Genomic DNA, 144,179 nt, shown 5'->3' with positions numbered 1-144,179 from the left:
ACCACAGGTATACAATGTAGATGGATGGATAGTATACTTAATGGATGACGAGTGACGACACAGAGGTAGGTACAGCAGTGGCCTACCGTACTGCTATACACAGTATACTGGACCTGGTGGACACTGTCAGCAAACTGCTAAACTAGTCTAAAAAAAAGGCACCACAGGTATACAATGTAGATGGATGGATAGTATACTTAATGGATGACGAGTGACGACACAGAGGTAGGTACAGCAGTGGCCTACCGTACTGCTATATACACTATACTGGACCTGGTGGACACTGTCAGCAAACTGCTAAACTAGTCTAAAAAAAGGCACCACAGTATACAATGTAGATGGATGGATAGTATACTTAATGGATGACGAGTGACGACACAGAGGTAGGTACAGCAGTGGCCTACCGTACTGCTATATACAGTATACTGGACCTGGTGGACACTGTCAGCAAACTGCTAAACTAGTCTAAAAAAAAGGCACCACAGGTATACAATGTAGATGGATGGATAGTATACTTAATGGATGACGAGTGACGACACAGAGGTAGGTACAGCAGTGGCCTACCGTACTGCTATATACAGTATACTGGACCTGGTGGACACTGTCAGCAAACTGCTAAACTAGTCTAAAAAAAAGGCACCACAGGTATACAATGTAGATGGATGGATAGTATACTTAATGGATGACGAGTGACGACACAGAGGTAGGTACAGCAGTGGCCTACCGTACTGCTATATACAGTATACTGGACCTGGTGGACACTGTCAGCAAACTGCTAAACTAGTCTAAAAAAAAGGCACCACAGGTATACAATGTAGATGGATGGATAGTATACTTAATGGATGACGAGTGACGACACAGAGGTAGGTACAGCAGTGGCCTACCGTACTGCTATATACAGTATACTGGACCTGGTGGACACTGTCAGCAAACTGCTAAACTAGTCTAAAAAAAAGGCACCACAGTATACAATGTAGACGGATGGATAGTATACTTAATGGATGACGAGTGACGACACAGAGGTAGGTACAGCAGTGGCCTACCGTACTGCTATATACAGTATACTGGACCTGGTGGACACTGTCAGCAAACTGCTAAACTAGTCTAAAAAAAAGGCACCACAGGTATACAATGTAGATGGATGGATAGTATACTTAATGGATGACGAGTGACGACACAGAGGTAGGTACAGCAGTGGCCTACCGTACTGCTATATACAGTATACTGGACCTGGTGGACACTGTCAGCAAACTGCTAAACTAGTCTAAAAAAAAGGCACCACAGGTATACAATGTAGATGGATGGATAGTATACTTAATGGATGACGAGTGACGACACAGAGGTAGGTACAGCAGTGGCCTACCGTACTGCTATATACAGTATACTGGACCTGGTGGACACTGTCAGCAAACTGCTAAACTAGTCTAAAAAAAAGGCACCACAGGTATACAATGTAGATGGATGGATAGTATACTTAATGGATGACGAGTGACGACACAGAGGTAGGTACAGCAGTGGCCTACCGTACTGCTATATATAGTATACTGGTGGACACTGTCAGCAAACTGCTAAACTAGTCTAAAAAAATGCACCACAGGTATACAATGTAGATGGATAGTATACTTAATGGATGACGAGTGACGACACAGAGGTAGGTACAGCAGTGGCCTACCGTACTGCTATATACAGTATAATGGACCTGGTGGACACTGTCAGCAAACTGCTAAACTAGTCTACAAAAAGGCACCACAGGTATACAATGTAGATGGATGGATAGTATACTTAATGGATGACGAGTGATGACACAGAGGTAGGTACAGCAGTGGCCTACCGTACTGCTATATACAGTATAATGGACTTGGTGGACACTGTCAGCAAACTGCTAAACTAGTCTAAAAAAAAAGGCACCACAGGTATACAATGTAGATGGATGGATAGTATACTTAATGGATGATGAGTGACGACACAGAGGTAGGTACAGCAGTGGCCTACCGTACTGCTATATACAGTATACTGGACCTGGTGGACACTGTTAGCAAACTGCTAAACTAGTCTAAAAAAAAGGCACCACAGGTATACAATGTAGATGGATGGATAGTATACTTAATGGATGACGAGTGACGACACAGAGGTAGGTACAGCAGTGGCCTACCGTACTGCTATATATAGTATACTGGACCTGGTGGACACTGTCAGCAAACTGCTAAACTAGTCTAAAAAAAAGGCACCACAGGTATACAATGTAGATGGATGGATAGTATACTTAATGGATGACGAGTGACGACACAGAGGTAGGTACAGCAGTGGCCTACCGTACTGCTATATACAGTATACTGGACCTGGTGGACACTGTCAGCAAACTGCTAAACTAGTCTAAAAAAAAGGCACCACAGGTATACAATGTAGATGGATGGATAGTATACTTAATGGATGACGAGTGACGACACAGAGGTAGGTACAGCAGTGGCCTACCGTACTGCTATATACACTATACTGGACCTGGTGGACACTGTCAGCAAACTGCTAAACTAGTCTAAAAAAAAGGCACCACAGTATACAATGTAGATGGATGGATAGTATACTTAATGGATGACGAGTGACGACACAGAGGTAGGTACAGCAGTGGCCTACCGTACTGCTATATACAGTATACTGGACCTGGTGGACACTGTCAGCAAACTGCTAAACTAGTCTAAAAAAAAGGCACCACAGGTATACAATGTAGATGGATGGATAGTATACTTAATGGATGACGAGTGACGACACAGAGGTAGGTACAGCAGTGGCCTACCGTACTGCTATATACAGTATACTGGACCTGGTGGACACTGTCAGCAAACTGCTAAACTAGTCTAAAAAAAAGGCACCACAGGTATACAATGTAGATGGATGGATAGTATACTTAATGGATGACGAGTGACGACACAGAGGTAGGTACAGCAGTGGCCTACCGTACTGCTATATATAGTATACTGGTGGACACTGTCAGCAAACTGCTAAACTAGTCTAAAAAAATGCACCACAGGTATACAATGTAGATGGATAGTATACTTAATGGATGACGAGTGACGACACAGAGGTAGGTACAGCAGTGGCCTACCGTACTGCTATATACAGTATAATGGACCTGGTGGACACTGTCAGCAAACTGCTAAACTAGTCTAAAAAAAGGCACCACAGGTATACAATGTAGATGGATGGATAGTATACTTAATGGATGACGAGTGATGACACAGAGGTAGGTACAGCAGTGGCCTACCGTACTGCTATATACAGTATAATGGACTTGGTGGACACTGTCAGCAAACTGCTAAACTAGTCTAAAAAAAAAGGCACCACAGGTATACAATGTAGATGGATGGATAGTATACTTAATGGATGATGAGTGACGACACAGAGGTAGGTACAGCAGTGGCCTACCGTACTGCTATATACAGTATACTGGACCTGGTGGACACTGTCAGCAAACTGCTAAACTAGTCTAAAAAAAAGGCACCACAGGTATACAATGTAGATGGATGGATAGTATACTTAATGGATGACGAGTGACGACACAGAGGTAGGTACAGCAGTGGCCTACCGTACTGCTATATATAGTATACTGGACCTGGTGGACACTGTCAGCAAACTGCTAAACTAGTCTAAAAAAAAGGCACCACAGGTATACAATGTAGATGGATGGATAGTATACTTAATGGATGACGAGTGACGACACAGAGGTAGGTACAGCAGTGGCCTACCGTACTGCTATATACAGTATACTGGACCTGGTGGACACTGTCAGCAAACTGCTAAACTAGTCTAAAAAAAAGGCACCACAGGTATACAATGTAGATGGATGGATAGTATACTTAATGGATGACGAGTGACGACACAGAGGTAGGTACAGCAGTGGCCTACCGTACTGCTATATACACTATACTGGACCTGGTGGACACTGTCAGCAAACTGCTAAACTAGTCTAAAAAAAAGGCACCACAGTATACAATGTAGATGGATGGATAGTATACTTAATGGATGACGAGTGACGACACAGAGGTAGGTACAGCAGTGGCCTACCGTACTGCTATATACAGTATACTGGACCTGGTGGACACTGTCAGCAAACTGCTAAACTAGTCTAAAAAAAAGGCACCACAGGTATACAATGTAGATGGATGGATAGTATACTTAATGGATGACGAGTGACGACACAGAGGTAGGTACAGCAGTGGGCTACCGTACTGCTATATACAGTATACTGGACCTGGTGGACACTGTCAGCAAACTGCTAAACTAGTCTAAAAAAAAGGCACCACAGGTATACAATGTAGATGGATGGATAGTATACTTAATGGATGACGAGTGACGACACAGAGGTAGGTACAGCAGTGGCCTACCGTACAGCTATATACAGTATACTGGACCTGGTGGACACTGTCAGCAAACTGCTAAACTAGTCTAAAAAAAAGGCACCACAGGTATACAATGTAGATGGATGGATAGTATACTTAATGGATGACGAGTGACGACACAGAGGTAGGTACAGCAGTGGCCTACCGTACTGCTATATACAGTATACTGGACCTGGTGGACACTGTCAGCAAACTGCTAAACTAGTCTAAAAAAAAGGCACCACAGGTATACAATGTAGATGGATGGATAGTATACTTAATGGATGACGAGTGACGACACAGAGGTAGGTACAGCAGTGGCCTACCGTACTGCTATATACAGTATACTGGACCTGGTGGACACTGTCAGCAAACTGCTAAACTAGTCTAAAAAAAAGGCACCACAGGTATACAATGTAGATGGATGGATAGTATACTTAATGGATGACGAGTGACGACACAGAGGTAGGTACAGCAGTGGCCTACCGTACTGCTATATACAGTATACTGGACCTGGTGGACACTGTCAGCAAACTGCTAAACTAGTCTAAAAAAAAGGCACCACAGGTATACAATGTAGATGGATGGATAGTATACTTAATGGATGACGAGTGACGACACAGAGGTAGGTACAGCAGTGGCCTACCGTACTGCTATATACAGTATACTGGACCTGGTGGACACTGTCAGCAAACTGCTAAACTAGTCTAAAAAAAAGGCACCACAGGTATACAATGTAGATGGATGGATAGTATACTTAATGGATGACGAGTGACGACACAGAGGTAGGTACAGCAGTGGCCTACCGTACTGCTATATACAGTATACTGGACCTGGTGGACACTGTCAGCAAACTGCTAAACTAGTCTAAAAAAAAAGGCACCACAGGTATACAATGTAGATGGATGGATAGTATACTTAATGGATGACGAGTGACGACACAGAGGTAGGTACAGCAGTGGCCTACCGTACTGCTATATACAGTATACTGGACCTGGTGGACACTGTCAGCAAACTGCTAAACTAGTCTAAAAAAAAGGCACCACAGGTATACAATGTAGATGGATGGATAGAATACTTATTGGATGACGAGTGACGACAAAGAGGTAGGTACAGCAGTGGCCTACCGGTCTGCTATATACAGTATACTGGACCTGGTGGACACTGTCAGCAAACTGCTAAACTAGTCTAAAAAAAAGGCACCACAGGTATACAATGTAGATGGATGGATAGTATACTTAATGGATGACGAGTGACGACACAGAGGTAGGTACAGCAGTGGCCTACCGCAGTGGCGGATTTAGGGGGGGGCACCAAGGCACGTGCCCCCCCTGTCATTTTTAGTTGATTTTTGTATTTTTTTTTATTTTCTTTTGTGCGCACGCCGCGGCGCACCCACCCGACATGAGGCTGCTGCTGCTGGTCCTGAAGGATGTTTACAGTGGCGTAACTCCTGCCCCCGCAGCCCTCGCGGTGGCTTGGGGGCGAGGGGCTGCGGGGGCGCCACTGATTTAGTGCAGACTGACATGCGGACGAGCGTTCGCATGTCAGTCTGCGGTATCGTTTCCCCCGCTGCTGTTAGGAGGGACACGGAGGGCACAGCGCACGCCTCCCTGTGTCCCTCCTGGGTCTCCGGCGGCCGCGGGTCTCATAAAGGAAGTGCCGTTCGTAAGCACTTCCTTTATTAGAGTGACCCGCGGCCGCCAGAGACCCAGGAGGGACACAGGGAGGCGTGCGCTGTGCCCTCCGTGTCCCTCCTAACAGCAGGGGAGCGGGGGGAGCGGCGGCGGCGGAGGAAGCGGGGGGGGGGGGGGGGGGCGGGACGCACTGAGGGGGCATATCTGGCACTGGGGGGGAATATCTGGCACTGGGGGCATATAATTGCCAGGGAGGGGGGGGAGAATATCTGGCACTGGGGACATATATGGCACTGGGGGGAATATCTGGCACTGGGGGCATATATGGCACTGGGGGGGGGGATATCTGGCACTGGGGGCATATGTGGCACTGGGGGGGGAATATCTGGCACTGGGGGCATATGTGGCACTGGGGGGGAATATCTGGCACTGGGGCATATGTGGCACTGGGGGCATATATAGCACTGAGGGGGGGGGGGGTATCTGGCACTGGGGGCATATGTGGCACTGTCAGGGAATATCTGGCACTGGGGGCATATGTGGCACTGGGGGGGTATATGTGTACCTGGCACATGGGGGGGCTATATTTGGCACTGGGGGCATGTGAGTACCTGGCACCGTGGGGGAATATCTGGCACTGGGGACATATGTGGCACTGGGAGCACAGCCCTAGCAACAAGGACTACCTCCTAGCAACGAGCATGACACCCAGTGCATGAAACCCCTGGCAACGAGCATGACACCCAGTGCATGAAACCCCTGGCAACGAGCATGACACCCAGTGCATGAAACCCCTGGCAACGAGCATGACACCCAGTACATGAAACCCCTGGCAACGAGCATGACACCCTGAGCATGAAAACCCCTGGCACCGTGCATGGAACCAAGAGCATGAAACCCCTGGCAACGAGCATGACACCCAGTGCATGAAACCCCTGACAACGAGCAGGTATTTGAAAAGTAATTAGAAGCCTTACTGTAGGACTTAATGTGTAATGGGCATTACGGTGTGTGGCATAATGTATCACGGACATTGCGGTGTGTGTCATAATGTGTCACAGGCATTACGGTGTATGGTATACTATATCGCTGGCATTGTGATATGTGGTATAATGTCTCAGGGTCATTGCAGTGTGTGGCATAATGTATCACGGACATTGCGGTGTGTGTCATAATGTGTCAGGCATTACGGTGTGTGGTATACTATATCACGGGCATTGTGGTATGTGGTATAATGTCTCAGGGTCATTGCAGTGTGGTATAATATATAACGGGCATTGCGGTGTGTGGCATAGGGTATAACGGGCATTGCGGTATGTGTCACAGGCATTACGGTGTATGGTATACTATATCACGGGCATTGTGGTATAATGTCTCAAGGTCATTGCAGTGTGTGGCATAATGTGTCACAGGCATTGTATGTGCTATAATGTATCGGGCATTGCAGTGTGTGGTATAATGTATCACGGACATTGCAGTGTGTGTCATAATGTGTCACAGACATTGTATGTGCTATAATGTATCAGGGGCAGTGCAGTGTGTAGCATGATGTATAACGGGCATTGCAATTCCTGTCATAATGTGTCACAGGCATTATAGTGTGTGGCATAATGTGTCGGGGGCATTACGGTGTGTGGCATAATGTGTCGGGGGCATTACGGTGTGTGCATACTGTGTCATGTGCATTATTGTGTGTGGCATAATGTCTAAGGGCCATTGCAGTATGTGGCATAATGTATACTGGGCATTACTATAAGGAGGAAAAATGACAAATAATGTAAGGGGCATGTATCAGGATTATTTTTCTTTCCTGTGGTGGCCAACGTCTGGGCGTGCAGGTTGCAAAACTGGGGTATAAGGTAGTCTTTTCCTGCAATGCCACGCCCATTCCAACGAAGCCACGCCCCTTATGGTGCCCCCCCTGTAATTTTTTTCTGGATCCGCCCCTGGCCTACCGTACTGCTATATACAGTATACTGGACCTGGTGGACACTGTCAGCAAACTGCTAAACTAAAATGCACCACAGGTATAGGAATGTAGATGGATAGTATACTTAATGGATGACGACACAGAGGTAGGTACAGCAGTGCACTCTGCACTGTACTCCTCCTATATAATATTAATTATACTGGTGGTCCCCAGTCCCCACAATAAAGCAGCACACTGTGAGCACAGATATGGAGTGTTTTTCAGGCAGACAAACGTATACTGGTGGTCACTGTCAGCAAAACTCTGCATTGTACTCCTGCTATAGCTGCTCCCCAGTCCCCACAATTAAGCAGTGTGAGCACTCAGCACAGATATATCATGCAGCACACTGAGCACAGATATGGTATGGAGCGTTTTTTTCAGGCAGAGAACGGATAAAAACTAAACTCTGCACTGTACTCCTCCTAACAGGTGCTCCCCAATCTTTCCCACAATTATAGTAATAAACAAGCAATCAAATCAACTGTCTTCTACTAAACGGAGAGGACGCCAGCCACGTCCTCTCCCTATCATCTCCAATGCACGTGTGAAAATGGCGGCGACGCGCGGCTGCTTATATAGAATCCGAATCTCGCGAGAATCCGACAGCGGGATGATGACGTTCGGGCGCGCTCGGGTTAACCGAGCCATACGGGAGAATCCGAGTATGGCTCGGACCCGTGTAAAAAAGGTAAAGCTCGGGGGGGTTCGGTTTCTCGGAAACCGAACCCGCTCATCACTAGTATTTATACCCCTAGACAGGAAGTCCCTTAATAGTGGGCGGGATCAGTGTCTGTAGGTCACATAATTAAAACCACTTTTAAAATGAACATATACACTTTGTTTCCATTCCAGTCAGGTCATAATAGTAAATCTTACACATACGCTAGTATTTCCTAATGAGATAGTTAGTAATCAAACTGAAAAACACTGTGCGTTCCATACATAAATCATGGAAAGCACGACTTCCGGCGGAAGTGAAACATTTATAACCTCCAGCGCCTATCTGCGCTGATTAGCGCTGTTGTATGCGCTCCACCTGTCCACGGTGGAGCGCATACTTCCGGTGGAAATGACATACCACCGCTGATTAGTAATCCACATGCGTTCCACCTGTCCGTGGTGGAACGCATACTCATAGCGGAAGTGACGTCCCGCTGAGTGATGAATGCTGGTGCGTTCCACCTCCCATGGTGGAGCGCATCCTTCCTGCTGCTTCCTAATGCGTTCCACAGTGTGTGGAACGTACAGATCGTACAGATATTGGTCTAGTGTTACCATCCCAATGTTAAATCAGTCCCTGCAGAATTCATATTAATACAGGGAACATGTTTTTGAATAATATACATATGAGTTCACACATTCAATTATCACAACCGTTCCACACAGCGCGGGAGGTTAGTAACAAGTTTTGATATATATCAATCAATAATGCACATACAGAATGATGTATATCAATCAAAAAAATATATAATGCACATACAGAATGATGTATATCAATCAAAAAAATATATAATGCACATACAGAATGATGTAAAGTGTAAAGGGGAAATGGGGTTATAATGGGTAAGTAGATATTTTCCCTTGTCTAGATGATATGAGTATTAAAGGGACACGAGAATACTTTGCAGTCCTCATTACATATATCAATAGTCTGTTGATATAATTGATTCAACTAGTTGTATTAATTACCTGGCCAGTGATGTATCAAATTATTATAGTGGCCATAACTGAAAGATATATATAAGCCCACCAAAGGAGAAGAATTCATATATGAACGTATCTAAAGAGGGTATATGTATACTCTTGACCCAATGATCCTGGATGATGGAATATCCAAGAAGTAACAGGTCACCAATTAGGTCACTAAAATTAAACTCCCGTGGACCTTACAACCGGTTTCTACAATGTAGATTCATGTCTCGCTTCTCTGTTTACCAAAATAACGTCTTAGAGGAACCATTTGATTTCAAAGTCAAGGTTCATTCCTTTGGGTTGTAGGGTTACTAGATTAAAAATGGTCACGAGCCTGAACGACTACAGGCCGATAGCACTTACATCTGTGGTCATGAAAATGTTCGAGCGTCTGGTTTTGAATCACCTGAAAACTGTGACTGGCCCCCAACTGGACCCCCTACAGTTCGCCTATCGATCGAATCGCCGTGTCGAAGATGCAGTCAACCTGGGCCTGCACTACATTCTACAGCACCTAGACATTCCCAGTACCTACGCGTGGATCCTGTTTGTCGATTTCAGTTTGGCCTTCAATACAATCGTCCCCAGCATCCTCCACCCCAAATTACTTCACCTACGGATCCCAGAAGCTACCTGTTCCTGGATAGTAGACTTCCTGACAGATAGTACACAGGTGGTGAAAGTGGGGGAATTCACCTCTCAAGTGCAGTCCATTAGTACAGGGCCCCTCAGGGCTGTGTCCTCTCACCCCTGCTCTTCTCTCTGTACACAAATGACTGCACCTCAGAGGCACAATCAGTAAAGATAATCAAATTCGCAGATGACACCACTGTCATCGGCCTCATCAAGGACGGGGCCGAATCGGCCTATAGAAGGGAAGTAGACCGGTTGGCCCAGTGGTGCAGCCACAACAACCTTAAGCTCAACCCCCTCAAAACTGTCGAGATGATAGTGGACTTCAGGAAGAAGTCAGCTAGTGCACCTCGGCTAATGATTGCTGATAGTGTGGTATCGCTAGTGGACTCCTTCAAGTTTCTAGAGACCACAATCACCCGGGACCTTAAATGGGGGTCCAACACTGATGCCACCATCGAGAAAGTGCAGCAGAGGTTGTTCTTCCTCAGGCATCTAAGGAAGTTCAACATCCCACAGAAGCTTCTGCTCCTCTTCTACTCCGCGATTGGGGAGTTGGTACTGTGCTCCTCGATACTGGTATTGTACAGCTCCACCAGTGCGAGGGACAGATGCAGGCTCCAAAAGGTGGTCAGAACCACAGAGAAGATCATCGGAGCTGACCTTCCCTCAGTCTAGGACCTGTACCTGTCCAGAGCTAAAAAGCGGGCAACGAAGATAGTAAAGGACCAGCTACACCCCCGGCCACAGCATATTTTTAACTTGACTCCTTCAGGCAGGCATTACAGGTCCGTCCCCGCCAGTTCCACCAGAAGCCTTAAAAGTTTCTTTCCCCAAGCGGTCCGCCTGCTGAACTCCTGAACTTTGACTGACTAGACGTACATGTAACTTACTTGTGTCCCTACGGTATTCCTATCTGTATGACTTTACTCCCCCCCTTCCCCACACACACCTGCTTATCTGTTACCTACTTAGCTGTTGTATAGCAAACCGATGACAAATTCCTAGTATACGCAAGTATACCTGGCAGGTCCGGTGCAAGGTGTTTTGGCACCCTAGGCAAAGGTTCAGCTTACAGCCCCCCCTCCCCTCTATCAGTCAAAATTAGTTCTAATAATTAAAGACGTGAAGTGTGAGGTGAGATCATGTTCTAGAAGCTGTGTGTAAACAGTCTGATTCTGATCTTCCTGAAGCAGAAAATAGCAGAAAAGGAAAAACTAGATATATACAGTATTCAGTGGCGGAACTAGCGAGTGGTGGGCCCAGGTGCGACAAAATGCTTTGGGTCACCCCCCCCTCATCCCATCCAAGTCCACCCCCTCACCCCTGGAGAGGATCTGGTGAGGGGGACCTGCTCAGGGCAAGGGAAATGGATACCTAGCAACAGTGCCGTAACTAGACATTTTAGCACTGTGTGCAAAAAACGGCATCGGAGCCCCACCCCTGCAAGTAAAACAGGGGCAGTGCGCGCCGTAGGTGCGCGCAAAAAATATAGGGCGTGGCTTCGTGGGGAAGGGGTGTGGCCACAAAATAATACCAATTCATATAACAGTGCACAGTAGTCTCCATTATTCTAATTATGTCGCACAGTAGCACCACTACACCAGGTAGAGCCCCTTTTACACCTTACGGCAGACAGCGTCCCCTTTTACACATTACGGCAGACAGCTTCCCCCTTTTACACATTACGGCTGACAGCGCCTCCTTTTTACACATTACGGCAGACAGCGTCCCCCTTTTTACACATTGCGGCAGACAGCATCCCCTTTTTACATATTAAGGCAGACAGCGTCCCCTTTTTACACATTACGGCAGACAGTGTCCCCCTTTTTACACATTACGGCAGACAGCGTCCCCCTTTTACACATTACGGCAGACAGCATCCCCCTTTTTACACATTATGGCAGACAGAGTCCCCTTTTTACACATTAAGGCAGACAGCGTCCCCTTTTCTCTAACGTCCTAGTGGATGCTGGGGACTCCGTAAGGACCATGGGGAATAGACGGGCTCCGCAGGAGACAGGGCACTTTAAGAAAGAAATTGGATACTGGTGTGCTCTGGCTCCTCCCTCTATGCCCCTCCTCCAGACCTCAGTTTGAATCTGTGCCCGGACGAGCTGGGTGCTACTTAGTGAGCTCTCCTGAGCTTGCTAAAAAGAAAGTATTTTGTTAGGTTTTTTTATTTTCAGAGAGATCTGCTGGCAACAGACTCTCTGCTACGTGGGACTGAGGGGAGAGAAGCAGCCCTACTCACTGCAGATAGGTCCTGCTTCTAAGGCTACTGGACACCATTAGCTCCAGAGGGATCGTACACAGGATCGCACCCTTGGTCGTCCGATCCCGGAGACGCGCCGCCGTCCCCCTCGCAGAGCCAGAAGACAGAAGCGGGTGTCAGAAGCAAGAAGACTTCGAAATCGGCGGCAGAAGACTCAAGTCTTCATATGAGGTAGCGCACAGCACTGCAGCTGTGCGCCATTGCTCCCACACTAAACCCACACACTCCGGTCACTGTAGGGTGCAGGGTGCAGGGGGGGGGGGGGGGGGCGCCCTGGGCAGCAATTAGAGACCTCTTGGCAAAAGTGGGCATATATACAGTTGGGCACTGTATATATGCATGGGCCCCCGCCATATTTTTTACACAGAAACGCGGGACAGAAGCCCGCCGCTGAGGGGGCGGGGCTTCTTCCTCAGCACTCACCAGCGCCATTTTCTCTCCACAGCTCCGCTGAGAGGAAGCTCCCCAGGCTCTCCCCTGCAGAATCACGGTAGAAGAGGGTAAAAAGAGAGGGGGGGCACATAAATTTGGCGCAAAAACAATATATACAGCAGCTACTGGGTTAACACTAAGTTACTGTGTGACTCCTGGGACATATAGCGCTGGGGTGTGTGCTGGCATACTCTCTCTCTGTCTCTCCAAAGGGCCTTGTGGGGGAACTGTCTTCAAAAAGAGATTCCCCTGTGTGTGTGGTGTGTCGGTACGCTTGTGTCGGCATGTTTGACGAGGAAGGCTATGTGGAAACAGAGCGGGAGCAAATGAATGTGGGGTCGCTGCCGACGGCGCCGACACCCGATTGGATGGATATGTGGAAGGTTTTAAATGATAATGTTACTTCCTTGCATAAAAGGTTGGATAAAGCTGAAGCCTTAGGACAGCCGGGGTCTCAGCCCATGCCTGATCCTATGTCGCAGAGGTTGTCAGGGTCTCAGAAGCGCCCACTATCCCAAATTGTTGACACAGATGTCGACACGGATTCTGACTCCAGTGTCGATGGCGATGATGCAAAATTACAGCCTAAAACGGCTAAAGCCATCCGTTACATGATTATAGCAATGAAGGATGTGTTGCACATCACATAGGAAACCCCAGTCCCTGACAAGAGGGTTTATATGTATGGGGAAAAAAGGCAAGAGGTGACCTTTCCCCCTTCACATGAGTTAAATGAGTTATGTGAAAAGGCTTGGGATTCTCCAGATAGAAAACTGCAGATTTCCAAGCGGATGCTTATGGCGTATCCTTTCCCACCAACGGACAGGTTACGCTGGGAATCCTCCCCTAGGGTAGACAAAGCTTTAACACGCTTATCCAAGAGGGTAGCCCTGCCGTCACAGGATACGGCCACCCTAAAAGATGCTGCGGATAGAAAGCAGGAGGGTATCCTGAAGTCCATTTATACACATTCAGGTACCCTACTAAGGCCGGCAATTGCGTCGGCCTGGATGTGTAGTGCTGTAGCAGCATGGACAGATACCTTATCTGAGGAACTTGATACCTTGGACAAGGATACTATAGTACTGACCCTGGGGCATATAAAAGACGCTGTCCTATATATGAGAGATGCCCAAAGAGACATTAGCCTACTGGGCTCTAGAATAAATGCAATGTCGATTTCTGCCAGAAGGGTCCTGTGGACTCGGCAATGGACAGGCGATGCCGACTCAAAAAGGCACATGGAGGTTTTACCTTACAAGGGTGAGGAATTGTTTGGGGACGGTCTCTCGGACCTGGTCTCCACAGCTACGGCTGGAAAGTAAATTTTTTTGCCATATATTCCCTCACAACCTAAGAAAGCACCATATTACCAAATGCAGTCCTTTCGATCACAAAGAGGCAAGAAAGTACGAGCTGCGTCCTTTCTTGCCAGAGGCAGGGGTAGAGGAAAAAAGCTGCATAATACAGCTAGTTCCCAGGAACAGAGGTCCTCCCCGGCCTCCACTAAATCCACCGCATGACGCTGGGGCTCCACAGGTGGAGCTAGGCCCGGTGGGGGCGCGTCTCCGAAATTTCAGCCACAAGTGGGTTCACTCCCAGGTGGATCCCTGGGCTATAGAGATTGTGTCTCAGGGATACAAGCTGGAATTCGAAGAGATGCCCCCTCACCGTTACCTCAAATCGGCCCTGCCAGCTTCCCCCTTAGAGAGGGAAATAGTGTTAGCTGCAATTCACAAATTGTATCTTCAGCAGGTGGTGGTAAAGGTTCCCCTCCTTCAACAGGGAAGGGGTTACTATTCGACCATGTTTGTGGTACCGAAACCGGACGGTTCGGTCAGACCCATATTGAATTTAAAATCCCTGAACATATACCTGAAAAGGTTCAAGTTCAAGATGGAATCGCTCAGAGCGGTCATCGCAAGCCTGGAGGAGGGGGATTTTATGGTGTCTCTGGACATAAAGGATGCATACCTTCATGTCCCCATTTATCCACCTCATCAGTAGTACCTCAAATTTGTGGTACAGGATTGTCATTACCAATTCCAGACGTTGCCGTTTGGTCTCTCCACGGCACCGAGAATATTTACCAAGGTAATGGCGGAAATGATGGTGCTCCTGCGACGGCAAGGAGTCACAATTATCCCATACTTGGTCGATCTCCTCATAAAGGCGAGGTCCAGAGAGCAGTTGCTGATCAGCGTGGCACGCTCTCGGGAAGTATTACAACAGCACGGCTGGATTCTGAATATTCCGAAGTTGTAGTTGATTCCTACGACTCGTCTGCCCTTCCTGGGCATGATTCTGGACACAGACCAGAAGAGGGTTTATCTCCCGATGGAGAAGGCTCAGGAGCTCATGATATTGGTCAGAGACCTATTAAAACCAAAACAGGTGTCGGTGCATCACTGCACGCGAGTCCTGGGAAAGATGGTGGCCTCATACGAGGCCATTCCCTTCGGCAGGTTCCTTGCGAGGACCTTTCAGTGGGATCTGTTGGACAAGTGGTCCGGATCACATCTACTGATGCATCGGCTGATCACCCTGTCCCCCAGGGCCAGGGTGTCTCTCCTGTGGTGGCTGCAGAGTGCTCACCTTCTCGAAGGCTGCAGATTCGGCATTCAGGACTGGGTCCTGGTGACCACGGACGTAAGCCTCCGAGGGTGGGGAGCAGTCACACAGGGAAGACATTTCCAAGGTCTGTGGTCAAGTCAGGAGACTTGTCTTCACATCAACATCCTGGAACTAAGGGCAATATACAATGCCCTACGACAAGCGGAGACCCTGCTTCGCGACCGACCGGTGCTGATTCAGTCAGACAACATCACCGCAGTGGCTCATGTAAACCGCCAAGGCGGCACAAGGAGCAGGGTGGTGATGGCGGAAGCCACCAGAATTCTTCGCTGGGCGGAGAATCACGTAAGCACACTGTCAGCAGTGTTCATTCCAGGAGTAGACAACTGGGAAGCAGACTTCCTCAGCAGGCACGACCTCCACCCGGGAGAGTGGGGACTTCATCAAGAAGTCTTCACGCAGATTGCAAGTCGGTGGGAACTGCCACAAGTAGACATGATGGCATCCCGCCTCAACAAAAAGCTACAGAGATATTGTGCCAGGTCAAGAGACCCTCAGGCGATAGCTGTAGACGCTCTAGTGACACCGTGGGTGTTCCAGTCGGTCTATGTATTTCCTCCTCTTCCTCTCATACCCAAGGTGCTGAGAATCATAAGAAGAAGAGGAGTGAGAACAATACTCATTGTTCCGGATTGGCCAAGAAGGACTTGGTATCCAGAGTTGCAAGAACTGCTCACAGAGGACCCATGGCCTCTGCCTCTAAGACAGGACTTGTTGCAACAGGGGCCCTGTCTGTTCCAAGACTTACCGCGGCTGCGTTTGACGGCATGGCGGTTGAACGCCGGATCCTAGCAGAAAAAGGCATTCCGGATGAGGTCATTCCTACGCTGATAAAGGCTAGGAAGGACGTGACGGCTAAACATTATCACCGTATATGGCGAAAATATGTTGCTTGGTGTGAGGCCAGGAATGCCCCTACGGAGGAATTCCAGCTGGGCCGTTTCCTTCACTTCCTACAGTCGGGAGTGACTTTGGGCATAAAATTGGGTTCCATTAAGGTCCAGATTTCGGCCCTATCCATTTTCTTTCAAAAAGAACTGGCTTCTCTTCCTGAAGTCCAGACGTTTGTGAAGGGAGTGCTGCATATTCATCCCCCTTTTGTGCCTCCAGTGGCACCTTGAGATCTTAACGTGGTGTTGAGTTTCCTGAAGTCACACTGGTTTGAGCCACTAAAAACCGTGGAGTTAAAATTTCTCACGTGGAAAGTGGTCATGCTATTAGCCTTGGCTTCGGCTAGGCGTGTGTCAGAATTAGCGGCTTTGTCACATAAAAGCCCCTATCTGGTTTTCCATATGGACAGGGTGGAATAACGGACCCGTCCGCAATTTCTGCCAAAAGTGGTGTCATCTTTTCATAAGAGATGAGCGCCGGAAATTTTTCGGGTTTTGTGTTTTGGTTTTGGGTTCGGTTCCGCGGCCGTGTTTTGGGTTCGACCGCGTTTTGGCAAAACCTAACCGAATTTTTTTTGTCGGATTCGGGTGTGTTTTGGATTCGGGTGTTTTTTTCCAAAAAACCTAAAAAACAGCTTAAATCATAGAATTTGGGGGTCATTTTGATCCCAAAGTATTATTAACCTCAAAAACCATCATTTCCACTCATTTTCAGTCTATTCTGAATACCTCACACCTCACAATATTATTTTTAGTCCTAAAATTTGCACCGAGGTCGCTGGATGACTAAGCTAAGCGACCCTAGTGGCCGACACAAACACCTGGCCCATCTAGGAGTGGCACTGCAGTGTCACGCAGGATGTCCCTTCCAAAAAACCCTCCCCAAACAGCACATGACGCAAAGAAAAAAAGAGGCGCAATGAGGTAGCTGTGTGAGTAAGATAAGCGACCCTAGTGGCCGACACAAACACCGGGCCCATCTAGGAGTGGCACTGCAGTGTCACGCAGGATGTCCCTTCCAAAAAACCCTCCCCAAACAGCACATGACGCAAAGAAAAAAAGAGGCGCAATGAGGTAGCTGTGTGAGTAAGATAAGCGACCCTAGTGGCCGACACAAACACCGGGCCCATCTAGGAGTGGCACTGCAGTGTCACGCAGGATGTCCCTTCCAAAAAACCCTCCCCAAACAGCACATGACGCAAAGAAAAAAAGAGGCGCAATGAGGTAGCTGTGTGAGTAAGATAAGCGACCCTAGTGGCCGACACAAACACCGGGCCCATCTAGGAGTGGCACTGCAGTGTCACGCAGGATGTCCCTTCCAAAAAACCCTCCCCAAACAGCACATGACGCAAAGAAAAAAAGAGGCGCAATGAGGTAGCTGTGTGAGTAAGATAAGCGACCCTAGTGGCCGACACAAACACCGGGCCCATCTAGGAGTGGCACTGCAGTGTCACGCAGGATGTCCCTTCCAAAAAACCCTCCCCAAACAGCACATGACGCAAAGAAAAAAAGAGGCGCAATGAGGTAGCTGTGTGAGTAAGATAAGCGACCCTAGTGGCCGACACAAACACCGGGCCCATCTAGGAGTGGCACTGCAGTGTCACGCAGGATGTCCCTTCCAAAAAAACCCTCCCCAAACAGCACATGACGCAAAGAAAAAAAGAGGCGCAATGAGGTAGCTGTATGAGTAAGATAAGCGACCCTAGTGGCCGACACAAACACCTGGCCCATCTAGGAGTGGCACTGCAGTGTCACGCAGGATGGCCCTTCCAAAAAACCCTCCCCAAACAGCACATGACGCAAAGAAAAAAAGAGGCGCAATGAGGTAGCTGTGTGAGTAAGATAAGCGACCCTAGTGGCCGACACAAACACCGGGCCCATCTAGGAGTGGCACTGCAGTGTCACGCAGGATGGCCCTTCCAAAAAACACTCCCCAAACAGCACATGATGCAAAGAAAAATTAAAGAAAAAAGAGGTGCAAGATGGAATTGTCCTTGGGCCCTCCCACCCACCCTTATGTTGTATAAACAGGACATGCACACTTTAACCAACCCATCATTTCAGTGACAGGGTCTGCCACACGACTGTGACTGAAATGACGGGTTGGTTTGGACCCCCACCAAAAAAGAAGCAATTAATCTCTCCTTGCACAAACTGGCTCTACAGAGGCAAGATGTCCACCTCATCATCATCCTCCGATATATCACCGTGTACATCCCCCTCCTCACAGATTATCAATTCGTCCCCACTGGAATCCACCATCTCAGCTCCCTGTGTACTTTGTGGAGGCAATTGCTGCTGGTCAATGTCTCCGCGGAGGAATTGATTATAATTCATTTTAATGAACATCATCTTCTCCACATTTTCTGGATGGAACCTCGTACGCCGATTGCTGACAAGGTGAGCGGCGGCACTAAACACTCTTTCGGAGTACACACTTGTGGGAGGGCAACTTAGGTAGAATAAAGCCAGTTTGTGCAAGGGCCTCCAAATTGCCTCTTTTTCCTGCCAGTATAAGTACGGACTGTGTGACGTGCCTACTTGGATGCGGTCACTCATATAATCCTCCACCATTCTTTCAATGTTGAGAGAATCATATGCAGTGACAGTAGACGACATGTCCGTAATCGTTGTCAGGTCCTTCAGTCCGGACCAGATGTCAGCATCAGCAGTCGCTCCAGACTGCCCTGCATCACCGCCAGCGGGTGGGCTCGGAATTCTGAGCCTTTTCCTCGCACCCCCAGTTGCGGGAGAATGTGAAGGAGGAGATGTTGACAGGTCGCGTTCCGCTTGACTTGACAATTTTCTCACCAGCAGGTCTTTCAACCCCAGCAGACTTGTGTCTGCCGGAAAGAGAGATCCAAGTTAGGCTTTAAATCTAGGATCGAGCACGGTGGCCAAAATGTAGTGCTCTGATTTCAACAGATTGACCACCCGTGAATCCTTGTTAAGCGAATTAAGGGCTCCATCCACAAGTCCCACATGCCTAGCGGAATCGCTCCGTGTTAGCTCCTCCTTCAATGTCTCCAGCTTCTTCTGCAAAAGCCTGATGAGGGGAATGACCTGACTCAGGCTGGCAGTGTCTGAACTGACTTCACGTGTGGCAAGTTCAAAGGGCATCAGAACCTTGCACAACGTTGAAATCATTCTCCACTGCGCTTGAGACAGGTGCATTCCACCTCCTATATCGTGCTCAATTGTATAGGCTTGAATGGCCTTTTGCTGCTCCTCCAACCTCTGAAGCATATAGAGGGTTGAATTCCACCTCGTTACCACTTCTTGCTTCAGATGATGGCAGGGCAGGTTCAGTAGTTTTTGGTGGTGCTCCATTCTTCTGTACGTGGTGCCTGTACGCCGAAAGTGTCCCGCAATTCTTCTGGCCACCGACAGCATCTCTTGCACGCCCCTGTCGTTTTTTAAAAAATTCTGCACCACCAAATTCAAGGTATGTGCAAAACATGGGACGTGCTGGAATTTGCCCATATTTAATGCACACACAATATTGCTGGCGTTGTCCGATGCCACAAATCCACAGGAGAGTCCAATTGGGGTAAGCCATTCCGCGATGATCTTCCTCAGTTGCCGTAAGAGGTTTTCAGCTGTGTGCGTATTCTGGAAACCGGTGATACAAAGCGTAGCCTGCCTAGGAAAGAGTTGGCGTTTGCGAGATGCTGCTACTGGTGCCGCCGCTGCTGTTCTTGCGGCGGGAGTCCATACATCTACCCAGTGGGCTGTCACAGTCATATAGTCCTGACCCTGCCCTGCTCCACTTGTCCACATGTCCGTGGTTAAGTGGACATTGGGTACAGCTGCATTTTTTAGGACACTGGTGACTCTTTTTCTGAGGTCTGTGTACATTTTCGGTATCGCCTGCCTAGAGAAATGGAACCTAGATGGTATTTGGTACCGGGGACACAGTACCTCTAACAAGTCTCTAGTTGGCTCTGCAGTAATGATGGATACCGGAACCACGTTTCTCACCACCCAGGATGCCAAGGCCTCAGTTATCCGCTTTGCAGTAGGATGACTGCTGTGATATTTCATCTTCCTCGCAAAGGACTGTTGAACAGTCAATTGCTTACTGGAAGTAGTACAAGTGGGCTTACGACTTCCCCTCTGGGATGACCATCGACTCCCAGCAGCAACAACAGCAGCGCCAGCAGCAGTAGGCGTTACACGCAAGGATGCATCGGAGGAATCCCAGGCAGGAGAGGACTCGTCAGAATTGCCAGTGACATGGCCTGCAGGACTATTGGCATTCCTGGGGAAGGAGGAAATTGACACTGAGGGAGTTGGTGGGGTGGTTTGCGTGAGCTTGGTTACAAGAGGAAGGGATTTACTGGTCAGTGGACTGCTTCCGCTGTCGCCCAAAGTTTTTGAACTTGTCACTGACTTATTATGAATGCGCTGCAGGTGACGTATAAGGGAGGATGTTCCGAGGTGGTTAACGTCCTTACCCCTACTTATTACAGCTTGACAAAGGCAACACACGGCTTGACACCTGTTGTCCGCATTTCTGTTGAAATACTTCCACACCGAAGAGCTGATTTTTTTGGTATTTTCACCAGGCATGTCAGTGGCCATATTCCTCCCACGGACAACAGGTGTCTCCCCGGGTGCCTGACTTAAACAAACCACCTCACCATCAGAATCCTCCTGGTCAATTTCCTCCCCAGCGCCAGCAACACCCATATCCTCCTCATCCTGGTGTACTTCAACACTGACATCTTCAATCTGACTATCAGGAACTGGACTGCGGGTGCTCCTTCCAGCACTTGCAGGGGGCGTGCAAATGGTGGAAGGCGCATGCTCTTCACGTCCAGTGTTGGGAAGGTCAGGCATCGCAACCGACACAATTGTACTCTCCTTGTGGATTTGGGATTTCGAAGAACGCACAGTTCTTTGCGGTGCTTTTGCCAGCTTGAGTCTTTTCAGTTTTCTAGCGAGAGGCTGAGTGCTTCCATCCTCATGTGAAGCTGAACCACTAGCCATGAACATAGGCCAGGGCCTCAGCCGTTCCTTGCCACTCCGTGTGGTAAATGGCATATTGGCAAGTTTACGCTTCTCCTCCGACAATTTTATTTTAGGTTTTGGAGTCCTTTTTTTACTGATATTTGGTGTTTTGGATTTGACATGCTCTGTACTATGACATTGGGCATCGGCCTTGGCAGACGACGTTGCTGGCATTTCATCGTCTCGGCCATGACTAGTGGCAGCAGCTTCAGCACGAGGTGGAAGTGGATCTTGATCTTTCCCTAATTTTGGAACCTCAACATTTTTGTTCTCCATATTTTAATAGGCACAACTAAAAGGCACCTCAGGTAAACAATGGAGATGGATGGATACTAGTATACAATTATGGATGGACTGCCGAGTGCCGACACAGAGGTAGCTACAGCCGTGGACTACCGTACTGTGTCTGCTGCTAATATAGACTGGTTGATAATGAGATGTAGTATGTATAAAGAAGAAAGAAAAAAAAAACCACGGGTAGGTGGTATACAATTATGGATGGACTGCCGAGTGCCGACACAGAGGTAGCTACAGCCGTGGACTACCGTACTGTACTGTGTCTGCTGCTAATATAGACTGGTTGATAATGAGATGTAGTATGTATAAAGAAGAAAGAAAAAAAAAAACCACGGGTAGGTGGTATACAATTATGGATGGACTGCCGAGTGCCGACACAGAGGTAGCTACAGCCGTGGACTACCGTACTGTGTCTGCTGCTAATATAGACTGGTTGATAATGAGATGTAGTATGTATAAAGAAAAAAGAAAAAAAAAACCACGGGTAGGTGGTATACAATTATGGATGGACTGCCGAGTGCCGACACAGAGATAGCTACAGCCGTGGACTACCGTACTGTACTGTGTCTGCTGCTAATATAGACTGGATGATAATGAGATGTAGTATGTATAAAGAAGAAATAAAAAAAAACCACGGGTAGGTGGTATACAATTATGGATGGACTGCCGAGTGCCGACACAGAGGTAGCTACAGCCGTGAACTACCGTACTGTGTCTGCTGCTAATATAGACTGGTTGATAATGAGATGTAGTATGTATAAAGAAGAAAGAATAAAAAACCACGGGTAGGTGGTATACAATTATGGATGGACTGCCGACACAGAGGTAGCTACAGCCGTGGACTACCGTACTGTGTCTGCTGCTAATATAGACTGGTTGATAATGAGATGTAGTATGTATAAAGAAGAAAGAAAAAAAAACCACGGGTAGGTGGTATACAATTATGGATGGACTGCCGAGTGCCGACACAGAGATAGCTACAGCCGTGGACTACCGTACTGTACTGTGTCTGCTGCTAATATAGACTGGATGATAATGAGATGTAGTATGTATAAAGAAGAAAGAAAAAAAAAACCACGGGTAGGTGGTATACAATTATGGATGGACTGCCGAGTGCCGACACAGAGGTAGCTACAGCCGTGAACTACCGTACTGTGTCTGCTGCTAGTATAGACTGGATGATAAATAATGATATAAAAAATATATATATATCACTACTGCAGCCGGACAGGTATATATTATATAATGACGGACCTGCTGGACACTGTCTGTCAGCAGAATGAGTTTTTTATAGAATAAAAAAACACCACACAAGTCACACGATGAGTGTTTAACTTTTTCAGGCAGACAATCACAATATACTGGTGGTCAGTGTGGTCAGGTCACTGGTCAGTCACACTGGCAGTGGCACTCTGGCAGCAAAAGTGTGCACTGTTTAATATGTACTCCTGGCTCCGGGTGGTCTTCTGTTTGCCGGCGGTCGGGCTCCCGGCGCTCAGTATACCGGCGCCGGGAGCCCGACCGCCGGCTTACCGACACTTATTTTCCCTCGTGGGGGTCCACGACCCCCATAGAGGGAGAATAAAATAGTGTGGCGCGCGTAGCGCGCCACCGTGCCCGTAGCGTGGCGAGCGCAGCGAGCCCGCAAGGGGCTCATTTGCGCTCGCCAAGCTGTCGGTAAGCCGGCGGTCGGGCTCCCGGCGCCGGGATGCTGGTCGCCGGGAGCCCGACCGCCGGCCACCCGTAGTGAACCCCTGGCTCCTGCTATAACCTATAACTGCTCCCCAGTCTCCCCCACAATTAAGCTGTGTGAGCACAGTCAGATATTATACATAGATGATGCAGCACACTGGGCTGAGCACAGATATGGTATGTGACTGAGTCACTGTGTATCGTTTTTTTCAGGCAGAGAACGGATTATATTAAATAATAATAAAACTGCACTGGTGGTCTCACTGGTCAGTCACTAGTATAACTAACTAACTAACTACTATCAGCAAAATTCTGCACTCTCTGAGTACTCCTCCTAAGCTCCAGTAAATGAAGTGTCTCACTCTCACTCTCCTATCTATTTCTAAACGGAGAGGACGCCAGCCACGTCCTCTCCCTATCAATCTCAATGCACGTGTGAAAATGGCGGCGACGCGCGGCTCCTTATATAGAATCCGAGTCTCGCGATAGAATCCGAGCCTCGCGAGAATCCGACAGCGTGATGATGACGTTCGGGCGCGCTCGGGTTAACCGAGCAAGGCGGGAAGATCCAAGTCGCTCGGACCCGTGTAAAAAAACCTGAAGTTCGGGCGGGTTCGGATTCAGAGGAACCGAACCCGCTCATCTCTACTTTTCATATGAATCAACCTATCGTGGTGCCTGTGGCTACTCGTGACTTGGAGGATTCCGAGTTACTAGATGTGGTCAGGTCTTTGAAGGTTTATGTAGCCAGAACGGCTAGAGTCAGGAAAACTGAGTCACTGTTTATCCTGTATGCACCCAACAAGCTGGGTGCTCCTGCTTCAAAGCAAACTATTGCTCGCTGGATCTGTAACACGATTCAGCAGGCTCATTCTGCGGCAGGATTGCCGCAGCCAAAATCAGTAAAAGCCCTTTCCACAAGGAAGGTGGGCTCTTCTTGGGCGGCTGCCCGAGGGGTCTCGGCATTACAGCTTTGCCGAGCAGCTACTTGGTCGGGTTCAAACACTTTTGCAAAGTTCTACAAGTTTGATACCCTGGCTGAGGAGGACCTTGTGTTTGCTCATTCGGTGCTGCAGAGTCATCCGCACTCTCCCACCCGTTTGGGAGCTTTGGTATAATCCCCATGGTCCTTACGGAGTCCCCAGCATCCACTAGGACGTTAGAGAAAATAAGAATTTACTTACCGGTAAACCTATTTCTCGTAGTCCGTAGAGGATGCTGGGCGCCCGTCCCAAGTGCGGACTTTTTTCTGCAATGCTTGTATATAGTTATTGCTTAAATAAGGGTTATGTTGTGGTTGCATCGGGTTGAGCTGATGCGCTATTGTTGTTCATACTGTTAACTGGGTAAGTTTATCACAAGTTATATGGTGCGATTGGTGTGGCTGGTATGAGTCTTGCCCTGGATTCCAAAATCCTTTCCTTGTACTGTCAGCTCTTCCGGGCACAGTTTCTCTAACTGAGGTCTGGAGGAGGGACATAGAGGGAGGAGCCAGAGCACACCAGTATTCCTAATTCTTTCTTAAAGTGCCCTGTCTCCTGCGGAGCCCGTCTATTCTCCATGGTCCTTACGGAGTCCCCAGCATCCACTACGGACTACGAGAAATAGATTTACCGGTAAGTAAAATCTTATTTTTCACACATTACGGCAGACAGCGTCCCCTTTTTACACATTACGTCAGACAGCGTCCCCTTTTTACACATTACGGCAGACAGCGTCCCCTTTTTACACATAACGGCAGACAGCATCCCCCTTTTTACACATAACGGCAGACAGCGTCCCCCTTTTTACACATTACGTCAGACAGCGTCCCCCTTTTTACACATTACGGCAGACAGCGTCCCCCTTTTTACACATTACGGCAGACAGCGTCCCCTTTTTACACATAACGGCAGACAGCATCCCCCTTTTTACACATTACGGCAGACAGCGTCCCCTTTTTACACATTACGGCAGACAGCACCCCCCTTTTTACACATTAAGGCAGACAGCGTCCCCTATATATATATATATATATATATATATATATATAAATAAACATACATACAGCATGCATTGCACATATACACACAAATACTGTACACAGCTACTGCGCTCCTGTCCACACTCTGGCCACTTGACACAGGGTCTTCGGGTTAACATGGCAAAGCAGGGAGAGGCCAGCAGGGTGCAGTGACCTGATCTCAAGGATTCGGCCTGCTGATCTACCACTGTGTCAAGCTACCTCTGCTCCCTGGCATCTCCCGAGCCCATCATTTACCCGCACAGCTGCAACATACGCGGCTCTGCCCCTGCCGCCACCTCCTCCGCTCCTCAGCGTCCCAATCTTGAGAAGCAGCCCCTGAGACAGTCACTACTGCACACAGCCGCAGCAGCATGCTTGGCTCCGCTGCCTCCTGTCTCCTCCGCTCCATCAGGACAAACTGCGCCCGCTCCCCCCCATCCGCCGAGCCTGTCACTTCCACACACAGCCGCAGCGGCTGTTCTGCTGCTTGCCCGGGATCGGAGGAGGCGGCGATGGCGGAGCTAAACATTCAGCTGTGTGTGGAAGATGTGACAGGCTCAGGGGGAGGGGATGCGGGGGGGGGGGGGGGGGTGTCGAGGGGGCATTGCCTGGGACACATAATCTGTGGCCGCATCCTCCAGGGGCAGTTGATTGAAAAAAATAAGTACGTTTTCTGGGAGTGTGCCGCCCTCCAGTGGCAGCCGCCCTTAGGCAGCTGCCTAATGGTGGTGCCGGCCCTGATACCTGGCCAATAAAGATGATTCTGATTCAATCTGTTCGCAGGCACCCTGCTGTGTGCTGCACTGTGCTCTGCTGGTTCAAGTGGCTGTGCTGTATCCAGACTACATACAAGTGGCTGTGCTGTATCCAGACTACATACAAGTGGCTGTGCTGTATCCAGACTACATACAAGTGGCTGTGCTGTATCCAGACTACATACAAGTGGCTGTGCTGTATCCAGACTACATACAAGTGGCTGTGCTGTATCCAGACTACATACAAGTGGCTGTGCTGTATCCAGACTACATACAAGTGGCTGTGCTGTATCCAGACTACATACAAGTGGCTGTGCTGTATCCAGACTACATACAAGTGGCTGTGCTTTGTCCAGACTACATACAAGTGACTGTGCTGTGTCCAGACTACATACAAGTGACTGTGCTGAGTCCAGACTACATACAAGTGACTGTGCTGTATCCAGACTACATACAAGTGGCTGTGCTGTGTCCAGACTACATACAAGTGGCTGTGCTGTGTCCAGACTACATACAAGTGGCTGTGCTGTGTCCAGACTACATACAAGTGGCTGTGCTGTGTCCAGACTACATACAAGTGGCTGTGCTGTGTCCAGACTACATACAAGTGGCTGTGCTGTATCCAGACTACATACAAGTGGCTGTGCTGTATCCAGACTACATACAAGTGGCTGTGCTGTATCCAGACTACATACAAGTGGCTGTGCTGTGTCCAGACTACATACAAGTGGCTGTGCTGTATCCAGACTACATACAAGTGACTGTGCTGTGTCCAGACTACATACAAGTGACTGTGCTGTATCCAGACTACATACAAGTGGCTGTGCTGTATCCAGACTACATACAAGTGGCTGTGCTGTATCCAGACTACATACAAGTGACTGTGCTGTGTCCAGACTACATACAAGTGACTGTGCTGTGTCCAGACTACATACAAGTGGCTGTGCTGTATCCAGACTACATACAAGTGGCTGTGCTGTGTCCAGACTACATACAAGTGGCTGTGCTGTGTCCAGACTACATACAAGTGGCTGTGCTGTGTCCAGACTACATACAAGTGGCTGTGCTGTGTCCAGACTACATACAAGTGACTGTGCTGTGTCCAGACTCCAGCCCTTAAAGTGATGCAGTGTGAGTTGAACTGCAAAGTAAAAAAAAATAAGATTTTAAACCTACCGGTAAATCTATTTCTCCTAGTCCGTAGAGGATGCTGGGGACTCCGTAAGGACTATGGGGTATAGACGGGCTCCGCAGGAGACATGGGCACCTAAAAAGAACTTTTCCTATGGGTGTGCACTGGCTCCTCCCTCTATGCCCCTCCTCCAGATCTCAGTTAGAGAACTGTGCCCAGAGGAGATGGACAATACAAGGCAGGATTTAAAAATCCAAGGGCAAGATTCATACCAGCCCACACCAATCATACCATGTAACCTGGAACATACATAACCAGTTAACCGTATGAACAACAACAGTAACGGTCCAAGACCGATTCCAACCGTAACAGAACCCTTATGTAAGCAACAACTATATACAAGTCTTGCAGAGTTTCCGCACTGGGACGGGCGCCCAGCATCCTCTACGGACTAGGAGAAATAGATTTACTGGTAGGTTTAAAATCTTATTTTCCCTTACGTCCTAGAGGATGCTGGGGACTCCGTAAGGACCATGGGGTTTATACCAAAGCTCCCAATCGGGCGGGAGAGTGTGAATGACTCTGCAGCACCGACTGAGCAAAAGCTAGGTCCTCATCAGCCAGGGTATCAAACTTGTAGAATTTAGCAAAGGTGTTTGACCCCGACCAAGTCGCCGCACGGCAAAGCTGTAATGCCGAGACGCCTCGGGCAGCCGCCCAAGAAGAGCCCACCTTCCTAGTGGAATGGGCCTTAACCGAATTTGGAACCGGCAATCCAGCCGTATAATGAGCCTGCTCAATCGTATTACAGATCCAGCGAGTAATAGTCTGCTTCGAAGCAGGTGCGCCAATCTTATTAGCAGCATACAGGACAAACAGTGCTTCTGTTTTCCTAATTCTAGCCTTTCTGGCTTTATAAATCTTCAAAGCCCTGACTACGTCCAGAGACCTGGAATCCTCCAAGTCACTCGTAGCCACAGGCACCACGATAGGTTGGTTCAGATGGAATGAAGAAACCACCTTAGGCAAAAATTGAGGGCGTGTCCTCAATTCCGCTCTATCCAAATGAAAAATCAAGTAGGGGCTCTTGTGTGACAAGGCCGCCAATTCTGACACTCGCCTTGCCGATGCCAAGGACAACAACATGACCACCTTCCAGGTAAGAAATTTCAACTCAACCTTGTTAAGTGGTTCAAACCAGGGTGATTTTAGGAACTGCAACACCACGTTCAGGTCCCACGGTGCCACTGGAGGCACATAAGGAGGCTGGATGTGCAGCACTCCCTTTACAAACGTCTGGACTTCTGGAAGAGAAGCCAATTCCTTCTGAAAGAAAATCGAAAGGGACGAAATCTGTACCTTAACAGAACCTAATTTCAGGCCCATATCCACTCCTGTCTGCAGGAAGTGGAGAAAACGCCCCAAATGAAAATCTTCCGTAGGCGCGTTCTTGGTTTCACACCAAGACACATACTTTCGCCAGATACGGTGATAATGTTTCACCGTCACCTCCTTCCTAGCCTTTATTAAAGTAGGGATGACCTCCTCCGGAATCCCCTTCTCCGCTAGGATTCGGCGTTCAACCGCCATGCCGTCAAACGTAACCGCGGTAAGTCTTGGAATATACAGGGCCCCTGTTGCAACAGGTCCTCCCTCAGAGGGAGAGGCCAGGGATCTCCTGTGAGCATCTCTTGAAGATCTGAGTACCAGGCCCTTCGAGGCCAGTCTAGAACAACGAGTATCGTCTGTACTCTTCTTCGCCTTATGATCCTCAACACTTTTGTGATGAGAGGAAAAGGAGGAAACACGTAGACCGAGTGGAACACCCACGGCGTTACCAGGGCGTCTACTGCTACTGCCTGAGGGTCCCGAGACCTTGCACAATACCTCCGAAGCTTTTTGTTGAGGCGTGACGCCATCATGTCTATTCGAGGAATTCCCCAAAGACGTGTTATGTCTGCAAAGACTTCTTGATGAAGTCCCCACTCTCCTGGATGGAGATCGTGTCTGCTGAGGAAGTCTGCTTCCCAGTTGTCCACTCCCGGAATGAAGACAGCCGACAGAGCGCTTACGTAATTTTCCGCCCAGCGAAGAATCCTTGTGGCTTCCGCCATCGTGACTCTGCTTCTTGTCCCGCCTTGGCGGTTCACATGTGCCACTGCTGTGACATTGTCTGATTGAATCAGAACTGGTAGGTTTCGAAGAAGACTCTCCGCTTGTCGAAGGCCGTTGTATATGGCCCTGAGTTCCAACACATTGATGTGTAGACAGGACTCCTGGTCTGACCACAGTCCCTGAAAATTTCTTCCTTGGGTGACTGCTCCCCATCCTCGGAGGCTCGCGTCCGTGGTTACCAGGATCCAGTCCTGAATTCCGAACCTGCGACCCTCCAGCAGGTGAGCACTTTGCAGCCACCATAGGAGAGACACCCTGGCCCCTGGGGACAGAGTTATTTTCCGATGTAAGTGCAGATGCGACCCGGACCATTTGTCCAAAAGGTCCCATTGAAACGTCCTCGCATGGAACCTGTCGAAGGGGATGGCCTCGTAGGCCGCCACCATTTTTCCCAGAACTCGAGTGCATTCTGACCATGTTCTGGATGTCCTGGGCTTTTTCCAACGGGAGAAAAACCTTCATTTGTTCCGTATCCAGTATCATACCTAGGAACGTTAGTCGAGTTGTCGGAATCAACTGTGACTTCGGTAGATTCAGAATCCAACCGTGTTGCTGGAGCACTCTCAGAGAGAGCGTTACACTGTTCAGCAATTTCTCTCTTGATCTCGCCTTTATCAGGAGATCGTCCAAGTATGGGATAATTGTGACTCCATGCTTGCGCAGGACCACCATCATTTCCGCCATTATCTTGGTGAAAATCCTTGGGGCCGTGGAAAGCCCAAACGGCAACGTCTGAAATTGGTAAGGACAATCCTGTACAGCGAATCTCAGGTACTCCTGATGAGAGGGATATATGGGGACATGAAGGTACGCATCCTTTATGTCCAGTGACACCATAAACTCCCCCTCCTCCATACTGGCTATAATCGCCCTGAGCGATTCCATCTTGAATTTTAATCTTTTCATGTACAGGTTTAGGGATTTTAGATTCAAAATAGGTCTTACCGAACCATCCGGTTTCGGGACCACAAAGAGGATTGAGTAGTAGCCTCTTCCCTGCTGGTTCAAGGGAAACCTGATAATTACTTGCTGTAGACACAGCGTTTGAATTGCAGCTAACACTACATTCCGTTCTGGTGTAGAAGCTGGTAATGCCGACTTGAAAAATCGGCGCGGGGGCACCTCTTCGAATTCCAGTTTGTAACTCTGGGAAACTATTTCCAACACCCAAGGATTCAGGTCTGAGCTGACCCAGGCCTGGAAGTCGAAGACGTGCCCCCACCGGTGCCGACTCCCGCAGGGGAGCCCCAGCGTCATGCTGAGGGTTTTGTAGTAGCCAGGTAGGACTTTTGTTCCTGGGCACCGGCCGAAGCGGGTGCTCTTTTGCCTCTGCCCTTACCTCTGGCAAGGAAGGAGGAACCCCGACCTCTTCTGGACTTTTGCGACCGAAAGGACTGCATCTTATACGGTGGTATTTTCTTTTGCTGTTGGGGAATAAATGGTAAAAAATTTGATTTACCTGCGGTAGCTGTGGAAGCAAGGTCCATCAGCCCATCCCCAAACAATACGTCTCCCTTATAGGGTAGGACTTCCATATGCTTTTTTGAATCCGCATCACCCGTCCATTGGCGAGTCCATAAGGATCGTCTCGCTGAGATAGACATGGCATTGGCTCTGGAAGCCAGCAATCCAATATCCCTTTGAGCATCTCTCATAAATAAGACTATCTTTAATATGGGCTAGAATTAACAATACAGCATCTCTATCCATGGTATCAAATTCAGCCGTCAGATCATCTGTCCATGCTGAAATTGCGCTACATACACATGCCGACGCAATTGTCGGTCTTAGCCCCGCTCCAGTATGCGAATAAATAGACTTTAAAGTAGTCTCCTGCCTGCGATCCGCAGGATCCTTGAGGGTCGCTGTGTCTGGAGACGGTAGCGCCACTTTCTTGGACAGGCGCGTTAAGGCCTTGTCCACAGTGGGAGGTGATTCCCAACGCACCCTGTCCTGTTTAGGGAAGGGGTATGCCATATAAATTCTTTTGGGGATCTGCGGTCTCTTTTCCGGAGTCTCCCAAGCCTTTTCAAATAACTCATTTAGTTCATGAGATGTGGGAAAATTTATAATCTGTTTCTTTCCCTTAAACATGTGTACCCTTGTGTCTGGAACAGAGGGTTCATCAGCAATATGCAACACATCCCTTATTGCCACAATCATACACTGAATGCTTTTTGTCACCTTAGGGTGGAATTTTACTTCATCATAGTCGACACTGGAATCAGAGTCCGTGTCGGTAGTAGTGTCCACAATTTGTGCTAAGGGACGTTTTTGAGACCCCAACGGGCCCTGTGAGTCGGTCCAATCCGAGGATTGACCCCCTGATGCCTCCCCTAATTCTGAGTCGGCACAACCGACGGGGGGACACCACTCATTTGCTCCACCTCCTCCTTGGAGAAGCCTTCCGCCTCAGACATGTCAACATGCACGTACCGACACCCCACACACACAGGGATAAACCTATAAGGGGACAAGTCCCCAACCAGGCCCTTAGGAGAGACAGAGAGAGAGTATGCCAGCACACACCCTGCGCCCAAATAACACTGGAAAAAAATGACCAGATAGCGCTTTTTATATATATATTCTCATGCAGCTTCTGTGGAGAAAATGGCGCTGGCTAGTGCTGAGGATCAAGCTCCGCCCCCCCAATGGCGGGCTTCGGTCCCAGTGCAATTGTAATAAAATGGCGGGGGATCTGTGATTTACTGCCTCCGCAGCCTAATCATACTCTATTGTGCCCAAAATTGAGGATTATTGCTGCCCAGGGCGCCCCCCCTGCGCCCTGCACCCATCAGTGCTTGCCTCTGTGTGTTGTGTCTGGGAGCAATGGCGCGCAGATCTGAAGTCTTCTGCCGCCTGAGATGTCTTCTATCTTCTCATACTCACCCGGCTTCTATCTTCCGGCATCTGTGAGGAGGACGCCGGCGCGGCTCCGGGATGAACCCCAGGGTGAGACCTGTGTTCCGACTCCCTCTGGAGCTAATGGTGTCCAGTAGCCTAAGAAGCAGAGCCTATCAGTTAAGTAGGTCTGCTTCTCTCCCCTCAGTCCCATGATGCAGGGAGCCTGTTGCCAACAGGACTCCCTGAAAATAAAAAACCTAACAAAATTATTTTTCTACAGAAAACTAAGGAGAGCTCTCTGCAGTGTACCCTTTCTCCTCTGGGCACAGAATCTAACTGAGGTCTGGAGGAGGGGCATAGAGGGAGGAGCCAGTGCACACCCATAGGAAAAGTTCTTTTTAGGTGCCCATGTCTCCTGCGGAGCCCGTCTATACCCCATGGTCCTTACGGAGTCCCCAGCATCCTCTAGGACGTAAGAGAAATATTGTTCTATTGTTTGTACTGTTCTGATGCACTGTTAAACTGTGCGTGTCCTTTTTAATATCCAACATAAGCAGTACCGGATAAAACCCTGTAGAGGCCCCCAGGCAGTCGAAATCTCGGGACTGCCCTCGCAAATTATCTCCTAAAACTTTTTTCATTTTACCAATCAATAATCTACGATCTGGAAACTGTGCGAGATAACAGCGGCACAAACACGCGGCAGTTTATAGCATATCTATGAAACACTGCCACCCAGCAGTGGCAGAAATGAAAAGTGATGCAAGATGGAATTGTTCTTGGCCCTCTCACCCACCCTTATGTTCAGTGCCGGATTACTAAATAGGCAGAGTAGACACCGGTCTATGGGGCCCGGCCTTTAAGGGGCCCTGAGACGACGGATCGAAATAATATTGAATTGTTCTTGAATGAAAATTACAATCAAATAATCTTAAATTGTTTCCAAAGATAGAAAAAATGAAACAACTCAAAGAAATGAAAACTTTACAAAAAAAGTCTCTATAGAGAAAATACTGTATAAATGTAATATACCCAGTAACAACTTAAAGTACATAAATGATAGACATCAGATTCACATTACAGCTAAAGGCCAGTACTCACTGGCCGATGCGGGAGAGATGTGTGCTGAGCAAACCGCTCAGCACACATCTCTCCCGCCACTCAGCACATCGCGATGTGTGCTGAGCGTGCGGGGGGAGAAGGGGGGGCGTTCATTTCACCCGGCGGGTGAAACGAGCGACCCGCTAGGTTGGCCTGCGTATCGTTATCGCTGTAGGGGGTACACACGGAGCGATCAGTCTTAAAATCTAAGCAATCTAGTCAGATTGCTTAGATTTTAAGCAGCGATCGCTCTGTGAGTACCCCCATGGCCGGATTAACAACGGGGCTGATGGAGCTACAGCTCCAGGCCCACAGTGAAAATAGGCCCACAGTAACTCGGATCTGCTGGAAACAGGAAAAAAAAATCTGTGAACGGCTGCCAGAGGTCCGCCGAGGTCCGACACCTCACACCTCCCTGCCCACCAGGGATCAAGTACAGTCCAGAACAGTCTTGGCCGAAATACAAATACAAAATGCGTGGGGTGGCAGAGTGTAATGTTACACAGCCCTTTCCCCCTGCAAGCACTGCGTCTTAGCACCTCCTCCGCTCCGCTGTGTGCTGTTCTGCAGTCATCTGACCCACCTGATCTGACTGGGCTGTGGGAGGAGCTGGGGGACAGATGCAGCAGGGGGGGATTGCTATTTGCCCGACCTGGATAGGCAGCGACCTGTCAGCATGTATCATGTCAGGGCAGGCTGGACCAGCTGATGAGCATTGCCCGAGATGGTAAATTCGTCCATCAGTAGCAGATTGCGCGGCGCAATATAACTTGATGCACGTCAGCATACACAAGGGGAATCGCGATCGGCCCTGGATACTATGAGGGTAGTGGGATGTCCGACAATGATTGCTTGTTTGAAGGTGACTGACCCCGCCCCCTCCAGGGAACAGTTACTTTACTCCTGGGATCTGTGTGGGCTGCACATATTAGCCCTCCTCTTCCTACTTCTTTCCTGGCAGTTCCTGAGACGCCTCCTCCACCACACTCTCCTAGTTTCCTGCTCTTTGTAGACTCGGCTGGCAGAAAGAATGAAAGAAAGCCAGCCAATAGGACTCATGTAAGCTGCTCTGCCATTATCAGCAGGAGGGTAATTTTCCATCTATGACAGTCAGCCAGTGCACCCTCATCAGGTACCTTCTCAGTGTGCTGCATGCCCCCTTGGTCCATGGAGGGAAGAAAAGGGAAGGGGGGATATAGATATTTCTATCTACATACCTCCCAAAATTAGGGATGTGGGGCACACCATTGAAAAGGGAGCATGGTCATGTCCTTTTGTGGTTTTTTCCATGCTGGGGGCATGCCTTGTGCTTGCTGAGCTCGTGGTTGTCCCCAGGCTTTTTTTGCGCTGGCCCCCCGCCGGCATTCTGTGATCAGCAGGATGCCAGGGTCGGTATAACCTCCGGATCCCTACCGCCGGTCTCAAGTGGAAGACTTCTCAACATTTCTGCAAACCACTCACTGCAAATTGTGGGTGTGATTTCGGATCAGTTCCCAAAAAGCTCTTTCCTACAGAATCAGGATGGTTTTGAGTATGCTTTCTGTATTTCTCTTACGTCCTAGAGGATGCTGGGGACTCCAAAAGGACCATGGGGTATAGACGGATCCGCAGGAGCTTGGGCACACTATAAAGACTTAAACAGGGTGTGAACTGGCTCCTCCATCTATGCCCCTCCTCCAGACCTCAGTTAGACTTTGTGCCCAGGAGTGATGGGACACACACTAGCGGAGCTCTACTGAGTTTCTCTGAAAGACTTTATGTTAGGTTTTTTATTTTCAGGTAGACCTGCTGGCTACAGGCTCCCTGCATCGTGGGACTGAGGGGAGAGAAGCAGGACCTACTTCTTCTTAGTTCAAGCGCTCTGCTTCTCGGCTACTGGACACCATTAGCTCCAGAGGGTTCGATCACTTGGTGCGCCTAGCTGCTTGTTCCCGGAGCCACGCCGTCACCCCCCTCACAGTAGCCAGAAGAAAGAAGCCGGGTGAGTATTGGAAGAAAAGAAGACTTCAGTGACGGCAGAAGACTTCAGTAGTGGAGGTACAGCGGTCGCGCTGCACTCCATGCTCCCACACACCAACGGCACTTTCAGGGTGCAGGGCGCTGGGGGGGAGCGCCCTGGGCAGCAGGTTACTGTTTTTCTTCATAAGGCTGGCAGTGAAAGCAAATTCGGTGCCTCGGCACCGTGTCTCAACCCCCGCCAGCATGTTACAGCACGCTGCGCGCCATTGATCCCCCGCCGCCGGCTTCCACGGGTGCAGGGCGCTGGGGGGGGGGGGAGCGCCCCTTACAGCAAGTTACAGGTTTTCTTTTTAGAGGCTGTACTGTCTTGTATTGGCGGTGCCGGGGCTCCGTGTCCCAGACCCCGCCAGAATGTTATAGCGTACTGCGCGCCATTCTCCAGTCGCCGCCCGCTTCTATGGGTGCGGGGCGCTGGGGGGGAGCGCCCTGGGCAGCGATCGCTGTGGTCACTGCGGGGAAAGGTACCTGCGATGGCCCCAGACGCCGCCGCCGATGCCTCGCCATTTGGTGGCTGCGGGCGCGCTGCGCGGCGATGTTCCCACACGCCGACAGTTTGCTGGGGTGCAGGGCGCACGGGGGGGGGGGGGGGCGCCCTGAGCAGCATTACTTTCTGATGGTGTATAGTGTCTTAGCACTATATACGGTGCCCATCCTATGTTTCTAATGTAGTGGAGCTATAGTGCGCCGAGGGGGGCAGGGCTTAGCCCTCACATATACATGGTCAGCGCCATTATCCCTCTGTCCCCGCCGAGAAGTACGTAATGTACAAACAAGGGGGGGGCACAGTGTTTAGTGTTATGTTAAACATACATAACACTAGTTGAGTTAGGAATGAGCATCAGGTCATTCTTGTATGTATTTTCTGTGTGCTCCCTGTCAGATGTACCCATTTTGGTACACTTGGGTCGCCAGGTGTGAGTGTTCTGTTATAAACATCTATGGGGTTCACTGACGGCATCGCAGACGCACGTGGGTGCTTGCTACAACATAAACAGTGAACATTGGCCCTCATTCCGAGTTGTTCGCTCGCAAGCTGCTTTTAGCAGCTTTGCACACGCTAAGCCGCCGCCTACTGGGAGTGAATCTTAGCATAGTAAAATTGCGAACGAAAGATTAGCAGAATTGCGAATAGACACTTCTTAGCAGTTTCTGAGTAGCTCCAGACTTACTCGGCAACTGCGATCAGTTCAGTCAGTTTCGTTCCTGGTTTGACGTCACAAACACACCCAGCGTTCGCCCAGACACTCCCCCGTTTCTTCAGACACTCCCGCGTTTTTCCTAGAAACGGCAGCGTTTTTTCACACACACCCATAAAACGGGCAGTTTCCGCCCAGAAACACCCACTTCCTGTCAATCACATTACGATCACCAGAACGAAGAAAAAACCTCGTAATGCCGTGAGTAAAAATCCTAACTGCATAGCAAATTTACTTGGCGCAGTCGCACTGCGGACATTGCGCATTAGCGACTAATCGCTCCATTGCGAAAAAAAATAACGAGCGAACAACTCGGAATGACCACCATTATATGGGAGGCACAATAGTATGTGGGTGACCCTGTCGACACCAACTGTTGTCACCGGGGGTAAATGGGCATGCTGTATCTGACTTATACCTGTGTATATACAGTGGTATGTTACTTTCCTCGGACCGCTTGGGGTCGCAAGACGGTACTTTTGCCTGGTAACTAATCCCTGCTGTCGACGAATACTGGGGTTTTCTGTCGACTGTAATGTTTCCTGGTAGATCCACAACTGGGGCTTTTCAGTACATGGTCATACACGTTCAGAACACATTAATGTCACTGGGGACCAGAAGGCTCGGGACAATCCGTTTATATGTATGTTATATATACATTTAGGATATGTGGCTATGTGTATTACAGTATGTATATTCATATTATGATTTATGATGAATGCTGGTGTACTAGTATTCCTTCTCATGTGCTGGTCGCTCTGTTGATAAAGCTCTAGGTCGGCTGTGACTCACGCCCTCTCCAGAAGTCCGAAGGGTTATTCTGTTTCCGCCACGGATGGAATATTGTGAAAGTCAACGACTGGTCGACACGGGGTCCTGTCTCAAAGGATCGTATACAGGAAAGCTAAGTGATATGATTATTTTTCTATGCTCTCGGTTGTTTGCATTAGAGGCACATGAGGGAGTGTTTGTGTTCGGTAAATCGTAAAATAGATTTACCCTAAGGAGAGAGGGGAGGTTCCTTATGTTGGATCTTCTCTATAAATCTGCGGCAGGCTGCCGTACGTATACGGGTAGTGTGGCCGGGGGACTGCTGAGGCTGATCCCGAGAGTTACTGGAGTTTTTCCCTGGGACGGTGTACCACTGTTTGGGGGGATACCTCAGTTTAGCCGATCTCTGTGGATATTCCTGGTAAGTTTAACTTCGGGAATTAGATTCCCTGGCAACAGTTGGTGACGCATTCTTTTGGGGGATGCAGTCATTTTAATCGGTTAAATACAGTTTTTTGTTTTTCCCTTTCTGTACAGCCTGTGAAAGGTGAAAAGGTAAGAGGTATACAGCCTTGTTAGGTTCGCAGAAGAGGATGACGTTTCTATTGCTGCCACATACACCACAGGTCGCAGAGTCTATATGGCGGGATCCCGCTCCGGTGAGGACTCAGTTACTACTTTCAGTTAGTCCGGGAATAGACTAGGACCGGTGAGTTACTGATAGAATCCAAATGGCCATTCTGGAGTTACGGATGGTTCCCCTCACTGATTTTCTAATGGATCTTGCCGTTTCCCCTCTGGAAGGGGATGTAGTACGCGACGCCATACCAGGGGTGCGTAAGGTTCAGGGCCTTGTCCTCCTGTCCCGGTTATAAAAAAAAAAAGTTACATGCGTTATTCTACGCATTCAGATTACCTGGGGGGATAGCCAGGATTGTCTTGGCCGTTTCACTGGAGGATGATAGCATGATGGTTTTCTTTCAATAGTAAGAGCCTTTGTTATTCTGTACTGAGATGTTCGCCTGGTTGGGGCGAGGGCGAGAAACAAGTGGGGTAAAATCGTTGTTTCTCTCTGACTGTTCTTCAACACAGGGAAGGGCAGTTGTTCCCAACGGCGCAGATGTCGGAAGTGGTATCAGGGTAGATACTGCACGGTTGAGGTTCTGTGTTTCCTGTAGAAAAGAGGTCTGTGGATTCTGAGTCGGATTACTTTTGTAGTGTCACTCCATAATATGTTCCGTTGATGAAGAAGTTGGGTGCGGCCTAGGAGGCCTTTTCGGTGAGCAGGTCAAAGGCCAGAGTGGTTGTCCTGGGACCTGTTGGGAATGTGGTCCGGGTCTCACCAGCACATGCACCGGAATGTAGTTCTAATGGCCAGGTTATCACTTCTGTGGTGTCGGTTCGAATCTCACCTACTAGAGGGATGAAGGTTCGGGATCCAGGATTTGATCCTAGTGTCCGTGTATGCAGATCTCCGAGGCTGGGGAACAGTCCTTACATGGGAAGTAATTCCAGAGGAAGAGGTCAAGCTGCGAAGCTTGTCTGCAATAAGCTTTCTTGAATTAAGAGTGGTTTACAACGAATATATTCTACGTGATCTGCCTGTGTTAATTCTGTCGGATGACTTGACAACAGTGACGTAAGTAAGTCACTAGGGCGGAACAAAGGCCAAAGCGGCATTGGCAGAAGCTGACATAGTTTTCCGCTGAGTGAAATGACTGGTAAGCATTATATTAGCAGTCTTCGTTACAGATGTAAAAGAGGGAGAAATAGATTTCTTCTGCAGACGCGCTCTCCATCCGGGAGAAAGACTTTCGTCATTGAGAGGTTTTACAGAAGTGACAAGTCTTTGAGGAGTGGCTCAATTGGGCACGTTGGCGTCTCGCTTCAACGAGAGACCTCAGGAATAGAATTCCAGGTCAAGCATCACTCAAGCTATGGTAGTGGACGACCTCGTGACACCTTGGATGTTTTCGGTCGGTTTATGTATTCCCTCCGCTTTCACTCTGCTGAAGGTGAAAAACGTAAGAAGGACAGAGGTACCGGCGATCCTCATTGTTCCGGTCTAGCCAAGGAGGGCTTGGTATCCAGTTCTTTAAGATTTGTTCATATAGGATCCTGGGCCTCTCCCTCTATGGGAGGAACTGTTACAACAAGTTCCGGGCGTGTATCAGGACTTACGGCGACTGCGTTTGACGGCGTGGCGGTTGAACACCATATTCTAATCCGAATGGGTATTCCAGTGAGGTCATTTCCACATTTCTTCAGGCTAGAAGATAAGTAACGGCAAAGCCTTACCACCGTATTGGGTTTCAGACTTTCGTGAAAGGAGTATTGTACTTCCAACCTCCATTTGTGCCCCACTGGCACAGGGGGATCTTGACGTGGTGTTGCGTTTCTTGTGTTTCACTGATTGGAACCTTTATTAAAGGTTGTGTTAAATTTTCTCTCTTGGAGAGTGGTCATGCTTTTGCCCTTTGGGCGACTGCGAGGCGGTTGTCGGAAGTAGCGGCTTTGTCTCACAAGAGACCCTGTTTGATCTTCCAAATAGATGGAATGGAGAACTCGAATAGTAGTTCTGACGAAAAGGGTTTTCAGTGTTTCTCAAAAACTGCCTATTTTGATGCCTGTGGTAACTTCAGCATTGGCTGATTCAAAGTCTCTCGATGTAGTCAGGGCTTTGAAGATTTAGGTCGCCAATTAGGATCAGTTTGGGGAAACAGAGGCTCTGTTGTCCGGTATGCTCCCAGCGTGCTTGGGGGCGCCTGCGTCTAGGCAATCTGTTACGCGCTGGATCTGTGATGCGATTCGGCGTGCTAGTTTTACGGTTGGAGTGCCGTTGCCGAAGTCAGGGGAGACCCATTCTACTAGGAAGATGGGCTCTTCTTGGGCGGATGCCCGAGGTGTCTCGGCGGGTTAACTTTGCCAAGCGGCTGCTTGGTCGGGTTTCAAACACCTTTGCGAAGCTTTACAAGTTTGATCCTGGCTAATGGGGTCCTCATGTTTACTCAATCGGTGCTGCAGAGTCGTCCGCACTCTCCCGCCCGTTCTGGAGCTTTGGTATAGACCCCATGGTCCTTTTGGAGTCCCCAGCATCCTCTAGGACGTAAGAGAAAATAGGATTTTAGTACCTACCGGTAAATCCTTTTCTCCTAGTCCGTAGAGGATGCTGGGCGCCCGTCCCAGTGCGTACTGTGTCTGCAGTTATTGATTTTGCTGGCACTTTGTGGTATTGCTTATCTGTCAGGCTATTGCTGACGTTGTTCATGCCTTGGTATGTGGTTTCTTATTATTGGTTGGGTTGACACACAGATTGTGTTACATATTCTCTCAGCATATGGCTGTCTGTTTTTCATACCGTGGGCTGGTATTCTGTTGAAGGCATTCTCTTGCGGTATGTTTGTGGTGTGAGCTGGTATGACACTCACTGTGTTTAAATTATAAATTCTTTCCTCGAAATGTCCATCTCTCCTGGGCACAGTTTTCTAACTGAGGTCTGGAGGAGGGGCATAGAGGGAGGAGCCGGTTCACACCCAGTTTAAGTCTTTATAGTGTGCCCAAGCTCCTGCGGATCCGTCTATACCCCATGGTCCTTTTGGAGTCCCCAGCATCCTCTACGGACTAGGAGAAAAGGATTTACCGGTAGGTACTAAAATCCTATTTTTTAGGTACACACCTAGCTGACTTGTCCGCTAACCCATGGATCCACAGAATGAATGGCCAATTAGTAATGTTATACACACTAATGTGCCCCTTGATATGTCTGGTCAGACATCACAACTGGGTGGGCATTTAAATGTACCTGTCCAGTTGTGATGTAATTGTCAGCAGTTCCTGCAGCCGCTTAACGGGTTGCTTGGGGGGTCAGCCATACACACAGCCAGATATACTGATATATCTGCAAGATATATTAGAATCAGCTGTGCTGCAGGGCCAATGTGATATGTCTGTGAACAACTTTGTTCACAGACATCCGTAGACGTGGATGTATGCGCTATGTGATATATGATTATCAGCTGAACAAACGACATATCACATTGTGTGTATAAATCCAGAAGTTAACATTGTCAATTTGTTGATCTAACAACACAGGGCTAGATTCATCATCGCTTGGAGAGTGACAAACTGGAGAGAGCCAGTCGGCTCCTTACTGCCATGTCACAGGCTGGGTTTGAAAAATGGTAGTTAGGAGCTGATTGGCTGCTACTTTTTCACTCTCCATTGAATCACTTTCCAAGCGATGATGCATCTGGCCCTCACAGCCTATTCAATTTCATTTTACACACTTATATAAATGTGCACTGTTAGGAAAACTCATTGATCTACTTGCAAAGTCTCAAATTGCACAAAATCGTTTCAGCTAGTGACTATAGACTTTTTCTTCATTTGTATTCTGATACCATTATTTTTAATAGTATATATTACATAATGCGCTTTTGTGTCCATCATGTGCAGTGAGCACCAGAGGAAGGTGCATTATTGTATTACTGTAAAAGAAAGACGCCAATCACTAGGATGCTTTATATTATATGGTGTACACTAGAAAGCTTTCTGTATTATATGGCGGTCACTAGGATGTTCTGTTTTTAAATGGCGGACATTATTATGCTCTTTGTATTATATGGTGGTCACTATAATGCTCTTTATTATATGGCGGTTGCTAGATTGGTCTCTGTATTATTTGTCAGTCACTAGTATGCCCCTGTCATGTACTGCACACCGCCGCATTCATACATGGGAAGAAGTGGTATCAGCGCACATATGGTGCGCTGATACCACTTCTTCCCCATTGCGACGATTAATACATCTGTGCCCTATGCTTACCTTTACCTGTCTCCCCGATAGGTTGTCTGTTACTCTTTCCTACCTTGCGGCAGCACATAATAGGCCCTTCTTAAATTTCAGCTCCAGGCCCATGTGGACCTTAATCTGGCACTGAGTACCCCCCTTTAATAACCAGTCAGCTCTCTGCAGGCTTTGGCCTAAACTGGATGAAAACAATATTGTGAGCGGTGAGGTGGTCAAAATTGACCGGGAAATGACTGGAAATGAATGTTATTGAGGTTAATAATACTGTATGAACAAAAAGAGGACCACATTTTTTGATTTTAGCTTCTTTTTTTATTTATTATTATTTTTATTTTATTATTTACCAGTTATTTATATAGCGCACACACTTCTTTTGACAATTTTCGAAAAAAAATACAAAACCAGTCAAACCAAAACCTGGACAACAAATTAGAACCAACACCAGCAAAAATGGTCCAGTGCCCACCTCTAGTCATAATGCAATTTCCCTGTGTGCTTTTCTCCATGTGTTTTTTTTTTTTTTTTAATTGAACCCATGATGACTACCCATTTTGTATGTTGCAGCTGATTGGAGGGATATTGGAATACAGAGTATGATGGGCCTGGTTCCTTATTGAAAATGGACCATTGCAGAATTCTAGTCTTTGTAGTTGGTCTGGTGTCACTGGAATCCCACCAAGTGATGTCGCTGTCTTGTACTTCTTGGTCTGTGCAGTCCTGAGGTTCACCAGTGGGTGCTGCTGTCTGGAGTAATGGATTGTACCTGCGAGAGGTTAATCTTATTGATGCATGATGGTCACCTGACTCAGCAGCTGTTATAAATGACCACTGAGACAATGTTAGTGCTGTCTGAAGGCGTGGCCTGTTACCGATTCTTTTTACCTTGGACTTATAGTCAAGTATACCCCGTCTTGTACCCCAGGTAATTGCAATCAGTTCTGCTACCTGTGTGCTATGTTGTGTATGTTTCATGTAATCTCCAGCCTATAAAGGCTCCGCTTTACCTTGAATTCATGTTTGCTGTGTTCAATAAATATCTCTGCTATTTCACCATGTCAGACTCCTGACCTCGGATTTTGGAATTTTCCACCGTCATAACACCTGGAAAACATATACATTTGCATTGTCCAACCATAGGCAAAATACTGCAGATGTGATTCTTCTGAGTGACAGGTCTGCACCAGTAGCCGCTGAAAGAATATGCTGCGTCATGTGATAGAACATATTATACATACACTTCTCCCTATTCGTCTGAAGAGTGACTCGGGTGGTATTCAAATGATATATCACGCCCAATCTTCTTTCTAAAGCGATCACGTTTATCACACATATCACGCCCACAGTAATCAGGTTTAGCTGCGTAAAGGGTTAGGCGCCCTTGCGGTAGCAAGCTGAAATGATTCTACCACGCCCATCAGCAGAAACAGACCGAATGTGGAAGGGGGTGAAAAGAATTGAATACCGCCTATTGTGTCTCTCGCACTGTGTATGACACTGTTTTCATTTCTTTGTGTACAGTATCTGATCCAGTGGTGGAAGTGGAGGTATGGAAATATCAGGGGGGGCTTTACCGATATTTCCAAACACGTTCGGATTCCTCACACCAGCGCTGCAAAGAGAAACCCATAGGCTTCTATGGGGTATCGCCAGCAAAAGCTGGTGACCCCCTCCGCTGCGCTGTCCTGCCGGCCTAGGGATAGTACAGTCGGAAAATGCGGTAAATGGGAGTTTACCGCATTGTCCATTTAGTACATTTCACCCACATACTGCTCCAAAGTTATTCCCTGCCCCATCCCTGTATCACTTCCCTGCACTCTGATATCTGAGTATAACACACACACTGCTCCGCAGGTACCTCCTGCCCCATCCCTGTATCACTTCCCTGCACTCTGATATCTGAGTATAACACACACACTGCCCCGCAGGTGTCTCCTGCCCCATCCCTGTATCACTTCCCTGCACTCTGATATCTGAGTATAACACACACACTGCCCCGCAGGTATCTCCTGCCCCATCCCTGTATCACTTCCCTGCACTCTGATATCTGAGTATAACACACACACTGCCCCGCAGGTGTCTCCTGCCCCATCCCTGTATCACTTCCCTGCACTCTGATATCTGAGCATAACACACACACTGCCCCGCAGGTATCTCCTGCCCCATCCCTGTATCACTTCCCTGCACTCTGATATCTGAGTATAACACACACACACTGCCCCACAGGTGTCTCCTGCCCCATCCCTGTATCACTTCCCTGCACTCTGATATCGGAGTATAACACACACACTGCCCCGCAGGTATCTCCTGCCCCATCCCTGTATCACTTCCCGCACTCTGATATCTGAGTATAACACACACACTGCCCCGCAGGTATCTCCTGCCCCATCCCTGTATCACTTCCCCGCACTCTGATATCTGAGTATAACACACACTGCCCCGCAGGTATCTCCTGCCCCATCCCTGTATCACTTCCCTGCACTCTGATATCTGAGTATAACACACACACACTGCCCCGCAGGTATCTCCTGCCCCATCCCTGTATCACTTCCCCGCACTCTGATATCTGAGTATAACACACACTGCCCCACAGGTGTCTCCTGCCCCATCCCTGTATCACTTCCCTGCACTCTGATATCTGAGTATAACACACACACTGCCCCGCAGGTATCTCCTGCCCCATCCCTGTATCACTTCCCTGCACTCTGATATCTGAGTATAACACACACACAGTGCCCCGCAGGTATCTCCTGCCCCATCCCTGTATCACTTCCCCGCACTCTGATATCTGAGTATAACACACACACTGCCCCGCAGGTATCTCCTGCCCCATCCCTGTATCACTTCCCTGCACTCTGATATCTGAGTATAACACACACACTGCCCCGCAGGTATCTCCTGCCCCATCCCTGTATCACTTCCCCGCACTCTGATATCTGAGTATAACACACACACTGCCCCGCAGGTATCTCCTGCCCCATCCCTGTATCACTTCCCTGCACTCTGATATCTGAGTATAACACACACACTGCCCCGCAGGTATCTCCTGCCCCATCCCTGTATCACTTCCCCGCACTCTGATATCTGAGTATAACACACACACTGCCCCGCAGGTGTCTCCTGCCCCATCCCTGTATCACTTCCCTGCACTCTGATATCTGAGTATAACACACACACTGCCCCGCAGGTATCTCCTGCCCCATCCCTGTATCACTTCCCTGCACTCTGATATCTGAGTATAACACACACACTGCCCCGCAGGTGTCTCCTGCCCCATCCCTGTATCACTTCCCTGCACTCTGATATCTGAGCATAACACACACACTGCCCCGCAGGTATCTCCTGCCCCATCCCTGTATCACTTCCCTGCACTCTGATATCTGAGTATAACACACACACACTGCCCCACAGGTGTCTCCTGCCCCATCCCTGTATCACTTCCCTGCACTCTGATATCGGAGTATAACACACACACTGCCCCGCAGGTATCTCCTGCCCCATCCCTGTATCACTTCCCGCACTCTGATATCTGAGTATAACACACACACTGCCCCGCAGGTATCTCCTGCCCCATCCCTGTATCACTTCCCCGCACTCTGATATCTGAGTATAACACACACTGCCCCGCAGGTATCTCCTGCCCCATCCCTGTATCACTTCCCTGCACTCTGATATCTGAGTATAACACACACACACTGCCCCGCAGGTATCTCCTGCCCCATCCCTGTATCACTTCCCCGCACTCTGATATCTGAGTATAACACACACTGCCCCACAGGTGTCTCCTGCCCCATCCCTGTATCACTTCCCTGCACTCTGATATCTGAGTATAACACACACACTGCCCCGCAGGTATCTCCTGCCCCATCCCTGTATCACTTCCCTGCACTCTGATATCTGAGTATAACACACACACAGTGCCCCGCAGGTATCTCCTGCCCCATCCCTGTATCACTTCCCTGCACTCTGATATCTGAGTATAACACACACACTGCCCCGCAGGTATCTCCTGCCCCATCCCTGTATCACTTCCCTGCACTCTGATATCTGAGTATAACACACACACTGCCCCGCAGGTATCTCCTGCCCCATCCCTGTATCACTTCCCTGCACTCTGATATCTGAGTATAACACACACACTGCCCCGCAGGTATCTCCTGCCCCATCCCTGTATCACTTCCCTGCACTCTGATATCTGAGTATAACACACACACACTGCCCCGCAGGTATCTCCTGCCCCATCCCTGTATCACTTCCCTGCACTCTGATATCTGAGTATAACACACACACTGCCCCGCAGGTATCTCCTGCCCCATCCCTGTATCACTTCCCTGCACTCTGATATCTGAGTATAACACACACACTGCCCCGCAGGTATCTCCTGCCCCATCCCTGTATCACTTCCCCGCACTCTGATATCTGAGTATAACACACACACTGCCCCGCAGGTATCTCCTGCCCCATCCCTGTATCACTTCCCGCACTCTGATATCTGAGTATAACACACACACTGCCCCGCAGGTATCTCCTGCCCCATCCCTGTATCACTTCCCTGCACTCTGATATCTGAGTATAACACACACACTGCCCCGCAGGTATCTCCTGCCCCATCCCTGTATCACTTCCCTGCACTCTGATATCTGAGTATAACACACACACACTGCCCCGCAGGTATCTCCTGCCCCATCCCTGTATCACTTCCCCGCACTCTGATATCTGAGTATAACACACACACTGCCCCGCAGGTATCTCCTGCCCCATCCCTGTATCGCTTCCCGCACTCTGATATCTGAGTATAACACACACACACTGCCCCGCAGGTATCTCCTGCCCCATCCCTGTATCACTTCCCTGCACTCTGATATCTGAGTATAACACACACACACTGTCCCGCAGGTATCTCCTGCCCCATCCCTGTATCACTTCCCTGCACTCTGATATCTGAGTATAACACACACACACTGCCCCGCAGGTATCTCCTGCCCCATCCCTGTATCACTTCCCTGCACTCTGATATCTGAGTATAACACACACACACTGCCCCGCAGGTATCTCCTGACCCATCCCTGTATCACTTCCCTGCACTCTGATATCTGAGTATAACACACACACTGCCCCGCAGGTATCTCCTGCCCCATCCCTGTATCACTTCCCCGCACTCTGATATCTGAGTATAACACACACACTGCCCCGCAGGTATCTCCTGCCCCATCCCTGTATCACTTCCCGCACTCTGATATCTGAGTATAACACACACACTGCCCCGCAGGTATCTCCTGCCCCATCCCTGTATCACTTCCCTGCACTCTGATATCTGAGTATAACACACACACTGCCCCGCAGGTATCTCCTGCCCCATCCCTGTATCACTTCCCCGCACTCTGATATCTGAGTATAACACACACACTGCCCCACAGGTATCTCCTGCCCCATCCCTGTATCACTTCCCTGCACTCTGATATCTGAGTATAACACACACACTGCCCCACAGGTATCTCCTGCCCCATCCCTGTATCACTTCCCCGCACTCTGATATCTGAGTATAACACACACACTGCCCCGCAGGTGTCTCCTGCCCCATCCCTGCATCATTTCCCCGCACTCTGATATCTGAGTATAACACACACACACTGCCCCGCAGGTATCTCCTGCCCCATCCCTGTATCACTTCCCTGCACTCTGATATCTGAGTATAACACACACACTGCCCCGCAGGTGTCTCCTGCCCCATCCCTGTATCACTTCCCTGCACTCTGATATCTGAGTATAACACACACACACTGCCCCGCAGGTATCTCCTGCCCCATCCCTGTATCACTTCCCCGCACTCTGATATCTGAGTATAACACACACACACACTGCCCCGCAGGTGTCTCCTGCCCCATCCCTGTATCACTTCCCCGCACTCTGATATCTGAGTATAACACACACACTGCCCCGCAGGTATCTCCTGCCCCATCCCTGTATCACTTCCCTGCACTCTGATATCTGAGTATAACACACACACTGCCCCGCAGGTATCTCCTGCCCCATCCCTGTATCACTTCCCTGCACTCTGATATCTGAGTATAACACACACACACACTGCCCCGCAGGTGTCTCCTGCCCCATCCCTGCATCATTTCCCTGCACTCTGATATCTGAGTATAACACACACACACTGCCCCGCAGGTATCTCCTGCCCCATCCCTGTATCACTTCCCTGCACTCTGATATCTGAGTATAACACACACACTGCCCCGCAGGTACCTCCTGCCCCATCCCTGTATCACTTCCCTGCACTCTGATATCTGAGTATAACACACACACACTGCCCCGCAGGTATCTCCTGCCCCATCCCTGTATCACTTCCCCGCACTCTGATATCTGAGTATAACACACACACTGCCCCGCAGGTATCTCCTGCCCCATCCCTGTATCACTTCCCTGCACTCTGATATCTGAGTATAACACACACACTGCCCCGCAGGTATCTCCTGCCCCATCCCTGTATCGCTTCCCGCACTCTGATTTCTGAGTATAACACACACACACTGCCCCGCAGGTATCTCCTGCCCCATCCCTGTATCACTTCCCTGCACTCTGATATCTGAGTATAACACACACACTGCCCCGCAGGTATCTCCTGCCCCATCCCTGTATCACTTCCCTGCACTCTGATATCTGAGTATAACACACACACACTGCCCCGCAGGTATCTCCTGCCCCATCCCTGTATCACTTCCCGCACTCTGATATCTGAGTATAACACACACACACTGCCCCGCAGGTATCTCCTGCCCCATCCCTGTATCACTTCCCTGCACTCTGATATCTGAGTATAACACACACACTGCCCCGCAGGTATCTCCTGCCCCATCCCTGTATCACTTCCCTGCACTCTGATATCTGAGTATAACACACACACTGTCCCGCAGGTATCTCCTGCCCCATCCCTGTATCACTTCCCTGCACTCTGATATCTGAGTATAACACACACACTCTCCCGCAGGTATCTCCTGCCCCATCCCTGTGTCACTTCCCTGCACTCTGATATCTGAGTATAACACACACACTGCCCCGCAGGTATATCCTGCCCCATCCCTGTATCACTTCCCCGCACTCTGATATCTGAGTATAACACACACACACTGCTCCGCAGGTATCTCCTGCCCCATCCCTGTATCACTTCCCCGCACTCTGATATCTGAGTATAACACACACACTGCCCCGCAGGTATCTCCTGCCCCATCCCTGTATCACTTCCCTGCACTCTGATATCTGAGTATAACACACACAGACTGCCCCGCAGGTATCTCCTGCCCCATCCCTGTATCACTTCCCCGCACTCTGATATCTGAGTATAACACACACACTGCCCCGCAGGTATCTCCTGCCCCATCCCTGTATCACTTCCCGCACTCTGATATCTGAGTATAACACACACACTGCCCCGCAGGTATCTCCTGCCCCATCCCTGTATCACTTCCCCGCACTCTGATATCTGAGTATAACACACACACACACACTGCCCCGCAGGTATCTCCTGCCCCATCCCTGTATCACTTCCCGCACTCTGATATCTGAGTATAACACACACACTGCCTCGCAGGTACCTCCTGCCCCATCCCTGTATCACTTCCCTGCACTCTGATATCTGAGTATAACACACACACTGCCCCGCAGGTATCTCCTGCCCCATCCCTGTATCACTTCCCGCACTCTGATATCTGAGTATAACACACACACACTGCCCCGCAGGTATCTCCTGCCCCATCCCTGTATCACTTCCCGCACTCTGATATCTGAGTATAACACACACACTTCCCCGCAGGTATCTCCTGCCCCATCCCTGTAGCACTTCCCCGCACTCTGATATCTGAGTATAACACACACACTTCCCCGCAGGTATCTCCTGCCCCATCCCTGTATCACTTCCCTGCACTCTGATATCTGAGTATAACACACACACACTGCCCCGCAGGTACCTCCTGCCCCATCCCTGTATCACTTCCCTGCACTCTGATATCTGAGTATAACACACACACACTGCCCCGCAGGTACCTCCTGCCCCATTCATGTATCACTTCCCCGCACTCTGATATCTGAGTATAACACACACACACTGCCCCGCAGGTACCTCCTGCCCCATCCCTGTATCACTTCCCCGCACTCTGATATCTGAGTATAACACACACACACTGCCCCGCAGGTACCTCCTGCCCCATCCCTGTATCACTTCCCTGCGCTCTGATATCTGAGTATAACACACACACTGCCCTGCAGGTATCTCCTGCCCCATCCCTGTATCACTTCCCCGCACTCTGATATCTGAGTATAACACACACACACTGCCCCGCAGGTGTCTCCTGCCCCATCCCTGTATCACTTCCCTGCACTCTGATATCTGAGTATAACACACACACTGTCCCGCAGGTATCTCCTGCCCCATCCCTGTATCACTTCCCTGCACTCTGATATCTGAGTATAACACACACACTCTCCCGCAGGTATCTCCTGCCCCATCCCTGTGTCACTTCCCTGCACTCTGATATCTGAGTATAACACACACACACTGCTCCGCAGGTATCTCCTGCCCCATCCCTGTGTCACTTCCCCGCACTCTGATATCTGAGTATAACACACACACTGCCCCGCAGGTATCTCCTGCCCCATCCCTGTATCACTTCCCTGCACTCTGATATCTGAGTATAACACACACAGACTGCCCCGCAGGTATCTCCTGCCCCATCCCTGTATCACTTCCCCGCACTCTGATATCTGAGTATAACACACACACTGCCCCGCAGGTATCTCCTGCCCCATCCCTGTATCACTTCCCGCACTCTGATATCTGAGTATAACACACACACTGCCCCGCAGGTATCTCCTGCCCCATCCCTGTATCACTTCCCCGCACTCTGATATCTGAGTATAACACACACACACACTGCCCCGCAGGTATCTCCTGCCCCATCCCTGTATCACTTCCCGCACTCTGATATCTGAGTATAACACACACACTGCCTCGCAGGTACCTCCTGCCCCATCCCTGTATCACTTCCCTGCACTCTGATATCTGAGTATAACACACACACTTCCCCGCAGGTATCTCCTGCCCCATCCCTGTAGCACTTCCCCGCACTCTGATATCTGAGTATAACACACACACTTCCCCGCAGGTATCTCCTGCCCCATCCCTGTATCACTTCCCTGCACTCTGATATCTGAGTATAACACACACACACTGCCCCGCAGGTACCTCCTGCCCCATCCCTGTATCACTTCCCTGCACTCTGATATCTGAGTATAACACACACACACTGCCCCGCAGGTACCTCCTGCCCCATTCATGTATCACTTCCCCGCACTCTGATATCTGAGTATAACACACACACACTGCCCCGCAGGTACCTCCTGCCCCATCCCTGTATCACTTCCCCGCACTCTGATATCTGAGTATAACACACACACACTGCCCCGCAGGTACCTCCTGCCCCATCCCTGTATCACTTCCCTGCGCTCTGATATCTGAGTATAACACACACACTGCCCTGCAGGTATCTCCTGCCCCATCCCTGTATCACTTCCCGCACTCTGATATCTGAGTATAACACACACACTGCCCCGCAGGTATCTCCTGCCCCATCCCTGTATCACTTCCCCGCACTCTGATATCTGAGTATAACACAAACACTGCCCCGCAGGTATCTCCTGCCCCATCCCTGTATCACTTCCCCGCACTCTGATATCTGAGTATAACACACACACACTGCCCCGCAGGTGTCTCCTGCCCCATCCCTGTATCACTTCCCTGCACTCTGATATCTGAGTATAACACACACACACACTGCCCCGCAGGTATCTCCTGCCCCATCCCTGTATCACTTCCCTGCACTCTGATATCTGAGTATAACACACACACTGCCCCGCAGGTATCTCCTGCCCCATCCCTGTATCACTTCCCTGCACTCTGATATCTGAGTATAACACACACACTGCCCCGCAGGTATCTCCTGCCCCATCCCTGTATCACTTCCCTGCACTCTGATATCTGAGTATAACACACACACTGCCCCGCAGGTATATCCTGCCCCATCCCTGTATCACTTCCCTGCACTCTGATATCTGAGTATAACACACACACACACTGCCCCGCAGGTATCTCCTGCCCCATCCCTGTATCACTTCCCCGCACTCTGATATCTGAGTATAACACACACACTGCCCCGCAGGTATCTCCTGCCCCAACCCTGTATCACTTCCCTGCACTCTGATATCTGAGTATAACACACACACTGCCCCGCAGGTATCTCCTGCCCCAACCCTGTATCACTTCCCTGCACTCTGATATCTGAGTATAACACACACACTGCCCCGCAGGTATCTCCTGCCCCATCCCTGTATCACTTCCCTGCACTCTGATATCTGAGTATAACACACACACTGCCCCGCAGGTATCTCCTGCCCCATCCCTGTATCACTTCCCTGCACTCTGATATCTGAGTATAACACACACACACACTGCCCCGCAGGTATCTCCTGCCCCATCCCTGTATCACTTCCCTGCACTCTGATATCTGAGTATAACACACACACTGCCCCGCAGGTATCTCCTGCCCCATCCCTGTATCACTTCCCTGCACTCTGATATCTGAGTATAACACACACACTGCCCCGCAGGTATCTCCTGCCCCATCCCTGTATCACTTCCCCGCACTCTGATATCTGAGTATAACACACACACTGCCCCGCAGGTATCTCCTGCCCCATCCCTGTATCACTTCCCTGCACTCTGATATCTGAGTATAACACACACACTGCCCCGCAGGTATCTCCTGCCCCATCCCTGTATCACTTCCCCGCACTCTGATATCTGAGTATAACACACACACACTGCCCCACAGGTGTCTCCTGCCCCATCCCTGTATCACTTCCCCGCACTCTGATATCTGAGTATAACACACACACACTGCCCCGCAGGTATCTCCTGCCCCATCCCTGTATCACTTCCCTGCACTCTGATATCTTAGTATAACACACACACTGCCCCGCAGGTATCTCCTGCCCCATCCCTGTATCACTTCCCTGCACTCTGATATCTGAGTATAACACACACACTGCCCCGCAGGTATCTCCTGCCCCATCCCTGTATCACTTCCCTGCACTCTGATATCTGAGTATAACACACACACTGCCCCGCAGGTATCTCCTGCCCCATCCCTGTATCACTTCCCTGCACTCTGATATCTGAGTATAACACACACACACTGCCCCGCAGGTATCTCCTGCCCCATCCCTGTATCACTTCCCCGCACTCTGATATCTGAGTATAACACACACACTGCCCCGCAGGTATCTCCTGCCCCATCCCTGTATCACTTCCCTGCACTCTGATATCTGAGTATAACACACACACACTGCCCCGCAGGTATCTCCTGCCCCATCCCTGTATCACTTCCCCGCACTCTGATATCTGAGTATAACACACACACTGCCCCGCAGGTATCTCCTGCCCCATCCCTGTATCACTTCCCCGCACTCTGATATCTGAGTATAACACACACACTGCCCCGCAGGTATCTCCTGCCCCATCCCTGTGTCACTTCCCCGCACTCTGATATCTGAGTATAACACACACACACTGCCCCGCAGGTATCTCCTGCCCCATCCCTGTGTCACTTCCCCGCACTCTGATATCTGAGCATAACACACACACTGCCCCGCAGGTGTCTCCTGCCCCATCCCTGTATCACTTCCCCGCACTCTGATATCTGAGTATAACACACACACTGCCCCGCAGGTATCTCCTGCCCCATCCCTGTATCACTTCCTGCACTCTGATATCTGAGTATAACACACACACACTGCCCCGCAGGTGTCTCCTGCCCCATCCCTGTATCACTTCCCCGCACTCTGATATCTGAGTATAACACACACACACTGCCCCGCAGGTATCTCCTGCCCCATCCCTGTATCACTTCCCCGCACTCTGATATCTGAGTATAACAACACACACACTGCCCCGCAGGTATCTCCTGCCCCATCCCTGTATCACTTCCTGCACTCTGATATCTGAGTATAACACACACACTGCCCCGCAGGTGTCTCCTGCCCCATCCCTGTATCACTTCCTGCACTCTGATATCTGAGTATAACACACACACTGCCCCGCAGGTATCTCCTGCCCCATCCCTGTATCACTTCCTGCACTCTGATATCTGAGTATAACACACACACTGCCCCGCAGGTATCTCCTGCCCCATCCCTGTATCACTTCCCTGCACTCTGATATCTGAGTATAACACACACACTGCCCCGCAGGTATCTCCTGCCCCATCCCTGTATCACTTCCCCGCACTCTGATATCTGAGTATAACACACACACTGCCCCGCAGGTATCTCCTGCCCCATCCCTGTATCACTTCCCTGCACTCTGATATCTGAGTATAACACACACACTGCCCCGCAGGTATCTCCTGCCCCATCCCTGTATCACTTCCCCGCACTCTGATATCTGAGTATAACACACACACACTGCCCCACAGGTGTCTCCTGCCCCATCCCTGTATCACTTCCCCGCACTCTGATATCTGAGTATAACACACACACACTGCCCCGCAGGTATCTCCTGCCCCATCCCTGTATCACTTCCCTGCACTCTGATATCTGAGTATAACACACACACTGCCCCGCAGGTATCTCCTGCCCCATCCCTGTATCACTTCCCTGCACTCTGATATCTGAGTATAACACACACACTGCCCCGCAGGTATCTCCTGCCCCATCCCTGTATCACTTCCCTGCACTCTGATATCTGAGTATAACACACACACACTGCCCCGCAGGTATCTCCTGCCCCATCCCTGTATCACTTCCCCGCACTCTGATATCTGAGTATAACACACACACTGCCCCGCAGGTATCTCCTGCCCCATCCCTGTATCACTTCCCCGTACTCTGATATCTGAGTATAACACACACACTGCCCCGCAGGTATCTCCTGCCCCATCCCTGTATCACTTCCCTGCACTCTGATATCTGAGTATAACACACACACTGCCCCGCAGGTATCTCCTGCCCCATCCCTGTATCACTTCCCTGCACTCTGATATCTGAGTATAACACACACACTGCCCCGCAGGTATCTCCTGCCCCATCCCTGTATCACTTCCTGCACTCTGATATCTGAGTATAACACACACACACTGCTCCGCAGGTATCTCCTGCCCCATCCCTGTATCACTTCCTGCACTCTGATATCTGAGTATAACACACACACACTGCCCCGCAGGTGTCTCCTGCCCCATCCCTGTATCACTTCCTGCACTCTGATATCTGAGTATAACACACACACACTGCCCCGCAGGTATCTCCTGCCCCATCCCTGTATCACTTCCCCGCACTCTGATATCCGAGTATAACAACACACACACTGCCCCGCAGGTATCTCCTGCCCCATCCCTGTATCACTTCCTGCACTCTGATATCTGAGTATAACACACACACTGCCCCGCAGGTGTCTCCTGCCCCATCCCTGTATCACTTCCTGCACTCTGATATCTGAGTATAACACACACACTGCCCCGCAGGTATCTCCTGCCCCATCCCTGTATCACTTCCCTGCACTCTGATATGTGAGTATAACACACACACACACTGCCCCGCAGGTATCTCCTGCCCCATCCCTGTATCACTTCCCTGCACTCTGATATCTGAGTATAACACACACACACACTGCCCCGCAGGTATCTCCTGCCCCATCCCTGCATCATTTCCCTGCACTCTGATATCTGAGTATAACACACACACACTGCCCCGCAGGTATCTCCTGCCCCATCCCTGTATCACTTCCCTGCACTCTGATATCTGAGTATAACACACACACTGCCCCGCAGGTATCTCCTGCCCCATCCCTGTATCACTTCCCTGCACTCTGATATCTGAGTATAATACACTCACACTGCCCCGCAGGTATCTCCTGCCCCATCCCTGTATCACTTCCCTGCACTCTGATATCTGAGTATAACACACACACTGCCCCGCAGGTATCTCCTGCCCCATCCCTGTATCACTTCCCCGCACTCTGATATCTGAGTATAACACACACACTGCTCCGCAGGTTTCTCCTGCCCCATCCCTGTATCACTTCCCCGCACTCTGATATCTGAGTATAACACACACACACTGCCCCGCAGGTGTCTCCTGCCCCATCCCTGTATCACTTCCCTGCACTCTGATATCTGAGTATAACACACACACTGCCCCGCAGGTATCTCCTGCCCCATCCCTGTATCACTTCCCTGCACTCTGATATCTGAGTATAACACACACACTGCCCCGCAGGTTTCTCCTGCCCCATCCCTGTATCACTTCCCTGCACTCTGATATCTGAGTATAACACACACACACTGCCCCACAGGTATCTCCTGCCCCATCCCTGTATCACTTCCCTGCACTCTGATATCTGAGTATAACACACACACTGCCCCGCAGGTGACTCCTGCCCCATCCCTGTATCACTTCCCTGCACTCTGATATCTGAGTATAACACACACACTGCCCGCAGGTATCTCCTGCCCCATCCCTGTATCACTTCCCTGCACTCTGATATCTGAGTATAACACACACACTGCCCCGCTGGTATCTCCTGCCCCATCCCTGTATCACTTCCCTGCACTCTGATATCTGAGTATAACACACACACTGCCCCGCAGGTATCTCCTGCCCCATCCCTGTATCACTTCCCTGCACTCTGATATCTGAGTATAATACACTCACACTGCCCCGCAGGTATCTCCTGCCCCATCCCTGTATCACTTCCCTGCACTCTGATATCTGAGTATAATACACTCACACTGCCCCGCAGGTATCTCCTGTCCCATCCCTGTATCACTTCCCTGCACTCTGATATCTGAGTATAACACACACACTGCCCCGCACACACACTGCCCCATCCCTGTATCACTTCCCCGCACTCTGATATCTGAGTATAACACACACGCTGCCCCGCAGGTATCTCCTGCCCCATCCCTGTATCACTTCCCTGCACTCTGATATCTGAGTATAACACACACACTGCCCCGCAGGTATCTCCTGCCCCATCCCTGTATCACTTCCCTGCACTCTGATATCTGAGTATAACACACACACACTGCCCCACAGGTATCTCCTGCCCCATCCCTGTATCACTTCCCTGCACTCTGATATCTGAGTATAACACACACACTGCCCCGCAGGTATCTCCTGCCCCATCCCTGTATCACTTCCCTGCACTCTGATATCTGAGTATAACACACACACTGCCCCGCAGGTATCTCCTGCCCCATCCCTGTATCACTTCCCTGCACTCTGATATCTGAGTATGTAGGCCTTATTTTATTTCAAGTATTTGTCCTTCAAATCTAGTGCCTCCACTCAGACCTTTAATCTGCTCACTAATATTGGCAGAAGGGGGAAAATCTGAGAAACCCCTATATTATTTGGTATAATGAGTCTTTCAAATGTAGTCTGGGTGTTTTCAATATTATATACAATTTAACATAACGTTCAATTCACTTACTTGAAGTACTGGATCTCTGCACCTTCGTTACTCTAACCGGATACTTAGCTCAGTAATGAATTGACCACATTAGATTTGTAAATATCATGAAGTTTACTTTGAACAATAATAATATTATATATTATTGCAAAATATTACATGTTGTCCAGCTTTAACTATAAGTATATATATAACAATAATGCAACGTGTACAATCTTAACAATCACATACTATACTTTCCCCACTATAGTCCCTCACCTCCGAGAGATATATATTTGCAAATATATGCTGTCAGTGCACTGAATTTAATTGATGAGTTATAATCTCCAACTAGAGAAGTCAATTAATTTCCTTTGTGGTAACGACTGGTTGATTTCCGAAGTAGGCTCGTATCAATAATCAATCCACTGTCGCAGCTAATTAACTAGTTGTGTTCCAATAACGCCAATACAGTGAATCTCAGTCTATTCCGATAAGTCGGCTTACTGACAATATCTAATTGTCTTTAACAGCTGCCAATCATTAGTGGGATTTTGTGTCTCCTTTACTGTAGTATATTATTTAATATATTTTCATTTAGCAATGCGGTAGTTTATTCTTTGCAATATCTCTAGCGTTTAGATACTAAAGATGTAACGTCCTATCCTTATGTTAATACTCTGTTCTTCTTTCTTTTAGTGTAGCTATACTTTCTTCAGATGTCCATGCAACTTATAAGGTAAGTATAGTTAGTTTATTTCCTGGAACCATTTATGAAATTTCTCATTTAGATTATGTATATTACAGCAATCTCCACAATCTAGGTGTAATCTTTTACCCTAGGGCAGTATACCGCAGGATCAGTCTATGCAGGGGATGGGTATGAGTTTAAGTTACCAGTGTTCGGGAATATGTAGTAGATAGGGTTTCACTTACTAGCGAGGCTGGTAATACAGCTATTATGATTGTTTATGATGATCATCGATGGAGAAGTATACTTGTCCGCTTCCTATTGTATTGCTATTATGATAATAATTAATTTTATTGGCCGGGGGAGGAGACACCTTCGTAGGCAGTCTCTGAAGTAGATCCTCCCACCAGGGTACTCGTCATGTAACTGGCCGCCTCTTATGCTTGACGGCATTAGATATGTCCGCCCCCTTTGCCGGCTGTTTACTGTACCTCACACTGACCCGATCACAGCCCTTCAGTTTCCGTAGAAACGGCTGTCGGCCCGGCTGTCACTCTCTCCGCTGGCGGCTCCCGGATCACTCTCTCCGCTGGCGGCTCCCGGATCACTCTCTCTGCTGTCGGATCCACGATCACTCTCCCCCTTCAGTCAAGGCTGTCGGCCCGGCTGTCACTCTTTCCGCTGGCGGTTCCCGCAGCTCCCGGATCACTCTCTCTGCTGTCGGATCCAAGATCACTCTCCCCCGGCTTTCAGGTGCGTATCGTGTCAGAACTGCAAATAGCGGCTCCACCATCCATCCTCCTGCTCGTAGCTGCAACCGTTTCCTTTGTGTCGCACTCCTCTGCCTCTTTATACTGGTCCCCAGCCTCCTTAGTAACCGTCTCTTCCCCCCCGGAGTTTCCTCGAGCCTGTTGTCCACCGTCCCACGAGCCATTCCAGTCTCTGTTACCTCACACAGGCAATATTATATCTATAATACACCCCACCTTACAGCCTCCCCTTTATATATTTTTCAATGCAGCAAGGTATATATTCATTAACATGTCACACTATAATTTACCAATTATAAATATATACATACATATATACGTTTCTTATAATAAAGGTCACTCTACACTCCTCCCCCTGGTGGCAGGTATTGATCTCTCTTATATCTACCTGTCACCATCATAATTTTCATACTCTCTTGGGTACCACTCTAGTAATGGTCTCTCTCTAGTAATGGTCTCTCCTGCCATAAGTTACTATTATTCTCGAAGTATGGCCATGGCATTATTGTAGTTGAGTGAACAGCTCTGGGTTCTTCACTAGGAATCCCCAGACGATCATAAGTTAGTATTAAAGGTGGCCTATGTGTCCGAAGTGGTCGAACTCTTTGAGGCATAGGGGTGGTTTCCCTTCCGTAATTATCCTCACTGACAATGGACCCATCGGTTATTTCATTCCAACTAAGGTCATTACTATTCTCTACAAGGATATCGTCAATAGGTCTTCCCCACTCGTAAGTGAGTCCTTCATTGTCATAGGATCCTTTTCTTTGAGTTTCTTTTCCTGTGTTAATATCTCTTCCTTCTATTTCTCTATTAGTACTAGGACACTCTTCACAATAGAAGTACCCCGCTCCCTCTTCACTCAGCTCGATTGGTATGGTTTCACTGTATTCATATGAACTGGAGGGATTCTTTACTCTCTTAGGGATATGGTTCTCTTTCACCACCACTGATTGACCCATATCCCTATTATCTTCAAAAGGAATGTTTTGGCCGACGGGTAATAGGTGATTTCGATGATAAGTAACAATCGGACCATCATGCTCTTCTGGTTTTAATTGATAGACCGGGATACCAGGTAGTTGTTTGATGACAGTATATGGTGATTCCTTCCAACGATTCGCTAATTTTTGTCGTCTAGGAGCTCCTAAACGTCGAAGCAGTACTCTGTCTCCAGGCAGCAATACCTGTTCAATCACCTTATTATCAAATCTCTGTTTATTTTGCTCACCTCTTTTCTTGGAAGCTTTGTGAGCAAGATCAAAGGCGTCTTTTAAATCTTTCCTCAATCGTTTTACATACTGTGTGTGGGTTGGAATACAAGAATTAATATCACTAACATTAGTCCCAAGACAAATATCAATAGGTAGCCTAGCTTCTCGTCCAAACATCAATACATAAGGTGAATATCCGGTAGAGTCATTTACTGTACAATTATAAGCATGTACAAGTCTACAAACGTGTCTCTTCCACTGAATTTTGTCACGTGGATTCAGAGTCCCCAACATGTCAAGAAGAGTTCGATTAAAACGTTCGGGTTGTGGGTCTCCCTGAGGGTGATAGGGTGATGTTCTTGATTTCCTTATTCCACAACATAAGCACAGCTCTTTGATCAATTTACTTTCGAACTCTCTCCCTTGATCAGTGTGTATTCGAGCCGGTAGTCCGTAATGTACGAAAAATTTCTCCCATAGTGTCTTAGCTACTGTTATAGCCTTTTGATCCACAGTGACATACGCTTGGGCGTATCGGGTGAAATGGTCAGTAGCTACCAATATGTGACTGTCTCTCCCAGTAGGATCCTCCAGTGACAAGAAATCGATACATACTAGCTCTAAGGGTCCTGAGCTGTCCAGATTAATCAATCGGGCTGACGGCACTGGTATCGACTTTCTCAGTATACAATTCCGACAATCTCGACAGTAGGCTTCAATATCCCTATTCATATAGGGCCAGTATATCCTTTCGGCGATCAATAGTCGTGTCTTCTCGTATCCTAAATGGCCATGGCAGTCATGTAGTGATTGTAACACCATGGCAATATACTCATCAGGTAATACCAGTTGACAACGAATTTTTCCTGTCTTATCCTCTGTCTTTCTGTAGAGGACCCCTTTCTTAAAGAGTAATCTTTTCCGCTGTCTTAACAACACTTTTGTTTTATTAGATAATACTACTCCATCAGTATTCCTATGCCGGTTATTTAGACAATCTATTGCCATTGCCATATTAGTATCTCGTAGTTGAGCAGCCCGTAGTTGTTCTTTGGATAATACTTCCAGTCCTCCCATCTCAGCCTGGGATATCCAACAATACATTAAAGGTAAGGCTGTATCAGATGCTCCCAGGGAAATGACAATATCTTGTGGTTCTCCTCTTAGACAGATCATCTGATGACATAGTCCTTGCATAGCTGGTGCTGGGACTTCTATCCATTCATCATCGACACTATTAACAGTAGGATTCGGTAATCTGGATAAAGCATCCGCGTCAACATTACTTATCCCAGGTCTATATTTTAACGTGAAGTAGTAATTGGCCAATGCGGCCAACCAACGATGTCCAGTGGCGTCCAGACGGGCAGTGGAATTTATATACGTCAACGGGTTATTATCTGTATAGATGGTAAAATTTGTTCCGTACAGGTAATCATGAAATTTTTCAACTACTGCCCACTTCAAAGCGAGGAACTCAAGTTTGTGCACAGCATATTTTCTCTCACTTTCTGATAATCCCCGGCTGATATAGGCAATAGGTCTCAATCTTCCTTGTGATCGCTGGTATAATACTCCTCCTAATCCGTCAAATGATGCATCTATGTGTAACTCATATGGTTGGGTTGGATCTGCGTAAGCCAACACCGGTGAATGTGTTAAACAATATTTAAGCCTTAGAAATGCATCCTCACATATTCCAGTCCATCTATCCCCGAATTCCTCCTGAGGCTTAAAGAAACGGTTAGATGTACTATTGCTTTTGTTCCGACTACTACCTCGGCTCGGGGGATAACCTTTAGTCAATTCCGTAAGGGGCCTAACTATCCGGGAGTACTGTGGTACAAACCGCCGGTAGTAACCACAGAACCCCAGAAATGAACGTAGATCCTTCAGATTCTTCGGTCTGGGCCACCGCATTACAGCTTACGTTTTATCAGGGTCCGTAGCAATCCCTTCCCGATTGACTATATGTCCTAAGTATTTGACCGTAGTCTGACAAAATTTACATTTGTCAATAGACAATTTCAACCCCTTTTGTTGAAGCCGATCTAATACTTTCAACAATCGTGCATTATGTTCATCCAGTGTTCTTCCGAAAACAATAATGTCGTCTAAATAAACGAGTACTTCCCGGTAGCACATGTCTCCTACCGTTTGTTCCATTGTGCGTTGAAACGTGGCAGGTGCCCCTTTTACTCCCTGAGGCATCTTGAGGAACTCGAAAAATCCAATAGGGCAGATGAAGGCAGTCTTAGCCCTATCTTCCGCTTTCATCGGGATTTGGTAGTAACCACACCTCATATCCAATACTGAAAACCATTTACTACCTTGTAAGCAGTCCAGTGCTTCATCTACTCTAGGGACAGTGTATTGATCAGCAATAGTTCTACTGTTCAAAGTGCGGTAATCTATGCATAACCTGATGTCACCATTTTTTTTTCGTGCTACCACAATCGGAGAGGCATAAGGGCTTTCTGAGTCAGCTATCACATGATTTTCAAGTAGCTGTTTCAAGTGTTGGCGCACGTCATCGAAGTCTGCTGGAGCCAATCGCCGAGACCGTTCCCTGAAAGGGGTGAGATCATTTAAAGTAATCCTATGTTCTACTCCTAAGGCAGTGCCTAGATCCCATTCTTCTATTGAAAAAACAGCTCTTCTGACCAATAGTTCGTCTATTATTCGTTTTTTTTCTTGCAACGATAGATCACTGTCCTTGAAACAAAGTTGCAATTTCGTAAGAAAAGGTTCACAGTTCCCTTCAACGAGGTTAGTGTTATGGATATGGTATGTGTCTGCAAAGTCGTTGACTTTATCTCTTTGTGATGAGCATAAGTCTTCCTCAGGTTTATGATATAAGGATCTATATTGAGATAGACACCAGTCTGATAACGTCTTAAACAAATTTGAATTTGTGCCAATTATAACAGGTACAGCATCCCTATCCCCTGGGGGGTCCGGACACACCAGTGCTATGAAAGGTAACGGGGTTACTGTATCCGAGGTTAATAGGGGATGGAACTCAATGTTGGTCACGACATATCCTAAATAGGGATATTTTTGATCACTAAGTCCCCATATCGCTAATCCATCGATAGGTGAGATGTGGAGGTCGGATAGAAATTGCCGATACCAACTTTCGAAAATTATCGAAACCTGTGACCCACTATCGAGCAGCACCATACACGGATGACCATTTATGATGGCTTGTACCATGGGGGCCTTTCCCATCATTCCATCTGGGATGATCATAGGCCACTGAGTACTCCCCATTGCGCACACCACTATGGTTCGGGAGTTGATGCGGGGGTCATCAACGTCCCTTCCTGGTTTTCCGGATGATTAACATTCTGATTTCCAACGTTGTTGGGGTTTCTTCCATAATTTCCAATTTGTGGGCACTCAAAAGATCTATGTCCCATCTGGCCACACCTGTAGCAGATTATGTGATCTCTATTATCCCCTCGTCGATTCATTCCTCTCCCTCTCCCTCGGTTCACTGGTGACGGAATACGGCTGTGCACTGTTATCAGTTGATCTAGCTTTTTATTTTGTTCTTCTAAAAGTTTACACATTCGATCATGTGACAAGGTGACATCAGGGATTGGGGATACGACAGTTGGTACTACCACTTTCACCCTCTTGATATTTTTTTCTCTATTGTCAATTTGGACCTCCTCTAATTTCACATCTTTAATTAGTTCACTCAATGTAGGTGGACGATCTCGAGCCCCACTACATCTAAGTCTCTGAGCTACTGGGCTTGAGGTCAGTGCCCCTCTCAATAAGTGCTTTAATCGACGTTCATCCATTTCCGATTGCTCTATCCCTCCTTTATCCAGGAGTTTATACAATATTTTATCCAATCGGTATATAAAATTAGTGAGTGGTTCTGATGGTTCTTGGTAAGTATTATTTAATCGGGCCAATATGTCTCCAATGTCTTCAATAGTTCCAAATGAATAGTCTAACGCATTAAAGTAATCCTTCAATGTTGCATTAGTGTTGCTGCGTCGAGTAGCATGTATTATCCCCATGGCGGGGCCCCTTAGACTTTCAACGATCCTCTGCTTCTTAATATATTCGGGGCACCGCCATTCCTCTGAATGTTGAATGGCAGCCTCACGCCATGCATCGTAACCTTCTTCTCCAGTCGGCACAGGTATCACGCCAGAGAATACTCGTAATCTCCTATAGCCTCCTTCATAGTGCCACCTTTCAAATTGGCTCACTACTTTGTCCATAACGGTTTCAACCTGGGGTTCAATAGATTCACCTACTGTTGTCTTGAGCTGTGAATTATCACCGGTGCCAGTTGCATCGTTCCCTTGAGGATCTGTCTCTTTGCTTGGATCTACGGCTTCGGTAGCCTCTCCGTCTCTCTCTTCAGTTCTTTTTGGCCATATTATCTGACACCTTCGACCTGACGTTCCTCCTACTAATATGTTGATCGGTATTAGTGAAGGATCCAAGTAATCCTGTGTTGTGATTAATACTGCTCTAATATCGTCTATCGTTCCCTTCCACTTGTCCACCAATAAGGGGACCCGCACACCGCACAATTTCAGTGCCTCTGTAATCACTTCATCATCAGTAACTCCAGTAAGGTCTCCTACTATACCCAGACTGCATCGTGTATTAATCTTGTGTTCTACACACCATTGGTATATGCTGTTTTCATTGATGACCTCCATCGTGGATATCTCGTTGATCCTGAAACGGTTAAGGATCTCAGCAGTGCCTCCAGTGTAGGCCTTATTTTATTTCAAGTATTTGTCCTTCAAATCTAGTGCCTCCACTCAGACCTTTAATCTGCTCACTAATATTGGCAGAAGGGGGAAAATCTGAGAAACCCCTATATTATTTGGTATAATGAGTCTTTCAAATGTAGTCTGGGTGTTTTCAATATTATATACAATTTAACATAACGTTCAATTCACTTACTTGAAGTACTGGATCTCTGCACCTTCGTTACTCTAACCGGATACTTAGCTCAGTAATGAATTGACCACATTAGATTTGTAAATATCATGAAGTTTACTTTGAACAATAATAATATTATATATTATTGCAAAATATTACATGTTGTCCAGCTTTAACTATAAGTATATATATAACAATAATGCAACGTGTACAATCTTAACAATCACATACTATACTTTCCCCACTATAGTCCCTCACCTCCGAGAGATATATATTTGCAAATATATGCTGTCAGTGCACTGAATTTAATTGATGAGTTATAATCTCCAACTAGAGAAGTCAATTAATTTCCTTTATGGTAACGACTGGTTGATTTCCGAAGTAGGCTCGTATCAATAATCAATCCACTGTCGCAGCTAATTAACTAGTTGTGTTCCAATAACGCCAATACAGTGAATCTCAGTCTATTCCGATAAGTCGGCTTACTGACAATATCTAATTGTCTTTAACAGCTGCCAATCATTAGTGGGATTTTGTGTCTCCTTTACTGTAGTATATTATTTAATATATTTTCATTTAGCAATGCAGTAGTTTATTCTTTGCAATATCTCTAGCGTTTAGATACTAAAGATGTAACGTCCTATCCTTATGTTAATACTCTGTTCTTCTTTCTTTTAGTGTAGCTATACTTTCTTCAGATGTCCATGCAACTTATAAGGTAAGTATAGTTAGTTTATTTCCTGGAACCATTTATGAAATTTCTCATTTAGATTATGTATATTACAGCAATCTCCACAATCTAGGTGTAATCTTTTACCCTAGGGCAGTATACCGCAGGATCAGTCTATGCAGGGGATGGGTATGAGTTTAAGTTACCAGTGTTCGGGAATATGTAGTAGATAGGGTTTCACTTACTAGCGAGGCTGGTAATACAGCTATTATGATTGTTTATGATGATCATCGATGGAGAAGTATACTTGTCCGCTTCCTATTGTATTGCTATTATGATAATAATTAATTTTATTGGCCGGGGGAGGAGACACCTTCGTAGGCAGTCTCTGAAGTAGATCCTCCCACCAGGGTACTCGTCATGTAACTGGCCGCCTCTTATGCTTGACGGCATTAGATATGTCCGCCCCCTTTGCCGGCTGTTTACTGTACCTCACACTGACCCGATCACAGCCCTTCAGTTTCCGTAGAAACGGCTGTCGGCCCGGCTGTCACTCTCTCCGCTGGCGGCTCCCGGATCACTCTCTCCGCTGGCGGCTCCCGGATCACTCTCTCTGCTGTCGGATCCACGATCACTCTCCCCCTTCAGTCAAGGCTGTCGGCCCGGCTGTCACTCTTTCCGCTGGCGGTTCCCGCAGCTCCCGGATCACTCTCTCTGCTGTCGGATCCAAGATCACTCTCCCCGGCTTTCAGGTGCGTATCGTGTCAGAACTGCAAATAGCGGCTCCACCATCCATCCTCCTGCTCGTAGCTGCAACCGTTTCCTTTGTGTCGCACTACTCTGCCTCTTTATACTGGTCCCCAGCCTCCTTAGTAACCGTCTCTTCCCCCCCGGAGTTTCCTCGAGCCTGTTGTCCACCGTCCCACGAGCCATTCCAGTCTCTGTTACCTCACACAGGCAATATTATATCTATAATACACCCCACCTTACAGCCTCCCCTTTATATATTTTTCAATGCAGCAAGGTATATATTCATTAACATGTCACACTATAATTTACCAATTATAAATATATACATACATATATACGTTTCTTATAATAAAGGTCACTCTACAAGTATAACACACACATACTGCCCCGCAGGTATCGCCTGCCCCATCCCTGTATCACTTCCCTGCACTCTGATATCTGAGTATAACACACACACTGCCCCGCAGGTATCTCCTGCCCCATCCCTGTATCACTTCCCCGCACTCTGATATCTGAGTATAACACACACACTGCCCCGCAGGTATCTCCTGCCCCATCCCTGTATCACTTCCCTGCACTCTGATATCTGAGTATAACACACACACACTGCCCCGCAGGTGTCTCCTGCCCCATCCCTGTATCACTTCCCTGCACTCTGATATCTGAGTATAACACACACACTGCCCCGCAGGTATCTCCTGCCCCATCCCTGTATCACTTCCCCGCACTCTGATATCTGAGTATAACACACACACTGCCCCGCAGGTGTCTCCTGCCCCATCCCTGTATCACTTCCCCGCACTCTGATATCTGAGTATAACACACACACTGCCCCGCAGGTATCTCCTGCCCCATCCCTGTATCACTTCCCTGCACTCTGATATCTGAGTATAACACACACACACTGCCCCGCAGGTATCTCCTGCCCCATCCCTGTATCACTTCCCTGCACTCTGATATCTGAGTATAACACACACACTGCCTCGCAGGTGTCTCCTGCCCCATCCCTGTATCACTTCCCCGCACTCTGATATCTGAGTATAACACACACACACTGCCCCGCAGGTATCTCCTGCCCCATCCCTGTATCACTTCCCTGCACTCTGATATCTGAGTATAACACACACACACTGCCCCGCAGGTGTCTCCTGCCCCATCCCTGTATCACTTCCCTGCACTCTGATATCTGAGTATAACACACACACTGCCCCGCAGGTATCTCCTGCCCCATCCCTGTATCACTTCCCCGCACTCTGATATCTGAGTATAACACACACACTGCCCCGCAGGTATCTCCTGCCCCATCCCTGTATCACTTCCCTGCACTCTGATATCTGAGTATAACACACACACTGCCCCGCAGGTGTCTCCTGCCCTATCCCTGTATCACTTCCCGCACTCTGATATCTGAGTATAACACACACTGCCCAGCAGGTATCTCCTGCCCCATCCCTGTATCACTTCCCCGCACTCTGATATCTGAGTATAACACACACACTGCCCCGCAGGTGACTCCTGCCCCATCCCTGTATCACTTCCCTGCACTCTGATATCTGAGTATAACACACACACTGCCCCGCAGGTATCTCCTGCCCCATCCCTGTATCACTTCCCGGACTCTGATATCTGAGTATAACACACACACTGCCCCGCAGGTGTCTCCTGCCCCATCCCTGTATCACTTCCCGGACTCTGATATCTGAGTATAACACACACACACTGCCCCACAGGTATCTCCTGCCCCATCCCTGTATCACTTCCCCGCACTCTGATATCTGAGTATAACACACACACTGCCCCGCAGGTGTCTCCTGCCCCATCCCTGTATCACTTCCCCGCACTCTGATATCTGAGTATAACACACACACACACTGCCCCGCTGGTATCTCCTGCCCCATCCCTGTATCACTTCCCTGCACTCTGATATCTGAGTATAACACACACACTGCCCCGCAGGTATCTCCTGCCCCATCCCTGTATCACTTCCCTGCACTCTGATATCTGAGTATAACACACACACACTGCCCCGCAGGTATCTCCTGCCCCATCCCTGTATCACTTCCCTGCACTCTGATATCTGAGTATAACACACACACTGCCCCGCCGGTGTCTCCTGCCCCATCCCTGTATCACTTCCCTGCACTGTGATATCTGAGTATAACACACACACTGCCCCGCAGGTATCTCCTGCCCCATCCCTGTATCACTTCCCTGCACTCTGATATCTGAGTATAACACACACACTGCCCCGCAGGTGTCTCCTGCCCCATCCCTGTATCACTTCCCGCACTCTGATATCTGAGTATAACACACACACTGCCCCCCAGGTATCTCCTGCCCCATCCCTGTATCACTTCCCCGCACTCTGATATCTGAGTATAACACACACACTGCCCCGCAGGTATCTCCTGCCCCATCCCTGTATCACTTCCCTGCACTCTGATATCTGAGTATAACACACACACTGCCCCGCAGGTATCTCCTGCCCCATCCCTGTATCACTTCCCTGCACTCTGATATCTGAGTATAACACACACACTGCCCTGCAGGTTTCTCCTGCCCCATCCCTGTATCACTTCCCTGCACTCTGATATCTGAGTATAACACACACACTGCTCCGCAGGTATCTCCTGCCCCATCCCTGTATCACTTCCCTGCACTCTGATATCTGAGTATAACACACACACTGCCCCGCAGGTATCTCCTGCCCCAACCCTGTATCACTTCCCTGCACTCTGATATCTGAGTATAACACACACACACACACACACTGCCCCGCAGGTGTCTCCTGCCCCATCCCTGTATCACTTCCCGCACTCTGATATCTGAGTATAACACACACACTGCCCCGCAGGTGTCTCCTGCCCCATCCCTGTATCACTTCCCGCACTCTGATATCTGAGTATAACACACACACTGCCCCGCAGGTGTCTCCTGCCCCATCCCTGTATCACTTCCCCGCACTCTGATATCTGAGTATAACACACACACTGCCCCGCAGGTATCTCCTGCCCCATCCCTGTATCACTTCCCTGCACTCTGATATCTGAGTATAACACACACACTGCCCCACAGGTGTCTCCTGCCCCATCCCTGTATCACTTCCCCGCACTCTGATATCTGAGTATAACACACACACTGCCCCGCAGGTGACTCCTGCCCCATCCCTGTATCACTTCCCTGCACTCTGATATCTGAGTATAACACACACACTGCCCCGCAGGTGACTCCTGCCCCATCCCTGTATCACTTCCCTGCACTCTGATATCTGAGTATAACACACACACTGCCCCGCAGGTATATCCTGCCCCATCCCTGTATCACTTCCCTGCACTCTGATATCTGAGTATAACACACACACTGCCCCGCAGGTATCTCCTGCCCCATCCCTGTATCACTTCCCTGCACTCTGATATCTGAGTATAACACACACACTGCCCCGCAGGTATCTCCTGCCCCATCCCTGTATCACTTCCCCGCACTCTGATATCTGAGTATAACACACACACTGCCCCGCAGGTATCTCCTGCCCCATCCCTGTATCACTTCCCTGCACTCTGATATCTGAGTATAACACACACACTGCCCCGCAGGTATCTCCTGCCCCATCCCTGTATCACTTCCCCGTACTCTGATATCTGAGTATAACACACACACTGCCCCGCAGGTATCTCCTGCCCCATCCCTGTATCACTTCCCCGCACTCTGATATCTGAGTATAACACACACACACTGCCCCGCAGGTATCTCCTGCCCCATCCCTGTATCACTTCCCCGCACTCTGATATCTGAGTATAACACACACACTGCCCCGCAGGTATCTCCTGCCCCATCCCTGTATCACTTCCCGTACTCTGATATCTGAGTATAACACACACACTGCCCCGCAGGTATCTCCTGCCCCATCCCTGTATCACTTCCCTGCACTCTGATATCTGAGTATAACACACACACTGCCCCGCAGGTATCTCCTGCCCCATCCCTGTATCACTTCCCTGCACTCTGATATCTGAGTATAACACACACACTGCCCCGCAGGTATCTCCTGCCCCATCCCTGTATCACTTCCCGCACTCTGATATCTGAGTATAACACACACACTGCCCCGCAGGTATCTCCTGCCCCATCCCTGTATCACTTCCCTGCACTCTGATATCTGAGTATAACACACACACTGCCCCGCAGGTATCTCCTGCCCCATCCCTGTATCACTTCCCGCACTCTGATATCTGAGTATAACACACACACTGCCCCCCAGGTATCTCCTGCCCCATCCCTGTATCACTTCCCCGCACTCTGATATCTGAGTATAACACACACACTGCCCCGCAGGTATCTCCTGCCCCATCCCTGTATCACTTCCCTGCACTCTGATATCTGAGTATAACACACACACTGCCCCGCAGGTATCTCCTGCCCCATCCCTGTATCACTTCCCCGCACTCTGATATCTGAGTATAACACACACACTGCCCCGCAGGTATCTCCTGCCCCATCCCTGTATCACTTCCCCGTACTCTGATATCTGAGTATAACACACACACACTGCCCCGCAGGTATCTCCTGCCCCATCCCTGTATCACTTCCCTGCACTCTGATATCTGAGTATAACATACACACTGCCCCGCAGGTATCTCCTGCCCCATCCCTGTATCACTTCCCTGCACTCTGATATCTGAGTATAACACACACACACACACACACTGCCCCGCAGGTATCTCCTGCCCCATCCCTGTATCACTTCCCTGCACTCTGATATCTGAGTATAACACACACACTGCCCCGCAGGTATCTCCTGCCCCATCCCTGTATCACTTCCCTGCACTCTGATATCCGAGTATAACACACACACTGCCCCGCAGGTATCTCCTGCCCCATCCCTGTATCACTTCCCTGCACTCTGATATCTGAGTATAACACACACACTGCCCCGCAGGTATCTCCTGCCCCATTCCTGTATCACTTCCCCGCACTCTGATATCCGAGTATAACACACACACTGCCCCGCAGGTATCTCCTGCCCCATCCCTGTATCACTTCCCTGCACTCTGATATCTGAGTATAACACACACACTGCCCCGCAGGTATCTCCTGCCCCATCCCTGTATCACTTCCCTGCACTCTGATATCTGAGTATGTAGGCCTTATTTTATTTCAAGTATTTGTCCTTCAAATCTAGTGCCTCCACTCAGACCTTTAATCTGCTCACTAATATTGGCAGAAGGGGGAAAATCTGAGAAACCCCTATATTATTTGGTATAATGAGTCTTTCAAATGTAGTCTGGGTGTTTTCAATATTATATACAATTTAACATAACGTTCAATTCACTTACTTGAAGTACTGGATCTCTGCACCTTCGTTACTCTAACCGGATACTTAGCTCAGTAATGAATTGACCACATTAGATTTGTAAATATCATGAAGTTTACTTTGAACAATAATAATATTATATATTATTGCAAAATATTACATGTTGTCCAGCTTTAACTATAAGTATATATATAACAATAATGCAACGTGTACAATCTTAACAATCACATACTATACTTTCCCCACTATAGTCCCTCACCTCCGAGAGATATATATTTGCAAATATATGCTGTCAGTGCACTGAATTTAATTGATGAGTTATAATCTCCAACTAGAGAAGTCAATTAATTTCCTTTGTGGTAACGACTGGTTGATTTCCGAAGTAGGCTCGTATCAATAATCAATCCACTGTCGCAGCTAATTAACTAGTTGTGTTCCAATAACGCCAATACAGTGAATCTCAGTCTATTCCGATAAGTCGGCTTACTGACAATATCTAATTGTCTTTAACAGCTGCCAATCATTAGTGGGATTTTGTGTCTCCTTTACTGTAGTATATTATTTAATATATTTTCATTTAGCAATGCGGTAGTTTATTCTTTGCAATATCTCTAGCGTTTAGATACTAAAGATGTAACGTCCTATCCTTATGTTAATACTCTGTTCTTCTTTCTTTTAGTGTAGCTATACTTTCTTCAGATGTCCATGCAACTTATAAGGTAAGTATAGTTAGTTTATTTCCTGGAACCATTTATGAAATTTCTCATTTAGATTATGTATATTACAGCAATCTCCACAATCTAGGTGTAATCTTTTACCCTAGGGCAGTATACCGCAGGATCAGTCTATGCAGGGGATGGGTATGAGTTTAAGTTACCAGTGTTCGGGAATATGTAGTAGATAGGGTTTCACTTACTAGCGAGGCTGGTAATACAGCTATTATGATTGTTTATGATGATCATCGATGGAGAAGTATACTTGTCCGCTTCCTATTGTATTGCTATTATGATAATAATTAATTTTATTGGCCGGGGGAGGAGACACCTTCGTAGGCAGTCTCTGAAGTAGATCCTCCCACCAGGGTACTCGTCATGTAACTGGCCGCCTCTTATGCTTGACGGCATTAGATATGTCCGCCCCCTTTGCCGGCTGTTTACTGTACCTCACACTGACCCGATCACAGCCCTTCAGTTTCCGTAGAAACGGCTGTCGGCCCGGCTGTCACTCTCTCCGCTGGCGGCTCCCGGATCACTCTCTCCGCTGGCGGCTCCCGGATCACTCTCTCTGCTGTCGGATCCACGATCACTCTCCCCCTTCAGTCAAGGCTGTCGGCCCGGCTGTCACTCTTTCCGCTGGCGGTTCCCGCAGCTCCCGGATCACTCTCTCTGCTGTCGGATCCAAGATCACTCTCCCCGGCTTTCAGGTGCGTATCGTGTCAGAACTGCAAATAGCGGCTCCACCATCCATCCTCCTGCTCGTAGCTGCAACCGTTTCCTTTGTGTCGCACTACTCTGCCTCTTTATACTGGTCCCCAGCCTCCTTAGTAACCGTCTCTTCCCCCCCGGAGTTTCCTCGAGCCTGTTGTCCACCGTCCCACGAGCCATTCCAGTCTCTGTTACCTCACACAGGCAATATTATATCTATAATACACCCCACCTTACAGCCTCCCCTTTATATATTTTTCAATGCAGCAAGGTATATATTCATTAACATGTCACACTATAATTTACCAATTATAAATATATACATACATATATACGTTTCTTATAATAAAGGTCACTCTACACTCCTCCCCCTGGTGGCAGGTATTGATCTCTCTTATATCTACCTGTCACCATCATAATTTTCATACTCTCTTGGGTACCACTCTAGTAATGGTCTCTCTCTAGTAATGGTCTCTCCTGCCATAAGTTACTATTATTCTCGAAGTATGGCCATGGCATTATTGTAGTTGAGTGAACAGCTCTGGGTTCTTCACTAGGAATCCCCAGACGATCATAAGTTAGTATTAAAGGTGGCCTATGTGTCCGAAGTGGTCGAACTCTTTGAGGCATAGGGGTGGTTTCCCTTCCGTAATTATCCTCACTGACAATGGACCCATCGGTTATTTCATTCCAACTAAGGTCATTACTATTCTCTACAAGGATATCGTCAATAGGTCTTCCCCACTCGTAAGTGAGTCCTTCATTGTCATAGGATCCTTTTCTTTGAGTTTCTTTTCCTGTGTTAATATCTCTTCCTTCTATTTCTCTATTAGTACTAGGACACTCTTCACAATAGAAGTACCCCGCTCCCTCTTCACTCAGCTCGATTGGTATGGTTTCACTGTATTCATATGAACTGGAGGGATTCTTTACTCTCTTAGGGATATGGTTCTCTTTCACCACCACTGATTGACCCATATCCCTATTATCTTCAAAAGGAATGTTTTGGCCGACGGGTAATAGGTGATTTCGATGATAAGTAACAATCGGACCATCATGCTCTTCTGGTTTTAATTGATAGACCGGGATACCAGGTAGTTGTTTGATGACAGTATATGGTGATTCCTTCCAACGATTCGCTAATTTTTGTCGTCTAGGAGCTCCTAAACGTCGAAGCAGTACTCTGTCTCCAGGCAGCAATACCTGTTCAATCACCTTATTATCAAATCTCTGTTTATTTTGCTCACCTCTTTTCTTGGAAGCTTTGTGAGCAAGATCAAAGGCGTCTTTTAAATCTTTCCTCAATCGTTTTACATACTGTGTGTGGGTTGGAATACAAGAATTAATATCACTAACATTAGTCCCAAGACAAATATCAATAGGTAGCCTAGCTTCTCGTCCAAACATCAATACATAAGGTGAATATCCGGTAGAGTCATTTACTGTACAATTATAAGCATGTACAAGTCTACAAACGTGTCTCTTCCACTGAATTTTGTCACGTGGATTCAGAGTCCCCAACATGTCAAGAAGAGTTCGATTAAAACGTTCGGGTTGTGGGTCTCCCTGAGGGTGATAGGGTGATGTTCTTGATTTCCTTATTCCACAACATAAGCACAGCTCTTTGATCAATTTACTTTCGAACTCTCTCCCTTGATCAGTGTGTATTCGAGCCGGTAGTCCGTAATGTACGAAAAATTTCTCCCATAGTGTCTTAGCTACTGTTATAGCCTTTTGATCCACAGTGACATACGCTTGGGCGTATCGGGTGAAATGGTCAGTAGCTACCAATATGTGACTGTCTCTCCCAGTAGGATCCTCCAGTGACAAGAAATCGATACATACTAGCTCTAAGGGTCCTGAGCTGTCCAGATTAATCAATCGGGCTGACGGCACTGGTATCGACTTTCTCAGTATACAATTCCGACAATCTCGACAGTAGGCTTCAATATCCCTATTCATATAGGGCCAGTATATCCTTTCGGCGATCAATAGTCGTGTCTTCTCGTATCCTAAATGGCCATGGCAGTCATGTAGTGATTGTAACACCATGGCAATATACTCATCAGGTAATACCAGTTGACAACGAATTTTTCCTGTCTTATCCTCTGTCTTTCTGTAGAGGACCCCTTTCTTAAAGAGTAATCTTTTCCGCTGTCTTAACAACACTTTTGTTTTATTAGATAATACTACTCCATCAGTATTCCTATGCCGGTTATTTAGACAATCTATTGCCATTGCCATATTAGTATCTCGTAGTTGAGCAGCCCGTAGTTGTTCTTTGGATAATACTTCCAGTCCTCCCATCTCAGCCTGGGATATCCAACAATACATTAAAGGTAAGGCTGTATCAGATGCTCCCAGGGAAATGACAATATCTTGTGGTTCTCCTCTTAGACAGATCATCTGATGACATAGTCCTTGCATAGCTGGTGCTGGGACTTCTATCCATTCATCATCGACACTATTAACAGTAGGATTCGGTAATCTGGATAAAGCATCCGCGTCAACATTACTTATCCCAGGTCTATATTTTAACGTGAAGTAGTAATTGGCCAATGCGGCCAACCAACGATGTCCAGTGGCGTCCAGACGGGCAGTGGAATTTATATACGTCAACGGGTTATTATCTGTATAGATGGTAAAATTTGTTCCGTACAGGTAATCATGAAATTTTTCAACTACTGCCCACTTCAAAGCGAGGAACTCAAGTTTGTGCACAGCATATTTTCTCTCACTTTCTGATAATCCCCGGCTGATATAGGCAATAGGTCTCAATCTTCCTTGTGATCGCTGGTATAATACTCCTCCTAATCCGTCAAATGATGCATCTATGTGTAACTCATATGGTTGGGTTGGATCTGCGTAAGCCAACACCGGTGAATGTGTTAAACAATATTTAAGCCTTAGAAATGCATCCTCACATATTCCAGTCCATCTATCCCCGAATTCCTCCTGAGGCTTAAAGAAACGGTTAGATGTACTATTGCTTTTGTTCCGACTACTACCTCGGCTCGGGGGATAACCTTTAGTCAATTCCGTAAGGGGCCTAACTATCCGGGAGTACTGTGGTACAAACCGCCGGTAGTAACCACAGAACCCCAGAAATGAACGTAGATCCTTCAGATTCTTCGGTCTGGGCCACCGCATTACAGCTTACGTTTTATCAGGGTCCGTAGCAATCCCTTCCCGATTGACTATATGTCCTAAGTATTTGACCGTAGTCTGACAAAATTTACATTTGTCAATAGACAATTTCAACCCCTTTTGTTGAAGCCGATCTAATACTTTCAACAATCGTGCATTATGTTCATCCAGTGTTCTTCCGAAAACAATAATGTCGTCTAAATAAACGAGTACTTCCCGGTAGCACATGTCTCCTACCGTTTGTTCCATTGTGCGTTGAAACGTGGCAGGTGCCCCTTTTACTCCCTGAGGCATCTTGAGGAACTCGAAAAATCCAATAGGGCAGATGAAGGCAGTCTTAGCCCTATCTTCCGCTTTCATCGGGATTTGGTAGTAACCACACCTCATATCCAATACTGAAAACCATTTACTACCTTGTAAGCAGTCCAGTGCTTCATCTACTCTAGGGACAGTGTATTGATCAGCAATAGTTCTACTGTTCAAAGTGCGGTAATCTATGCATAACCTGATGTCACCATTTTTTTTTCGTGCTACCACAATCGGAGAGGCATAAGGGCTTTCTGAGTCAGCTATCACATGATTTTCAAGTAGCTGTTTCAAGTGTTGGCGCACGTCATCGAAGTCTGCTGGAGCCAATCGCCGAGACCGTTCCCTGAAAGGGGTGAGATCATTTAAAGTAATCCTATGTTCTACTCCTAAGGCAGTGCCTAGATCCCATTCTTCTATTGAAAAAACAGCTCTTCTGACCAATAGTTCGTCTATTATTCGTTTTTTTTCTTGCAACGATAGATCACTGTCCTTGAAACAAAGTTGCAATTTCGTAAGAAAAGGTTCACAGTTCCCTTCAACGAGGTTAGTGTTATGGATATGGTATGTGTCTGCAAAGTCGTTGACTTTATCTCTTTGTGATGAGCATAAGTCTTCCTCAGGTTTATGATATAAGGATCTATATTGAGATAGACACCAGTCTGATAACGTCTTAAACAAATTTGAATTTGTGCCAATTATAACAGGTACAGCATCCCTATCCCCTGGGGGGTCCGGACACACCAGTGCTATGAAAGGTAACGGGGTTACTGTATCCGAGGTTAATAGGGGATGGAACTCAATGTTGGTCACGACATATCCTAAATAGGGATATTTTTGATCACGAAGTCCCCATATCGCTAATCCATCGATAGGTGAGATGTGGAGGTCGGATAGAAATTGCCGATACCAACTTTCGAAAATTATCGAAACCTGTGACCCACTATCGAGCAGCACCATACACGGATGACCATTTATGATGGCTTGTACCATGGGGGCCTTTCCCATCATTCCATCTGGGATGATCATAGGCCACTGAGTACTCCCCATTGCGCACACCACTATGGTTCGGGAGTTGATGCGGGGGTCATCAACGTCCCTTCCTGGTTTTCCGGATGATTAACATTCTGATTTCCAACGTTGTTGGGGTTTCTTCCATAATTTCCAATTTGTGGGCACTCAAAAGATCTATGTCCCATCTGGCCACACCTGTAGCAGATTATGTGATCTCTATTATCCCCTCGTCGATTCATTCCTCTCCCTCTCCCTCGGTTCACTGGTGACGGAATACGGCTGTGCACTGTTATCAGTTGATCTAGCTTTTTATTTTGTTCTTCTAAAAGTTTACACATTCGATCATGTGACAAGGTGACATCAGGGATTGGGGATACGACAGTTGGTACTACCACTTTCACCCTCTTGATATTTTTTTCTCTATTGTCAATTTGGACCTCCTCTAATTTCACATCTTTAATTAGTTCACTCAATGTAGGTGGACGATCTCGAGCCCCACTACATCTAAGTCTCTGAGCTACTGGGCTTGAGGTCAGTGCCCCTCTCAATAAGTGCTTTAATCGACGTTCATCCATTTCCGATTGCTCTATCCCTCCTTTATCCAGGAGTTTATACAATATTTTATCCAATCGGTATATAAAATTAGTGAGTGGTTCTGATGGTTCTTGGTAAGTATTATTTAATCGGGCCAATATGTCTCCAATGTCTTCAATAGTTCCAAATGAATAGTCTAACGCATTAAAGTAATCCTTCAATGTTGCATTAGTGTTGCTGCGTCGAGTAGCATGTATTATCCCCATGGCGGGGCCCCTTAGACTTTCAACGATCCTCTGCTTCTTAATATATTCGGGGCACCGCCATTCCTCTGAATGTTGAATGGCAGCCTCACGCCATGCATCGTAACCTTCTTCTCCAGTCGGCACAGGTATCACGCCAGAGAATACTCGTAATCTCCTATAGCCTCCTTCATAGTGCCACCTTTCAAATTGGCTCACTACTTTGTCCATAACGGTTTCAACCTGGGGTTCAATAGATTCACCTACTGTTGTCTTGAGCTGTGAATTATCACCGGTGCCAGTTGCATCGTTCCCTTGAGGATCTGTCTCTTTGCTTGGATCTACGGCTTCGGTAGCCTCTCCGTCTCTCTCTTCAGTTCTTTTTGGCCATATTATCTGACACCTTCGACCTGACGTTCCTCCTACTAATATGTTGATCGGTATTAGTGAAGGATCCAAGTAATCCTGTGTTGTGATTAATACTGCTCTAATATCGTCTATCGTTCCCTTCCACTTGTCCACCAATAAGGGGACCCGCACACCGCACAATTTCAGTGCCTCTGTAATCACTTCATCATCAGTAACTCCAGTAAGGTCTCCTACTATACCCAGACTGCATCGTGTATTAATCTTGTGTTCTACACACCATTGGTATATGCTGTTTTCATTGATGACCTCCATCGTGGATATCTCGTTGATCCTGAAACGGTTAAGGATCTCAGCAGTGCCTCCAGTGTAGGCCTTATTTTATTTCAAGTATTTGTCCTTCAAATCTAGTGCCTCCACTCAGACCTTTAATCTGCTCACTAATATTGGCAGAAGGGGGAAAATCTGAGAAACCCCTATATTATTTGGTATAATGAGTCTTTCAAATGTAGTCTGGGTGTTTTCAATATTATATACAATTTAACATAACGTTCAATTCACTTACTTGAAGTACTGGATCTCTGCACCTTCGTTACTCTAACCGGATACTTAGCTCAGTAATGAATTGACCACATTAGATTTGTAAATATCATGAAGTTTACTTTGAACAATAATAATATTATATATTATTGCAAAATATTACATGTTGTCCAGCTTTAACTATAAGTATATATATAACAATAATGCAACGTGTACAATCTTAACAATCACATACTATACTTTCCCCACTATAGTCCCTCACCTCCGAGAGATATATATTTGCAAATATATGCTGTCAGTGCACTGAATTTAATTGATGAGTTATAATCTCCAACTAGAGAAGTCAATTAATTTCCTTTATGGTAACGACTGGTTGATTTCCGAAGTAGGCTCGTATCAATAATCAATCCACTGTCGCAGCTAATTAACTAGTTGTGTTCCAATAACGCCAATACAGTGAATCTCAGTCTATTCCGATAAGTCGGCTTACTGACAATATCTAATTGTCTTTAACAGCTGCCAATCATTAGTGGGATTTTGTGTCTCCTTTACTGTAGTATATTATTTAATATATTTTCATTTAGCAATGCAGTAGTTTATTCTTTGCAATATCTCTAGCGTTTAGATACTAAAGATGTAACGTCCTATCCTTATGTTAATACTCTGTTCTTCTTTCTTTTAGTGTAGCTATACTTTCTTCAGATGTCCATGCAACTTATAAGGTAAGTATAGTTAGTTTATTTCCTGGAACCATTTATGAAATTTCTCATTTAGATTATGTATATTACAGCAATCTCCACAATCTAGGTGTAATCTTTTACCCTAGGGCAGTATACCGCAGGATCAGTCTATGCAGGGGATGGGTATGAGTTTAAGTTACCAGTGTTCGGGAATATGTAGTAGATAGGGTTTCACTTACTAGCGAGGCTGGTAATACAGCTATTATGATTGTTTATGATGATCATCGATGGAGAAGTATACTTGTCCGCTTCCTATTGTATTGCTATTATGATAATAATTAATTTTATTGGCCGGGGGAGGAGACACCTTCGTAGGCAGTCTCTGAAGTAGATCCTCCCACCAGGGTACTCGTCATGTAACTGGCCGCCTCTTATGCTTGACGGCATTAGATATGTCCGCCCCCTTTGCCGGCTGTTTACTGTACCTCACACTGACCCGATCACAGCCCTTCAGTTTCCGTAGAAACGGCTGTCGGCCCGGCTGTCACTCTCTCCGCTGGCGGCTCCCGGATCACTCTCTCCGCTGGCGGCTCCCGGATCACTCTCTCTGCTGTCGGATCCACGATCACTCTCCCCCTTCAGTCAAGGCTGTCGGCCCGGCTGTCACTCTTTCCGCTGGCGGTTCCCGCAGCTCCCGGATCACTCTCTCTGCTGTCGGATCCAAGATCACTCTCCCCGGCTTTCAGGTGCGTATCGTGTCAGAACTGCAAATAGCGGCTCCACCATCCATCCTCCTGCTCGTAGCTGCAACCGTTTCCTTTGTGTCGCACTACTCTGCCTCTTTATACTGGTCCCCAGCCTCCTTAGTAACCGTCTCTTCCCCCCCGGAGTTTCCTCGAGCCTGTTGTCCACCGTCCCACGAGCCATTCCAGTCTCTGTTACCTCACACAGGCAATATTATATCTATAATACACCCCACCTTACAGCCTCCCCTTTATATATTTTTCAATGCAGCAAGGTATATATTCATTAACATGTCACACTATAATTTACCAATTATAAATATATACATACATATATACGTTTCTTATAATAAAGGTCACTCTACAAGTATAACACACACATACTGCCCCGCAGGTATCGCCTGCCCCATCCCTGTATCACTTCCCTGCACTCTGATATCTGAGTATAACACACACACTGCCCCGCAGGTATCTCCTGCCCCATCCCTGTATCACTTCCCCGCACTCTGATATCTGAGTATAACACACACACTGCCCCGCAGGTATCTCCTGCCCCATCCCTGTATCACTTCCCTGCACTCTGATATCTGAGTATAACACACACACACTGCCCCGCAGGTGTCTCCTGCCCCATCCCTGTATCACTTCCCTGCACTCTGATATCTGAGTATAACACACACACTGCCCCGCAGGTATCTCCTGCCCCATCCCTGTATCACTTCCCCGCACTCTGATATCTGAGTATAACACACACACTGCCCCGCAGGTGTCTCCTGCCCCATCCCTGTATCACTTCCCCGCACTCTGATATCTGAGTATAACACACACACTGCCCCGCAGGTATCTCCTGCCCCATCCCTGTATCACTTCCCTGCACTCTGATATCTGAGTATAACACACACACACTGCCCCGCAGGTGTCTCCTGCCCCATCCCTGTATCACTTCCCTGCACTCTGATATCTGAGTATAACACACACACTGCCCCGCAGGTATCTCCTGCCCCATCCCTGTATCACTTCCCTGCACTCTGATATCTGAGTATAACACACACACACTGCCCCGCAGGTATCTCCTGCCCCATCCCTGTATCACTTCCCTGCACTCTGATATCTGAGTATAACACACACACTGCCTCGCAGGTGTCTCCTGCCCCATCCCTGTATCACTTCCCCGCACTCTGATATCTGAGTATAACACACACACACTGCCCCGCAGGTATCTCCTGCCCCATCCCTGTATCACTTCCCTGCACTCTGATATCTGAGTATAACACACACACACTGCCCCGCAGGTGTCTCCTGCCCCATCCCTGTATCACTTCCCTGCACTCTGATATCTGAGTATAACACACACACTGCCCCGCAGGTATCTCCTGCCCCATCCCTGTATCACTTCCCCGCACTCTGATATCTGAGTATAACACACACACTGCCCCGCAGGTATCTCCTGCCCCATCCCTGTATCACTTCCCTGCACTCTGATATCTGAGTATAACACACACACTGCCCCGCAGGTGTCTCCTGCCCTATCCCTGTATCACTTCCCGCACTCTGATATCTGAGTATAACACACACTGCCCAGCAGGTATCTCCTGCCCCATCCCTGTATCACTTCCCCGCACTCTGATATCTGAGTATAACACACACACTGCCCCGCAGGTGACTCCTGCCCCATCCCTGTATCACTTCCCTGCACTCTGATATCTGAGTATAACACACACACTGCCCCGCAGGTATCTCCTGCCCCATCCCTGTATCACTTCCCGGACTCTGATATCTGAGTATAACACACACACTGCCCCGCAGGTGTCTCCTGCCCCATCCCTGTATCACTTCCCGGACTCTGATATCTGAGTATAACACACACACACTGCCCCACAGGTATCTCCTGCCCCATCCCTGTATCGCTTCCCCGCACTCTGATATCTGAGTATAACACACACACTGCCCCGCAGGTGTCTCCTGCCCCATCCCTGTATCACTTCCCCGCACTCTGATATCTGAGTATAACACACACACACACTGCCCCGCTGGTATCTCCTGCCCCATCCCTGTATCACTTCCCTGCACTCTGATATCTGAGTATAACACACACACTGCCCCGCAGGTATCTCCTGCCCCATCCCTGTATCACTTCCCTGCACTCTGATATCTGAGTATAACACACACACACTGCCCCGCAGGTATCTCCTGCCCCATCCCTGTATCACTTCCCCGCACTCTGATATCTGAGTATAACACACACACTGCCCCGCAGGTATCTCCTGCCCCATCCCTGTATCACTTCCCTGCACTCTGATATCTGAGTATAACACACACACTGCCCCGCCGGTGTCTCCTGCCCCATCCCTGTATCACTTCCCTGCACTGTGATATCTGAGTATAACACACACACTGCCCCGCAGGTATCTCCTGCCCCATCCCTGTATCACTTCCCTGCACTCTGATATCTGAGTATAACACACACACTGCCCCGCAGGTGTCTCCTGCCCCATCCCTGTATCACTTCCCGCACTCTGATATCTGAGTATAACACACACACTGCCCCCCAGGTATCTCCTGCCCCATCCCTGTATCACTTCCCCGCACTCTGATATCTGAGTATAACACACACACTGCCCCGCAGGTATCTCCTGCCCCATCCCTGTATCACTTCCCTGCACTCTGATATCTGAGTATAACACACACACTGCCCCGCAGGTATCTCCTGCCCCATCCCTGTATCACTTCCCTGCACTCTGATATCTGAGTATAACACACACACTGCCCTGCAGGTTTCTCCTGCCCCATCCCTGTATCACTTCCCTGCACTCTGATATCTGAGTATAACACACACACTGCTCCGCAGGTATCTCCTGCCCCATCCCTGTATCACTTCCCTGCACTCTGATATCTGAGTATAACACACACACTGCCCCGCAGGTATCTCCTGCCCCAACCCTGTATCACTTCCCTGCACTCTGATATCTGAGTATAACACACACACACACACACTGCCCCGCAGGTGTCTCCTGCCCCATCCCTGTATCACTTCCCGCACTCTGATATCTGAGTATAACACACACACTGCCCCGCAGGTGTCTCCTGCCCCATCCCTGTATCACTTCCCGCACTCTGATATCTGAGTATAACACACACACTGCCCCGCAGGTGTCTCCTGCCCCATCCCTGTATCACTTCCCCGCACTCTGATATCTGAGTATAACACACACACTGCCCCGCAGGTATCTCCTGCCCCATCCCTGTATCACTTCCCTGCACTCTGATATCTGAGTATAACACACACACTGCCCCACAGGTGTCTCCTGCCCCATCCCTGTATCACTTCCCCGCACTCTGATATCTGAGTATAACACACACACTGCCCCGCAGGTGACTCCTGCCCCATCCCTGTATCACTTCCCTGCACTCTGATATCTGAGTATAACACACACACTGCCCCGCAGGTGACTCCTGCCCCATCCCTGTATCACTTCCCTGCACTCTGATATCTGAGTATAACACACACACTGCCCCGCAGGTATATCCTGCCCCATCCCTGTATCACTTCCCTGCACTCTGATATCTGAGTATAACACACACACTGCCCCGCAGGTATCTCCTGCCCCATCCCTGTATCACTTCCCTGCACTCTGATATCTGAGTATAACACACACACTGCCCCGCAGGTATCTCCTGCCCCATCCCTGTATCACTTCCCCGCACTCTGATATCTGAGTATAACACACACACTGCCCCGCAGGTATCTCCTGCCCCATCCCTGTATCACTTCCCTGCACTCTGATATCTGAGTATAACACACACACTGCCCCGCAGGTATCTCCTGCCCCATCCCTGTATCACTTCCCCGTACTCTGATATCTGAGTATAACACACACACTGCCCCGCAGGTATCTCCTGCCCCATCCCTGTATCACTTCCCCGCACTCTGATATCTGAGTATAACACACACACTGCCCCGCAGGTATCTCCTGCCCCATCCCTGTATCACTTCCCGTACTCTGATATCTGAGTATAACACACACACTGCCCCGCAGGTATCTCCTGCCCCATCCCTGTATCACTTCCCTGCACTCTGATATCTGAGTATAACACACACACTGCCCCGCAGGTATCTCCTGCCCCATCCCTGTATCACTTCCCTGCACTCTGATATCTGAGTATAACACACACACTGCCCCGCAGGTATCTCCTGCCCCATCCCTGTATCACTTCCCGCACTCTGATATCTGAGTATAACACACACACTGCCCCGCAGGTATCTCCTGCCCCATCCCTGTATCACTTCCCTGCACTCTGATATCTGAGTATAACACACACACTGCCCCGCAGGTATCTCCTGCCCCATCCCTGTATCACTTCCCGCACTCTGATATCTGAGTATAACACACACACTGCCCCCCAGGTATCTCCTGCCCCATCCCTGTATCACTTCCCCGCACTCTGATATCTGAGTATAACACACACACTGCCCCGCAGGTATCTCCTGCCCCATCCCTGTATCACTTCCCCGCACTCTGATATCTGAGTATAACACACACACACACACTGCCCTGCAGGTATCTCCTGCCCCATCCCTGTATCACTTCCCGCACTCTGATATCTGAGTATAACACACACACTGCCCCGCAGGTGTCTCCTGCCCCATCCCTGTATCACTTCCCGCACTCTGATATCTGAGTATAACACACACACTGCCCCGCAGGTATCTCCTGCCCCATCCCTGTATCACTTCCCTGCACTCTGATATCTGAGTATAACACACACACTGCCCCGCAGGTATCTCCTGCCCCATCCCTGTATCACTTCCCCGCACTCTGATATCTGAGTATAACACACACACTGCCCCGCAGGTATCTCCTGCCCCATCCCTGTATCACTTCCCTGCACTCTGATATCTGAGTATAACACACACACTGCCCCGCAGGTATCTCCTGCCCCATCCCTGTATCACTTCCCCGCACTCTGATATCTGAGTATAACACACACACTGCCCAGCAGGTGACTCCTGCCCCATCCCTGTATCACTTCCCTGCACTCTGATATCTGAGTATAACACACACACTGCCCCGCAGGTGTCTCCTGCCCCATCCCTGTATCACTTCCCTGCACTCTGATATCTGAGTATAACACACACACTGCCCCGCAGGTGTCTCCTGCCCCATCCCTGTATCACTTCCCTGCACTCTGATATCTGAGTATAACACACACACTGCCCCGCAGGTGTCTCCTGCCCCATCCCTGTATCACTTCCCCGCACTCTGATATCTGAGTATAACACACACACTGCCCCGCAGGTATCTCCTGCCCCATCCCTGTATCACTTCCCTGCACTCTGATATCTGAGTATAACACACACACTGCCCCACAGGTGTCTCCTGCCCCATCCCTGTATCACTTCCCCGCACTCTGATATCTGAGTATAACACACACACTGCCCCGCAGGTGACTCCTGCCCCATCCCTGTATCACTTCCCTGCACTCTGATATCTGAGTATAACACACACACTGCCCCGCAGGTGACTCCTGCCCCATCCCTGTATCACTTCCCTGCACTCTGATATCTGAGTATAACACACACACTGCCCCGCAGGTATATCCTGCCCCATCCCTGTATCACTTCCCTGCACTCTGATATCTGAGTATAACACACACACTGCCCCGCAGGTATCTCCTGCCCCATCCCTGTATCACTTCCCTGCACTCTGATATCTGAGTATAACACACACACTGCCCCGCAGGTATCTCCTGCCCCATCCCTGTATCACTTCCCCGCACTCTGATATCTGAGTATAACACACACACTGCCCCGCAGGTATCTCCTGCCCCATCCCTGTATCACTTCCCTGCACTCTGATATCTGAGTATAACACACACACTGCCCCGCAGGTATCTCCTGCCCCATCCCTGTATCACTTCCCGCACTCTGATATCTGAGTATAACACACACACTGCCCCGCAGGTATCTCCTGCCCCATCCCTGTATCACTTCCCTGCACTCTGATATCTGAGTATAACACACACACTGCCCCGCAGGTATCTCCTGCCCCATCCCTGTATCACTTCCCGCACTCTGATATCTGAGTATAACACACACACTGCCCCGCAGGTATCTCCTGCCCCATCCCTGTATCACTTCCCTGCACTCTGATATCTGAGTATAACACACACACTGCCCCGCAGGTATCTCCTGCCCCATCCCTGTATCACTTCCCCGCACTCTGATATCTGAGTATAACACACACACTGCCCAGCAGGTGACTCCTGCCCCATCCCTGTATCACTTCCCTGCACTCTGATATCTGAGTATAACACACACACTGCCCCGCAGGTGTCTCCTGCCCCATCCCTGTATCACTTCCCTGCACTCTGATATCTGAGTATAACACACACACTGCCCCGCAGGTATCTCCTGCCCCATCCCTGTATCACTTCCCTGCACTCTGATATCTGAGTATAACACACACACTGCCCCGCAGGTGTCTCCTGCCCCATCCCTGTATCACTTCCCTGCACTCTGATATCTGAGTATAACACACACACTGCCCCGCAGGTGTCTCCTGCCCCATCCCTGTATCACTTCCCCGCACTCTGATATCTGAGTATAACACACACACTGCCCCGCAGGTATCTCCTGCCCCATCCCTGTATCACTTCCCCGCACTCTGATATCTGAGTATAACACACACACTGCCCCGCAGGTATCTCCTGCCCCATCCCTGTATCACTTCCCTGCACTCTGATATCTGAGTATAACACACACACTGCCCCGCAGGTATCTCCTGCCCCATCCCTGTATCACTTCCCCGTACTCTGATATCTGAGTATAACACACACACTGCCCCGCAGGTATCTCCTGCCCCATCCCTGTATCACTTCCCCGCACTCTGATATCTGAGTATAACACACACACACTGCCCCGCAGGTATCTCCTGCCCCATCCCTGTATCACTTCCCTGCACTCTGATATCTGAGTATAACACACACACACTGCCCCGCAGGTATCTCCTGCCCCGTCCCTGTATCACTTCCCCGCACTCTGATATCTGAGTATAACACACACACTGCCCCGCAGGTATCTCCTGCCCCATCCCTGTATCACTTCCCTGCACTCTGATATCTGAGTATAACACACACACTGCCCCGCAGGTATCTCCTGCCCCATCCCTGTATCACTTCCCTGCACTCTGATATCTGAGTATAACACACACACTGCCCCGCAGGTATCTCCTGCCCCATCCCTGTATCACTTCCCCGCACTCTGATATCTGAGTATAACACACACACTGCCCCGCAGGTGTCTCCTGCCCCATCCCTGTATCACTTCCCCGCACTCTGATATCTGAGTATAACACACACACTGCCCCGCAGGAATCTCCTGCCCCATCCCTGTATCACTTCCCCGCACTCTGATATCTGAGTATAACACACACACTGCCCCGCAGGTATCTCCTGCCCCATCCCTGTATCACTTCCCCGCACTCTGATATCTGAGTATAACACACACACTGCCCCGCAGGTATCTCCTGCCCCATCCCTGTATCACTTCCCCGCACTCTGATATCTGAGTATAACACACACACTGTCCCGCAGGTATCTCCTGCCCCATCCCTGTATCACTTCCCCGTACTCTGATATCTGAGTATAACACACACACACTGCCCCGCAGGTATCTCCTGCCCCATCCCTGTATCACTTCCCTGCACTCTGATATCTGAGTATAACATACACACTGCCCCGCAGGTATCTCCTGCCCCATCCCTGTATCACTTCCCTGCACTCTGATATCTGAGTATAACACACACACTGCCCCGCAGGTATCTCCTGCCCCATCCCTGTATCACTTCCCTGCACTCTGATATCTGAGTATAACACACACACTGCCCCGCAGGTATCTCCTGCCCCATCCCTGTATCACTTCCCCGCACTCTGATATCCGAGTATAACACACACACTGCCCCGCAGGTATCTCCTGCCCCATCCCTGTATCACTTCCCCGCACTCTGATATCTGAGTATAACACACACACTGCCTCGCAGGTATCTCCTGCCCCATCCCTGTATCACTTCCCTGCACTCTGATATCTGAGTATAACACACACACACTGCCCCGCAGGTGTCTCCTGCCCCATCCCTGTATCACTTCCCCGCACTCTGATATCTGAGTATAACACACACACTGCCCCGCAGGTATCTCCTGCCCCATCCCTGTATCACTTCCCTGCACTCTGATATCTGAGTATAACATACACACTGCCCCGCAGGTATCTCCTGCCCCATCCCTGTATCACTTCCCCGCACTCTGATATCTGAGTATAACACACACACACTGCCCCGCAGGTGTCTCCTGCCCCATCCCTGTATCACTTCCCGCACTCTGATATCTGAGTATAACATACACACTGCCCCGCAGGTATCTCCTGCCCCATCCCTGTATCACTTCCCCGCACTCTGATATCTGAGTATAACACACACACTGCCCCGCAGGTATCTCCTGCCCCATCCCTGTATCACTTCCCCGCACTCTGATATCTGAGTATAACACACACACTGCTCCGCAGGTATCTCCTGCCCCATCCCTGTATCACTTCCCCGCACTCTGATATCTGAGTATAACACACACACTGCTCCGCAGGTATCTCCTGCCCCATCCCTGTATCACTTCCCTGCACTCTGATATCTGAGTATAACACACACACTGCTCCGCAGGTATCTCCTGCCCCATCCCTGTATCACTTCCCCGCACTCTGATATCTGAGTATAACACACACACTGCTCCGCAGGTATCTCCTGCCCCATCCCTGTATCACTTCCCTGCACTCTGATATCTGAGTATAACACACACACTGTCCCGCAGGTATCTCCTGCCCCATCCCTGTATCACTTCCCCGTACTCTGATATCTGAGTATAACACACACACACTGCCCCGCAGGTATCTCCTGCCCCATCCCTGTATCACTTCCCTGCACTCTGATATCTGAGTATAACACACACACTGCCCCGCAGGTATCTCCTGCCCCATCCCTGTATCACTTCCCTGCACTCTGATATCTGAGTATAACATACACACTGCCCCGCAGGTATCTCCTGCCCCATCCCTGTGTCACTTCCCCGCACTCTGATATCTGAGTATAACACACACACTGCCCCACAGGTATCTCCTGCCCCATCCCTGTATCACTTCCCCGCACTCTGATATCTGAGTATAACACACACTGCCCCGCAGGTATCTCCTGCCCCATCCCTGCATCACTTCCCCGCACTCTGATATCTGAGTATAACACACACACACTGCCCCGCAGGTATCTCCTGCCCCATCCCTGTATCACTTCCCTGCACTCTGATATCTGAGTATAACACACACACTGCCCCGCAGGTGTCTCCTGCCCCATCCCTGCATCACTTCCCCGCACTCTGATATTTGAGTATAACACACACACTGCCCCGCAGGTGTCTCCTGCCCCATCCCTGCATCACTTCCCCGCACTCTGATATCTGAGTATAACCCACACTGCCCCGCAGGTATCTCCTGCCCCATCCCTGCATCACTTCCCCGCACTCTGATATCTGAGTATAACACACACACTGCCCCGCAGGTATCTCCTGCCCCATCCCTGTATCACTTCCCCGCACTCTGATATCTGAGTATAACACACACACTGCCCCGCAGGTATCTCCTGCCCCATCCCTGTATCACTTCCCTGCACTCTGATATCTGAGTATAACACACACACTGCCCCGCAGGTGTCTCCTGCCCCATCCCTGCATCACTTCCCCGCACTCTGATATTTGAGTATAACACACACACTGCCCCGCAGGTGTCTCCTGCCCCATCCCTGCATCACTTCCCCGCACTCTGATATCTGAGTATAACCCACACTGCCCCGCAGGTATCTCCTGCCCCATCCCTGCATCACTTCCCCGCACTCTGATATCTGAGTATAACACACACACTGCCCCGCAGGTATCTCCTGCCCCATCCCTGCATCACTTCCCCGCACTCTGATATCTGAGTATAACACACACACTGCCCCGCAGGTATCTCCTGCCCCATCCCTGTATCACTTCCCCGCACTCTGATATCTGAGTATAACACACACTGCCCCGCAGGTATCTCCTGCCCCATCCCTGCATCACTTCCCCGCACTCTGATATCTGAGTATAACACACACACTGCCCCGCAGGTATCTCCTGCCCCATCCCTGCATCACTTCCCCGCACTCTGATATCTGAGTATAACACACACACTGCCCCGCAGGTATCTCCTGCCCCATCCCTGTATCACTTCCCCGCACTCTGATATCTGAGTATAACACACACTGCCCCGCAGGTATCTCCTGCCCCATCCCTGCATCACTTCCCCGCACTCTGATATCTGAGTATAACACACACACTGCCCCGCAGGTATCTCCTGCCCCATCCCTGTATCACTTCCCCGCACTCTGATATCTGAGTATAACACACACACTGCCCCGCAGGTATCTCCTGCCCCATCCCTGTATCACTTCCCTGCACTCTGATATCTGAGTATAACACACACACTGCCCCGCAGGTGTCTCCTGCCCCATCCCTGCATCACTTCCCCGCACTCTGATATCTGAGTATAACACACACACTGCCCCGCAGGTATCTCCTGCCCCATCCCTGTATCACTTCCCCGCACTCTGATATCTGAGTATAACACACACACTGCCCCGCAGGTATCTCCTGCCCCATCCCTGTATCACTTCCCCGCACTCTGATATCTGAGTATAACACACACACTGCCCCGCAGGTATCTCCTGCCCCATCCCTGTATCACTTCCCCGCACTCTGATATCTGAGTATAACACACACACTGCCCCGCAGGTATCTCCTGCCCCATCCCTGTATCACTTCCCCGCACTCTGATATCTGAGTATAACACACACTGCCCCGCAGGTATCTCCTGCCCCATCCCTGCATCACTTCCCCGCACTCTGATATCTGAGTATAACACACACTGCCCCGCAGGTGTCTCCTGCCCCATCCCTGTGTCACTTCCCCGCACTCTGATATCTGAGTATAACACACACACTGCCCCGCAGGTATCTCCTGCCCCATCCCTGTATCACTTCCCGCACTCTGATATCTGAGTATAACACACACACACTGCCCCGCAGGTGTCTCCTGCCCCATCCCTGTGTCACTTCCCCGCACTCTGATATCTGAGTATAACACACACACTGCCCCGCAGGTATCTCCTGCCCCATCCCTGTATCACTTCCCCGCACTCTGATATCTGAGTATAACACACACACTGCCCCGCAGGTATCTCCTGCCCCATCCCTGTATCACTTCCCCGCACTCTGATATCTGAGTATAACACACACTGCCCCGCAGGTATCTCCTGCCCCATCCCTGTATCACTTCCCCGCACTCTGATATCTGAGTATAACACACACACACTGCCCCGCAGGTATCTCCTGCCCCATCCCTGTATCACTTCCCCGCACTCTGATATCTGAGTATAACACACACACTGCCCCGCAGGTATCTCCTGCCCCGTCCCTGTATCACTTCCCCGCACTCTGATATCTGAGTATAACACACACACTGCCCCATCCCTGTATCACTTCCCGCACTCTGATATCTGAGTATAACACACACACTGCCCCATCCCTGTATCACTTCCCTGCACTCTGATATCTGAGTATAACACACACACTGCCCCGCAGGTATCTCCTGCCCCATCCCTGTATCACTTCCCCGCACTCTGATATCTGAGTATAACACACACACTGCCCCGCAGGTATCTCCTGCCCCATCCCTGTATCACTTCCCCGCACTCTGATATCTGAGTATAACACACACACTGCCCCGCAGGTATCTCCTGCCCCATCCCTGTATCACTTCCCCGCACTCTGATATCTGAGTATAACACACACACTGCCCCGCAGGTATCTCCTGCCCCATCCCTGTATCACTTCCTGCACTCTGATATCTGAGTATAACACACACTGCCCCGCAGGTATCTCCTGCCCCATCCCTGCATCACTTCCCCGCACTCTGATATCTGAGTATAACACACACACACTGCCCCGCAGGTGTCTCCTGCCCCATCCCTGTATCACTTCCCTGCACTCTGATATCTGAGTATAACACACACACTGCCCCGCAGGTGTCTCCTGCCCCATCCCTGTATCACTTCCCTGCACTCTGATATCTGAGTATAACACACACACTGCCCCGCAGGTGTCTCCTGCCCCATCCCTGTATCACTTCCCCGCACTCTGATATCTGAGTATAACACACACACTGCCCCGCAGGTATCTCCTGCCCCATCCCTGTATCACTTCCCCGCACTCTGATATCTGAGTATAACACACACACTGCCCAGCAGGTGACTCCTGCCCCATCCCTGTATCACTTCCCTGCACTCTGATATCTGAGTATAACACACACACTGCCCCGCAGGTGTCTCCTGCCCCATCCCTGTATCACTTCCCTGCACTCTGATATCTGAGTATAACACACACACTGCCCCGCAGGTGTCTCCTGCCCCATCCCTGTATCACTTCCCTGCACTCTGATATCTGAGTATAACACACACACTGCCCCGCAGGTGTCTCCTGCCCCATCCCTGTATCACTTCCCCGCACTCTGATATCTGAGTATAACACACACACTGCCCCGCAGGTATCTCCTGCCCCATCCCTGTATCACTTCCCTGCACTCTGATATCTGAGTATAACACACACACTGCCCCACAGGTGTCTCCTGCCCCATCCCTGTATCACTTCCCCGCACTCTGATATCTGAGTATAACACACACACTGCCCCGCAGGTGACTCCTGCCCCATCCCTGTATCACTTCCCTGCACTCTGATATCTGAGTATAACACACACACTGCCCCGCAGGTGACTCCTGCCCCATCCCTGTATCACTTCCCTGCACTCTGATATCTGAGTATAACACACACACTGCCCCGCAGGTATATCCTGCCCCATCCCTGTATCACTTCCCTGCACTCTGATATCTGAGTATAACACACACACTGCCCCGCAGGTATCTCCTGCCCCATCCCTGTATCACTTCCCTGCACTCTGATATCTGAGTATAACACACACACTGCCCCGCAGGTATCTCCTGCCCCATCCCTGTATCACTTCCCCGCACTCTGATATCTGAGTATAACACACACACTGCCCCGCAGGTATCTCCTGCCCCATCCCTGTATCACTTCCCTGCACTCTGATATCTGAGTATAACACACACACTGCCCCGCAGGTATCTCCTGCCCCATCCCTGTATCACTTCCCGCACTCTGATATCTGAGTATAACACACACACTGCCCCGCAGGTATCTCCTGCCCCATCCCTGTATCACTTCCCTGCACTCTGATATCTGAGTATAACACACACACTGCCCCGCAGGTATCTCCTGCCCCATCCCTGTATCACTTCCCGCACTCTGATATCTGAGTATAACACACACACTGCCCCGCAGGTATCTCCTGCCCCATCCCTGTATCACTTCCCTGCACTCTGATATCTGAGTATAACACACACACTGCCCCGCAGGTATCTCCTGCCCCATCCCTGTATCACTTCCCCGCACTCTGATATCTGAGTATAACACACACACTGCCCAGCAGGTGACTCCTGCCCCATCCCTGTATCACTTCCCTGCACTCTGATATCTGAGTATAACACACACACTGCCCCGCAGGTGTCTCCTGCCCCATCCCTGTATCACTTCCCTGCACTCTGATATCTGAGTATAACACACACACTGCCCCGCAGGTATCTCCTGCCCCATCCCTGTATCACTTCCCTGCACTCTGATATCTGAGTATAACACACACACTGCCCCGCAGGTGTCTCCTGCCCCATCCCTGTATCACTTCCCTGCACTCTGATATCTGAGTATAACACACACACTGCCCCGCAGGTGTCTCCTGCCCCATCCCTGTATCACTTCCCCGCACTCTGATATCTGAGTATAACACACACACTGCCCCGCAGGTATCTCCTGCCCCATCCCTGTATCACTTCCCCGCACTCTGATATCTGAGTATAACACACACACTGCCCCGCAGGTATCTCCTGCCCCATCCCTGTATCACTTCCCTGCACTCTGATATCTGAGTATAACACACACACTGCCCCGCAGGTATCTCCTGCCCCATCCCTGTATCACTTCCCCGTACTCTGATATCTGAGTATAACACACACACTGCCCCGCAGGTATCTCCTGCCCCATCCCTGTATCACTTCCCCGCACTCTGATATCTGAGTATAACACACACACACTGCCCCGCAGGTATCTCCTGCCCCATCCCTGTATCACTTCCCTGCACTCTGATATCTGAGTATAACACACACACACTGCCCCGCAGGTATCTCCTGCCCCGTCCCTGTATCACTTCCCCGCACTCTGATATCTGAGTATAACACACACACTGCCCCGCAGGTATCTCCTGCCCCATCCCTGTATCACTTCCCTGCACTCTGATATCTGAGTATAACACACACACTGCCCCGCAGGTATCTCCTGCCCCATCCCTGTATCACTTCCCTGCACTCTGATATCTGAGTATAACACACACACTGCCCCGCAGGTATCTCCTGCCCCATCCCTGTATCACTTCCCCGCACTCTGATATCTGAGTATAACACACACACTGCCCCGCAGGTGTCTCCTGCCCCATCCCTGTATCACTTCCCCGCACTCTGATATCTGAGTATAACACACACACTGCCCCGCAGGAATCTCCTGCCCCATCCCTGTATCACTTCCCCGCACTCTGATATCTGAGTATAACACACACACTGCCCCGCAGGTATCTCCTGCCCCATCCCTGTATCACTTCCCCGCACTCTGATATCTGAGTATAACACACACACTGCCCCGCAGGTATCTCCTGCCCCATCCCTGTATCACTTCCCCGCACTCTGATATCTGAGTATAACACACACACTGTCCCGCAGGTATCTCCTGCCCCATCCCTGTATCACTTCCCCGTACTCTGATATCTGAGTATAACACACACACACTGCCCCGCAGGTATCTCCTGCCCCATCCCTGTATCACTTCCCTGCACTCTGATATCTGAGTATAACATACACACTGCCCCGCAGGTATCTCCTGCCCCATCCCTGTATCACTTCCCTGCACTCTGATATCTGAGTATAACACACACACTGCCCCGCAGGTATCTCCTGCCCCATCCCTGTATCACTTCCCTGCACTCTGATATCTGAGTATAACACACACACTGCCCCGCAGGTATCTCCTGCCCCATCCCTGTATCACTTCCCCGCACTCTGATATCCGAGTATAACACACACACTGCCCCGCAGGTATCTCCTGCCCCATCCCTGTATCACTTCCCCGCACTCTGATATCTGAGTATAACACACACACTGCCTCGCAGGTATCTCCTGCCCCATCCCTGTATCACTTCCCTGCACTCTGATATCTGAGTATAACACACACACTGCCCCGCAGATATCTCTTGCCCCATCCCTGTATCACTTCCCGCACTCTGATATCTGAGTATAACACACACACTGCCCCGCAGGTATCTCCTGCCCCATCCCTGTATCACTTCCCTGCACTCTGATATCTGAGTATAACACACACACACTGCCCCGCAGGTGTCTCCTGCCCCATCCCTGTATCACTTCCCCGCACTCTGATATCTGAGTATAACACACACACTGCCCCGCAGGTATCTCCTGCCCCATCCCTGTATCACTTCCCTGCACTCTGATATCTGAGTATAACATACACACTGCCCCGCAGGTATCTCCTGCCCCATCCCTGTATCACTTCCCCGCACTCTGATATCTGAGTATAACACACACACACTGCCCCGCAGGTGTCTCCTGCCCCATCCCTGTATCACTTCCCGCACTCTGATATCTGAGTATAACATACACACTGCCCCGCAGGTATCTCCTGCCCCATCCCTGTATCACTTCCCCGCACTCTGATATCTGAGTATAACACACACACTGCCCCGCAGGTATCTCCTGCCCCATCCCTGTATCACTTCCCCGCACTCTGATATCTGAGTATAACACACACACTGCTCCGCAGGTATCTCCTGCCCCATCCCTGTATCACTTCCCCGCACTCTGATATCTGAGTATAACACACACACTGCTCCGCAGGTATCTCCTGCCCCATCCCTGTATCACTTCCCTGCACTCTGATATCTGAGTATAACACACACACTGCTCCGCAGGTATCTCCTGCCCCATCCCTGTATCACTTCCCCGCACTCTGATATCTGAGTATAACACACACACTGCTCCGCAGGTATCTCCTGCCCCATCCCTGTATCACTTCCCTGCACTCTGATATCTGAGTATAACACACACACTGTCCCGCAGGTATCTCCTGCCCCATCCCTGTATCACTTCCCCGTACTCTGATATCTGAGTATAACACACACACACTGCCCCGCAGGTATCTCCTGCCCCATCCCTGTATCACTTCCCTGCACTCTGATATCTGAGTATAACACACACACTGCCCCGCAGGTATCTCCTGCCCCATCCCTGTATCACTTCCCTGCACTCTGATATCTGAGTATAACATACACACTGCCCCGCAGGTATCTCCTGCCCCATCCCTGTGTCACTTCCCCGCACTCTGATATCTGAGTATAACACACACACTGCCCCACAGGTATCTCCTGCCCCATCCCTGTATCACTTCCCCGCACTCTGATATCTGAGTATAACACACACTGCCCCGCAGGTATCTCCTGCCCCATCCCTGCATCACTTCCCCGCACTCTGATATCTGAGTATAACACACACACACTGCCCCGCAGGTATCTCCTGCCCCATCCCTGTATCACTTCCCTGCACTCTGATATCTGAGTATAACACACACACTGCCCCGCAGGTGTCTCCTGCCCCATCCCTGCATCACTTCCCCGCACTCTGATATTTGAGTATAACACACACACTGCCCCGCAGGTGTCTCCTGCCCCATCCCTGCATCACTTCCCCGCACTCTGATATCTGAGTATAACCCACACTGCCCCGCAGGTATCTCCTGCCCCATCCCTGCATCACTTCCCCGCACTCTGATATCTGAGTATAACACACACACTGCCCCGCAGGTATCTCCTGCCCCATCCCTGTATCACTTCCCCGCACTCTGATATCTGAGTATAACACACACACTGCCCCGCAGGTATCTCCTGCCCCATCCCTGTATCACTTCCCTGCACTCTGATATCTGAGTATAACACACACACTGCCCCGCAGGTGTCTCCTGCCCCATCCCTGCATCACTTCCCCGCACTCTGATATTTGAGTATAACACACACACTGCCCCGCAGGTGTCTCCTGCCCCATCCCTGCATCACTTCCCCGCACTCTGATATCTGAGTATAACCCACACTGCCCCGCAGGTATCTCCTGCCCCATCCCTGCATCACTTCCCCGCACTCTGATATCTGAGTATAACACACACACTGCCCCGCAGGTATCTCCTGCCCCATCCCTGCATCACTTCCCCGCACTCTGATATCTGAGTATAACACACACACTGCCCCGCAGGTATCTCCTGCCCCATCCCTGTATCACTTCCCCGCACTCTGATATCTGAGTATAACACACACTGCCCCGCAGGTATCTCCTGCCCCATCCCTGCATCACTTCCCCGCACTCTGATATCTGAGTATAACACACACACTGCCCCGCAGGTATCTCCTGCCCCATCCCTGCATCACTTCCCCGCACTCTGATATCTGAGTATAACACACACACTGCCCCGCAGGTATCTCCTGCCCCATCCCTGTATCACTTCCCCGCACTCTGATATCTGAGTATAACACACACTGCCCCGCAGGTATCTCCTGCCCCATCCCTGCATCACTTCCCCGCACTCTGATATCTGAGTATAACACACACACTGCCCCGCAGGTATCTCCTGCCCCATCCCTGTATCACTTCCCCGCACTCTGATATCTGAGTATAACACACACACTGCCCCGCAGGTATCTCCTGCCCCATCCCTGTATCACTTCCCTGCACTCTGATATCTGAGTATAACACACACACTGCCCCGCAGGTGTCTCCTGCCCCATCCCTGCATCACTTCCCCGCACTCTGATATCTGAGTATAACACACACACTGCCCCGCAGGTATCTCCTGCCCCATCCCTGTATCACTTCCCCGCACTCTGATATCTGAGTATAACACACACACTGCCCCGCAGGTATCTCCTGCCCCATCCCTGTATCACTTCCCCGCACTCTGATATCTGAGTATAACACACACACTGCCCCGCAGGTATCTCCTGCCCCATCCCTGTATCACTTCCCCGCACTCTGATATCTGAGTATAACACACACACTGCCCCGCAGGTATCTCCTGCCCCATCCCTGTATCACTTCCCCGCACTCTGATATCTGAGTATAACACACACTGCCCCGCAGGTATCTCCTGCCCCATCCCTGCATCACTTCCCCGCACTCTGATATCTGAGTATAACACACACTGCCCCGCAGGTGTCTCCTGCCCCATCCCTGTGTCACTTCCCCGCACTCTGATATCTGAGTATAACACACACACTGCCCCGCAGGTATCTCCTGCCCCATCCCTGTATCACTTCCCGCACTCTGATATCTGAGTATAACACACACACACTGCCCCGCAGGTGTCTCCTGCCCCATCCCTGTGTCACTTCCCCGCACTCTGATATCTGAGTATAACACACACACTGCCCCGCAGGTATCTCCTGCCCCATCCCTGTATCACTTCCCCGCACTCTGATATCTGAGTATAACACACACACTGCCCCGCAGGTATCTCCTGCCCCATCCCTGTATCACTTCCCCGCACTCTGATATCTGAGTATAACACACACTGCCCCGCAGGTATCTCCTGCCCCATCCCTGTATCACTTCCCCGCACTCTGATATCTGAGTATAACACACACACACTGCCCCGCAGGTATCTCCTGCCCCATCCCTGTATCACTTCCCCGCACTCTGATATCTGAGTATAACACACACACTGCCCCGCAGGTATCTCCTGCCCCGTCCCTGTATCACTTCCCCGCACTCTGATATCTGAGTATAACACACACACTGCCCCATCCCTGTATCACTTCCCGCACTCTGATATCTGAGTATAACACACACACTGCCCCATCCCTGTATCACTTCCCTGCACTCTGATATCTGAGTATAACACACACACTGCCCCGCAGGTATCTCCTGCCCCATCCCTGTATCACTTCCCCGCACTCTGATATCTGAGTATAACACACACACTGCCCCGCAGGTATCTCCTGCCCCATCCCTGTATCACTTCCCCGCACTCTGATATCTGAGTATAACACACACACTGCCCCGCAGGTATCTCCTGCCCCATCCCTGTATCACTTCCCCGCACTCTGATATCTGAGTATAACACACACACTGCCCCGCAGGTATCTCCTGCCCCATCCCTGTATCACTTCCTGCACTCTGATATCTGAGTATAACACACACACACTGCCCCGCAGGTGTCTCCTGCCCCATCCCTGTATCACTTCCCTGCACTCTGATATCTGAGTATAACACACACACTGCCCCGCAGGTGTCTCCTGCCCCATCCCTGTATCACTTCCCTGCACTCTGATATCTGAGTATAACACACACACTGCCCCGCAGGTGTCTCCTGCCCCATCCCTGTATCACTTCCCCGCACTCTGATATCTGAGTATAACACACACACTGCTCCGCAGGTGTCTCCTGCCCCATCCCTGTATCACTTCCCTGCACTCTGATATCTGAGTATAACACACACACACTGCTCCGCAGGTGTCTCCTGCCCCATCCCTGTATCACTTCCCCGCACTCTGATATCTGAGTATAACACACACACACTGCCCCACAGGTATCTCCTGCCCCATCCCTGTGTCTGACTGACCCTACCATGTGAGGGTAGCAACAATGGAGTCAGAGGCATAGTGGGTCATTCCGAGTTGATAGCTCGCTAGCAGTTTTTAGCAGCCGTGCAAACGCATTGTCACCGCCCACCGGGGAGTGTATTGTCGCTTTGCAGAAGTGCGAACGCTTGTGCAGCAGAGCACCTGCAAAAAATTTTTATGAAAAACAAGACCAGCCCTGTAGTCACTCTTCGTGTGCGTTGATTCTAACGACGGAGGGGCGGCTTTTGCCATCACACACCCGCCCAGCGAACGCCCAGCCACGCCTGCATTTTTTCTGCCACGCTTGCGTTTTTCTAAGCACTCCCTGAAAACAGTCAGTTCTCACCCAGAAACGCCCCCTTCATGTCAATCTTCCTGCGTTCGGCCGTGCGACAGGAATGTTCGTTAGTCTGTGTAAACCCACGATGCTCATTGTACCTGTACGACGCGCCTGCGCATTGCGGTGCATACGCATGCGCAGAAATGCTGATTTTTAGCCTGATCACTGCGCTGCGAACAACGGGAGCTAGCGATCAACTCGGAATGACCCTCATTGTACTGTACATTAATAATTGTGCACAGCTTCTATTTCTAACAGAAATATAAGTTTGATATTTCCAGCTTCATAAAACATTTAGCACATACTGTACTTAAAAGATTCTGCTGTGTGAAACTGCTGTATTGCTGCGATGAGTACTACATGATATTGCTGAGAAACCCGACACTGGAGACCATTTAGAGCCCCGGATACAGCTTGGTTTTGACCGTAGCTCATCAGTTGTGCACTCACTGCCCCTCACTCAGCCTCAGTGCTCAGCCTCTGCAAATGAAACCAAAGCCGTACACTCAAAATAATGCTATCCCAATTTTCCCCCTTCATTGGTTACCGGCAGATGTGTTCTTACCATGTGCTTTTGTTATCTCTCCCTAACAGCGTACTTCCACCCCAAGGTGTGCTATTCCTACAGCGTGTACCTCCACTGATTGCACACCCTGCCAGAAGCAACCTACTTAGTGCACCCAGGACGGTTGCCTCGGATAGTTCCACCACAGGCATCAGGTACTTCACGTGTACAGGGTATAGCATACTACTACACAGGCGTTCGTTTTCCCATATATGCACTTGGCCCTTGTATGGCTCACCTCCCACAGTGTAACCACCATAGTGCGCCCAACATGGCTGCCTCATCTGGTACGGCTGTGGATAGGATGAAAAATACATGGACTTGGTGGTTTTGTTGGGACCCTAGCTCTGAGTGTTAGGACGCTGCAACCACCCTATTTGGTGTCATCTCTTCTAGTCTTCTATGTAGACTATTCCACCCAGGGTAATCCTACACAGCACACCCAAGATGGCTGCCGCACCTGATACTTTGTGAGGGTGGAATGTACAACCTGTGACAGCAAAATGCCTACACCAATCATGTATTATGCTTACTGTGTGCTCAAGGCTTTTTTTTATGTCTGTGTGGCTTGTCTATTGCTGTATTATTTATCTGTCTGTCTGTCTGTCTGTCTGTCTCATATCTACCAATTTGTATCAGAGATGGCCAATGGCCATCAATGATTTCAATCAGCGATGGTTTATGACTGATGGTGAATAAAGATGAGTCCTTATACATTTGGGATGCGTTCAATCGCATTGGCATTCGCAAGTGCACATGTAGCTGGCTGAATAGGGAACAATGGTTGTGGGATCTCTCATGAAGGGAAAGCAGCAGTGACCACACAGATGTAATTTAATGGATAAAACAAGCCCCTCATGGAGGTGAGCTGGAGCGTGACACACTGAATACCCCAGCACCACGAGCAGCGGCACGAGCAGGGACTGGAAGGAAACAGACCACTCGCGGCAGGGCGGTTAGAACGGTCCGACGAGTGCTGCTTAGTGAGCGGGTGATGGACGAAAACAGGCTGTGTGAGCTTTTGTATGCGGCTGCGAGTTACCGGTTCCGGGGGCGTGAGACAGAAGACAAGCAGAGAGACCGCAGCGACCAGCGGAGATACCAGCGAGAGGCGGACTGGACTTACCAGGGGCAGAGAGAGATGAGGTGGTGCGAGTAGCAGCAATCAGCTCCTGGCTTCAATACCAAGACAGAGAAGCGGAGTGGCTGACGCCAGTGGTAGGAGTGACCAGTCTATCTCGGGAGGTGGCTACGGCAACAGGGTGACGCCCTCATCACCAAGTAAGGCAAGGGGAAGGATCGACTGCCCCTGATTGACACTAGCCAGCAATTAAACTGTCCGGGAGGGTGGAGCTGAAGTATGGCCATAGACTTTTCTTAGCCCTGCACCACAAAGTCCCTCAGTGGAAACCCACAGCTATTTAGGGATGCACATATGATTTGAAATATGCAGTGACATTTGAGTGGTATTGCCGATCAGAGCCTGGTTACGACAGTGCTCAGTGATAACCAAAGAATGATATAGACTTTATGCAGCCCCTCGTCACCCCTGATTAATAATAGAGAAAGTATAGTGGGCACAACCATTCCGTTATGTAACTAGTGAAGCGCTGCATTTAGTTACACCGTCACAGCCATTGCCCCTCTGATATTGGAGTACACTTAATGTCCTTCACCCCTGCTGCAGGGAACATTGGTTACTGATCGGAGGCCGGTTGGGGCTGTTAACTAGCCTAATTCAAGGTCCACTGCCGCCCCAGGATATGATGCCACCCAACGCAATATAGTTGAGTATAGCGAAAGCTACGAGTCGGCTGCTAGGAAGAAGAGCTTATCCACCTCCTATAACAACATACTGAGCGACCTCACCAGAGTCAAGAATTCGAGTAGTACTCCAGTGATAGCTACAGGTTTGCGCATAATACATTAAAGATAGCGTACGGACACGCAAATTTAATCCAGGGAGTTCAATGAACAGGACAGAATAACATCCAAATTGCGCTACCAATCCCGGGTTTGCACCATTTAAGTATCTAATGCAGTAGCGCCATCTCTTAATCCAGATACCGCGTAGATTCAGGAAAACAGTTTATCCTCTTCGGCTTTAGTGTTCCAACTTTGGAAATAAGACGCTAATTTGATTACTAGGAAGTATATCCCAGCCGAGCTACATTATAATACCTGTTAGCACCAGGATAGACTCTGTAGATGTTAGTAGTCCATTGATTGCTTAGTCAGATGTAACGCTTTATTCAGATACTTCCGTGCATAGGTATATATATATATATATATATATAGATATAAGTTTATAAGTCGGTATAGAAAGGTGTATTTGGTACTATTGATATGTTGAGAAATATAGAGTAAAGAACCGGTATGCTTACTAAACAAATTCTTTAGGTATCCACTCCCTTGGGAAAGTGATGACCTGTTCCGGAGCAGTATAATAAATATTGTACCATTCTCAGGTGTTACATTTAAGACTAATAACAATTGATTGTAACTGTGTTTTGGAAGTCTCTTAAAATTTATGATAGTGTGACATTTTGCCCTGAATAAACTTGTTCTTTAGCTTATTGGAACAAAGAGCGACAGTTATTGCGTGTAATTCATCGGATGCCTGATTCAAGTAGATAGTTACTTGGGGTGTCACAATTAAAAATTTGGCGTCAGCGAACAGGATACGGACACACATAAATAATGTCCAATCCTCAGACTCCTACATCGGCATCAGGCCGAAGGTTGTTACCCGCAATCAATCCGTCACCCAGTAGAGGAGCAACATCCACAATGGAAGCATCATCACCCATCACGATGCCGTACTATTTTGGAGCGCCGTGGCTACCAACGTTCTCTGGAGATAATCGCAAATCGGGCACCAGTACATCTAAGGAATTCAGGGATATGATGCAAGCTATGTTCCGGCTATATCCATTAAAGGATGCCCAACAAGTAGAAATAGTAGTTGGCCAGTTGAAAGGGTCGGCGTGCCGCGAAGTGAAAGCGTGGTCGGACGAAGAGAGGAGAACAGTAGACAGCATTTTTTTAAAATTAGCCAGCATCTACGACTCGCGAACAATCGCTGAACTTAAGGGACGCCTCTATGCTCGAAAACAGCGACCACGTGAGTCAATGAGGGATTTTGCTCTGGGGCTTCAGGAAGCTATGCGAGCCATAAAGGCCAAGGATTCAAGCGGAGAGGTACAGGAAGACTAGACTCTTATTAATTTGTTTATTGAAGGGGCCCGTGAGGAAGCCATGCGCGCCCAACTCCGGATGTGGAGGCGTCAGCATCCAAAGTGCTCATTTTCGGAATTCAAGGAGGAGGTGTTACAAATTCTTGGCCTTAATCCAACTATTGATGCTGAAGATGAAACAGATCCTGAAGCTCTGGAGGATGGAAACTCAGGAAATATCGGGCAAGTTATGAAGGTGGAATACATGCTATCCAAAGAAACAGTGGTCCAACAAGCACAGTCTGGACATGATCCCATGGGACTTCTTACTGATAAGATCACTGAACTAGTCCAAAACATGTCCGAGCTCGGACGGGAGGTGAAAGAAATCCGGCAGGAACAAGCTGGAGCCTGCCGCAGAGAATGGCGACAAGACCGTGGCGGAAGAAGCAGGGTACGTTGGGATTTTCCCCGTGAGTCTGGTCGATGAACAACGGATAAGTTCGATGCCCAAGGTAGACCCATTTGCAATCGGTGTCAACAAAGTGGGCATATTGAAAGAAACTGTAGCAGTGACGATTTAAACGGCGAGACCCCGAGGCAACGGACCGATCCTCGGGAGGAGCCACCCCAGTAGGTCCACCGTCACCCGAGTTAGACTGGTCACTCCTACCACTGGCGTCAGCCACTCCGCTTCTCTGTCTTGGTATTGAAGCCGGGAGCTGATTGCTGCTACTCGCACCACCTCATCTCTCTCTGCCCCTGGTAAGTCCAGTCCGCCTCTCGCTGGTATCTCCACTGGTCGCTGCGGTCTCTCTGCTTGTCTTCTGTCTCACGCCCCCGGAACCGGGAACTCGCAGCCGCATCCAAAAGCTCACACAGTCATTTTCGTCCGTCACCTGCTCACTACGCAGCACTCGCCGGACCGTTCTAACCGCCCTGCTGCGAGTGGTCTGTTTCCTTCCAGTCCCTGCTCGTGCCGCTGCTCGTGGTGCTGGGGTATTCAGTGTGTCACGCTCCAGCTCACCTCCATGAGGGGCTTGTTTTATCCATTAAATTACATCTGTGTGGTCACTGCTGCTTTCCCTTCATGAGAGATCCCACAACCATTGTTCCCTATTCAGCCAGCTACATTTTTATTACAATATAAATATATATATATATATATATATAACTGTAGATATTTATATTTTTAGGGTGTTACACACACATACGCACGCACCTCCTAAAGTATGCAAGGAATGGGGGGGGGGGGTCATAGGCAGCAGGAGATAGACGCTACACCTGCCCTACATAGGGAGCGGGAGTCTGCGGCACACTATTGGCATGGGTAGGTGGAAGGTATGCTCCCGCCACTCGTAGTTACATGTCGTCTTTCATGGCAGTATTAGTAGCAGAACAAAGGACTGCTATTGATACGCATTGCCGCGAATGCAGCCACGCCAGGCAGTCTTTTTTTTTAGCAAATCTGTACTTTTGCCATCTATGGTATCTGTACAGCGATCTGTACCCAGCCATTGATAGTCAATTGCCAATTCACAATTGATAGCAGCCATCGATGGTAAACATAACAATGTCCATCCCTAATTTGTATCATATCTATAGACAAGCTGAATACCTGTGCTTTGCTACGGGATGAGGATGTAAATTAGAATTATAGTTGTTGAATAGCTGTAATTTGCATTGGTTGGAGATCTAGTACATAGGCATATCTTCCTTCCCTGACCCACTTTGTGTAGTGGCCGGACCCCTTTTTGGTCCCCCAAGGGACCCTGCTCCTCCTACTATATAACTTTCAGTCTGTGGCTTCCTGCTGCCCCCATTCCCCTCCTCACATCATGTCACTGCCCCTGTCACATGCAGCCCGGTCCTCACTGACACATCACTCATCTCCTGATATACTCTGTGCTGCTGCGGACCCTGCTCCTCCCACTATATAACTCAGTCTGTGGCTTTCTGCTGCCTCCATTCCCCTCCTCACATCATGTCACCGCCCCTGTCACATGCAGCCTTGTCCTCACTGACACATCACTCATCTCCTGATATACTCTGTGCTGCTGCGGACCCTGCTCCTCCCACTATATAACTCAGTCTGTGGCTTCCTGCTGCCTCCATTCCCCTCCTCACATCATGTCACTGTTCCTGTCACATGCAGCCCTGTCCTCACTGGCACATCACTCATCTCCTGATATACTCTGTGCTGCTGGGGACCCTGCTCCTTCCACTATATAACTCTCAGTCTGTGGCTTCCTACTGCCTCCATTCCCCTCCTCACATCATGTCACTGCCCCTGTCACATGCAGCCCTGTCCTCACTGACACATCACTCATCTCCTGATATACTCTGTGCTGCTAGGGACCCTGCTCCTTCCACTATATAACTCTCAGTCTGTGGCTTCCTACTGCCTCCATTCCCCTCCTCACATCATGTCACTGCCCCTGTCACATGCAGCCCTGTCCTCACTGACACATCACTCATCTCCTGATATACTCTGTGCTGCTGCGGACCCTGCTCCTCCCACTATATAACTCAGTCTGTGGCTTCCTGCTGCCTCCATTCCCCTCCTCACATCATGTCACTGTTCCTGTCACATGCAGCCCTGTCCTCACTGGCACATCACTCATCTCCTGATATACTCTGTGCTGCTGGGGACCCTGCTCCTTCCACTATATAACTCTCAGTCTGTGGCTTCCTACTGCCTCCATTCCCCTCCTCACATCATGTCACTGCCCCTGTCACATGCAGCCCTGTCCTCACTGACACATCACTCATCTCCTGATATACTCTGTGCTGCTGGGGACCCTGCTCCTTCCACTATATAACTCTCAGTCTGTGGCTTCCTACTGCCTCCATTCCCCTCCTCACATCATGTCACTGCCCCTGTCACATGCAGCCCTGTCCTCACTGACACATCACTCATCTCCTGATATACTCTGTGCTGCTGCGGACCCTGCTCCTCCCACTATATATCTCTGTCTGTGGCTTCCTGCTGCCTCCATTCCCCTCCTCACATCTTGTCACTGCCCCTGTCACATGCAGCCCTGTCCTCACTGACACATCACTCATCTCCTGATATACTCTGTGCTGCTGGGGACCCTGCTCCTCCCACTATATAACTCTCAGTCTGTGGCTTCCTGCTGCCTCCATTCCACTCCTCACATCATGTCACTGCCCCTGTCACATGCAGCCCTGTCCTCACTGACACATCACTCACCTCCTGATATACTCTGTGCTGCTGGGGATCCTGCTCTTCCCACTATATATCTCTCAGTCTGTGGCTTCCTGCTGCCTCCATTCCCCTCCTCACATCATGTCACTGCCCCTGTCACATGCAGCCCTGTCCTCACTGACACATCACTCATCTCCTGATATACTCTGTGCTGCTGGGGACCCTGCTCCTCCCACTATATAGCTCTCAGTCTGTGGCTTCCTGCTGCCTCCATTCCCCTCCTCACATCATGTCACTGCCCCTGTCACATGCAGCCCTGTCCTCACTGACACATCACTCACCTCCTGATATACTCTGTGCTGCTGGGGATCCTGCTCTTCCCACTATATATCTCTCAGTCTGTGGCTTCCTGCTGCCTCCATTCCCCTCCTCACATCATGTCACTGCCCCTGTCACATGCAGCCCTGTCCTCACTGACACATCACTCATCTCCTGATATACTCTGTGCTGCTGGGGACCCTGCTCCTCCCACTATATAGCTCTCAGTCTGTGGCTTCCTGCTGCCTCCATTCCCCTCCTCACATCATGTCACTGCCCCTGTCACATGCAGCCCTGTCCTCACTGACACATCACTCACCTCCTGATATACTCTGTGCTGCTGGGGATCCTGCTCTTCCCACTATATATCTCTCAGTCTGTGGCTTCCTGCTGCCTCCATTCCCCTCCTCACATCATGTCACTGCCCCTGTCACATGCAGCCCTGTCCTCACTGACACATCACTCATCTCCTGATATACTCTGTGCTGCTGGGGACCCTGCTCCTCCCACTATATAGCTCTCAGTCTGTGGCTTCCTGCTGCCTCCATTCCCCTCCTCACATCATGTCACTGCCCCTGTCACATGCAGCCCTGTCCTCACTGACACATCACTCACCTCCTGATATACTCTGTGCTGCTGGGGATCCTGCTCTTCCCACTATATATCTCTCAGTCTGTGGCTTCCTGCTGCCTCCATTCCCCTCCTCACATCATGTCACTGCCCCTGTCACATGCAGCCCTGTCCTCACTGACACATCACTCATCTCCTGATATACTCTGTGCTGCTGGGGACCCTGCTCCTCCCACTATATAGCTCTCAGTCTGTGGCTTCCTGCTGCCTCCATTCCCCTCCTCACATCATGTCACTGCCCCTGTCACATGCAGCCCTGTCCTCACTGACACATCACTCACCTCCTGATATACTCTGTGCTGCTGGGGATCCTGCTCTTCCCACTATATATCTCTCAGTCTGTGGCTTCCTGCTGCCTCCATTCCCCTCCTCACATCATGTCACTGCCCCTGTCACATGCAGCCCTGTCCTCACTGACACATCACTCATCTCCTGATACACTCTGTGCTGCTAGGGACCCTGCTCCTTCCACTATATAACTCTCAGTCTGTGGCTGTGTTACCCCCACAGTGTTTGATCCCAGATTGTTAGTCATATGTGTACCAAGTTTGGTGTAAATTGCTGTAGGCATTCCGGAGTTAAGGTGGGTACACACTGGCCGATATATCGCGGGTCCGTCGGCCAGTGTGTACGGGCGATATGTCTGTGAACTCTGTCGTTCACAGACGTATCGCGTCGGCCCCGCAGCACAGCTGACGGTCAATATATCTACCGATATATTGGTGTGTACGGGCGGTCGGCCGGCCGCCCGTACACATGCTGCGGCAGCCGGCGGTGAATGACAGCTGAACCGGGCAGTGTGTTTGCTCAACGCAGGCGTGTCCAGGTGTTTGGAGGGTGGATGTCTAACGTCAATCCCAGGACCTTCGACGCTGGATCCGTCGCACAGGGTAAGTAGGTCTGACCCTGGTCTTGTTTTGCAGGAAACTTTTTTAGCATAGCAGGGCTGCACAAGCGATCGCTAAAATACACTCCCCCATAGGCGGCGTCAAGCTGATCGCACGAGTAGCAAAAAGTTTCTAAGTGCGATCAACTCAGAATGACAGCCTATGTGTAAAGAAGGGAAATGATGGCTATATCAGGAACCGGGGCCGTTCTGCACATGCGCGGTCAGCATTGCGGGGGATTTTTTCCGGCGGAACCCTCTCCAGGTAGTTTTTGCAAAATCTGTAGATGGTGTTATCCTATCGGGGCCAAGCTCCGGAATTCTTTGCAATCTGAAGCTTGGTCAATCTGACAGCTACATAGCCACCATAGAAACCTATAGGTGCCGCGACTGCTGCCGGACATGGGGGGGGTAATTCAGACTGCACCGCTGCAGCAGCAATCGCAGTCTGAATTACTATGCGCAGTGCACACAAACGGTGGGCGCACTGCGCATGTGCAGCCAGTGAGATGCAGCCACTGGTGCAATCGCCTCTGCCTGTGTTAGAACGCTGTTGGCGGGGCGCGGTACGGACAACGGAGGCATGTCTGGACCGTTGGGGGTGTCGGCCGCAGCAGCTGCGTGACGTCACACGTAGCCGCTGCAGTGAGCCCCCTGCCAGTGTGCAGGAGCTGCGCTGGTAGGGAGCTACTTGTCAGATGCAAAAGTATTGCCGCCGCGCGATGTTTTTGTACCTGTGCAGGGGGGTGGGGGTGCCGGGCCTGACATGCGGGGCGGACTAGCTCTGTGCTGGGCGTCCCTCCGCATGTCAGAGTAAATGATCGTAGATGTGCTAAATCAAGCCCATCTATGATCAGATCTGAATCACCCCCATGGAGCGACCACGTCAGATATCGGAGACGTCTGCTACACTCTCTTCTTCGTACATTTAGGGGATAATTAATACTTTTGGTTGCTTTTGGGGAATAGCCCGCACATTTTATTGGATACATAGGCCCCCCAAGTGTGAAATGTTAAAGGACGGATGTTTTTCTGGATTGCCGACCTCCTCAGCGCTCTCTTGGCTATTTCAAGACATATAGTCATTGGCGTTTCTCTAATGGGTGCAATGTGTGTGCTGCACGCGGGCCCCTGGGCCTAGCGGGGCCCACACTACACCCATGTTTTATTACTTACCTTTCCGGAGTCCTGCGTCGGAGCTGCAGCCGCAGTACAAAATGCATGCGCAGTAGGGATTTTGTCTCCGGAACATGTTTTTGGAGACCTGCGCCATGAAGAGGAGGGCCCCCTAGAGTCTGCACACGAGACCCCTTCTCTGATAAAATGTCCCTGCCTATACAGTAGTACATATGCTGCATGTCCGGATGATAGATAGACAGTGTCTAGTTAGACAGTCAATAGATAGACACCATATGTTAGACAGACATTTAGGTCGACAGGGTCAAAATGTCGACATGAAAAAGGTAGACAGTACACAATGTCCACAGATATAAAAGGTAGGCAGGGTCAAAACGTCGACATGAAAATGGTCGACATAAAAAAGGTAGACACAGGATTTTTTTAAAATTTGACATGTATTTGGACTTTTTCATCCCTTCTCTATCCATGTCGGCATAGAGCTGGTTATAAACCTTGTGGCGAGCGCAGCGAGCTATCATGGCCGAAGCATGGCGGGCAAATGCCTTTATACAATTGGGGGGCCCAGATGACAAAACTATCCACACAAACCCCAAAAATGGCAAAAAAGTGTTGTCTACATTTTTTATGTTGAACATTTTTATGTCGACCTTTTGACTGTCTAACATGTGGTGTCTATCTATTGACTGTCTAACTAGACACTGTCTATCTGTTATACCACATCCCTATGTTTGCTGTTCTTGTGATAATGAATCTGTTACTCCTTTCTTTCTTTCTTTCTTTCTTTCTTTCTTTCTTTCTTTCTTTCTTTCTTTCTTTCTTTCTTTCTTTCTTTCTCTCTCTCTCATTAGCTGGGTACACACAGTGTGATCTATTGCACTATATCGCACACTATCTGGCTAGATTGCGATATAGGGGGTCATTCCGACCCGATCGCTCGCTGCAGTTTCTCGCAGCGATCGGGTCGGAACTGCGCATGCGCCGGCGCCACAGTGTGCCGGCGCATGCCAGCTGTCATTGCCTAGCGATCGCCTCTGAGGCAGAGGCGGTCGCTGGGCGGGAGGGGGCTGGACAGCGGCGTTAAGCCGCCATTTAGGGGGCACGGTCTGGCCAACGCAGGCGTGGCCGGACCGATGGGGGGGCGGGCCGCCCCACACAGCTGCTGCGGGCCGGGGAGTGATAAGTACCTCCTGGCCAGCACGCTAAAGCTGCGCTGGTCGGGAGCTACTCTTGAAGTGCAAAAGCATCGCCGCTGTGCGATGCCTTTGCACTTCTGCGGGGGGGGGGCACTGACATGCGGGTTGGGATAGCCCTGTGCTGGGCGTCCCCCCGCATGTCAGTGTGAATGATCGTAGTTGTGCTAAATTTAGCACAACTACGATCAACTCGGAATGACCCCCATAGTACACTGTACTACCATGTATTGTATGCAATATAGGGAGTAATTCTATTCTAATAGGAGTTGATCGCAGCAGGAAATTTTTTAGCAGTTGGGCAAAACCATGTGCACTGCAGGGGGTGCAGATATAACATGTGCAGAGAGAGTTAGATTTGGGTGGGTTATTTTGTTTCTGTGCAGGGTAAATACTGTCTGCTTTATTTTTACACTGCAATTTAGATTGCAGATTGAACTCACCCCACCCAAATCTAACTCTCTCTGCACATGTTACATCTGCCTCCCCTGCAGTGCACATGGTTTTGCCCAACTGCTAACAAAGGGGGTCATTCCGAGTTGTTCGCTCGCAAGCTGCTTTTAGCAGCTTTGCACACGCTAAGCCGCCGCCTACTGGGAGTGAATCTTAGCATATTAAAATTGCGAACGAAAGATTAGCAGAATTGCGAATAGACACTTCTTAGCAGTTTCTGAGTAGCTCCAGACTTACTCGGCATCTGCGATCAGTTCAGTGCTTGTCGTTCCTGGTTTGACGTCACAAACACACCCAGCGTTCGCCCAGACACTCCTCCGTTTCTCCAGCCACTCCCGCGTTTTTCCCAGAAACTGTAGCGTTTTTTCGCACACACCCATAAAACGGCCAGTTTCCACCCAGAAACACCCACTTCCTATTAATCACATTACGATCACCAGAACGAAGAAAAAACCTTGTAATGCCGTGAGTAAAATTCCTAACTGCATAGCAAATTTACTTGGCGCAGTCGCACTGCGGACATTGCGCATGCGCATTAGCGACTATTCGCTCCGTTGCGACAAAAAAATAACGAGCGAACAACTCGGAATGACCCCCAAAGTTCCAGCTGCGATCAACTCAGAATTCCATAGTTGCCTTCCCTCCCTCATTCTGCAGGAGACTTCCTGAAATAGCAGCAATCTCCCTCACTCCCTGAAAAGTCCAGCAATATCCCTGATTGCACTTTATCCCCATTATGCAGCTATTACGTTCTTGGGGGGGGGGGGGAAATAAATCAGAGCTACATACATTAAAATTGAATCATTAGTGCCATTTCCTTGCATTGGTTATAAGGCACAATGGCCCTCATTCTGAGTTGATCGCTCGCTAGCTGTTTTTAGCAGCCGTGCAAACGCTAGGCCGCCGCCCTCTGGGAGTGTATCTTAGCTTAGCAGAAGTGCGAACGAAAGGATCGCAGCGCTGCTACAAAAAAAGATTGTGCAGTTTCTGAGCAGCTCGAGACTTACTCCTAGCTAGCGATCACTGCAGACTGTTTAGTTTCTGTTTTGACGTCACGAACACGCCCTGCGTTCAGCCAGCCACGCCTGCGTTTTTTCAGGCATGCCCGCGTTTGTATCTGACACGCCTGCATTTTTACACACACTCCCCGAAAACGGTCAGTTACCACCCAGAAACACCCACTTTCTGTCAATCACTCTGCGGCCAGCAGTGCGACTGAAAAGCGTCGCTAGACCTTGTGTGAAACTGCATCGGCTGTTGTGAAAGTACGTCGCGCGTGCGCACTGCACACCATACGCAGAAGTGCCGATTTTTAGCCTGTTTGCTGCGCTGCGAACGAAAGCAGCTAGCGATCAACTCGGAATGAGGGCCAATGATCCCTATGGCCACTTACAGTATATGGAAGCTCTGGAAAAACACAATACACAAACAATTCCAGCAAAATGTCAGTGTCTTTTCTTCAACAAATAGATCTTACTAACTTTGGGGCTCATTTACATTTGGATGTAAGTCATTTTCATGACACGCTTCTCTGATGTGGCAGTACATGCCCGCGCTGATAGGTGTTACTTTCCCAATCTCCCTAAAATGCTTTTACAAAAGTAGGCAAGTATGGAATTACCCCCATTGTACCGTGTGTATGTAACATATGCTATTGTATCCAATTTGTGTCATCACAGTAGTGAGAAGCATATATATATATATATATATATATATATATATATATATATATATATATATATGCTTTATTTTACTTTATTTATATCTATCTATCTATTTATCGGTGTGGTTCATCAAATCGACAGTGTCTAGGTCGACAATGTTTAGGTCGACCACTATAGGTCGACAGTCACTAGGTCGACATGGATGGAAGGTCGACATGGATGGAAGGTCGACAGGGTTTCTAGGTCGACATGTGCTAGGTCGACAGGTCTAAAGGTCGACATGAGGATTTTTTTTTTTTTGGGTGTCGTTTTCTTCGTAGAGTGACCGGGATCCCAAATTAGTGCACCGCGTCCCCTCGCATGGCTCGCTTCGCTCGCCATGCTTCGGGCATGGTGCCTTCGCTCCGCTACCGCTTCGCTCGGCACACTTTACCGTTCCAATCGTAGTCCACGTGGATCGTTCAGTATGAAAAAATTCAATGAAAGAAAAAAAATGTGAAAAACGCATGTCGACCTTTAGACCTGTCGACCTAGAAACCCTGTCGACCTTCCATCCATGTCGACCTAGTGACTGTCGACCTATAGTGGTCGACCTAAACATTGTCGACCTAGACACTGTCGATCTTCAGACCGGATCCTCTATCTATCTATCTATCTATCTATCTATCTATCTATCTATCTATCTATCTATCTATCTATCTATCTATCTATCTATCTATCTATCTATCTATCTATCTATCTATCTATCTATCTATCTATCTATCTATCGCCGGTGTCCTCTTTCATCACTGCGTTGCACCCTGGAGAGTCTTTATGTGGTTCTCCCCCCTCCTATCTGTATCTCGCTCCCCTCTGTCTGGATGTGCCCCCTCCCTCACTCTGTATCCCCCCCCTCCCTGTCTCGGTCTCGCCCCTCCCTCCTTATGCTGCAGTGTGTCAGCTGCTTTACAATGAAACTGGCTGGAACTGGAGCTGGGTCAGTGAGTGCATGAGGCGTGTGCAGATTTCCTTGTGTGTGTGTGTGTGTGTGTGTCTGTATGCGAGCGACACACCGACACGCAACCCGTCTGCAAACAACCGCAACTCTGTGCATTAGCAGAGCATGAAAAAACCTGATGCACAACCGGGCAGCTGTGTGACATGAAATATCCTGCGCGGAGGGAATCTGCACCCACAGCTCCCAGACTTCTCAGCAATTTCCCCTGATTCCTACTATAGATATAGATTGACAGATATATATATATATATATTGGTTTTTTTTATACATTTTTTTTTATCTGTGACGTTTTCCAATGTTCTGGATTTACTCTATGCAGTTGTGTCCTCATACACCTAGGGGGTATATTTACTCTACTGCGGGTTTTTAGTAGAGGAGATGTTGCCCGTAGCGTAACGTATTAATCGTTACATCTTGCGCTTTATTTGCACTGCAGACACAGCGAAACACCATTCACAGGCCTTAATTCATGTTTGTAAGTAAAGCAAGAAAAGCAAGTAAGTTTGTATTTGGAACAAACCATGCTGCCATGTAAAATGAGCAAATACATTGATATTTCAGTATTTCTGTGCAGGGTAAATACTGGCTGCTTTTGCATGTAGCCCAACAGCTTTATTTTTGCACTGCAATTTAGATTTTAGTTTGAACACACCCCACCCAAATCTAATGTCTCTGCACATGTTACATGTTGCACTCTATGGGGGTCATTCCGAGTTGTTCGCTCGCAAGCTGCTTTTAGCAGCTTTGCACACGCTAAGCCGCCGCCTACTGGGAGTGAATCTTAGCTTATCAAAATTGCGAACGAAAGATTAGCAGAATTGCGAATAGACACTTCTTAGCAGTTTCTGAGTAGCTCGAGACTTACTCGGCATCTGCGATCAGTTCAGTGCTTGTCGTTCCTGGTTTGACGTCACAAACACACCCAGGGTTCGCCCAGACACTCCTCCGTTTCTCCAGACACTCCCGCGTTTTTCCCAGAAACGGTAGCGTTTTTTCACACACTCCCATAAAACGGCCTGTTTCCGCCCAGAAACACCCACTTCCTGTCAATCACATTACAATCACCAGAACGAAGAAAAAACCTCGTAATGCCATGAGTAAAATTCCTAACTGCATAGCAAATTTACTTGGCGCAGTCGCACTGCGGACATTGCGCATGCGCATTAGCGACTAATCGCTCCGTTGTGAGAAAAAAATAACGAGCGAACAACTCGGAATGACCCCCTATGTCATTAAACTTGGAATGCTGCAGGAGGCATCTGTAAGACATAGATGTTAGCGAGGATTCGGGTGCTGCATCTTGCGTCTACACAGACCCCAAAATATGAATTAGCTCAATATGCACTGATAAGCTATTGGATACTTCAACACATACTTGCCTACTCTCCCGGAATGGCCGGGAGGCTCCCGAAAATCGGGTTACCCTCCCGCCCCCCCGGAAGAGCAGGCAAGTCTCCCGATTTGCGGGGTCCTCCCTGCCCGTCCGCCCACTTAGTGTGTAAAGTGGGCAGTCCGGGCAGTCGATGACGCGATTCTTGCTGAATCGCGTCATCATAGCCACGCCCCCTGCAGTGTAATGCCGGTGATCGCGGCATTACAGAGCGGGGGCATGGCTTAAAGGAGGTGTCACTGTGACCCCGCCCTTGCTCCGCCCCGTCCCGCCCTTACTCCACTCCTGTCCCGCCTCCGGCCACCCCCTCCTTTACATCACAGCCTCCCCTGCCCGCCCGCTGAGCCGACCTGGCTGCTCTCTCCCGCAGAGAGCACCCAGAATGTCGGTAAGTATGCTTCAACATCCTTGTGTATCAATGCCTATTTCCCTATAGAGTGTAAGCTGGGAGCAGGGCCCTCCTACCTCTCTCTCTGTGTTATTACCCAGTTTTGTTTGATCACTGGGGGTCATTCCGAGTTGATCGCTCGCTAGCTAGTTACAGCAGCCGTGCAAACGCTATGCCGCCGCCCACTGGGGAGTGTATTTTAGCTTAGCAGAAGTGCGAACGCCTGTGCAGCCGAGCTCTGCAAAAACAGTTTGTGCAGTTTCTGAGTAGCTCTGAACCTACTCAGCACTTGCGATCACTTCAGCCTATTCGTGTCCGGATTTGACGTCATACACCCGCCCAGCAAACGCCCAGCCACGCCTGCGTTTTTTCAGACACGCCTGCGTTTTTGCAAACACTCCCTGAAAACGGTCAGTTGACACCCAGTAACGCCCCCTTTCTGTCAATCTTCTTGCGCCCGTCAGTGCAACCAAAAACTTCGCTAGAACCTGTGCACAACCACAACGGGCTTTGTACCCGTACGACGCGCGTGCGCATTGCGGCCCATACGCATGCGCATAAATGCCGTTTTTTCACCTGAGCGCTGCGCTGCGAAAATCGTCAGCGAGCGATCAACTCTGAATGACCCCCACTGTTTCCAATTGTAACTGGATTTGCTGCACTATATAAGAAACTGTACGATGGTTTGATTCTAATAGTCGATAGCTAATGCTGCAATGGTAACCATCGCAGGTTTTATTTCCGATGTATTGTGGTGCGGGGCAGGCAGGCTTGTTTGACTGGCTCCTGCAGCGAAGCCTCTAAGTACAGGAGATATGCGCGCCGTCACTTATATCCCCCTGTATTTATAACACAAATTTCTCAGCTTTGTCATAACCGGGACTCTAACCCTCAGGGGCTGATTCACAGGTAGAAGCAGTAGCGATGTTGGCATAGGCAAACGCAGGGTGGGGTTCCGGTTGCACGGAAACCCCCATCCTCTTGGCAAGTGACTAAAATTATGACAATAGCAATGGTATATAGGAGGTCATTCCGAGTTGTTCGCTCGCAAGGCGATTTTAGCAGAGTTGCTCACGCTAAGCCGCCGCCTACTGGGAGTGAATCTTAGCATCTTAAAATTGCGAACGACGTATTCGCAATATTGCGATTACACACCTCGTAGCAGTTTCTGAGTAGCTTCAGACTTACTCGGCATCTGCGATCAGTTCAGTGCTTGTCGTTCCTGGTTTGACGTCACAAACACACCCAGCGTTCGCCCAGACACTCCTCCGTTTCTCCGGCCACTCCTGCGTTTTTTCCGGAAACGGTAGCGTTTTTTCCCACACGCCCATAAAACGGCCTGTTTCCGCCCAGTAACACCCATTTCCTGTCAATCACACTACGATCGCCTGAGCGAAGAAAAAGCCGTGAGTAAAAATCCAAACTTCATAGCAAATTTACTTGGCGCAGTCGCAGTGCGGACATTGCGCATGCGCACTAAGCAGAAAAACGCTGCGATGCGAAGAAATTTTCCGAGCGAACGACTCGGAATGACCTCCATAATACGATTGCTAGACCTGCTGCCATATCATGCAGTGTAAGGGACAGAGCGGAGCTGCTGCACATGTCCAGTGGTAGCAGCTACTTCTACCAAGTTTTCTGTGTGTGTGGATCTGAGAATCAGTGCACTGGACCAGAGAGTAGCTACCAGGAAGAAGAGACAGGAGCCTTACCATGAGGTGGGAGAATGTGTGCTTAGAAAGTGGTTCATTTATGTTTGTGTATTTATTTTATTTATGGTATGCCTAACCTTTTCCTGATCACTTATCTTATTTATAACTTAAATATGTTTGATACAGCCTATACTATAGACCATCTATAGTTTTAAATATTAATACTGTATTCAACACTGTATCCAGTGTATAAAATGACCATTGTTTACACTAATGTCCAGGATCGTTACCAGGTTCTTCTCAGGGCCGATTCTAGACCTTGTGGCGCCCAGGGCGAAAGTTTTCTGTGGCGCCCCCCCCCCCCCCCCCCCCCCGGGCAAAACAGAGTTGTGCGCGCCGAAGGGGTGCGCCCAAAAATAGGGGCGTGGCTTCTTCATAGGGAAAGGGAATGGCCACAGTTATCTCCTTATACTTGTGCCCCCCTGTAACTGTGACCCCTAGCTGTGCCCCTTGTAGCTGTGCCAGTGCCCCCTGTAGCTGTGCCAGTGCCCCCAGTAGTTGTGCCCCCTGTAGCTGTGCTGGGTGTAGTATGGTAGGCCGGCGGTCGGGCTCCCGCTGACCAGCATACTGGCTCCGAGAGCCCGACTGCCGGCTTACCGACAGTGTGGCGAGTGCAAATGAGCCCCTTGCGGGCTCGCTGCACTCGCCACGCTGCGGGCACGGTGGCGCGATACCCGTTTCACGCTATTTTATTCTCCCTCCAGGGGGGTCGTGGACCCCCACGAGAGAGAATAAGTGTCGGTATGCCGGCTGCCGGGATTCCGGCGCCGGGATCCCGACAGCCGGCATACTGAAGACCACCCGCTGTGCCAGTGCCCCCAGTAGCGCCGCACACACACACATTAAAGCCCACGGCACCCGCTGCAGCCAGGGAGTGGGGGGGGGGTTGCAGGGGGTAGCTGGGATCAGGAGTAGCGGCTCTTGCGGCGGCGGCACCCTCGGGGCAGCGGCGCCCCGGGCAAAAAGCCTGCTTGCCCGTGGCAGGAGCCGCTACTGGTTCTTCTACCGCAGAGTGGGAGATTGTGGATTGCATTTGGAAACCCCCCCTCTATAAATCCTGCCTTTGCCACTGGTTGGATCAGAGTGGCCGATGTTTTCAGTCCGAGCCTGCGCCCGACATCGCACATGTGTCCCGATGGTCATCGTTTGTATTTAGCAGAATGAATTAGGAAGCAGAGACTGTTTTTTGTTTTGAGAGAGGGGTTTTGTTCCTGGGAGGCAGCGTAGGTGTAGCAATCCAGGCGCATTGCAGCCATAACACTGACAGCGGCTGTGTCTGACATGCAGAACCGCTCACACCGAAAATAAAAAGTGCCCCTTTCATTGGCCTGGGGTAAGTCTGCATGGTGTGACACCGAGACAGATTATTGCCGCAGTCAGTGGGCGTCTCAGTAAGAATATCATCGGTCGCGGCGTTATCAGAAAGTCGCAGCCGTGGCCTCTTCCGCATCTGCATTAGCCCTTCGGCCTCTTACTCCACAGTTAGACACCTTACACACGGAGCTATTGGCTCCTGCATAGAGATCCTGCCAATTCTATCTATATGAAGCTGGCTGTAATGGTCAGTGTATGACTAATGTAGCTACGCAGCTCTACTGTATGCAGTCTGTGCCCAGGGCAGTCAGGAGCGGCGATGGGCATTGCTAAGTGGGGCGCCATATGCTGCAAAGGCCTCAGCAACTGACCCAGGCCCGGGTAAACAGAACCCACTCCCATCACCACTGTCTGTGCCTGTGTGGCTGCACACTACATAGATCTGCTTAGCTGCAATGCTTTAAACTGACTGAGGGGCTAATTAGTGATCAGGTCTGAACTGCGCCGGCGCCGCAGTGCGCCGGCACATGCCAGACAGCCGGCGGCTGTCTTAGCCCTGCGATCGCCATTGCCTGATTGACAGGCAGAGGCAGTCGCTCGGCGGGAGGGGGCCGGCTGGCGGCGTTTGGCCTCCATTTAGGGGGCGCTGTCCGGGCAACGCAGGCGTGCCCGGACCGTTGGGGTGTAATTGTTCATATGACCACGAGGCACTGCCGTCACTTTCGGGTCACACACACAGAAGTCAGGGCACATGCCCTAGATCCGTACTGCGCGTGTGCCGGGCCTGTACTGCGCGTGTGCCGGGCCTGTACTGCGCGTGTGCCGGGCCTGTACTGCGCGTGTGCCGGGCCTGTACTGCGCGTGTGCCGGGCCTGTACTGCGCGTGTGCCGGGCCTGTACTGCGCGTGTGCCGGGCCTGTACTGCACATGTGCGGGACCTATACAGCGCATGTGCAAGGCCATAACTGAAATGTGTGAGTGATGGGGAGAGCGGGTCGCTGAGCATCACGTGCTGGGAAAGGAGGGCGGTGGGGAGGAAAGGCTGAGCCTCAGGCTATTGCTATTCCGTGTGCCACTGCCAGCAGAGGAGAGGGTGAGGAGCTTACACTCAACTGGATAGCCTCCCCTGCAATTACTGACCAACCGCTGGACTCCTGGAGAACTATTGCAAACCAAGGAAGCTCCTTTCAATAGACATGGTGGCTGCACCATGCCAAACTATGTGCTTGTCCCCCAGTCACACTCTGCCTCTCCTTGTTATCCTCTACCTCCTCTTACCACACTTTACCTCCCTCTGCCACTCATTGCCTCCCTGTCACCCACTGCCTCTGTCAGCCTCTATATCCCCCTGCCTATTCCTGCCACCCACTGCCTCCATCATACCCTTCTTCCCCTGTCACCCACTGCCTATCCCTGACACCTACTGCCTCCCCGTCACCCACTGGCTTTCCCTGTAACTCTGCCTCCCCGTCACATACTGCCTATCCTTGTAACTCTCTGCCTCCCCGTCACCCACTGCCTCTGTCATCCTCTATATCTCCCTGCCTATTCCTGCCACTCACTGCCTCCATCATATACTTCTTCCCCTGTCACCCACTGCCTAACTGCCTATCCCTGACACCCACTGCCTTTCCCTGTAACTCTGCCTCCCCGTCACATACTGCCTATCCTTGTAACTCTCTGCCTCCCCGTCACCCACTGCCTCTGTCATCCTCTATATCCCCCTGCCTATTCCTGCCACCCACTGCCTCCATCATTCCCTACTGCGACTGTAATTCACTGTCTATCCATGCCACCTACTACCTCTCCATCACCCATTGCCTCTCCCTGTCATCCTCCACCTCCCTCGTTACTCTCTGCCTCCTTGTCACCGACTGCCTATCCCTGTCACTCTCTGCCTCCCTGTCACACAGTGCCTATCCCTGACACCTACTGTCTCTCCCTGTCACCCACTGCTTATTCCTGTCACCCTCTGCCTCCCCCTGCCACCTACAGCCTCCTGCTGTCACTCACTGCCTCTCCCTGTCATCCACTGCCTTTCCCTGTCACCCTCTGCCTCCCCCTGTCATAGAGGGGCTGATGCAGGTCTGTTCGCATTACTGTTAAAAGCAGAAAGTACCAATGTTTGGTCATTTGTGCATGTGCCAGGCCCGTATTGTGCATGACCCACGCTTTACTGCGCATGTGCTGGGCACAGTGGTAGATTTACCACTAGGCAACCAAAGCAATTGTATTCTTAAAAATGTGTCCCAACCAGCGCGGGACTGTGCGCATGACAACCTGAGTGAGCTGGAAGGAGGCCCCGCCTCCAGATTCTCACAGGACTGCGTCCCACTGATAGTAGCTGCCTCAGTATTGAACGCACCGTCTGACGCCTGACCCGCACCGTCATGGAAAAGGCCGCACTCCACCACCCAGCTCCTGGCCATACAGGGATCGCTGGCAGCCTCTTCTGGATACATCAGATTGCAGCAGCCAGAGGCTGAGGGGCTGCTCAAGATGCTGCTGTCTGTGTGTTTAGGAGCTGCTGTCGGTGTACAGGTCCAGGAGAGTGCGGCAACCACAGGTGAGTGTTCCCATGCCTGCCCCCATCCCACACCTATCCCAGTGCCTCGCTCTCCAGCCTAGTGTATCCCACCATCTTACTGCCCACCTACATCCCAGTTCCTCCCTCTCCAGCCTAGTGTATCCCACCATCTTACTGCCCCCTACATCCCAGTGCCTCCCTCTTCAGCCTAGTGTATCCCACCATCTTACTGCCCCCCTACATCCCAGTTCCTCCCTCTTCAGCCTAGTGTCTCCCACCATCTTACTGCCCCCTACATCCCAGTGTCTACCTCTCCAGCCTAGTGTATCCCACCATCTTACTGCCCCCCTACATCCCAATGCCTCCCTCTCCAGCCTAGTGTATCCCACCAGCTTACTCCCCTACATCCCAGCGTCTCCCTCTCCAGCCTAGTGTTTCCCATCATCTTACTCCCCTACATCCCAGCATTTCCTTCTCCAGCCAAGTGTATCTCACCATCTTACTGCCCCCTACATCCCAGTGTCTCCATCTCCAGCCTAGTGTCTCCCACCATCTTACTCCCCTACATCCCAGCATTTCCTTCTCCAGCCTAGTGTATCTCACCATCTTACTGCCCCCTACATCCCAGTGTCTCCATCTCCAGCCTAGTGTCTCCCACCATCTTATTGCCCCCCCTACATCCAAGTGCCTCCCTCTCCAGCCTAGTGTATTCCACCTTCTTACTGCCCCCCTACATCCCAATGTCTTCCTCTCCTGCCTAGTGTATCCCACCATCTTACTGCCCTACATCCCAGTGTCTCACTCTGCAGCCTAGTGTATCCCACCATCTTACTGCCCCCTACATCCCAGTGTCTCCATCTCCAGCCTAGTGTCTCCCACCATCTTTCTGCCTCCCTACATCCCAGTGTCTCCCTCTCCAGCCTAGTGTCTCCCACCATCTTACTGTCCCCCTACGCCCCAGTGTCTCCCTCTCCAGCCTAGTGTATCCCACCATCTTACTGCCCTACATCCCAGTGTCTCCCTCTCCAGCCTAGTGTATCCCACCATCTTACTGCCCTACATCCCAATGTCTCCCTCTCCAGCCTAGTGTATCCCACCATCTTACTGCCCCCCTACATCCCAGAGTCTCCCTCTCCAGCCTAGTGTATCCCACCATCTTACTGCCCCCTACATCCCAGTGTCTCCCTATCCAACCTAGTGTATCCCACCATCTTACTGCCCCCCTACATCCCAGTGTCTCCCTCTCCAACCTAGTGTATCCCACCATCTTACTGCCCCCCTACATCCCAGTGTCTCCCTCTCCAGCCTAGTGTATCCCACCATCTTACTGCCCTACATCCCAGTGTATCCCTCTCCAGCCTAGTGTATCCCACCATCTTACTGCCCCCCTACATCCCAGAGTCTCCCTCTCCAGCCTAGTGTATCCCACCATCTTACTGCCCCCTACATCCCAGTGTCTCCCTCTCCAGCCTAGTGTATCCCACCATCTTACTGCCCTACATCCCAGTGTCTCCCTCTCCAGCCTAGTGTATCCCACCATCTTACTGCCCCCTACATCCCAGTGTCTCCCTCTCCAGCCTAGTGTATCCCACCATCTTGCTGCCCTACATCCCAGCATTTCCTTCTCCAGCCTAGTGTATCCCACCATCTTACTGCCCCCCTACATCCCAGAGTCTCCCTCTCCAGCCTAGTGTATCCCACCATCTTACTGCCCCCCTACATCCCAGAGTCTCCCTCTCCAGCCTAGTGTATCCCACCATCTTACTGCCCCCCTACATCCCAGTGTCTCCCTCTCCAGCCTAGTGTATCCCACCATCTTACTGCCCCCCTACATCCCAGAGTCTCCTTATCGAGCCTAGTGTATCCCACCATCTTACTGCCCCCCTACATCCCAGAGTCTCCCTCTCCAGCCTCGTGTATCCCACCAACTTACTGCCCCCTACATCCCAGTGTCTCCCTCTCCCGCCTAGTATATCCCACCATCTTACTGCCCCCCTACATCCCAGTGTCTCCCTCTCCAGCCTAGTGTATCCCACCATCTTACTGCCCTACATCCCAGTGTCTCCCTCTCCAGCCTAGTGTCTCCCACCATCTTACTGCCCCCCTACATCCCAGTGTCTCCCTCTCCAGCCTAGTGTATCCCACCATCTTACTGCCCCCCTACATCCCAGAGTCTCCCTCTCCAGCCTAGTGTATCCCACCATCTTACTGCCCCCTACATCCCAGTGTCTCCCTCTCCCGCCTAGTATATCCCACCATCTTACTGCCCCCCTACATCCCAGTGTCTCCCTCTCCAGCCTAGTGTATCCCACCATCTTACTGCCCTACATCCCAGTGTCTCCCTCTCCAGCCTAGTGTATCCCACCATCTTACTGCCCTACATCCCAGTGTCTCCCTCTCCAGCCTAGTGTATCCCACCATCTTACTGCCCCCTACATCCCAGTGTCTCCCTCTCCAGCCTAGTGTATCCCACCATCTTACTGCCCTACATCCCAGTGTCTCCCTCTCCAGCCTAGTGTATCCCACCAACTTACTGCCCCCTACATGCCAGTGTCTCCCTCTCCCGCCTAGTATATCCCACCATCTTACTGCCCCCCTACATCCCAGTGTCTCCCTCTCCAGCCTAGTGTATCCCACCATCTTACTGCCCTACATCCCAGTGTCTCCCTCTCCAGCCTAGTGTCTCCCACCATCTTACTGCCCCCCTACATCCCAGTGTCTCCCTCTCCAGCCTAGTGTATCCCACCATCTTACTGCCCCCCTACATCCCAGAGTCTCCCTCTCCAGCCTAGTGTATCCCACCATCTTACTGCCCCCTACATCCCAGTGTCTCCCTCTCCCGCCTAGTATATCCCACCATCTTACTGCCCCCCTACATCCCAGTGTCTCCCTCTCCAGCCTAGTGTATCCCACCATCTTACTGCCCTACATCCCAGTGTCTCCCTCTCCAGCCTAGTGTATCCCACCATCTTACTGCCCTACATCCCAGTGTCTCCCTCTCCAGCCTAGTGTATCCCACCATCTTACTGCCCCCTACATCCCAGTGTCTCCCTCTCCAGCCTAGTGTATCCCACCATCTTACTGCCCCCTACATCCCAGTGTATCCCTCTCCAGCCTAGTGTATCCTACCATCTTACTGCCCTACATCCCAGTGTCTCCCTCTCCAGCCTAGTGTATCCCACCATCTTACTGCCCTACATCCCAGTGTCTCCCTCTCCAGCCTAGTGTCTCCCACCATCTTACTGCCCCCCTACACCCCAGTGTCTCCCTCTCCAGCCTAGTGTATCCCACCATCTTACTGCCCTACATCCCAGTGTCTCCCTCTCCAGCCTAGTGTATCCCACCATCTTGCTGCCCTACATCCCAGTGTCTCCCTCTCCAGCCTAGTGTCTCCCACCATCTTACTGCCCTACATCCCAGTGTCTCCCTCTCCAGCCTAGTATATCCCACCATCTTACTGCCCCCTACATCCCAGTGTCTCCCTCTCCAGCCTAGTGTATCCCACCATCTTACTGCCCTACATCCCAGTGTCTCCCTCTACAGCCTAGTGTCTCCCACCATCTTGCTGCCCCCCTACATCCCAGTGTCTCCCTCTCCAGCCTAGTGTCTCCCACCATCTTACTGCCCCCCTACATCCCAGTGTCTCCCTCTCCAGCCTTTCCGGACACTCCCAATAAACGGTCAGTTACCACCCACAAATGGCCTCTTCCTGTCAATCACCTTGCGAACGGATTTTTCGCACCATCCAGATGCTGACCAGCAATGCCCTTTGTTGTTGTCCGACACGCGTGTGCATCGCGGTACATACGCACACTCAGTTAGGACCTGATCGCCTGCTGTGCGAAAACATCAGAATCACCCCATAGTGTCCTCCCCCCTCAGTCATCCAAATGTGGTGACATCCGATGCGCACCCCTGATTTCCTGCCGCGATTGCGGCAAAAGGGGTGTGGTCTTACACTTAGGGGCGTGGCTTCGCGGGGATCCTGGAATCGTCACTCTGGGGGCGTGCATGCTGGGCTTCCCCCAGATACAGTCTCCGTGCGCTGTTGGCTCCTCTTCTATGACAGGAGCCGGGTGCTGTAGGAGACTTTTTCACTGCAGCACCTGGCTCCTGTCACTGCGAAGGAGCTGACATTTGGTGTCACACCCTGGTGCAGGCCGCACCCCCCGCACCCGCCTTGTCACGCCACTGCATCCAGCCCACTGCCCCTCCCCTCATTGTACTGTCCCACCAGTGTATAAAATATATGGATTGTTTTTAATATATAATATTTTGTCACTGAATTCGTACATTGTATACATATATTTAATCAGCTGGATTTTATTGACCTTCATATACAGGGTGCTAAGGACATAAAAAGAAATAATTAATTACAAAAAATATACAGGTAGATAGTCCGTGGTGGGCAATGATTTGCTTATGGCCATGCCTCAGTGGGGCCACTTTCAGAAATGTTTCCAGGGCCACTTTAAATTCCCAATCCGCCCCTGGCTGTCAGTGATTAGACAGCTGCCGGGTGCCGGCTCCAGTACTCGCCTGTGTCCTCTTCAGTGTGTTGTGTGTGACGTCACACGCACAGACAGAGGAGACAGCCCGGAATGCACCCAGATAAAAGACTGAAGAGGATGAGGTACATCATACCTCCCAACATTCGGATGTAGCTAGGAGGGACACCATGACGCAGCGAAGTCGTGCCCGCCTGGAAAGGGGCGTGGCCTACAGGAAAAGGGGTGTAGCTTTGCGGGAGTGAAGCAATTGCGAGCCACGTCCCCATTTCCCGTCACTATGGGGGCATGGCCAGCACTCTGTGAGCTGCTGGCACGCCCCCTCTCCCTCTGTCTCCAGTGCGTCTATTCACCGCTGCTGTGCTTGGCAGAGCAGTGACTACAGAAGCCTCCCAACTACCAGCAGAGGAGAGGAGCTTACAGACACTCAGCTGGATACCCTCCTCTGCAATTACTGACCAACCGCTGGACTCCTGGAGAACTATTGCAAGCCAAGTATGCTCCTTTCACCGTGCCAAACTATGTGCTTATCTCCCACTCACTCTCTGCCTCTCCCTGTCACCCACTGCCCGTCCTTGTCATCCTCTACCTCCTCCTGCCACCCACTGTCTCCCCCATCACCCACTGCCTCTCTGTCATCCTGCCTTCCACTGCCTATTCCTGCCACCCACTGCCTCCATCATTCCCTACTTCCTCTGTCACCCACTGCCTATCTTTGCCACTTACTGCCTCTCCATCACCCATTGCCTCTCCCTGTCGCCCTGTCTCCCCATCACCCACTGCCTATCGCTGTCACTCTCTGCCTTTCGGTCACACATTGCCTATCCATACCACATGCCTCACCCTGTCACCCACTTCTTCCCATCACCCACTGCCTATCCCTGTCAACCTCTGCCTATCCCTGACACCTACTGCCTCTCCATCACCCATTGCCTCTACCAGTCATCCTCCACCTCCCTCATCACCCTCTGTCTCCATCATACACTGCCTATCCCTGTCACTGTCTGCCTCCCTGTCACACACTGCCTATCCATACCACCTTATGCCTCTCCCTGTCACCCACTGCTTCTTTGTCATCCTCTAACTCCCTTGTCACCCACTGCTTATCCCTGCCACCTGCCTCTCCCTGTCACCCATTGCCTCCCCGTCACTCACTGCCTATCCCTGTCAGTCTCTACCTCCCCGTCACCTACTGCCTCCCCATTTCCCACTGCCTATCACTGCCACCTACTGCCACTCCATCACAAACTGCTTCCCCAGTCTCTGTGGCGGAAAAGGAGCCCAAAGAATATATGTCCACCTGGGCCCATCACTTACAGGTTCTGCCACTGCAAAGTCTGGGTCCCCTCCTTCACTGGAGTCCAACAGATAATAAAATGTAACTGAATTCAAATTAACTCAGATTGGCTTTCCGTGTTCATGAGAAAAAACAGGTGCATTTTTACAGTGCCCACACAGATCACCCCTCACAGGAATAGCTGCCACGGTGTATCGGTCACTGCTGCACACAAAAATGCATGGAAACGCTGAGAACTCTTCAATACCTCCCAGGAGCTGCACTTGAACGTCACTTCAATAGTGGAAAATTAGCATTGCCTGTGAGAGGGACGTGTAGGAAGCGCTAATATAATGAACATCGCTGTCCAGACCTTGCAAGCCCCCTGCTCCACGCTGTCACTTCTCCCTGGCGTAGAGACCTGATGTGGCCAGTAATGCACCCATCCTCTATTAGCAGGCTGACCGGCTGTCCAATATGCAAATTGGCCCGACTAACATGCTAATTGGCTGGGCCTTGAATCCTCATGGGAAGATAAGTTCAAGGAAAAGGATTTTACATTTTTTCTATCCTCCAGGCTATTCAGAATGGCTGTGTCCATTCTCTGTGATGTCTCATTGCTTGATAATTGTTCTGTGCAATGGCCCTCATTCCGAGTTGATCGGTCGCAAGGCGAATTTAGCAGAGTTACACACGCTAAGCCGCCGCCTACTGGGAGTGAATCTTAGCTTCTTAAAATTGCGACCGATGTATTCGCAATATTGCGATTACTAACTACTTAGCAGTTTCAGAGTAGCTCCAGACTTACTCTGCCTGTGCGATCAGTTCAGTGCTTGTCGTTCCTGGTTGACGTCACAAACACACCCAGCGTTCGCCCAGGCACTCCCACCGTTTCTCCGGCCACTCCTGCGTTTTTTCCGGAAACGGTAGCGTTTTCAGCCACACGCCCCTGAAACGCCGTGTTTCCGCCCAGTAACACCCATTTCCTGTCAATCACATTACGATCGCCGGAGCGAAGAAAAAGCCGTGAGTAAAAATACTTTCTTCATAGTAAAGTTACTTGGCGCAGTCGCAGTGCGAACATTGCGCATGCGTACTAAGCGGATTTTCACTGCGATGCGATGAAAAAGAACGAGCGAACAACTCGGAATGAGGGCCAATGTTAGCAAATAGCTGTCAGCAACTTATATTCAAAGCATAAACCAAGAAAAAAAATAAATATATTTTTTCATGATAAAGTCACTATGGGGGTCATTCCGAGTTGTTCGCTCGGTAAAAATCTTCGCATCGCAGCGATTTTCCGCTTAATGCGCAATGTCCGCACTGCGACTGCGCCAAGTAAATTTGCTATGCACTTAGGAATTTTACTCACGGCATTTTCATCGTTCTGGCGATCGTAATGTGATTGACAGGAAATGGGTGTTACTGGGCGGAAACAGGCCGTTTTATGGGCGTGTGGGAAAAAACGCTACCGTTTCCGGAAAAAACGCAGGAGTGGCTGGAGAAACGGGGGAGTGTCTGGGTGAACGCTGGGTGTGTTTGTGACGTCAAACCAGGAACGACAAGCACTGAACTGATCGCAGAAGCCGAGTAAGTCTGAAGCTACTCAGAAACTGCTACGAGGTGTGTAATCGTAATATTGCGAATACATCGTTCGCAATTTTAAGATGCTAAGCTTCACCCCCAGTAGGCGGCGGCTTAGCATGAGCAAATCTGCTAAAATTCACTTGCGAGCGAACAACTCGGAATGACCCCCTATGTTTGCTTATAATTTCAACGCTGTTGCCTAAGGCAGGCATGCTTACATACACGATTATCGGATACAAAGTCTTGCTGTGCCCTTAGGCGTCTGTCACCCAGCTTATACCATACACAACACTTCTGATCTCTGTCTATCTCCTTCCCGTCTAGCATTCTGCCCATGTACCCATCTGCCCATGCAGCGTCTGTTCTTTCCCCCTCTCTCCGGCTGCTCACGTAACGCTCACATTCTGTACGCCTCTTTACTGCAGAATTACCTAGGTGTTGCAATATGTCGCTAGCACACGTGTGTGTTGGCAAGCTTCAGTTTGTGTGTGTTTCTCTTTAGCACGCTGTGTATATGTTTGCTGGGTGTGTATATTATGCCTGCAGTGTTTCATTCTGAGCTGGCTTAAACCAGACACAGGCAAGGGATGGAGGGAGGGAGGGGGAGAAGAGGAGGAGGAGGGGGGGGGGGGGGGGGGCTTGTAAGATAGGAAAATGTGTAGAGGGAGGGTGAAAGTAATGAAGAGTCGGTTTTGCATTATAATGCAGTGTGCACATCTGCTAAAGCACAATACACTCTGTTTGTTAACCCTTCACGAGGTGCATGAAGTACTAATCTGTAATTTATCACCAGTTATTTATATAGCGCACACATATTCTGCAGCGCTTTACAGAGAATGTTTGCCCATTCACATCAGTCCCTGCCCCAGTGAAGCTTACAATCTATATTCCCTATCACATGTATACGCACACACATTCACACTAGGGTTAATTCTGTCTGGGGCCAATTAACCTACCAGTATATTTTTGGATTGTGGGAGGAAACCAGCGAACCTGGAAAAAACCCTCACAAGTATGGGGAGAACATACAAACTCCACACACTGCGACCATACTGTCCCTTTTGGAACATCTCTTTAACTGTGTCTTAGGGAGGATTAAAAAACACCCTTCTTATCAATTCATTAGCCCAACATTGGTGGGCAGAGAGTTTGTAGCAGGTGGAAGGTGCCATATTGCAGGGTATAGTAGAGTATTGTTGGGGTGCAGCTGGGGTATTCCACTTTAACCACGTCTCCTTTTTTCTCCTAATATCAGGACTGAGGGAGTCTTCTTATTTATGTCTTCGATAAGTCATGAGCGCATACTGAGTCTTAGGGGTAAATTTACTAAACGCTTCTAAAACAGAATTGGTGATGTCGCCCATAGCAACCAATCAGATGCGTCTATCATTTTCTAAGAAGCAATAGAGAAATGATAGACACCAATCCTCTGTTTTAGAAGCTTTGGTAAATGTACCCCTTAGTGTAATGGATCAAGCGCAGTTCTCTATAAATAAGCAAAAGTTACTTCAGAATGTTTCATATTGTGAAATATTGCTTATTGGGCACAGTCTATTCACGAAGCAGTGAAAAGTGTGGAGAAGTGAGCCAGTGGAGAAGTTGCCCATGGCAACCAATCAGCATTGAAGTAACATTTACAATTTACATCATACTTACTTACTCTCCCGGAAGCTGCGGGAGGCTCCCGTTTTTTGGGGTAGCCCCCCGTGCCCCCGGAAGAGTGGGCAGGTCTCCTGCATCCTGCTCGCACCCTAGTGATGCGAGCAGGATGGAGAGATAACCTCCCGCGGGTCCGTCGGGTGGAGAAGGGGTTAAAATTACGCAAATCGCGTCATTTTAGCCCCACCCCCTTCCCACGGACCCGCGAATCGCGGCATTTCCCGTTGTGGGGGCGGGGCTTAGTGATGTCACAGTCCCCCCCCAAGATACCTGCAGCGTCTCCTCTCCGGGCTTCTCCCGGAGAGGAGAAATAAAATGTAGGTAAGTATGATTTGCATTCTATACAATTGTACGGAGCAGCTGATCGGTTGCCATGGGCAACTTCTCCTCAGGCTCATTTCTCCACTCTTTTCACTGCTTCATGAATAGACCCCTAAATAAGGCGTACCACGGCGGCAACAGGAGCCAGTTTGCCCACCAACCATCAGTTGTTACCATATTGGCAGGTGACGTGACTGACGTCACAGAAAGGTAAGTCCTCTGCCCTGCACTCAGTCACTACTCTCACTGCGCTCTGAGTCACATGACACAGTTTCCGTTCATGTGCAGTGTGCAGAGATGAGGATGTGCCTATAGTCTGACAGCTGGACTGGTTTGACTGGTCACACTTTCTAACCAACTCTTACATGTCATAAACAGCATATTAAATCATCCCTCCCTCCTGCAGCTGATGCACCAAATCTACTCTTAGGAGCATGGAATATCCCCAGAAAACACCCCCATTTATTTTTTTTTTATTTTTTTTGGGGGGGATACCTGCGAATATTAAGGATCCCCCAAATGTATGAAAGGGAGAACGCAGCAGATATCTGCATTTCCTTGGCAAGAGATATGGGGCAGATGTACTAAGCCTTGGAAAGTGATAAAATGGAGAGAGATAAAGTACCAGCCAATCGGGTCCTCTCATTTTTCAAACACAACCTGTAACATGGCAGTTAGCAGCTGATTGGCCGGTAACTCCTCCAGCTCCTAACTGCCATGTTACAGCCTGTGTTTGAAAAATGACAGGAGCTGATTGGTACTTTATCTCGTTCCACTTTATCTCTCTCCAAGGCTTTAAACATAGCCCCAATGGGGGAGATGTACTAAGTCTTGGAGAGAGATAAAGTGGAGAGATATAAAGTACCAGCCAATCAGCCCCTAACTGCCATGTTACAGGCTGTGTTTTAAAAATGACAGGAGCTGGTTGGTTGGCACTTTATCTCTCACCAAGGCTTGATAACCCCCCCCCCCCGCTGGCAGAGAGCTGACAAGTTTTAATCAAGGTCCATAATTCAGGGTAACCTGCAGACCTAGGCAGCTTCCTAAGGCCCCAATTATTATGGGGCACCGAAAACACTGAATGGATAGCATAGTGTCACTAATCCAGAGTGTTTAATGCTCCCGTGGTCCACATCACACATACCGCAACTCACATAAAGGAGAATCATCCTGCAGCTGCATACGTGGTATCGCACGAGAGAACGCAGCCCCTGCCTGTTACCTGCAAAGGTAAATGATCCTTGGGTGGCAGGGGGAAACAGGCCAAGGTTACCCTCAGGGCGCAAAGACTAGGGTACCCTCAGGGCACACAGCCAAGCTTCGGCCAGTTGGACACATAAAAAGATAAAGTACATTTATTGTGCAGTATTAAGGGTTGATGGCGCAAGGAATATACATATTGGTAGAATGGAAGTATTATTTTATAACACTGCATAAGCATGTAAAGAGGGATGTACAGTACTAGTTGAAAGCTACTGATTTCAGAGACCCCCATACCCACTTCTGGCTACAGTTAGGAGCCTTAGGGCTAAAACACACTACACGGTTGTTGCCGGCTGGGAAAAAGCCGGACGGCTTTTTCCCGTGCCGGCATTGTAGTTAACAGTGTGAGGGGTAGGGTCCCTTCACACTGCACGGCCCCGGCCCGGCTGCCGGGTTGCAGCCGGGTCTCACCACTGGAAGGTCCGGCGGCCGGGCGGCCGCCGGGCCGTCTTTGGAGCCAGTGAACCGTGTGTGTGAAGGGGAGCTTTCACACACAACGGTTTCTTCTGCAGCCGTGTCTGATGCTGCGCATGCGCACAGCATCACACACGGCTCAAAGCCGTCCTGTGTGACAGACACTGTCGGTTTCTCCCGGATGGCAAAAAGCCGGACAAACTTTGTCCGGCTTTTTGCCATCCGGGAAAAACCGGAGTGTGTGTTACAGCCCTTAGCGTGGCGTTGCCTGCCGCACGCTGCCAACTCTAGTTACTTTTCTCACCTTCACTACATGTCAGCACAAGGGGGTCAAAATAATCTCCTACATTGATCCCCCACTGACTGCAAATACAAGCACTGGTGACATCCGCAGATCTAAGTGGGTCACATTTAGCAGGCGGCGTCACTGGCATTTTATTGACGCCCATGAGCAACCACCGCCAAACACAATCCTGTGTAAAATGTTTTGGGATTCAGCTGAAACCTAAACAATGGTTTTACTGCATTTACCAGTGAGAGTGATGTTTCCTGCATCACACACGCACAGTAAGGGAGGGGGGGGGGGGCAAATCATAAGAAAGGGTGCAGAGAGGATCCCAAGCAGCTGACAAATCGTGCTGCGGCGGCTCTGACGAAGCCTCTTGGTATTCTGCTGTCACCTGAGCACAGAGATGACTTGTGTAATGACAACGCTGCCTGACATCACCCGCAGCAGACACTGTTTGATCACTGTTGCTGTGTTTGGTGTTTGTTTGTCTATAGGTGAATCTCCCAGCATGGCTGGGAACGCGTGCAGAGATGACGGGCTGGGGATGTCTGACTCAGTGCAATGCTGCAGGCAGCTAGACACACAAAGACGAGAGGAAAATCACTGGTACATATGTAACACATACAGGAGACAGGAATCCAGCTGTGGAACTACAAGTATCAATGTGAATGCTGTTGTGGAACTACATAACCCAGCATACCCAACCAGCCTTAATGCTAGAGACAGACGCTGCCCGAGCGTTGGAGGACAGAGGCTGCAGTGGGGGACCAGTCTGTCTCCCGGGGGTTCGGAGCAGCAGATGTCAGTGACGTGTCCCTCCTGCAATGATGTCACCCTTGGATGCTGCTGCAGGGGAGGTGTGGCGGAAAGCTGGGCTGTGATTGGAGGACTGAGGGGCCACACCTAGTCCTGATTTCCCTCCAGCCAGCTATCAATCTCAGTCCTGCTGAATCTTCCTCCTCCTCCAGGAGACTCAGTGATCCAGCAAGTCAGCCGCAGCCAGAGGACAGGCACTCTGCAGAATGTCACAGCAGCACCCACCCACGCTGCAGTCTAACACAGCTGCACCCAACCCACACTGCAGACTATCACAGCTGCACCCAGACTGCAGACTATCACAACTGCACCCAGAGTGCAGACTATCACCGCTGCACCCACTGCAGAATGTTGCAGCAGCACCCACATTGCAGACCGTCGCAGCAGCACCCACACTGCACCGTCGCAGAAACACCCACACTGCAGACTATCGCAGCAGCACCCACACTGAAAACTGTCGTTGCAGCATCCACTGCAGAATGTCGCAGCAGCACCCACACTGCAGACTGTCGCAGCAGCACCCACATTGCAGAATGTCGCAGCAGCACCCACACTGCACCCTGTCGCAGAAACACCCACACTGCAGACTATTGCAGCAGCACCCACACTGCAGCAGACTATCGCAGCAGCACCCACACTGCAGACTGTCGCAGCTGCACCCACACTGCAGAACAGTTATCCGTAACACTGCAGCAGGGCACAGTCATTCTGCGCAGGATGAGGGTGGGGGTTAGATGACAATTGCCAATTCTCAGGACTATAGGGATATTTCAGACTCTTGAGACACAGAGAACGATTCAAGTCGCATTAATCAGAAGTCTTGTGACTATGGGCTGGCTACAGTCTATGATCCATGGATGGACGTCATAATGATGGCACAGGCCTGCTGAGAGGTGCTGCAGCGACCTCTGGTGGCCATTACTCAAACTGCTGACAATAGAAATCAAAAGTCAGGTATTGTACAACGATCTACAACCACCGGATAATGTGATAGGGTGTAACCAGCATTAATAAGTGAGAGTGGCCTATAATTAGGTTTTAGGATTACAATTATATTAGCTCATAACATCTTGAAGGGAACTCATCCTCATACTGTATTATGTTATTACAGCAGGAGCTAAGAGTGCAGTGAGGCTTTTTTTTTTAATATTAAAGCAATGAATCCAACCAGGCCAAGGGCATGTGTGCTGGGCTAGGGAGAGAGAGGCGTCAGCAGCAGTCATCCTCTCTCCGACAGTACGTGCGCTGTGGAGACGATCGCACCTGCCGCCCACCAAATCTAACATGGCCGCCTCTCCCCCGTTGGCCACGCACCCTTCCATTACCGCTACGGCAGAGCTGTCGGCACCCATGGTTAGCAAAGCAAAAAAAAGCACACACCTGGGCAAAACCATGTGCAGTGCAGGTGGGGCAGATGTAACATGTGCAGAGAGAGTTAGATTTGGGTGGGGTGTGTTCAAACGGAAATCTAAATTGCAGTGTAAAAATAAAGCAGCCAGTATTTACCCTGCACAGAAACAATATAACCCACCCAGATCTAACTCTCTCTGCACATGTTATATCTGCCCCACCTGCAGTGCAGCTTGGTTTTGCTCAGTTGTGTGCTTTATTTGCTTTGCTAACAAACCTGAATCAAGCCCCAAGTCACTATCTGTGTGGGGTTTGCGTGTTCTCCATGTGCCCCAGTTTCCTCCAAACACTCCACTAACATACTGGTAGGTTAAGTGGCTTCTGACAAAACATAAACCCTAGTGTGTATGTGTGTTCATGTGGTAGGGAATATAGGCGGTTATTCAGACCTGGTCGCTGTTGTGCAAGGCGGCCAATTATCGATCGATTAAAGCAGGGCTGGCCAAACCGGTCCTCGAGATTTACCAATAGATCATGTTTTCCAGTTAGGAATGAATGCAGCACATCTTAATTAGTAATGACTACACCTGTGCACCAGCTAGGTGTTCTGGAAAATGTAAACTGTTGGTAGATCTCGAGGACTGGCTTGGCCAGCCCTGGATTAAAGGTTTAGAGCATACTTGCCTACCCTCCCGGAATGGCCGGGAGGCTCCCGAAAATCGGGTGACCCTCCCGGTCCCCCGCAAAGGTGGGCAAGCCTCCCGCTTTCCCCCTCGGCCGCCCGCAGCAGTGAACAAGTGGGCGGCCCGAGGGGGTCCAATGACGCAATTCGCGCTGAATCGCGTCATCGTAGCCCCGCCCCCGCTATGCAGCGCCTCGTTTCTCGGCACAGCACAGCGGGGCGTGGAGTCACGATGACGCGACCCTGATGCAATGCCCCCGGACCGCCCATCCTGCTGCTGGCCACGCTCCCGAACCGCCCATCCTGCTGCCGGCCACGCCCCCATGCACCTACAACACTGCCTCCTCCCGAAGGAGGAGGCAGCAAAGTAGGTAAGTATGGTTTAGAGTCATTGGATTATGAGGAAAGGCTATTTAGGTTAGATATGTTTACACTCAGGGCCGGCCCGAGCTTAATTGTTTTGGTAAGCGAATTTAGAATTTAGCGCCCCTTGATGGGATCAAATTTTAAAAGAGGTGTGGTCTCACAAGGAAGGGGCGTGGCCACACAATAGTACCACCAGGGGTCCAGGGAGATTGTCAGTGACAGGGAGAAAGTGCGTGACTGGGTGGCAGAGGTGATGGAGATAGTGGGTGACTGAGGAGGCTGGGGTCACAGGGAGATAGTGGGTGCCATGTGCCCACAGTGCTAGATATGCCCCCACAGTGCCAGATACAGATATGCCCCCACAGTGCCATGTGCCCACAGTGCCAGATACAGATATGCTCCCACAGTGCCAGATACAGATATGCCCCCACAGTGCCAGATACAGATATGCTCCCACAGTGCCAGATACAGATATGCCCCCACAGTGCCAGATACAGATATGCTCCCACAGTGCCAGATACAGATATGCCCCCACAGTGCCAGCTATGCCCCCACAGTGCCAGATACAGATATGGTCCCACAGTGCCAGATACATATATGCTCCCACAGTGCCAGATACAGATATGCCCCCACAGTGCCAGATACAGATATGTCCCCACAGTGCCAGATACAGATATGTCCCCACAGTGCCAGATACAGATATGTCCCCACAGTGCCAGATACAGATATGTCCCCACAGTGCCAGATACAGATATGTCCCCACAGTGCCAGATACAGATATGCTCCCACAGTGCCAGATACAGATATGTCCCCACAGTGCCAGATACAGATATGCCCCCACAGTGCCAGATACAGATATGCCCCCACACTGCCAGATACATATATGCCCCCACAGTGCCAGATACAGATATGCTCCCACAGTGCCAGATACAGATATGCTCCCACAGTGCCAGATACAGATATGTCCCCACAGTGCCAGATACAGATATGTCCCCACAGTGCCAGATACAGATATGTCCCCACAGTGCCAGATACATGTATGTCCCCACAGTGCCAGATACAGATATGCTCCCACAGTGCCAGATACAGATATGCTCCCACAGTGCCAGATACAGATATGCTCCCACAGTGCCAGATACAGATATGCCCCAACAGTGCCAGCTATGCCCCCACAGTGATAGATACAGATATGCTCCCACAGTGCCAGATACAGATATGCTCCCACAGTGCCAGATACAGATATGCCCCCACAGTGCCAGATACAGATATGCTCCCACAGTGCCAGATACAGACATGCCCCCACAGTGCCAGATACAGATATGCCCCCACAGTGCCAGATACAGATATGCCCCCACAGTGCCAGATACAGATATGCTCCCACAGTGCCAGATACAGATATGCTCCCACAGTGCCAGATACAGATATGTCCCCACAGTGCCAGATACAGATATGCTCCCACAGTGCCAGATACAGATATGTCCCCACAGTGCCAGATACAGATATGTCCCCACAGTGCCAGATACAGATATGCTCCCACAGTGCCAGATACAGATATGCTCCCACAGTGCCAGATACAGATATGCTCCCACAGTGCCAGATACAGATATGCCCCAACAGTGCCAGCTATGCCCCCACAGTGATAGATACAGATATGCTCCCACAGTGCCAGATACAGATATGCTCCCACAGTGCCAGATACAGATATGCCCCCACAGTGCCAGATACAGATATGCCCCCACAGTGCCAGATACAGATATGCCCCCACAGTGCCAGATACAGATATGCCCCCACAGTGCCAGATACAGATATGCCCCCACAGTGCCAGATACAGATATGCCCCCACAGTGCCAGATACAGATATGCTCCCACAGTGCCAGATACAGATATGCTCCCACAGTGCCAGATACAGATATGTCCCCACAGTGCCAGATACAGATATGCTCCCACAGTGCCAGATACAGATATGCTCCCACAGTGCCAGATACAGATATGCCCCCACAGTGCCAGATACAGATATGCCCCCACAGTGCCAGATACAGATATGCCCCCACAGTGCCAGATACAGATATGTCCCCACAGTGCCAGATACAGATATGCTCCCACAGTGCCAGATACAGATATGCCCCCACAGTGCCAGATACAGATATGCCCCCACAGTGCCAGATACAGATATGCCCCCACAGTGCCAGATACAGATATGCTCCCACAGTGCCAGCTACAGATATGTCCCCACAGTGCCAGATACAGATATGCTCCCACAGTGCCAGATACAGATATGCTCCCACAGTGCCAGATACAGATATGTCCCCACAGTGCCAGATACAGATATGCTGCCACAGTGCCAGATACAGATATGTCCCCACAGTGCCAGATACAGATATGCCCCCACAGTGCCAGATACAGATATGCTCCCACAGTGCCAGATACAGATATGCTCCCACAGTGCCAGATACAGATATGTCCCCACAGTGCCAGATACAGATATGCTCCCACAGTGCCAGATACAGATATGCCCCCACAGTGCCAGATACAGATATGCCCCCACAGTGCGAGATACAGATATGCTCCCACAGTGCCAGATACAGATATGCTCCCACAGTGCCAGATACAGATATGCTCCCACAGTGCCATATACAGATATGTCCCCACAGTGCCAGATACAGATATGTCCCCACAGTGCCAGATACAGATATGCCCCCACAGTGCCAGATACAGATATGTCCCCACAGTGCCAGATACAGATATGCTCCCACAGTGCCAGATACAGATATGCTCCCACAGTGCCAGATACAGATATGCTCCCACAGTGCCAGATACAGATATGCCCCCACAGTGCAAGCTATGCCCCCACAGTGCCAGATACAGATATGCTCCCACAGTGCCAGATACAGATATGCTCCCACAGTGCCAGATACAGATATGCTCCCACAGTGCCAGATACAGATATGCTCCCACAGTGCCAGATACAGATATGCTCCCACAGTGCCAGATACAGATATGCCCCCACAGTGCCAGATACAGATATGTCCCCACAGTGCCAGATACAGATATGTCCCCACAGTGCCAGATACAGATATGTCCCCACAGTGCCAGATACAGATATGTCCCCACAGTGCCAGATACAGATATGTCCCCACAGTGCCAGATACAGATATGCTCCCACAGTGCCAGATACAGATATGTCCCCACAGTGCCAGATACAGATATGCCCCCACAGTGCCAGATACAGATATGCCCCCACAGTGCCAGATACATATATGCCCCCACAGTGCCAGATACAGATATGCTCCCACAGTGCCAGATACAGATATGCTCCCACAGTGCCAGATACAGATATGCTCCCACAGTGCCAGATACAGATATGTCCCCACAGTGCCAGATACAGATATGTCCCCACAGTGCCAGATACAGATATGCCCCCACAGTGCCAGATACATATATGTCCCCACAGTGCCAGATACAGATATGCTCCCACAGTGCCAGATACAGATATGCTCCCACAGTGCCAGATACAGATATGCTCCCACAGTGCCAGATACAGATATGCCCCAACAGTGCCAGCTATGCCCCCACAGTGATAGATACAGATATGCTCCCACAGTGCCAGATACAGATATGCTCCCACAGTGCCAGATACAGATATGCCCCCACAGTGCCAGATACAGATATGCTCCCACAGTGCCAGATACAGACATGCCCCCACAGTGCCAGATACAGATATGCCCCCACAGTGCCAGATACAGATATGCCCCCACAGTGCCAGATACAGATATGCTCCCACAGTGCCAGATACAGATATGCTCCCACAGTGCCAGATACAGATATGCTCCCACAGTGCCAGATACAGATATGCCCCCACAGTGCAAGCTATGCCCCCACAGTGCCAGATACAGATATGCTCCCACAGTGCCAGATACAGATATGCTCCCACAGTGCCAGATACAGATATGCTCCCACAGTGCCAGATACAGATATGCTCCCACAGTGCCAGATACAGATATGCTCCCACAGTGCCAGATACAGATATGCTCCCACAGTGCCAGATACAGATATGCCCCCACAGTGCCAGATACAGATATGTCCCCACAGTGCCAGATACAGATATGTCCCCACAGTGCCAGATACAGATATGTCCCCACAGTGCCAGATACAGATATGTCCCCACAGTGCCAGATACAGATATGTCCCCACAGTGCCAGATACAGATATGCTCCCACAGTGCCAGATACAGATATGCTCCCACAGTGCCAGATACAGATATGCCCCCACAGTGCCAGATACATATATGCCCCCACAGTGCCAGATACAGATATGCTCCCACAGTGCCAGATACAGATATGCTCCCACAGTGCCAGATACAGATATGCTCCCACAGTGCCAGATACAGATATGTCCCCACAGTACCAGATACAGATATGTCCCCACAGTGCCAGATACAGATATGTCCCCACAGTGCCAGATACATATATGTCCCCACAGTGCCAGATACAGATATGCTCCCACAGTGCCAGATACAGATATGCTCCCACAGTGCCAGATACAGATATGCTCCCACAGTGCCAGATACAGATATGCCCCAACAGTGCCAGCTATGCCCCCACAGTGATAGATACAGATATGCCCCCACAGTGCCAGATACAGATATGCCCCCACAGTGCCAGATACAGATATGCCCCCACAGTGCCAGATACAGCCACAGTGCCAGATACAGATATGTCCCCACAGTGCCAGATACAGATATGCCCCCACAGTGCCAGATACAGATATGCTCCCACAGTGCCAGATACAGATATGCCCCCACAGTGCCAGATACAGATATGTCCCCACAGTGCCAGATACAGATATGTCCCCACAGTGCCAGATACAGATATGTCCCCACAGTGCCAGATACAGATATGTCCCCACAGTGCCAGATACAGATATGTCCCCACAGTGCCAGATACAGATATGCTCCCACAGTGCCAGATACAGATATGCTCCCACAGTGCCAGATACAGATATGCTCCCACAGTGCCAGATACAGATATGCTCCCACAGTGCCAGATACAGATCTGTCCCCACAGTGCCAGATACAGATATGCTCCCACAGTGCCAGATAAAGATATGCCCCCACAGTGCCAGATACATATATGCCCCCACAGTGCCAGATACAGATATGCTCCCACAGTGCAAGATACAGATATGCTCCCACAGTGCCAGATACAGATATGCTCCCACAGTGCCAGATACAGATATGTCCCCACAGTGCCAGATACAGATATGTCCCCACAGTGCCAGATACAGATATGCCCCCACAGTGCCAGATACATATATGTCCCCACAGTGCCAGATACATATATGTCCCCACAGTGCCAGATACAGATATGCTCCCACAGTGCCAGATACAGATATGCTCCCACAGTGCCAGATACAGATATGCTCCCACAGTGCCAGATACAGATATGCCCCCACAGTGCCAGATACAGATATGCTCCCACAGTGCCAGATACAGATATGCTCCCACAGTGCCAGATACAGATATGCCCCCACAGTGCCAGATACAGATATGCTCCCACAGTGCCAGATACAGATATGCCCCCACAGTGCCAGATACAGATATGCCCCCACAGTGCCAGATACAGATATGCCCCCACAGTGCAAGCTATGCCCCCACAGTGCCAGATACAGATATGCCCCCACAGTGCCAGATACAGATATGCTCCCACAGTGCCAGATACAGATATGCTCCCACAGTGCCAGATACAGATATGCTCCCACAGTGCCAGATACAGCTATGCTCCCACAGTGCCAGATACAGATATGCTCCCACAGTGCCAGATACAGATATGCCCCCACAGTGCCAGATACAGATATGTCCCCACAGTGCCAGATACAGATATGTCCCCACAGTGCCAGATACAGATATGTCCCCACAGTGCCAGATACAGATATGTCCCCCACAGTGCCAGATACAGATATGTCCCCACAGTGCCAGATACAGATATGCTCCCACAGTGCCAGATACAGATATGTCCCCACAGTGCCAGATACAGATATGCCCCCACAGTGCCAGATACAGATATGCCCCCACAGTGCCAGATACATATATGCCCCCACAGTGCCAGATACAGATATGCTCCCACAGTGCCAGATACAGATATGCTCCCACAGTGCCAGATACAGATATGCTCCCACAGTGCCAGATACAGATATGTCCCCACAGTGCCAGATACAGATATGTCCCCACAGTGCCAGATACAGATATGTCCCCACAGTGCCAGATACAGATATGTCCCCACAGTGCCAGATACAGATATGCTCCCACAGTGCCAGATACAGATATGTCCCCACAGTGCCAGATACAGATATGCCCCCACAGTGCCAGATACAGATATGCCCCCACAGTGCCAGATACATATATGCCCCCACAGTGCCAGATACAGATATGCTCCCACAGTGCCAGATACAGATATGCTCCCACAGTGCCAGATACAGATATGCTCCCACAGTGCCAGATACAGATATGTCCCCACAGTGCCAGATACAGATATGTCCCCACAGTGCCAGATACAGATATGCCCCCACAGTGCCAGATACATATATGTCCCCACAGTGCCAGATACAGATATGCTCCCACAGTGCCAGATACAGATATGCTCCCACAGTGCCAGATACAGATATGCCCCAACAGTGCCAGCTATGCCCCCACAGTGATAGATACAGATATGCTCCCA

General features: G+C 49.7%; 1 long non-coding RNA gene across 1 annotated transcript; it reads left to right on the top strand.

Annotated features, from left to right (window-relative positions):
• Positions 1 to 42,987: 42,987 nt before the first annotated feature.
• On the top strand, positions 42,988 to 102,130 carry LOC135058253 (uncharacterized). Its single transcript, XR_010244708.1, has 4 exons — positions 42,988 to 43,269; positions 58,543 to 58,582; positions 80,428 to 80,467; positions 102,011 to 102,130. It is a non-coding gene; the product is annotated as an uncharacterized LOC135058253 (long non-coding RNA).
• The last annotated feature ends 42,049 nt before the right edge of the window (positions 102,131 to 144,179 follow it).

The sequence above is a fragment of the Pseudophryne corroboree genome, chromosome 3, assembly GCF_028390025.1.
Source record: "Pseudophryne corroboree isolate aPseCor3 chromosome 3, aPseCor3.hap2, whole genome shotgun sequence".
Classification (NCBI taxonomy): domain Eukaryota; kingdom Metazoa; phylum Chordata; class Amphibia; order Anura; family Myobatrachidae; genus Pseudophryne; species Pseudophryne corroboree.
Note: the sequence above shows the minus strand (reverse complement) of the source record. Positions and strands in the feature narration are given on the sequence as shown.